The sequence below is a fragment of the Ixodes scapularis genome, unplaced genomic scaffold (genome assembly GCF_016920785.2).
Source record: "Ixodes scapularis isolate PalLabHiFi unplaced genomic scaffold, ASM1692078v2 PGA_scaffold10__122_contigs__length_95168666, whole genome shotgun sequence".
NCBI lineage: Eukaryota > Metazoa > Arthropoda > Arachnida > Ixodida > Ixodidae > Ixodes > Ixodes scapularis.
This window is the reverse complement of record NW_024609836.1, coordinates 6,988,838-7,133,016: the sequence shown is the minus strand read 5'-3', so window position 1 is coordinate 7,133,016 and position 144,179 is coordinate 6,988,838. Positions and strand designations below refer to the sequence as shown.

Genomic DNA, 144,179 nt, shown 5'->3' with positions numbered 1-144,179 from the left:
TATAATTTTTATATTGGCTTGGAAACAAGCTTTTATTTTATCTGTTTTATACCTTAAATAATTGTACGTCAAAGCAAGCTCGATTCAAACTTGTAGAATAAAAACAACGCATAAAAGAACATCTAGATTTCTTTTTCTTTTAGTTGAGACTTTTTTATGTTTTTGCCACAGCTTCGGGTAATTTTTAACATGAGGAATAATAAAAAGGTCGACCGTCTTTGGGGGTTGATATTCATCTTATCTGAAATTACACACATTATATAAGTCACGCAAAAGTAATGCCAATGAGCAGAAAGTAGCCTCATTTTAATATTGAAATGCCTATTAAAATATGCATTTCAATTGAGTCTACTTAATAATATCGTTGACAATTTGCTGGATCGCATTTCACTGCTCCTCGAATGCGGCCACCGGAAGTTCCGAATCGGCCATTTTGGGTCTGTGTAAATCTGCCGGTTGAAGTGTTGCAGAGACTGGGCGGCTGCGTGCTGTAAAAAACGTTTTCTTCTCGTTCGCTGTCATTCGACAAAAAACATTTCCTTAAACCTGTTGTAAACGGTTGTTCCTGCCTTTGAAAACCCGTGGCGCAGCACCCGCAAAAAAAAAAAAAGGCAAAATACGTCTAAAGGCCCATATGCACATCTCCGTTTGAGCGGAATGCGTTCCGGAGCAACAAGCGGACGAGTTGCGTTGCGAAGAGCGCTTGCGTCAAGCTTGTACACCCAGTTCCGCTGTTACGCAGTCAACTGCAGTCAACAGCCAATAAGAACGCGCTATCGTCGCTAGCGGCCCACCAATGAGAAGAGAAATCCACGGCAACATGGCGGCGCCCAGCGGCAGCGTCGAAGTGTTCGGTCTTGTGATAATACCGCTGGCTTTCCCGACATTCTGTTAAAGACCGACCAACGAACCCATTTTCCGCAAGGTAGGAAAATGGCCCTCGCGCCCTTCTCTTTTCACCCTCTCCCTAAAATCACGTGACGGCAGGGGCTCGTTTTGTGTCGGCTTTTTCTGTAGGGATAATCCTCAAAAACCGCGAAATGAGCGGCTAGCTGCGAGCGCAACAACGACCTTGAGACGTCCGGGTGTCTTCCCGCGTTGACGCAGGCACGCTCAATCCGCGAGACTGAGGAAGCCAGCGCGACCGAACGCTTTTTCCCATGAGCTGCAGGTCCGAGGCCGCTCGGTCGGTGGAGATCGAGGGGTCGTGGTATGCTGTGTTCGTTCCATCAGCCGCTTTCTGGCATCGCGCGGCTGCTGGAACCATTCCCGTGTCTGCACAAGGATTGGCTTGCGCAATAAAGGGTTCAGGTCGTTGATAATACATTTATTTTTGAAACTTATAAATCAAGTGGCTTTCCCTAATCTCTTCATTACTGTTTGAAACACATCGCCTCTCATAGGTTGTTCATCCCATTTTGGACTCTTTTGAGTATTTATTCGTCCTTACCTCTGCTTGATGACTGTGTGATAACTTGATAAAGACCTTTAAATATTAGCGCGGGCTTGCGCGATCAACGCTGTCCCGGATTTACCCGAAATTGGAAAGATTGGCGTCAGGAGGAGTTGAAGAAGCAAACCGTAATTCTTGCTTCTAATAAAGATGGCACAATCGTAAGATAGGTCTTTGCTTCACTTTCCTCCACAACACCCCATCGTTTGCGCTTTCGTAACTTCTCAGTAACATAGCTGTATACCACATTTTACTCATGGTTACTATAGATGTGGCCCCATAGGCTTTCCCGTTATGAGCGAGTCGACTTTTTAACGGCCGGCGACTCTCCTGAGTGAGAATAAATATTATCACCTTCCCACAACATCCACCCCTTTCTCCCCCCTCCCTTTCCCGAGTTGGGGAGATATCAGGTCACTCCAGGAAGCAGCCTGCAGACTGCGCTTTTCGGCTGCTCATTCTCAACACATTCGAACGTGGAAGTAAACACATCGCATAAACTACGCCCAGTTGATTTGCAACCTCAGTAATGTGGCTGTATACTGTTGGGACCCAATCAATTTCATCATCAATCATTATTTGTTATGATTTCATGGTGAAAGTGTGTTCGTCGTGATGCCACAAAAGTGATCGATTCAAACTTTTGTTGAAATACTCGCTCCTGTGACGCTCTAGTGCGTAAGGTCAAAGCACCCGAGGCAGTGCGTAATACTTTTCAACTGTCGTTGACGATAAAACATTTGTGGGAAGTGCGCAAAAATTGTTTACGCACTTCCCACAAAATTGTTAAAATCAGCTTGCGAAAACCGTTGCTTCCCCCCCCCCTCTCTCTCTCTCTTTCTTTTTTTTTTTTTTTTTTTTCGCGCCACTGCAAAAAATAGCGGCCGAGCAACGAAATTCTATCAAAACCTCGCTCCTTAAAGAAAGGACACCAGGCTATAGGGTACTGAATCTGCCGGGGAGTTTGTAGAAATAAAGGGCGACCATTGAATCTAGCCTTCTGCACATCATGCCCGGGATATTTCCATTTTCCTTCCACGCGATTAGAAGGCAAGACGCTGGGGGAATTTGTGTGCACTAACATGCTACTTCTAAAAGAAAGTACCAGATTTCTTGTGCATGTCAATCTACATGTAAATAGTTGAATCAGTGTGCACAAACATTCCCGGCCTGGAGAATGACATGGAAGCATGGCGGAAAGCAGCTTGCTGGAAATATGAGTCTCTATTGCATTGCACTGGTTTGAAAAATTATTACGTATTTTTGTTTTATTTCTGTGCGAAAATAAAAACAGCGTTTAGAAACCGAACACTGTGTGTTTCGAGGTGCGCCGAAAGGACATAGAAAACCGGGACAACCTGAACAATACGAGGCGCCTTGCGTCACTCAGCTTTTCCTGGTTTCTTGTTTTTCCGGAGCCTTTCAAAAGGGGATGAAAAATTATGAACCGATTGACCCGACTTGCCACATTAGAGCAGTTCATTTTCATTACGACATGCTCTCTTAGAGCGTCCTGCATAGTTCAGCTTGTACTGGTCCGTTTTTATTTTCGGTTCTTTTCAAAATGTGAGCTCTAAGCTACTGGACCAACCTACAACATTCAAAATTTACGGAAGTGGAGAAGTGGTTGGGAGGGCCAAGCGGGCAAGGGTTGCACGCCCCTCGAACCACCGTCCGTTACCTTTGCTTAGCGGCTGGGCTTTGCGAGCAGAATGCGAGCTTGCTCAAGTAACTTGGATCCGTTCAGAAGATAATCCCCACTAAACAACCATCTCCGCCGCTTGGGAAGAACGTAAGTGGGCGAACGAGACGCCTCTGGGTTTTGCGTCACGCCTGCATTTCAAGGGTCAGACTTACTGGTTCCCGACACCAGCACGATTGACGGCACCGCCCGCGTCTTTGAGTGTATATTGATACGGAGAAGGAGAAGAGCGCGACGGCCCGCGGCCGTAGTGCGTTAATTCTGGCTCGCACTCTGGCGGGCAATCAGATTAAAAGGCTACCGCTGAGAACCACCCCGTGTACATACTCGAAAACATGATAAGCATCGAATGGGAGTGAACGTAAACGTATAATGATCCGATACAAAGTTTCGCTTGATTCCTAAACGAATAATGCCATAGCCAAGTACACCTTCACATCAAATTGTTAGACAGAATTGAAGAGAAGATTGTGTGTTTCTTGAAAGAGATTTCGGCCCCCTTCTATCCAGTCCGCTTTTCTATAGGCCCCAAATAACGTGGGCGAATCTTTCCTTTTGTTGCATTTCCACTTCTCCGCTTCCGCAGTTAATGAATGTGGTAGTTTGGTCCAGTGGCTTAGAGCCCACGTTTTGAAAGGAACCGAAAATAAAAACGGACCAGTACAAGCTGGACTATGCAAGACGCTTGAAGACAGCCTGTCGCAATGGAAATGAACTGCTCTAATGTGGTAAGTCGGGTCAGTCCATAATTTTCATCCCCTTTCGAAATGCTCCGAACAAACAAGGAACCAGGACAAGCTCTGGTTGTCCCGGTTTTTTTGTCCTTTCGGCGCTCCTCAAAAAGGACAGGGTTCGGTTTCTAAACGCTGTTTTTATTTTGGCACGGAAATAAGACAAACATACGTAATACTTCTTCACACCAGTGCAATGCAACAGAGACTTCTATTTTCAGCCAGCTGCTTTCCGCCATGCTTCCATGTCATCCTCCAGGCCGCGAATGTTTGTGCACAGTGATTAAACTATTTACATCTAAATTGACATGCACTATAAATCTGGTAATTTCTTTTAGAAGCAGTATGTTAGTGCACATGAATTCTCCCAGCGTCTTGCCTTCGAATCGCGTGGAAGGAAAATGGAGATATCCCGGGCATGATTTGTGCAGAAGGCTAGGTTCAATGGTCGCCTATTATTTCTACAAACTCCCTGGGAGATTCACTACCATATAGCCTACTGTCCTTTCTCCAAGAAGCGAGGTTTTGATGGAATTTTGTTGCTCGGCCGCTATCTTTTGTAGTGGCGCGAAAAAAAGAGAGAGAGAGAGAGAGAGAGGAAAGCAACGGTTTTAGCGAGCTGATTTTTTTTATTTTTTTTTTTCAGCCATTGCGATATTTTGTTGTCTTTCGGTATGCTTTTGTGGTGTAAACAATTTTACGCACTTCCCACAAATATTTCATCGTCAACGACAGTTTTAAAGTATTACGCACTGCCTCGGGTGCGTTGACCTTGCGCACTAGAGCGTCACAGGAGCGCATACTTCCGCAAAATAAATACGAGGACCTATTTCTACCTTTGAATCGACCACTTTTGTGGCATCACGACGAACGCACTTTCACCATGAAGTCGTAACAAAAAATGATTGGTGATGAAATTGATTGGGCCCCAACAGTAGAGCCACATTATTTAGGTTGCAAATAAACTGGGCGTCGTTCATGCAATGTGTTTACTTCCACGTTCGAATATGTTGAGAATGAGTAGCCGAAAAGCGCAGTCTGCACGCTGCTTCCTGGAGTGGCCTGATATCTCCCCAACTCGGGAATGGGAGGGGGGAGAAAGGGGTGGATGTTGTGGGAAGGTGATAATATTTATTCTCACTCAGGAGAGTCGCCGGTCGTTAAAAAGTCGACACGCTCATAACGGGAAAGCTTATGGGGCCACATCTATAGTAACCATGAGTAAAATGTGGTATACAGCTATGTCACTGAAAAGTTGCGATAGTGCAAACGATGGGGCGCTGTGGAGGCAGGTGAAGCATAGACCGATCTTACGATTATGCCATCTGCATTAGAAGCAAGAATTACGGTTTGCTTCTTCAACCCCTCCTGACGCCAATCTTTCCAATTTTGAATAAATCCGGGACAGCGTTGATCGCGCAAGCACGCGCCAATATTTAAAGGTCTTTATCAAGTTATAAAACAGTCATCAAGTAGAGGTAAGGACGAATAAATACGTAAACGAGTCCAAAATGGGAGGAACAACATACGAAAGGAAATGTGTTTCAAACAGTAATGAAGAGATTAGGGAAAGCCACTTGATTTATAAGTTTCAAAAATAAATGTATTATCAACGACCTGAACCCTTTATTGCGCAAGCCAATCCTTGTGCAGACACGGGAATGGTTCCAGCCGCCGCGCGATGCCAGAAAGCGGCTGCTGGAACGAACCCAGCATACCACGACCCCTCGATCTCCACCGACCGAGCGGCCTCGGACCTGCAGCTCATGGGAAAAAGCGTTCGGTCGCGCTGGCTTCCTCAGTCTCGCGAATTGAGCGTGCCTGCGTCAACGAGGGAAGACGCCCGGACGTCTCAAGGTCGTTGTTGCGCTCGCAGCTAGCCGCTCATTTCGCGGTTTTTGAGGATTATCCCTACAGAAAAAGCCGGCACAAAACGAGCCCCTGCCGTCACGTGACTTTTGGGAGAGGGTGAAAAGAGGAGGGCGCGAGGGCCATTTTCCTACCTTGCGGAAAATGGGTTCGTTGGTCGGTCTTTATTAAGCTTGAAACATCGCAGCCTTGGAAAAAGCAGTCCCCACCGCTCCGCAAAACGTAAAAGCAAGTTCTACGAGCGGAGAACCGGATACGCCTCGCCTAGTGGCTATCGGCTTCTGATTGGTCGAACGCAACGCAATGCATCGGAAATTTGAGCGACGGTCTACTCGCTTGCTTCGCGCTACCGAGCATTGCGGGAAGGCGCGCATCGCACCGCAAGCGACCGCTCCTGGCCGCAAGGACGCCGCAAGGACATCGCAACGCACTCAAACCCGTTCTAACGCGAATGTGCGTATGGACCTTAACACACGTCTCACGGTCAGACGGCGACATCAAAGGACACGCCCTACACGCCGAAGTGCTGCGTCTCTGTGCCTTCGCACGCTTGGGTACCGATGAAGAATTGACGGCGAGTGGATCTGTTAAACTTCCGGGAAAGGTTTGAAGCTGTGTCACACGTACATGATTTTGTTGCATACATATCAGTCGTGGAGTTCTCGATCGTCCAGCTCAGTGGTTCTCAAGCGGGAGTCCGTGGACCCTTTGGGGTCCCTGAAGGCCTTCTAATACCCTAGTTACACGGGCGCTTTCAACTGCCATTGAGTCAACTGTCGTTGACTCAATCGCGATCGGCCGGAGTTACACGGCGGCGCCAACTGTCATTGAGCCGCTAATGACAGTTGAGTTCAACTGAGCTCCCCTACCTCAGTTCAACTGAACGGACTTCCCCAACTGAGGTAAAATGGCGCCTGTCCGTGGGACCGCTGCCGCCGACCATTGTTTCCGAGGCACTTACTGTTTCGGAATGCAGGGGGAGGCGTCTAAAAAGAACCGTAGCAGCAAAATATCCGGGAAGGAATAGATTTAGGCGTCCGAGCTGCCGCTAAAACGATGCCGGCCAGCCGGCAAGCCACCAAACGAGCGAAGATGGCGGCGGGGCCAGCTGTGTGAATGGACAGATAGTAATGGGTGCACCGATCGTAGCCGGTTGTAGCTAGCTCCACCTAGCCTAGAATATCCGCAACTTAGCCTTGCATTTGCTTTGGTACTGATGTAAACGCCGCTAAAAAGCAACAAGGTATTGAACATGATGTACGATATACTTATAGTAAATAAAATATGTTTCTCCGAGTAGATTACTTTAACAATTAGACTGATCACGAGGCACAACAACCAGTTTCGTTTTAGCTTCAACTGGGTTCTAGAGAGCCGTGTAGCACCATCTCAGTTCAGTTCAGTTCAGTCACAGTTGGGGCCGATAACTGTGATTGAACTCAATGGCAGTTGAGAGCGCCCGTCTAACTAGGGTATTAGAGTCCCCAAAGCGCTCACTAACCATCAAGCCGAGCAATAAAATATTTTAAAACAATTTTCTGGCTGTTTTACGAATGTGCAGAGCAAGTAGAGATGATTATTTTATGTTTCAAAGCTTCGAAGTAGGTTTACATGCATTTAGGTTGGCTCATTTATTCGTTTCTCGTCGCAATTGTTTATTTCTCCCACATCTTCCCCGCTGGTTGGGGTCCCCCATTGCTTTGCCGATCCAGTGCGGATCCCCGAAACATCGGTGGTTGAGAACCACTAATACAGCTGTTCTGGCGAGCTGCTCTCACTGATCAGTGGTTGCTATCAGGGAAGAGAATGAAATTGGTGTCTGCTATGATGCACTAACCATAGGTAAGTTCAAAGCCTACTCGAATGGATCTGAATTACGTCACGTGGCAACGCAGATAGAATAGCGCAGTTGAGCAGCGCCCGGGAGGTGGGTTGTCGAACACTGCCTAATCAAATTTATTTCTGGCCCGCGAATGCCACAAGTTACGATTGCCATTCGGCGGACTGAACTAAAACGCTTCTCCCGAAACACACACACCTTCGGGCATCTAACACTCGCGAATTCTTTTTCCCCGAAGGGTTATGAAGGCGTCGATCCTTGGTCGGTATCCAAGTGTGCGAAGGCACAGAGACGTAGCCCTCTGTATAATGCCAAGGCGTGTCCTTTAATTACGCCGCCTGAGCGCGAGACCTGCGTTCGACGAGTTGTGCCTTTGTCCTGTGGTGCTGCGCTTTCGTAAAAACGCCCACGGGTTCTCAAGGCCAGCTACGACCGTTCACACAGGGTTTTCAAACAGTTCTTCAAGGAATGACGACGAACGAGCAGAAAACCGGCATTTCGGCAATGCAACATCAACATCAACGAATGCAACACCCGCTTTTAACACAAAATTACTTTGAACTAAAGCGATCAAGTAGTTCAGTCCACTACATTTTGAGCGCGACAAATGACGCCTGAAATTTCCCTATTTCTGCCGAAATTTACTTTGCTCGCCAAAGTAATTATATAAATTTAAATATTAATTTTTTGCTGCATCACGTACATTTCACGATGAAATATATACCATGTAACCTTTACGCCTCTCCTACGTTTCACAAAAATTAGTTTTTCGGTCCAAAATTATGGTTAAACCAAATATGGCGATGGGAATTGTTACCGTGAGATTCAAACTGAAGAATGAAACCTTACCTTCGCCTTAGATGTTATGCGCGCCATCATAACATGGCATTGTTTTAATAACTTCTTTAGCACCATTTATAATAGTCAGTCTAAAACAAAAGGTGTAGCACAATCTAGACTTCGCAAACTCGAGCAGTTAGAACGTAACTCATAGTAAGCACCACCTCCTGCGCGGCACTTAAAAAAATAATATTAGCCACGGTAAATCTGTATCTTGGACATGGCGTCTGTATCTCCAGACATGGCAATATCTCTTGTACTCAAGCATTTTTCTTTTTTTTTTTTTGAGAAGGCAGAGCGGCGCTCTCAGAAGCGTCGAGTTGGCCGGTCACTTCCTTCATAGTTTTCACGGCAACGATGCAAACTGATTTTGCGAAAAAAACTGTTCCGAGTCCTTCTCGGTGTTGCCAGATGGTCGCACAACAGACTGCCAAACAGATGGAGGGAATAACCCAAATGTAGCCGAAGCCTTCAGTGGCTTTGGTTATCCGACGTTATCTCGAAGAAACAAATCTTAATTGACTTTTGAAGTTCCAGATATGTATACGGTACCCGAAATTTCCCTCAAACTAGCAAGATTTCCCTTATTCCTACATAGACCTGAATACAACCTTAATCTGGGAAATTTCCCTCGTTTTGGCAGCCCTGCCCCGCACTTCCTTCACCGCCGGCCTTTTATCGGCGGCGGAGCGTCGCTCGCGTGGCCGATTACGGGTCGCTACCTGGTGGTTCAAAATCACGAGACACGATGCAACATGCGGGCAACCTGTTCGAACGCTGTAGATCGCCAGGCTGCCCCATAAGCACTACCATGTTTTTAATACCGCTATTGGTTGGACTACTTATTGTCGGTAAGTGCAGACACTGGCACAAGTAGCATGTGTTCCTACGCCCCTTGGAGCTTGGGTTTGTTTAGGATATGTCTATTCCTCTCAATTACTTTTTGCGTTTAGGATATGTCTATTCCTCTCAATTACTTTTTGCTGGCGTGGAATACTCTTTGGCGATAAAGCTACTTTTTACGGGTTAGGGCTGAAGTCAGCACGTGTAGCGCGTTTACCCGCCCCCCCCCCCCCCCTTCGTTGCTCGGGTATATTTGTTTAGGAAATTGCCTATTGTAATCAATTAAATTTTTGTCAAAATCGATTACTTTTGTCGGTAAGGGCAGACACCAGCTCGTGTAGCGTGTGCAACTACAGTTTTTATTTATTGGGTATATTTATGAAAAGGTCCATTATAATAACCATATGGTGATTTAAAAAAACGCAAATGACTAAGAAGAGGAGAAGGGGACAAGAGAGAGCGCTTCTCTCTTCTTAGTTTCCTCTTCTTCTCTTCTTAGTCATTTCAGCTTTTCCAATCACCATCTAGTGTTCAACGAACTAGCCCCCCAATTAATCTTGAACCATTATAATAAATGTATTTTTGTCTGTAAGGACTAGTCTTTTTAAGTAAGCGCAGGCACCAGCACGTGTATCTTGGATCTAGGGTAACTTAGCAAAAGGTCTATTGCACTCGAATACTTTTTGTCGGTAAGGGATACTTTTGAGGATAAGGACTACTTTTGTCGATTAGGACTACCATTTGTTGCAAAGGTCTACATTTTTTTGGGTAAGGGCAGATCCCAGAACCCGTAGCGCGTGTAAGTGTGCACTTCTTCGAGTTTGGGTAACTAGGAAAGAGGTATATAGTAATTGATTGTTTTTCCTCCCTGGGGAGTGCTCTTATCCGCGAGGACTTCTTTCGTTCCTAAGGATAACATTTTCTTAGTAAGGGCAGTCGCCAGAACGTTTTGTGCATGTAACAAAAATTCTTGAAACTTGGGTAACTTAGCAAAAAGTCTACTGTGATCGATAACTTTCTGTGGCTAACGGATATTTTTTGTCGGTTAGAGAAGACGCCAGCACGTGTAACTCGTCTAACTAGACTTCTTGGTAACTAGATAATTCCGTTAAAAGTTATATTGGCATCTATTACTCTTTGTCGGTAGGTACTTCGAGTCCGCGTGCATCTACGCAGCAGTGTCCAACGGCGTCTGGGCGGGCACCCCGCCCCTGCTCAGGCTGTCGGTGCGACGTGAGCTGCTGGGCGCGGAGGGGGACCTGGACTTTATTCGCCTGGCTTCTGCGCTGTTTGACCTTCCAGGCTTTCAGTGTGGGCGCAAACGCGGAGACGTGCTCCGCATGGCCGATCTTCGCTCGAACCGGAGTGGCGCCGTGCATGACGACACGGCAGTGCACGACGGTGAAGCCGTCGCGGTGCTAAAAACGGCATGCCCAAGCCCAGAGTTACCGAAAGCTGCCCAGTCGAGACCACAGTGTCGTGTGGCGCGTGCACACGGTGTGATTAAATCAGACTTGGACGTAGTTGAACTACTCAACTCAAACTACTGTAGTTTAACCACTTTTCCGAGTAACTTGGTAACTTTCAATTACAACTTTATTTGGGTAATTAGTAGTTTGATTTAACTACATTTTTTTGGTAACTTCTACTCAAACTACTAACTACTCTCAAAATCTAATATATTTTTTTTTTCATCACAAAAGTTTGAGCGTAGAAATAAATAAGACGCTGGCAGATTAAGTGGTACTCACGAACAAGGGGCCCCCTCACAATCCGTTCCCACGCACTTAAACTCGGCAGCCCTAGAAACAGAGGTGGCAAAATTACTTTCAAAAAGGTAATTAAATTATATTACTAATTACTTTCCAGAAACCTACAAAAATCTAATTAAATTACATTACAAATTACCGCAGACTAAAAGTAATGACATTACATTACAATTTCTTTCCAAAAGTAATGAAATTACTTCGACATTACTTTTCAATACTTTGAGGCAGCAATTTGAGCTAATTATATTTACAGTATATGTACCAAAACTCAGATCTTCCTGTTTACACCACTTCATCCTTATGCGCCTCAAAGTGAATTAACAGTTATTCTGCTGGCCCACACGACATGTTTGGAACCATAAGTAACAGCTTCCTTTTTAGATATGACTCGAAGACAGTTGACTCACCGGTTTCACTGTTCACTGAACGCTGAAGGTCCTTAGTTTAAAAAAAAATGTTTCCGTTTTCTTTTTCTTTTTTAAGAAGTTATATGGAGAAAGGAAAACGTTTTACTTTTCCTTCCAGCCTTGGACGCAATCTAATCCTCTTCTACCAAGCGCACTTGTTGACGTATTCCCGGTCATTCCACTAAAGCCGTATTATTTCCAAACACCCGAAGTGCCCAAGTTGTTGTGCATTATTGCACAAGGCAGAAGCGTCCCCAGTTGAGGAGAGGGATGGCGCGAGCTTCCTAAAATGTGTACTTTCCCAACAAACAGGGTGGCGATATCCACTCGTAGGCTTATTCCCGAATAAACTTCCCAAAGAAAGGTAACAAGGCATACCGCGAGTGGCATCTGGTTTGCTCAATTCTCATCGTTTCCGACTACAAAAAGCACGTTTACTGCCAAGGATACGCGCGAAACGTTTTGGGTCTTTGACAAGGCATTTGGGACTAACTATTTATTCCGGTCGTTGGTTGTTCATGATGGTCGAAGCTTACGGTTTGACCTTGTTTGACGATAGAGCAAGAAGGTTGGGGATCTGTGTGCCCTGTCCTCTCAGGTTTTAAAATGTGTTGACCTCACTGGTGATGGTCTCTTCGCATTGTAGCCTATAAGCCTTTCATCCCTACGCTGAAAGTGCGGCGGAAGCTACGTGCTCGTTGGAACAGTCACACGTCTATTGTTCGCCGCGTAACCACGTCCTCGTTCATACCCATGCGCAGAGAAAGGGACGGGTCAGGTGATGAAAGGAAGATTGGCTCTGGTGAGAGTCGCTCTGGTGATCTCGTAGCTCCCATCGCACTGTCAGCTTAGGGGTTAACGAAGTATAGTATCGTCGTGATGACGTGACGGCGTGAATCTGTCGTGCCTGGAGTTAGTGAGCTCTGGCCCTCCAGCGATATCTTCACACGCAAGCTTCTCTCTTTCGCCTTTCCAGTCTACTTTTGTGCTTCTGTTGACTTCGTCCGAGGATTTGCGCTCAAATGACCGTCGTTTATTTTATCTGATGTCTCTTTTACGACATTTCACCGTGCGGAATATTTTTCTCTTTTTCTTAAAGCTGGCAAACAAACTTTCTCATTTGGTACAAAAGTAATTTCAGAAGTAATGAGTAATTTTATTGAAATTACTGCCTGAAAGTAATTCAGTACATTACTAAATTACCAGCCTAGAGACGTAATGCATTACATTACTCATTACCACGAGAAGTAGTTTATTACTGTAATTTCATTACAGTAACGTCATTACTGCCATCTCTGCTTAGAAACTGTATCACATGCGTCCTGGGGCCAAAATGGTCCAAAACATAACACCGGCGCGCACGAACTTAGGCAGAGATGCTTAACAAGCCTTGGTCGGGTATTGACCTAATCCGGTAATGCACGCAGGCGCCGCGCCTCCAGCAGCAACCGTGAAAGACGGGGACACTCCGAGGATTGTGTACCTTTAGTGAGTCCTGACTCAAGTAGTTTGTTCCACGGTAGGCGCCACTGGAATGACCTCGCACCTGGGCGCCTGTTCCCATGGTCACCTCGTCGTCAGCGCATACTCCCTTGCAAAGCCCGACTCCCCCGCGCACAAACGCAGACACGGATAATCCGTTCATGGGAGCACGTTCCCGCTTCCAGCTGCAACTGTACGAGCGCCGAGGCTTGTTCACGTAATCCTTCGCGTCCTTCCTACCTTCCACGCCAGGGAGACCTCCTCTTTGTTGAAAACGTTTTACTTGTCAGTCGTGTCAGGCGCGTCAGGATACCGTAGTCGCCAGCGAGGATTTGAAGTCACCCTTGGGAGATCCTTTTGTTGGACCCAACGTCAATGGCGAAAAGCACTTTCTTTTTTTTTTTTCAGTGGCGTAGCTATAACACTGCAACATGACGCGCAGTCGTCCGGACGATCTCATCGTCGTGGCGCGAGACTTGATCCTTGAGGGTCAGGTGCACTCGCTAGGCGAAATCTCCGAACGTCATGAGAATAAAGAGGGGCCAGTCATAACAATCTCAACTTGCTGAAGACAAAAGAAAAAAGAGGAGAGTTTGTTATAAAAGACCCTCTATATGCCGAAGCAAGCCTCACATGTTTCGTCATGGACACCAAAGATGCCGACACTCGCTTACCCTACCTTGCACAGCCTGCTTCTGAAATTGAACGCTGCCTTTCCATCCAGCACAACGGTGAAACGTCTTTTTAGCTTGACTGAGGACATTATTAGGAGGAAAAGGAAAAGCTCTCCGATAACAAATTTGAAAGACAATTGCTTCTGCGAGCGAATAAAGAATTTCGGAAGCCATAAAATAACTGCATTTATTTCAGGCTGGCAGGGTTTTTCACTGATCAAAACTGCTGTTCATTTTGCTGCCACAAAAATATAAAAAGTAACTTCAAAGTAACTCGCTGCTTTTTTACAGTAGTTAGTAGTTTACTCAATTACTATTACAAATGCGTAGTTTCTACTCTGCTCCAACTGCTTTCGGCGTCGATACTCAGTAACTTAACTTAACTACCTTTTTTGAGTAATTTGTACATGTCTGGATTAAATGACTGTGTGCTAACTTTTTTTTCTGTTTTTACAGCGAGGTTGTGTATGGCTATAGGGTTCCTTGGATTTTTTATGTGTGTCAACAAAAACTCAGGTCCCAAATTTGATGCAAAATCGCTTCATTCTTTGCAAAAGCTTATGCGTCTCAACACTTGGATATGCATTTTCAGTAGATTAGTTATCAAAAAAACACAATTTTTTAAGATCAGTAGACTCTCGGGTAGATAACAAAGGTTTCTCAAAGATTTTCCGCCGTGCGATCCGCGTCGGCCAGGTCTACGCTCACACCGCCCTATATTTGTCGTCGTTCCAAGGGCTTGCCTGCCTATTTCCCTTACTTCCGCTCTCCCGGGGTGACAGTCCCGGCGCGCGTATCTACTTTCCGTTGGGTGGCGGTCCCGTCGCGCGTGTTTAGTTTCCTCCCTGTTTTGTTGAAAAATCTGTGTCACGTCTGTGCCGTGTTCCAAAGAACTTCGCTGGTCATCCACCTTTACAAATTGAAGTGGCTCATGATTTTTTTTAAGCGTAAGTCTTCGATGGTTGCGTCTTGTTTGCGCGTCTTGAGAAAGCATAAACCGCTTTTTACTGTTTTAGCCACTGACAGGATAAAAAGCCAAAGAGTGTCTTCCAGATGTCCTGCCTCCAGCGCGAGCTCCACACCTTTGGTAACACTTTAAGTGTCCCTTGAGCATCGAGCATGCACGCGCAGCCAGAGCACGGCGGAAGGCAAACAGTACGTGCTGGGAGAGCAGGACATCCGAGAAAGACGCCCTGCCGTTCCCAATCTGTCGGTGACTAACGTCGCCTAAGTCGTAGGCGTCAGAAAAAGCACTCGAAAAGCATTCGGAAACACCTTTGTAAGAATTTCGAAAACGGTAGCTGTCGCAGGCATCTACCGCAAAGTTGGCCAGCTGCATTGCTGATTCCGCCTCACGGTCCAGGTGCGTAGTGGGGTTCCTGTCAAGGCCACGCTTGTACGCGGTGAGGTCTTGCCAAGGCCACGCTTCCGCGTCGAGTCACCAGTAGCCTCGGGGCACAGTTGCCGTGCTCTGAGGCACGTAAGAGGACGCTTAAAGGGTAACTGCAAAGAAAAAAAAGTTTTTTTTTTTAAATAGCCTAATTGGGACGAGCATGTCAAAAAACAATTTTTCCGCGAGAAAAAACATTTTTTAGAGCAATATTTATTGCGTGAGACTCATTTTAGTTTGCGGCTATTTCGTCTGTTTTAAATCGCGCGCCACGAAGTTGTGATTATGTGACGTCAATCCCAAGAGGTTCTCATTGGCTAAGAGTTTGATTGACAGCTTAGATCTTGGTTGTTAAACCTTTGTTATATGTTGCAATTTCCTTTTGAGCGGCATATTTTTACGTTTAAAGAATAACCCATGTGATGAGAGTTATTATTCTTTACAAAAGGTTTACAAGACGGGCACTTCCGTTTGGATTCATACAAACAAAAGCTTCGCCATTCTTTCATGGCCGCCGAAGTCTCTGCTCCCGCCTGTCTCGCCTACCTCGACTAATCGTTTCGCTGAAGTGATCAGTGTTTCGTCGTTTCGTGCTGACCCAGGTGCTTGAGTGAGACTTCTTAAAGTGAAGTAGTGTGTGTTTAGCAGCTGTCGCAGGTGTTAGTGATAAGAAGCGAAGCGGGGTTTTGGCTTTCATAGCGCGGTTCTTTCGTTTTCCTCTTTCCTTGCTCAGCGTGTTTTTTTTTTTTTTTTTTGTTTGCGCGTGCAAATGCTGACTTTTCGGAGATGTCAGATGCGTGATCCCGACAGTGAGCCTTCCAGCAGCCATGTCGCCCCGAAAGGAATGCTATTTGGCTGGAGGCAATCGGGCGTTCGCGTAGCGACCAAAGTGCCTAGTTATGTTCTCGTCATATCGCTCTGGAGGCCGTCGAGATTCGCCCCGTGTGCACCTAACGTCCGCGACTAAACAGAAAATAAAAAAAAGCACTATGTCCACTACGTAAAAAGTGGTCTCAGTTCATGCATCTGTAGGCAGATACGAAATCGTGCCCAAATTTATTCACACCGCACGATGCAACACGTCGCTGTGCAAACGCAGTCTAACACGAAGCATAAAAACGGCAGATTTAGGACAACAATTCGGAGTCCATTGTTCAATTAAAAAGACGTAATTTATTTGAAAACGCCCGCATCTTTTTACTTACGGTATGCGTCGGGAAACTTCCACATTTGGAAACGGAACGAGGCAGATTTACTTTTAAAAACGCTCCCAGCGTCCTCCCGGACCAGTTTGACTGGATCAGCTGACGACGACGGGACTTAACTGGTTGAACGTCAACCCCACAACAACCAATTTGCGCTCCGTGTTAGCACCGCATTACACACACCACGAACGTTTCAGCTCTGTCGCATCGCCGTGTTGCCCCAAACAGAACGAGATCGCCGAAACCAACGCAGCGCTGTCGTGAACCTTGGCTTGTGGTTGCGCACTCGTGGATTCTGTGACTCCCTTCGCTTTCAAAGCGCGCACGACGATTACGAACGATACTTTCCGTCTTCCGGGAACATCACAGCGGCACTTCTCCGGTCACGTCTTCGCTACATGTGCTCGCAAACCACGTCAAACCAAAACAATACCGCGGCCTGGCGTAGTTGCCAGATCTTGCCGGAAGTCGAGACGCTGCGTCGTTCAACTCGGCAACGCAAGGAGAGTGAGGGGCGGGGCGTACGCCTCTTCCGCGGGGGTCGAAAGAGCGGGAGTTTCAAATGTGGAGAGATTCTGACTCTACTAAATTACGTCCTGTGGCGTAAATATTGATAAAAAAAAATAATTTTTTTCGCGGAATATTTGTTTTGTGACATGCTTGTCCCAATTAGGCTGCTTAAAAAAAAACTTTTTTTTCTTTGCAGTTACCCTTTAAGAAAGCAAGGTATGAAAACAAGTAATGCATTCAAGATAAATCTGTGTAAAACAAAGAAACTGCGGTTGCTTTTTTTTATTATTATTGTTTTTTGTAGCATCCACTGTCGCTGCCCGAAGTGAAAATGCTTTGAACTGCTCGTGTCTAAATACGTCGTGTCATAAATATTGCCACAGTCTCAGGGAATCAGTAGACCGTGAAGAGAAGCACTACAATCTGGAACGTCCTGCATCCCTTTTGCCACCTCTATGTTGGTGCTTCTGGCTTTCGAACTTGTTTACTCGCGGAACAACTGTCACCCCTGCAATTGTTCTTTTTCCTCCTCAATGTCGACATAAAGTTGTGAAGATATTGCTTATAGCCGATTCACACGACGGACTGATCCGCAGACGGATTGATCACGTGATGACATATCCGCGGCTCATCCGTCTCCCAGGCGCATCCACACGAGGGAGACGACGAGCAGACGCCGGCGAGGACCGACCGATCCAGCTCGCCACCCCACAGTGCCGCGAAACTCCAACATCGCACCGTGGCACCGTTGTCCAAGAGAGAAATCGACGCCTGCTACCGCGATTGAGAATCGTACGCTGCTGTTACGCACAGATCGAGACAAAACACCGGGGCAGGCTTCGCAACAAGCGCCACTAACTTTACTAACCCAAAGCATGACAGTGACAGGCATGGTCCTGCTCGAGAAAGCCTCGGCGTAGACGCGACGAAGTTCTGGGCTCGCGGAGGGGCGTTTGGAGATGCCTTCACGCACTCCGCGCTCGTACACAGCACTCAAGCACACCACATTCACAACTTACAAGAAAGGTCTTGCTCGGTGAAATCCTGATCGGACGTGCAAGAATTACCGCGGCGTGCTAGACAAATTTTGACGGGAGCTTCTTGACACGGACCCGGAGGAGTACCGAAACCTGCGTCGCGTCAGCCAGACAAGTTTCTGGAGTTTCTTTCACTCTTGGAACCAAGAATCGCGCGTCAAAATGAACCAACAACGCACAAAACACAACGATGCGCCATTTTGTTTTGAACGCCCAGAAGCAAAAATACCAAGAAAACCATGTACCGTTGCCAGACTAAACGCTTTCCAAGTCAATCTGCCGCCAAACGTCCGCGAATGAAAAAGGCACTCGACTTTATCAGTCCGCGCCTCCGCGGAGGAGGCGCGGATCGCAGGAATCGGTGACGTGCCGGTCACGTGGCACACGGTCCGCGGACGAAAATTGCGATTCGGTCCGTCCTGTGAATCGGCTATCAGCAGATTGTCCACTTTCGCGCTGGCTTAAATAGGACACCTCCCCCGTAGCCACGCTGGGGAAAGACGCAGCTTGTCTGTAGAAGTTGCATCATTTACGATGAGCAAAATAGACATCTAAATGTATTTGAATTGACAGCTGATCGATCGACAATGGAATAACCTTCTTACGCAACCGCATCGACTTCCGGCCGCGACATATGGGCGAGAAATCATCCGAAAACGCGTGAACATAAACATTTCAGAAAGACTTTTTTTTATTTATAAAACGATTTCTTTTAATGGTGATACTGTCTGTGCAGTGCTTCCAGCATAATAGTAGCTTCAACATAATAGTGCCAACACAACTAAAAAAGTTCCAGATTTTTCTTGAAGAAATGTACTACACGAAGGTATGTGCGGTAGAAAAACCGCGAATATTTTTGAACAAGATTACATTTGGGTATGCGTGCGATAAGCACGCTTAGTTATTAAAAAAAAATAGCGAGAGAGAGATTTTTGCAGGTTCCCAGTTTCGTCCAATTTTTTATTGGGTTATCGCTTATTTGTTTCATCCTTTATGAATCGACAAATTCATGCTGTAAATCAGCGAAAAATGAACTTTTTTAACCACACGTGCGATGTAGGATCATTTACTTCACACAAACAAAGCATTTAAGTCAATTATTTTACGTATCCGTCTTTCTCCACACCTAACACGGCAAACATAAAGAAAAAAAGCTTGTGTTGCAATATGAATGTCACTCTTTGATCATCGGTGACCTTCAGGTTACCGACGCCACTCGAGGAGGGTGTGTCCACCTACGCAATCGCGTGACTGGAAATGTCCGTATTGTGTAAGGTCTCTTTCTCCGCTGCAAACTCGCATTGACCTTCTGCGGCCTTCGCTCGGCTGCACGTTCCGCATACATAATCGGGATGACAGAACGTTGATACCCACCTTGGTACATGATCATTTACGCGAGCGTACGATTTAACTATTCGCAACTCTACCGCGCCTATTGTGGAGAGTGCTTCGAAATGCTCCATGGGGGTCACGTGACTTACGGGCCGCGCGCTTGCAATACGAGCCGCGGGGCGGTGACGAAAGCGTCTCCGCTCGCTTTCCTCCTCGCCACGCAAAAACACCGCGCATGAGCACTTGCAACCAATTCGCGCTGGATGCGTCCGCCATTAAATTGTAAACGCACTCAAAAGCTTGAGTTGCTCATTTCTTTTTTTTTTTTCAGTCTAGACTACTTTGTTTGGAACGCGTCTCCGACCGGTGTGTTTACGCATAGCCTCCCCTATATACTGACAAAGCCTGGTATATCGCCACGAGAAGCCGCCGCCGAAATGGAAAAGGTGGAGCGGCAGACAGCGGATGAGAGGAGAGCCACGTGACTGGCGCCCCGCTGCGGCGAGACGCCGAACACACATTTCTCCCGCGCGAACGAGTGTGTTTCGCGTCCTCGCCGCTGCAAAAGATGTGTGCTGACGTCGAGGTTCCCTGAGAAATGGGCCTTTCATGCTCTGTGCTACCGAATCCTCACGCTCCAAACCTACTACCGGGCAGTCAATGGCTCCGTCGTCGAACTGCCAGGCTTTGTGAGTATAGAGGAGGGTACAATTTCCGACGTCCATTGAAGTGATTCCTGGATTTCCGCCTCATGACGTCATAGAAGTCGGCGGCTCTAGTCATGGCGGTGTCCCAGCGGCGGTAGTGGATGTGGCGAGCGCCTGGTGCGAATTGCTCTCCAGCTTGACAATCCACGGAAGCTCCTCCAGCCAGGGGCTGCGACGCCGCGACGACGGCGACGCTCTTGTTCTCTCGTGCTTTTCGCCGGAACTTTTACTACGAACCGCCAGAATCGCGGCATCCAACAGCATGGCACTCCGATTTTTGTGACGTCATTTGTTTTCACTTTGGGACGCTAAGCGCACAAGTTGGAGACGCGTAAACGTCGTGTGTTTTGTAGAGAGTCTAAACCCTCTATGGCGACACCACAGCGAAACTATGCCACCCAGCAGAAAAGACGCGACGGGGATGTGTTGGGAGCTGCTGCCTATCAAAGGGTGCAGCTAAACCTGGCTTGGCCTGGCGGCCGAAAGGTGAAACAAACGGATGATGATAAATTGTGGGTCGTCGGAGTGGAAAACATGATGGCATTTTACTTTTATGACCAACGCCCTCAAAATTCGTATTATCTTCAGATCAGTAAACACGTTTACGTTCGCTATTCCGGAGCATCAAAAGCAAACATTTTGTAGTTAGACATAAAACAATGTTGCAAAAAGTAATGCAAAAAGGCGGCGCATATTTTTTAATGCTGAACATTGTTTATTTTTTATCATGAGCGCTGGGGGTCCCAAAGAAGGAAAGTTGGTTTTATGCAGCTCGCTCGAATGCTCGTTCACACACTTGCGTTTGCTTAGGACCGAGCTCTTGTGATATCTAGCGAAAAGAAATGATGATGATGATGATGATGATGATTTGCGTTTTTTTTTAACGGGAGAGCTTGAGGAAAATCTTGGACCCCTAGCTAAGAATGAAAAATAATTTAGGAATATCACTTACTGTCTTGAATTACGCGTCAGCAGCACTGCTTCAGTCGGGCCAGTGTTAAGAACACTTGCACACTGGTGCCATCTATGATGCGGCCCTGTAACTGCATTTTACTAGTACGAAGGGTTTGCGGTAGTTATGAGGTCAGTTATGTAAGTAATATCTTTGAAAAAAAGTAGTTTATATCATTGTCAAAAGATTTTAAGCCAAAAAAGAATGAATGATGGGCAAAAAAAATATATGGGAAAACTGGAATAGTTCCACGGTACCCGATAGATGGCGTCAGTACGTTTTATCGTCATAAAACTTTCTAAGACGTTTTAAGGCACCCGTTCCTAATCAGTCGGAAGTGTGTGAACCAGCCTTCACAAGCCCTCGGTACGCTCACACAAGGCAAGCAACACGAGATTTTTTAAGCAAGTAAAAGAACAATAAGCATGAATCAAGCAAACAACGTGCACTTTTATGCAATGTTAAGCATGGCCTTTTTGTTTAGGCAAGGGGCACTCATTTAGGGATATGCAACCTAATTTATTAGTTCAGGAAGTGTAAATCTAAGTGCACGACCAAAGATAGTGGATGAATGAGAAACAATCCATTGATGTATCTGACGCGCCTATTGAACTGAAATGTGCAAATGAAGGTCAGAAAGGTTAAAAGAAGTTTCGAATTTAATTTTTATAGAGGATTGGTATGCTAATATTATACGGTGGGAACATATGTTTGACACATCTGTTATTGAATGCTTATGAAATAGAGGTAATAATGGGGAGGTGGAAGGAAACATTAGCTAGTATTCGAAGTGTTTTTTTTTTGTAACTCTCGACGTAAATTTACGTTAGTTAAATCAGTTCACACAGGGACGCCGGAAGTATAACGTGAGTGGGGGGGCTAAAGCCATGTTCCTTTTTGTCGTTTTTTGTATGATGTACTATTTTTTTTTTTTTTTCACTAAAAAGAATTAAAATATTACGATCTGAGTTTCGTTTGAGAGAAAACACTATCCTAGCGGGTTCGTTTTTGTTCCTTTCACTAGGTCCTGTGCGGTTTCTATTTTCTGCATGAGAAAACAATTTTCTTACGCAGTGCTCCTAATTGCTAAATACTGTATATCATCAAGAAGGTACTGTACATAATAAGTTTTCAGAGATCACTTCTTTATTGATGGTCTACAAATTCATATTATGGCAAGATGGTATTTTCTCTGTCTATATATACAGGGGCGCAAAAAAGGATTGCATGTAGGTAACGATAGGAAAGCGAGGAAACAAGCAGTGTGATTGAATTGACGCATTTACACAAACGGAACTCATGATGAGCTAAGAAGAACTGCGGAATATCTTACCTTGAGAATCTCCGCTTCCTAGGCATGTACGCTTTGGGGCTGGTAGGAAGAAGCTGGTGATCTTCTTTGGATGGCCAGACATTGCATGTAATGCTGGAGTCGACGAGACACTGACTGACGCTGACTGCATACGCCTCTGACGGGTTGCCGTTGGACCCTCCCGATGTCGTTGGGAGGGTAGGATCAGCCCCGATGATCTTGGAGCTTGGTGGCGGGCACGTTGTTGAATGATGCTCTGACTCGCTGCTTCTCGTAAACTTCAACGTTTATCTAAACGCATTCAACTTGGACGACCACCTCTCTGGTTCCGAGTCTAAGACGAACTCCGCTAATTTCATTTCTCGCTTTTCGCATCACAACTCTAACTTTCCCTCGCTCCTGAAGGAAGAGCCAATAATTTCAAACCTGAAGATCATCACGTGCTCTCGACCGGTCCAGTCGCCGGCAAGGACATCTTGAGACCTTCCTAAGCGAAAACAACCGTCAAAGCTCGTCAAATATGACAGAAAGCGTCCGGTCCGAGGCGACAATCTGGCGCCACACATGTCTCGTCGCAGTATCCCCCACGCTACGACAACAGCAACACCAACAAAACTATAATCCCCGGGCTCTAGAGGCCCCCATACTAAGCCCCAGTTGGCCCCCGCGCGCCACTTCCCGGCCTTGCCACGGGCAGATCGGGTCCAGCTTGCTCTAAACCCTCGTAGCCGCCGTGCTGATGGACGACAAACATTGGACTAAAAAAAAAAAAAGAAAAGCGCGCTCCCGAAACTAATTGTTCTTGTCTAAAATCTCTACGTGCGACAAGACTGTGCCTTGCTGCTCCGTGGCTTGCACCTAACATGGACGCACGTGATGCCTTCGTGGCGAGCGCCTGGCTGGCGTTATATCCCCGAACTATTCTTATGAGGGCAAGGGGGCTGAGCCCCCCCATAAGAATACTTGGGGGGGCTCTGGCCCCCCCTGCCCCCCCTCTTCCGGCGTCCCTGAGTTCACACCCAAGCATGTAAAATAAACTGGGGTAAAGAAGTAATATATGGAGAGATTTATTACTTTAAACTTCGCATTTCGCATTACGTAAAACTACGTTATTACGCGCAGTAAAATAATGTGATAGTGAAACTACGGCATCACTTAAATGTTGCCTTGAAAGCGCTATGCTAAAAAATAAACTAAGGGGCTCGGAAGACAAGCGTGGAGAGTGTTCGCTGTCTTAGCAGTGAAAGCCTTAAACTAATATCGTCCTACCATTTTGAGGTCATTCGCTGGCGACAAAAAAATAGACAACATAAAGACGCAATAACATGAAAGAAAGCTTTATCTCAGCGGATTAGGACTCTCATAAATCATAATCAAATGAAGAAAGATATCTGAATGTCTGGCAAATAAAGACGTAAAAATGTTTTTGCATAGAATCAAAGAATAATTGTTTATTCAGCTCTTAATGTAGTTCAACCAACATTTAGAGCTATGGGAATATTATGGCGACAGCCAGTATTGGCGAGGTATAGCAGCGGATTCCGTGTGCGTTTCTTTAAAAAACGCACCCAAAATAGCTTCTTATTTGTTTCGTTTTCTGTGGCTGGTTTATGTTTCCTGAAATATGCGGCTAAAGTATTAAACTGCCAGACGGAGTATAGAGCGACTAAAATCTCTGACGACACGCAACAGCGGTGGCACTGCTGCCGGCAGTGCGCATGCGCAGAAGCTGCACTTGGCGCATATCTGGTTTCTGCACACAAGCAGTGTGCAAACAATGTGTTGGAGTATAGCTTGTGCAATGTTAAAAAGACCGAATGTCGCAACTTTCTCCGGCCTTCTGAAGGGCATCAAAGACGCAGCGCTATTCGATTCAAATTACCACTGCTGACCAATTGCCGTAAAGCTATTTTCAGTTCTGTACAAGATTATGGGTTTATATAACCGAGGTGTCTTACGCCATGTTTTTTCACGCGTAAGGTCACAGGCAAAATGTGGGAGACAGAGAAAACACAAACGCCCCTACTAAAAGTGTCAGATCACGCCAAATGCACTGCGTTTTATACGGCATACAAGTTTGTCCACTCTTTGCGCACTTCTTCGTTTGTTTAGCCTCAAAATGCAGCCGCGTGATTCCCCTCCCCTCCCCCTCCCCATCTCCCCGACTAGGACCAATAACAGAAAACGCATGGCTGCCTTGTCATCGCCCGTGTCATCTACGTTTCCTGTATTGCCCTTTAATTGGCGTTCCCCTCCTTGATTTTGGGACACTTGATCGCCGTATTAGTTTAGCCAATAATATCACTCGCAGAAAAACATGACGAACGTCGTGACATTGCCCTTTTGGTGCGAATGGCCCACTCAACTGGCGCCCCCGTAAGCACTTCGCACGGTCATGCATTTCTTTGGCCTGCGAAATACGTGGTCACACAACGAAAGACAAATATAGCGAGAAACGAAAGCGCTGTTTCATATCCTGCTTGATCATCGTCGACTCAAGCCGATGCTTCGACCCATCGTCCCTCCCACTTTCCATCTATCTTCTTACCCGCCCCGGCGTATCAGCTCGACTCGGTCTACGTGGTGTTCCTTCCGCAGTGCCAAAAAGAGTGCAAAGCCCAACGACTTCACACCTCTGTTCACATCGCCTCGTCAGACCGACCGCGGCATGCTTCCTGTGCAGCCATTCTACGTGCCGGTGGACACCGACGTTCGTTGCTGGCAAGTTGGTTACGGCGGCAGGAACTACAAGTGCCGACTCCTGCCGAAGCATCTCGACGCTGACCGCGAAAGAAGACGAGTCCTCCTTGTCTTCAACAATTTCCCGGAGCCCGAGTGCAAGCACGACGAAATGACGGTAACACTCATGATAAACGATGCCAAGTACTTCGGCGTGCCTCTGAAGATGCTCGACATAACGAGGTACGTCTCCGCCGCAGTGAATGACATCCGCATCGAGAACTTCAGCGTACCCGACGGGTTATACGTCACGGTTCACGTCGTCGACAAGACACCGGAGCACGAATTGGTTCGGTGGGGTGGGGACGTTCGTCTGAAGGGAATGGACAACGCGGCCGCTACACAGGAGTTGGTGACGGAGGCGGTTGGGGATGAGAACACCGAAGACACTGTCGTTGACTTTATTACGGTGTCCCTCACCTGTCCTTTGTCGAAGACTAGGATTAAGGTGCCGTGCCGCGGCGCTAGATGTTTCCACGCCCAGACTTTTGACGCGATGGCCTACCTTGACGTGAACGAAAGTACCCTCCGGCCGTTGTGGCGCTGTCCAGTGTGCAATCGGAGCACCAAGGTAGAAGAGCTGAGGATCGACCTGTTTGTACTCGAGCTTCTGGGTCGCCTTGGCTCTTTCTGTGGCGCCGTAGAACTTTTCCCGGATGGCAGGTGGGCCCCTGTTGTGAACCGTGTCGACGTTATCCTGATCGACGATAGCCCCGTGAAACTACCCGACGTCGACCGAAGCCGCAACGTTTCGGTGATTGACTTGACATCGGACACTTCTTTGAATGAAGATGACTGAGTGGCGTGGTGTGGTGTGATAGATCCAGTGTTGTACGGAATGGCGTTCCAAGGAACAGCGTTCCTGAAACGCGTTCATTTTAGGAGGAACGCCGCCGTTTCATTTTGCATCAGTGGAACTAGAACGAGAACTCGATACGTTTTTACAGGAACGAAAAAGGAACGGCGATTCTTTTTTGTGTCCTTTTTTGTGTCCAGCGAGGTAATTTTTATTTTTATTTTAAGGGCGAAACTCTAAAAAGTACGAAAACAATCGCTTTATAAAGAGTAGTACCTCGTCAACTTTTTTGTTACATATTTTATGGTCTATTTCTTGGGGTCCTCGTATGGTAACAGCTGGGGACAGGCGAGCTGGTGGACATTGATATATATTTTTTTTTCAGTGCCCGAGACAGCGGCACGAAAAAGCAACAACTTTTAGTTAAAAGAAAAGATAGAGGGAGAGACTTCTCAAACACATTTACTTACTCTGCTTCTACGAATCCTCATACACCCAGAAATCTGAGGCCGACTACAATCATCCGTTCGCTAACATACCTACAGATACAACAAAAGCTGAATACCAGAAATCCAACGCACCCTTGCAGCTCAAACATTCATCAATTAAAAGATACACTAAAATCAACATTTTTTCCCTCTCCCTCTCTCCCCGCCTTCCAAGCGAACGACGAATCCGACGCTCACAAAAAAGGGCGGTAGTTTTCAATATTGACCTTCGAAAAGCCTCTGCTCGTCTTGCGGACAGCAACATCAAGAAGCAACTGTTGCTAAGTTCAAACATGGGACTTGTAGTTAAACGTGTGAGCTTGGTGTAACATCCTGGTCGAATGTAGGGTAAGCTTTTATTAAAAAATAATAAAATTAACCCCGCTCCCCCTTCCCCACTCACAGTACATTTGGCTCGTGTGAATCGCCCACCACAAACTTGAATATGGTAGAACGTGGATATTTTTAAAAGTGAATATATCAACAAATGGAACCTTGCTTCCGGTTGTTTTCTTCTCCTGGTTTCCTTCCATCACGGCATTCAAAGTCTTATATTGCCATTCAATGGGTTATACATAAAATAATTTGTTTAAACTATCTAAACATGATATTTATTTCTTATACTAAATATTTCTTCACGCTCTAAGCTTTTTGCTCAGGCTTGCGTCATAAAAAGAACAATTGAGGATGACGAAGACTATTTTAAACTTCAAATAAACTTAAATTATGCGTCAAATTGATGCAACAATTAGCGAATAGTACGGAATTCTGAAAAGAATGAAAAAAGTAAGGTTTGCGAGAAACATTCAGTAAGAGGAAGTATGGACCATGCCATTGACTATCTAAAATAGATACAATTTGTTATCTCGGTGTTATTTTTTCAAGCAACGTATTATGGAATAGTCATAATAATTTTATAACGGATAAGGCGAACAGCATGTTTGGATATTTATGTCGTAAATTCCGTCATTGTCCAAAAGAACCGGGGGAAACTTTATATTTTTATTTTGTTCGTTCAGTTCTGGAATATGCATGTATAGTTCGGGACCCCCACACTAAAATCTATCGAATAAATTAGAACCAGTACAAAGTCGCTGCGCCAGATTTGTTTCGAATAATTATACATTCAAAGAGAGTGTCATCGTTGTGAAAGAACAGTTACACTGGCAACTGCTTTCATATGGACAAAAAAAATGTAAGATTAAAGCTTTTTCATTGTCTTTATAATAAAACTTGCATCAATAAAAAAAATCCATTCCATGTCCTTTCTTCGTGTCAGAAAGAGTTGACCATCAATACAAAGTTGCAACTAGTATTTCTTGTTCTAGATCATTTTTTTTATTCGAATAGCATTAGAATGAAACATGCTTAATGAAAATGTGTTGCCCTCACCTGTAATGTTCTTGATAACCTCTCCCTGCAGTAATGCCTCTAAGGCGATGCGGGTAATCTCAGTAAATCAATAAATAAATGATGAACACAATGCAAAAGTAACATATATGTAACAATATGTTCCACTTTTAAAGACTAACGGGAAAGAGTTCCTTTTTCGCAGAAGAAACTTGTAACGAAAGCCCGTTCCAAAAATCAGAAAAAAGAAAAAGAAGTTTCGTTCCCCTTTTTTTTAGGAAGGTTTACAACACTGGGTAGATCCATTGTTCGTTTTATGTTCATAACTGAGCCTCCGAAACTTAACAAATTTAAAGAATGATTTCCTGGCCTTTTATATGTCAGGAGGCTCTGAATCACATCAGTCAGTAATACCATCGTTTATGTATTCCTCGAGCGTTTTTAGAACTTGTATTTTTACGTTAAAATATTTTAGTTTTGCTTTGTAAGAGTGACAGAGAACAACTTTAATTTTAGTATGTTATACTCAACGCTTCTCCGGCTACTGTGTTTACCGCATCCAAAAGAGTGGTCCCTCGATTTCCGCCTGATGAGGTCATGGAAGTCCCACGCTGTCGCCTGCCGTGATCCTGACTGCGTCAAGGCAACAGCGGCGGTGGACGTAACATACGCCTGTTCAGCCACATGTCGCTCTACCAGCTCGGCAGTCGAAAGATGGGATGCCGCGACGACCGCGACGCTCACATTCGCTCGTGCTTTTCGCGAGTATTTCTACGACCCACCGCCACGTTCCTGACAGTATGACACTCCGGCATTTGCGACTTCATTTCTTGCCAGTTTTGAACCACTTTCGACGCATGGGCAGAATGCGGAGAGCGAGTCGTCTGCTTCTTGCTTAAGAGTTGCGGTGACGTCTGAAAAACGCCACCAATCAGAGCTCGGCGTTATTACGTCACTACAACTCCTGCAAAAAAAGCGGACAAACTTGAGCTCCGCATCGGGCGCTAAACACAGCAGTCGGAGCCCCGTGCCCGGCACCGTAGTTTTAGTCGCTGACAAGATAAGAACGGCAGAAAGGTTTTTGGAGAAGACCCCCCCCCCCCCCCCCCCCCCGCCCTCTCCAGCTCGAGCTCCCCGCATTCGAAAACACTTTGGCGACTCGTGAGACGAGAGTAAACAGACATCCAAAGCACGGCCGAAGGCAACCGGCTCATGATGGGAGGACGGGTATCCGGCCAAGACCCTCCCACCGGTCTTGTTCCTCGAGTGAATACAGTGACGCTCGCTGACGATGTTGTATAACGTGGGAACTGTTTTCGAAGCCCGAGTCAGCGAGTGACTGAGATCCCCGGATGATTTCCTCCGTTAGGACGTAGCTTTTTGAATAAAATGAGGCGCTGCCTTAAACCGTCCCAGATTATGACGGGATCCGCAGACAAAATCCTCGTCCACACATTGGGTGTAGTACGCCTTCTGTGTGCTCGGAATCTAAACGCTTCGTACAAACAAGTCCGTCTCTGCCCACACTCTGCCCACACGCGCAGAGCCCACTTAAAGTGGGCTCTGCGCGTGCCCAGAAACCAGATCCCCGTCAAGTGATAGGCATGCGCTGTGTCAAACGTGGCGGAACTGCGCCTGCGTGACCTCAGAATCGCATGTTCTTGTATAAGACACCGATAAACATCAATTTTGCACGATTAAAGTAAATCATTTATCACGCCAAATCGCGTACAGAATAAGCATCGGAAATAGGAAACCCCCACACTCCGTTTGACTTCAATCCGACGGCAGCTGGCATTATGACCTGATGCGTTGTGAGGATGCTCGTTGTCGTGGTGGGTTTGCTATGGCCGGCCAGATCAATCTCGCCGGCCAGATCAATCAGAACAAAAAGCGCAGGATTGCGGCGCGTTCACTGTGCGTGCTTCATTTACTCGGTCATATTGAACGCACCAAGGTGATGAATGGCATGACGATGCACATTTAAGGCTGCTTTATTGGCTCTGTCGAATCGCGATATAGGCTCGGCTCCGGTCGGACTTAAAGTAACACCGAGTATAGTGACAGCCGAGAAACGTCTTCGTCACGTAGCACTCAAGGGGATGCTGTCCATTCGTGACACGGCGATTTGTCAGGGGGCGACTGGCAACAAGCCCGTTTGTCACAGCGGAAAATATTGTTATTAGAATGATTCGTCACGGGAACAGCAAGACGCGCAATGGGTCTTCTCCTCGAAAATGTTTCGTTGAATTCGAGTTCAACCTGGCGAGGACCCTACAAAGTCAGCGTGGTTATTTGAGGGTGAAGAAATCAAAACAAAGGTTGGTGGCCCCGCGTTCGGTTCTGAACGGGGAATGTTGCGGCAACTTGAGAACGACTACTTTCGAAATCAGATTTCATACCTCAGGAGGGTGTTAGCTCATCCTTGTGGCGAAAATAGAAGCTTCCGGGGCCGGTACCCTTTAATCCATCATCCAGAAAAAGCTCCCTCTCCTATGAGACTGTTAGTGGAACCACCGAATACAAATCCGAATCAATATCAACGAAAAGATGCCCCTTAGTGTAGAACATCAACTGCATTCTAACACTGCGGCAAAGCACGGCATAAGGCGTAGTCCATTGTTTCCCTTGCCTCTTCGATGGAATTTGAACGGACTGCACATACGACTTGCTGGACTGCGGCAATCACTCGCCAATAACAAAACTGATGTCCTGGTCCTTCAGGAAACGAATGTCTTGCCCGGAGGGATACACTTATCACCTTACGTGCTATATCATAGCGCGGCTATAAAGCCAAAAAACGATCACGAGTTTCTGTTCTTGTGTAAGCTAAAGTACATCGCTCTCAGCTGGATCTTTCGGACCTCTGTTCAACTACTGAAGGGTATGTGGAGTGACGATCATGTATGGAAAGAAGCAAACGACGATTCTGTCCACATGCGTCACGTCACAAGGCCTCTGGGACACAAAACAACTTGAAGAAATATGTAAAAGAAGCCGAGGTAACTTAATCATTTGCGAAGAGTTTAATCCTCAAAATAAAATGTCGTGTGGCACTCGCACCAATGCAAGAGGACGAGAGATAGAGATGCGGAGCTGAGATGGGAACCCCCGCGGTACATTGACGGACTTCTGAAATCTCGGCTCGGCATTGCCATTACTATGGATGCCATCTCCCTGCTCGTTGTGGACTTATTTTCAAACCAGCCCAATTCTAAAACACCCGCTGGCTTTTGGACTGCAATGCGTTCGATATTAAAAATTGTGTAAAAGCATTTCCTCCTTTTTTCTGCTTTTATCCCTCCCCGAAACGCGAGTAGCGACTTGTCCCGGACTGGAGGCCCATATCTCTCCTGGCTTCCAAATTTCTGTTTACTCCAAAGCATATAAAAAGAACGCGATCGTTTGGAAGGGTTGGGGAGAGCTTTCAGCCCCAAAAATCGAGGAGGTTATAGTGATATTAACGGGCTTGAGTGAACTCAGGGTGGTAAATCGGTGCCAGAAGTGACCCCGGACGCCGCCATTTCGCCCGTTTGCTACCTTAGTAATCATTTGATGGCAGGATGGCTGCGCGCAGAGATGGGCAGACGGGCCAAGCGCGTCGGTGCGAGTTGCGTGTAACCGTGACGATCGTCCTGTAGGGGCTAATTAATGGTAAATCGCAGCATCTGCCACTTATACCTAGGCAGATGATGAAGAAATAGGACTCAGTGCGCATGTACCGCACAAATTCCGATCGGATATTGCCACCGATACGACAGAATCGGTTGTATGACGTGCACTGTTGCAATTCTTAAACATCGCTTCGATATATATATATATATATATATATATATAATGGGATTGAGTGAAGATTGACAAGTGAAGCCGTAGTAATATTGAGAACGAAGAGGGGAGAAGGTGATGATTGAATTTATTGCATTAAAGTTAGGGAAAGAAAAAGGGAAAGAGGCGAAGGTTGCGGGTTCAATCCCCGCTCCTGGCCCAATTTTTCGCCAGCTCTCTTTCCCTTTTTCTTTCCCTAACTTTAATGCAATAAATTCAATCATCACCTTCTCCCCTCTTCGTTCTCTCTATATATATATATATATATAATTCTCGCATGCAAAGGTTTTGGGTCTTCGTTGGCCTCGATCATCGGAATGTTCTTACCGAAAGGTACGCGAGGCATATCGAATATGTGCGAGTTGAAACCGAGAAGGACTACGTGAGAGGTTTCAGTGTTTTCGCTTTGACTGTGACACAAGAGACGTCTGTAGGACTTTCCAAGCGCGTCAAGACGGCAGGTTTACGCGAAAACCATCAAAACCTGGCTGGTGCATCGACCCTACAGGATAGTTTGACCGACAAGGAGAGATGCTTAAGTGTTGTAACTCTAAAAATGTCAGTAAGTTCAGCGTTTCAAAGTGCTCCCTTACAAAGTTAGGCACGGTAACGAAAACTGGGCTTTCCATGGCGCATTCCTCAGTTTGGTGAAGTCAGTGTCATCAAACGAACATCTGCTTTTGCAAGAGATAACAAATGCGATTAGTAGATTAGTGTAACTATTCCACATCGCTTATTTACGATACATAACGTCGCATGCAGACCGGTCAGGAAAATGAGTGAAGAGCAAGGAGAATATCGGAAATGTTTATTTCGTATGTCCATGGTGTGTCAGACTTCATTAGAAGAACCTTGTATCCCTTGGGTGTCCAAACAGTTTTATAAGCCGTACTACACTTTGGTGAATGGTTTCACAAAGCCAAAAATCTAGTTCTCTGCGCCGTTAAAGTCAGGTAGCATATAAAGTACAGTGTGGTGATTGTTACGCTATGCACATGAGAAAACAAGGGAAAAAGCATGCATGACGACAAGGGGACATGGCAAAGGCCACTTGTACTACGTGCACAAACACTGAACCCGTCGAACACTATGGAATGATGGGAAAAAACATTAAATAAAATATTGTATAGACTTTGGCACGAGAACAGCGCTGGAGCCCGAGAGTCCCTGAAGTCGTTCAATTGTCGTGACTCATCGGTGTGTAACACCAACTGCGGCCTCCTATCGGACGTTTACGATGACATATGAAAAACATAATGACTGGCTGGCCTCTCATCCCATTTGTCAGCGTATTCTGAGCATTTCACCTGTATAGGTGACAAAATGTATCTCGTGTTGTCGTGTGGCGGTTGCAGAAAGAAGGACGCCAACTTCCAGTGTCAGACTAACCTAATTTTTGTTGTCATGCGTCCATTGACTTTTTCACCACGCAGCTGTCGCCACTTGGCCCTTCCTTTGGAGGTGGAGTAGTCTCAGCGCACATTCTTGAAGATCTTACTAGGTTTCGAAGTGCAGACTGTGCAGGCTTGCATGGAGGAAAGTAAGGGCGGCTGGCGGCGAGTAGCCCAGGTTTGTGACCCATGGCCACAAAGCCATGCGGATGTGGCAGTCACACCGAAAAACCCAAAAAACCTAGTTCAGTGGCACAATCGCTGTTGAGAACGGAAACAAGTCTGTCTCGGACATGAATATTGACTCCGAGCACCAGGGAAACGTTCTCCGCTGCCCGGGGCACGGCAACGGCTCTGTCTTTTGGATGAATGCATGTGGGAGGCGCGTCTTTCTCACCCATGGCCACCGCATCAACACGCTCTGCCACCCCATCTCCCACCGTTTCTACAACCGGCAGACCCCATCAATGAGCTGCTTGAGGGAACTTAGAGCGGCTTGCCGCTTAAAGTTCCCTTAAGCTCGTTGGGTGTTATCGCCTATTCAAACAGGCAGGGGCAGGAACTGAGGCAAAAGAACTGCTATCTCTGCACGTGTGGATTACTGCAGGTGTGCTAAGCCGATACCATCTCTACATGCTGTTCTCTTTGTGTCATTGTTTTATCGCTTTCTCTTTGGCTACTTTTGAAACGTGAACCATGCGATGGAAGTTAATTTTGGTATTATTGCTCGCTGCATAAACGCTGTGCTAAACGTTCCCCTTCTTTAATATTAACGTCTATACGTGACCCATGAGAGCATCTATAAAAGAACGGGGTGGGGGGGGGGGGGGGGGGGGGTGCGGGCCGGGAAGGGGTTCTGTCGCTTTATGAGTCTGACTTTTTTGTGCACCTTAGGCCCGCTTTTTTTGGCACTTTTATTATATATGCTCTCAGTTTGAAATATTCTGACCCTGTCTCTCCTTCTTATCCTTCCTCGCAGGTATAGGAGAGTCGCCCTAGTCTGCGATTGGCGGATGCTGGCCACGTGAGCCTACCTTGGGCGACCAATGGCCACAGAGAACCCGTTGGTCCACGACGGAGCAGCGATGACCATGGGCGGCAGGCCGCCGCAGCAGATGCATCAGCATGGGCATCAGCAGCAACAGCAGCAGCACAGGGCGGCCTCGCTGGGTCTCACGGCACTCATGTCTTCGTGCCAGCTCAACAACGAGCTCGAAGTCAAGGCTCTTCTCCAAAGAAAGGTAAAACCAAAATCTACAACGGCTCAAAAAAAAAAAAAAAAAATTAAATTAGTGCAACCGGTTAGAATTAGTTCTCGAAGTTTTGGGACGAACCGTTACCTTGTTCAAACGTAATAAATAGATTTCTGAAAACTTACATGGGAAAATTGGCCCCATTTTTTCATGGTAACTGGCGCCGTTCCACTCTAGGTGTCTGAGGGCTCCGTCGGCCATTATTATTTTTCTTTTCATTTAGAAATTTAACACCCTTTTTTGTAATCTTTAAATAAGATAACGGTTAATTCTGAAACTGGTGTCTGCAAGTACGGACCGCTAGCTCTATATTTTGGTGCTAAATAAACAATCGCCAGCAAATAAAAAAAAACAAAAAAAGCTTTGATTTTTTTATATTTTTTACGATATTATTGGTTCTCAAGCTGTGGCCCACCGACCCCCAGGGGTCCTCGAAAGGGTTCAGTGGCGTCCGCCCTGATCTGAAGACGCGCCACTGACGAGATTTGAATGTCGAAAAGGAGGGCGGGACGTTTAGCGACGCCAACAATACTGCTACTGCGTCTCACCTTAACTTGGCAAACGGCGAAAGTTACAGACCCAGTGAGCCAATCAGCACATCGGAGGGACAAATATGACTATATCTCACTTGTTTAGCGCAGTGCTGTTGAAGCCCTGGGAGCGAGAGAGACATTAAGGTTTTATTCATTTCAATTTTTACAGAATAGGGCTTACAGGGCTGAGTGGATCATAAATGAAAATAAATATATGCTGCATGCCGTCTGGGACGATCACGACCTTAACTCACGACTTTGCCAATAGTAAAAATTCCGCCACACGATTTTTCTACGGTTACAGAAGACATTGCAGTTTTAGCAGCGTAGAAATAGGATTTCGTCATCATACAAACTTTGCAAGCGTTCAGAAATGCTACGAATGATCACTTTTGTTTTGAATTGATGAAAACGTGTAAACACTTTCATATTTCGGACATATCTTAAAGAAACGGTACGGATCAGGAGTATCGAACTTGTGCACACGCATTGAGTACGCGAAATGAGAAATACGAACGATGTTTGAGAACATAAATGTTAAGAAAAGGCCACAGGAGTCGAGGTAAACAAACACAACGGAGCGAGCGTTTCTGCCGCATTGAGGGTACCGCCACGACATCGCCGCACGAATAGATGAATATTATCTTCTAGGACGAGCTGGTTTATCATGGCGACACACGACAAGAATTCAAAGCCAAACATAGTATGCGGAACGATGAGCTTCCACGACGTCAACAATCACCACCGACGCCATATTTTTCAGCAGATAACAGAAAGTTAGGAACAACGATCGGCAAACAACGGGCTTGACCGAGCTCTCCTCGACCCATGATTGGGCTGTCGGTATGGTCTCTGCGTTCGTTCCCAGAAGTAGCGAGCAAGTTCAGCGCGGCTCAACTCCCTGTGTTTCTATCAAAGACGAGCGACACGGCAACTCGCCGTTCGAACCGGTTGAATTCGGTCGTAGTTGTATAGCGGTCGCTCTGAACGCTAATGTAGGAACGGATTTTTGCCCTTTCGTCCCTGTACCTTTGGTATGGCCGGTACCGTGCTTCGCCTCCGTCGTTCCGACTGACATAGAGAGCAGTGGATACATATAGCACGGCTGCACTGCGCAATATTCCACGTCGCCTAAAAGAGACGAATTCGGGGCACAGGTTGGACGAGTGCTGCTTCAGAGCTCGGCTTCGACTCTTGTCAAATCCGTGCCTCACGTTCGGATATCTTAGATGACGCCGAAAATACAGCACTATGGCATTGCGGTTTTGGGGGAGTTTAGAGTTCGTCTTCAGCACACATTCGAAGGCTCTCCGCAGACCCGAATGTCGCTTGAGCCGGACTTACGATTTCGATTTTTTCTACCGAATTTGGCGTAATCACCACGGTGTCCAGCGTTCAACAGCGTTCTTTAGCATAATGAAATACGGAGCGAAAAGACAACGAAGAACAGGAACTGATGGCACCAAGCGCTGAATGTCAACATAAATGCGACCGTAGCGTATCAAACCGGGCTTCGTCCAGTTACCCAGTTGCGCGGCCCCAGACCGCTTGTCCATATTTGTACCCTAAAAAGTTTTTTTAAACGCCCCCTACAGGGATTCTTTGCGAGACAGCTATAAGGGGCTATATTGAGCTCATTTTTAATACCACCGAGTTTTTTTATTGCCAAGTTGCGTTCCTAGTACGCCAGGAGGCGGTAGGGCTTGAGGCAAAGCCGTTCATCACAAGTTGAAGGAGTTCTTGGGGCGTCAACAAACCTTTCGAAACGGATATTTTTGAGAGTGTAGTGACCAAGCGGAGAAGGAAGAGGAGGTTACGAAAGACTGTTCGTATAGCTACAGTGTACTAGAATACGGGGTAGTGTTGGGACCGGAGCGGCTCGCGTGAAGCGTGTGGTGTAGATCGCGATAGGTGTCGACACCGGCGCATAGGCAGTAGGGCCAGTATGGGGGTGGTTGTGCGCGTCACCGCGTGCACACCCACGTCTGGTGGCACCTGCGTACTGCAGTGACGTTTCGCTGCCCTGTCGACTGCAGCGCCACGACTGCTGTCTACACGCGCAGCCTCACAAGCTCCCATTGCCGAGCCGCGGCGGTCCAAACACTACCCCGTATTCTAGCACACTGTACTGTAGCGCCGCATCGACGTCACATGCTCCCGAAAGAAGCGATTATATTTAGGGTGTTCACAATGAATCTCTTTGGTCTAAAACGAGGGAAAATAAATGGGCGCCTATTCATAGAAAGTCTAAAATTTCACCGAATGGCTATTGTTGTGGTGGAGATAGGGTCATGAAATACTAAGCCATGGCTCACTTTTGTATGAAAGATAAGAGCAGCTAACTTTTTCAAGGCCAACGGCGAACGTGTCCTCACACGACTGAGTTAGTGGTGCGTAACGCGTGGTACCATCTTCCTATAGACCATTCCACTTAGCGCTCTCTGGGCGGCACCATTTTGTTCGACAGCAGCGCCCTCTCCATACATCCGGGAAATTCAGCAAGTTCGGCGGGGTAAAACGAGAGAAAGGGCACGCGCCCTACTCCGCTAGCAAACGACAAAACGGGAGGTTGCCATTCTCCATCTTTGGGCTGTATCGGCGGGCTGTACGGAACATCGAACCATCGCTCGTGGCTGCCGTTGTGAAGTGGTTCGCGTTCTTAGACTAGTTATGGCTACTCCAAAATCAGCCTAGAGCTCTCTGTTGTTCTACTTGGGTAAATGATCAACTGACATATCTTTTTTCCGTTACTTAAATAGCAGTTGAGTCAGCCGGCACTACAACCCTCAACTACTGCGTGTATTGCGGCAGGAGAGCACGTTTTCATTTCTTATTTCAGACATCCATTCATGGTCGCTAAAGGCCTACACCAGTACGAACTCTGTATAGTAAAAAAGGAACAGCCACCGGATTCACCATTCGCCGGAGATACCGGCCAGTCTGACACAGTTTTCCCTATTTTTTTTTCTTATTTGAACGCAGATAACAGCGCAATTGGACTCTGTTAGTCTTTTTCTCTAGCATAGCAATACACAATAACTGGCATACCAAAATCTGCGCATCTGCGCTTGACATTTCCAAAATGACGCGATTTTCAACAGAGTTTGTACGCCAGCCGGATGCTAGGTACTGCCCACTCGGCGGAGCAGACGATATGTGGGTGAGAGAGGGAGGGCATTTTTTTCTCTTTTTACCCTCTCTGCTATGACCCTAATGGAACGGTCTATACACGAACTCATCTCTGTGACGTCACGGCGCGGTGGTGGCGCGTCGGTCGCACTTCCGGTCTGGGGCTGTGGGCAGAAGTCCCCATGCCAGACGTGCATTCCTGCGTTGTTTTGAAAGGAACCAGACAAAAACCTGCCTTCTCGTCAAAACGCCGCGACTGGGGCCGTACCAAAAGTGTCGAGAAAGGTTTGAAGGTCAGTTTTCACGTGCTCGGTTCGTCCGAGAATCTGGATATGTGCCATGAAAAGCGAAAAGCAGACGCCGTAGGACAACGATTGCTTGGGCGGGAAGCATTTTGGGTTGAATTCACGGATACTTGTGGTCATCAGATTTATTTGTTTTGTTCCAACATGAACGCCAGAAAACTGTCAAGTTGTGCGGGCCACCTGTGGACTACGTTCAGTTCGTCTTCAAGTTCAAACGACCGCCTGATTGTTCGAATTGTCGTCTGCTCTTTCAAATGTTTCTGCTTGTCGTCTGCTCTCTTAGACGACGCCGGTCCGTAGACCAAATGTCGGCCCGGTACTTGCGATAAGAAGTGAGTGCAGGCCTCTACAGACTTAAATTTGAAGGTTGGTAAGCAGGCTCGATGTAAACAGTAAATAAATTTGAAGGTTGGTAAGCAGGCTCGATGTAAACAGTAAATACAAGGAGATGTTGGTCATTGTTACCAGTGACCAACACCGACTTGTTATGCCTAATTCAGTTGGTCCGATTCTGCTTGCGATTTTCTGTATCGTCGTCGATCATCTTAGCTACGGCTCACGCTTTTGCAGCCCGAGCGGTGTCGCGACTGAAAATTTCGAGCGAAATCTCATCTTGCGAATCAGGCTTTAAAGCATACATACTGCGGCGTCCACGCGGAATGAATCGCCACATGTCACATAATTCGCGCGAAGTTTTGCGGTGTAACGAGCCTCGGTAATTTCGCTGACGCCGCTCAAGTAGTCAGACATCGCCAGGAAGACGTGGAATCAACAATTTGAACGCGAAATAGGGCAGGGGGACTCACACCGACGCCGACAACATCGCATTTCAATGGTTTGTTTATGGGCGACGGCGAGCTTTTTGCCCACACCCCCATCGCGCATGCGCGGCGCCGGTGGCGTCCGCTAGGGGCGCTCCGGTTTGTTTGTAAACATGAGTTGGTGTATAGACCGTTTTACTGAAAGAGGGCGAGAGAGAAAAGGGGAAAGGGCTACTGGCGCTTTCCCCCTTTCTGATTGTGTAGAAAGAGTGAAAGTCCCGGATAAGAGGCTTGGCCGGTGTTGGGTGTCTGCTGTGCCCCAACTTCTTTCGCGCTTTCTTTTCAGTTTTGAACTCGCAAACTTAATTGGAGTAACGGGCTTCGATGGCAACAGTTCCCCGGTCATCGGGACACCATTGCTCGGTCATAGGGTGCATGAATAACGACAGAAAGCGTCGAATACTGTCCGAGGACCTATGTAGCTTGCAATGAATCCGGCAAGGCGGGAGCGGCTGCAATGTCTTTAAGCTCCATCGCTTTCCACATGACCCCGGTCTTGGCGGCAGTGGATTGCGTTCGTAAACCGAAAAGCCATTTCCTCAACACCATCTTCTTGACTGTGCTCGGAACAGCTTGTGAATGGAGCACGCACCGAACGCTGTACCGCCGATGAACATGGGGTACGCTCGCAAGGTGCGTGCCAGTTTTCTCGTGATAATTGCTGTTTCAGCTTGTAAAATTTTGTAACTGAATTTATCTTAATATTGATAATTTGCAGTGGTGACTGACTCGATTTCATCATTTACAACACTTAGTTGAAGGCTTACTTCCGCCGCCGGATGAGGCTAGAAATTGTTGAAAAGGTACTTCTATCGGGTTTTCCTGAATAGCGATCCCCTGTGCGATACCAGAGAGCCGACAAAAGCGCTCCTTGGAGTGCCGCGGGTGGGTTGTTTTCGTTGATTGGGCGCTTTGAAGCGCTGGATAGTCGCTCCAGGCTACGGCTCGTGTGTTGCGATCTGCGTCTTCGAGCCCAGTGTGTACGTTTCTTTGTTCGAGTCATGGCATCCGCCAGTGCGGCAACGGGGGGAACAGCGGCAGCGAACGTGTCAGTGATAGAAATTGGATGTATAGTACTCAAAATATTGCGTCAAATAGTAAATAATTCGTAGCTGCTTTAACGCTTTCTGCAGTTCGATATAAGCACATCTAGAACGTCTTCGTCGTTCATCTACAATGAAATATGAGAACACGGATACGCAAGATAAAAGCATCGCAGCAAAACGATATGTAGCAGCTCCGGGTGTTTACAAAAGTTAATTGAGGTTCCCGTTTCGTGTATCGCTATTTCATTACTAAAAACGGCTGCGTTGAAATGGGCCTATTGAAAGCAAAAATGTATGAATGGTTCATCATTTCCAGTCACACGAGTGCGGTGGAGCTTCAAAACATTGCAGCCGCACGTGCCTTGCCGAATTCCATGCAAGCTACGAGGTCCTTGGGCAGTATTCGACGCTTTCTTTTCGTTATTCGTGCACCCTATGACCGAGCAATGGTGTCCCGATGACCGGGGGACTGTTGCCATCGAAGCCCGTGGCTCTAATTAAGTTTGCGAGTTCAAAACAGAAAAGAAAGCGTGAAAGAAGTTGGGGCACAGCAGACACCCAACACCGGCCAAGCCTCTCCATCCGGGACTTTTACTCTTTCTACACAATCAGAAAGGGGGAAAGCGCCGGTAGCCCTTTCCTTTTTTCTCTCTCGCTCTCAAAATGGCGCTACCCACGATAAAACGGTCTATACACCAACTCATGTTTACAAACAAACCGGAGCGCCCCTAGCGGACGCCACCGGCGCCGCGCATGCGCGGTGGATGGTGGGCAAGAAGCCCGCCGTCGCCCATAAACAAACCATTGAATTACGTTGTTGTAGGCGTCGGTGGGAGTCCCCGTGCTCTTTTTCGCGTTGGAATTGTTGATGCTACGTCCTCCTAACAATGTCGGACTACTTGAGCGGCTTCAGCAGAACTAACGAGGCAAAACTTTGCGTGAATAATGTGACGTGCGGCGATTCATTTCACGTGGACGCCGCAGAATGGGCGCTAAAGCCTGACTCCCGCGATGAAATTCTGCTCGCTGTTTTCAGACGCGACATTGCTCGGACTGCAAAAGCGTGGCCCGTATCAGAGATGGTGGACGTCGATACTGAAAACCGCAAGTAGAATCGGGCATAACAAGTCGGTGACGGCCACCGGTAACAATAATGATAAACATCTTCTTGTACCTGTACACACTCTTGCAACCGAGTACGACCGAGAGAGACGAGACCGGTTTTTAAGCCTTTTGCGACTTCTTAGGACCAGATGCGATGCAGCGGAGCTGGTCCTAAGAGGTCGCAAGATGTTTAAAAACCGGTCTGGTCTCTCCGGGTCTTACTCAGTCGCAAGAGTGTGAACGGGCCTTAAACCTACTTACCCCAACCAACCTTCTAAGGTGTTTTGAGGCCTGCACTTAGTTCTTATCGCAATTACCGGGTCAACGTTTGGTTTACGGGCCGCTGTCGTTTGAACGAGCTGACGACAAAAAGCAGCCAAGTTTGAAAGAGCAGACGACAGTTCGAGCGCATGCGTAATGGGGTACGGACAAGAAGCACCGCGTCCCGCGTCAACAAACCACTCGAATGTCACGTTGTCGGCGTCTGTGTGAGTCTGCATACTCTTTTTCGCGTTGGAATTGTCGATTCTACGTCCTCATCGCTATGTCTTACCACTTTGATCGCCTAAGCGAAATTATCAAGGCTCGTTACGCCGCTAAACTTTCCGTAAATAATTTGACGTGCGGCGATTCATTCGCATGAGCGCCGCAGAATGGACGCTAAAACCATGATGAGATTCTTCCAGCTATTTTCGGAAGCGACATCGCTCGTGTTGCAAAAGTGTAGAAGGTAGCGGCGATGATCGACGTTGATATTGAAAATCGGAAGCGGGAACAGACCAAGCGTAACAAGTCGGTGATGGCCACCGGTACCAATGATCAACATCTTGTATCTACTGCTTACACCGAGCCTACTTAAGTATTTTGAGGCCTGCACTTACTTCTTATTTCAATCACCGGGTCAAAGTTTGGTCTACGGGCCGCTTTTGTTTGAACGAGCAGACGACAAAAAGCAGACGTTTGAAAGAGCAGACGAAAGTTCGAACGATCAGGCGGCCGTGTGAATTTGAAGACGCACTGAACCCGTGGGTGGTTCGGACAACTTGGCGGTTTTCTCTCGTTTATGTTGGAACAAAGCAAATACATCTGGCGACCACAAAGTGTTGCCCGCGCACGCAATCGTAGTTCATCAGCGTCTGGTTTGCCCTTTTCACGGCTACTATCCACGTTCTCGGACGAACGGAGGGGGCAAAAACACATGAAAACTGATCTTCAAACCTTTCCAGACTCTCTTGGTACAACCCCCGTCGCAGCATTTTGACGAGAAGGCAGGTTTTCTGTCTCGTTTCTTCCAAGGGACCACAGGAATGCATGTCTGGCACGGCGACTTCTGCCCACCGCCCCAGACCGGAAGTGCGTCCGGCGCGCCACCACCGCGGCGTGACGTAGGAGAGTTGAGTTGGTGTATACACGAACACAACTCTCCTACGCCACGCCGCGGTGGTGGCGCGTCGGGCGCACTTCCAGTCTGGGGCTGTGGGCAGAAGTCGCCGTGCGAGACAAGCATCTCTGTGTTCTTTTGGAAGAAACCAGACAAAAAACTTGCCTTCTCGTCAAATTGCTGCGACCGGGGCTGTACCAAGAGAGTCTGGAAAGGTTTGAAAATCAGTTTACGTGTGTTTCTGCCCCTCCGTTCGTCCGAGAATGTGGATAGTAGCCGTGAAACGGGCAAACCAGACGCTGTCGAACTACGATTGCTTGTGCGGGCGACACTTTTGTGGTTGCCGGATGTATTCGTTTTGTTCCAACATGAACAAGAGAAAACCGCCAAGATGTCCGGGCCACCCACGGGTACAGTGCGTCTTCAAATTTACACAGCCGCCTGATCGTTCGAACTTTCATCTGCTTTTCCAAACTTGTTTGCTTTTTGTCGTCTGCTCGTTCAAACAAAAGCGGCCCGTAGACTACACTTTGACCCGGTGATTGCAATAAGAAGTAATTGCAAGCCTCAAAAGACTTAACTAGGCTCGGTTTAAACAGTAGATTCAAGATGTTCATCCTTGGTACCAATGGCCATCACCGACTAGTTACGTTTGGTTTGTTCCCGCTTCCGATTTTCAGTATCGACGTCGATCATCGCCACTACCTTCTACACTTTTTGCACCACGAGCGACGTCGCGACCGAAAATAGCTAGAAGAATGTCATCATGGTTTTGGCGTCCATCCTGCGGCGTTCATGCGAAGGAATCGTCGCACGTCAAATTATTTACGCAAAGTTTAGCGGCATAACGAACCTCAATAATTTCGCTCAGATGATTAAAGTAGTAATATATTGCTATGAGGACTTAGAATCGACAATTCCAACGCAAAAAAAGAGTATGCAGACTCACACAGACGCCGACAACGTGACATTCCAATGGTTTGTTGACGCGGGACGCGGTGCTTCTTGCCTGCACTCCGTTGCGCATGCGTTTGAACTATCGTCTCCTCTTTCAAACTTGTCTGCTTTTTGTCGTCAGCTCGTTCAAACGACAGTGGCCCGTAAACCGAACTTTGACCCGGTGCAGGCCTCAAAACACTTCTGAAGGTTGGTTGGAGTAAGTAGGCTAAGTGTAAACAGCAGATACAAGATGTTGATCATTGCTACCAGTGGCCGTCACCGACTTGTCATGCCCGATTCGCTTGGTCCGATTCTGCTTGCGATTTTCAGTATCGACGTCGACCATCTCAGCTACGTTTCACGCCTTTGCAGCCCGAGCGACGTCGAGACTGGAAATTCCGAGCGAAATCTCATCATGCGAATCAAGGCCCGTTCACACTCTTGCGACCGAGTTAGACCGAGATAGACCAGACCGGTTTTAAAGCCTCTTGCGACTTCTTAGGACCAGCTCCGCTGCAGCGGATCCGGTCCTAAGAAGTCTCTCTCGGTCGAAGTCGGTTGCAAGAGTGTGAACGGGCCTTCAGGCTTTAGCGTACATACTGCGGCGTCCACGCGGAATTATTCGCCGCATATCATATTATTCACGCGAAGTTTTGCCTCGTTAGTTTTGCTGAAGCCGCTCAAGTAGTCAGACATTGTTAGGAGGACGTAGAATCAACAATTCCAACGCGAAAAAGAGCACGGGGACTGCCAACGACGCCGACGACAACGCAATTGAATGGTTTGTTTATCGACGACGGCGGACTTCTTGCCCCCCGTCCACCACGTATGTGCGGCGCCGGTGGCGTCCGCTAGGGGCGCTCCGCTTTGTTTGTAAACATGAGGTGGTGTATACACTCCGTGCGGGAACTATAGGGGGCGCTTTGAAAAACGCGCGCAGCGCCGCTAGCGGAGGAGCTGGCGTTCGACTGTGAGGCGCGTTCAGCAGCCTGCGGCGCCTTTTCGCATGCCAAGCTGTGGCGGCGGAAGCGCGCACGGACGAAAGTTTTGCTTTTTGAGCCGATAAGTTGAGGGTGACGTTGCATGAGTGCTGGGGCAGAAGGACGTTTAGCTGTTCTCCACTTCTTATATACTGAGTTTAAGTCGTTATTAGGGGTAATTTCTCTAGTTGCGGCCGAAAACGAAGTTGGAGCAATTTTCCGAAAAACAAGACGGCCGCTACCTTAATTGCTCTCAGTGGGAAATTTATTTCGCTCGTCGCTGTAAACCTAGGACTGCTGGAACGATGATATTTGGAGGCGAGTGAGATGTTCACTAAGTTTGTGCACGAGGAGTGCCAAGTTTCTTTAAGACAGCAGGTGTGAAAGTTAGGTTTCTAACGAATAAAGAAATAAAGCTGTACGGGATATCCAATATTGGACCCAGAATGTTGTGTTATAACCGTGCTGTGCGAAGCGCAGATTTGGGCACACAGGTGGACTTGACAGTAACATGACACAGCAATTTTTATACCAAAAATAGGGAAACCAAGTGGAAATTTGGTTTGGGCGGCGTAACTCAATGGGATACTAGTGGACTGTACTTCCAATTGAAACAACTTTACGAAAGGTGGTTCCAAAGCCGAGAAAATAAAGTTGTCGGCCAAAACACGGTTTGGCCGCCAAGGGCTTTTGCGGTCAGCTGTTGTGTAATAACCTGTTGTGCGAGGTGCTAGGTGCTGATTTTCGGCGCACAGGTACTTTGACATGACCGCCACTTGGCACAACACTTATTATAACAAAAAGAGTTGGCATAGCGAAACCAGGTGGAAATTTAGTATGGGCGGCGTAACTAAATGAGAACTGGTTTTGACCTTCAAAGGCTGTCAGATAATACCACTCATCGTGGGAGTTGCACACCTTACAGGTAGGAAGGGACCAGTGGACGGTACTTCCAGTTCGAACCACTTTGCGATAGGTGGCTCTAAAGGCGAGAAAAAAATTGTCGTCTACAGAACTCGGGGTGTCAGCGTTTCCACATCCAAAACGAGGCTGGTCAAGAAAGAAAGCCACACCACATTAACTTCCACACTCAAACGTTGATTCTCCAGTGATTCCGAGTTTCATTGCTGTTTCCTTTAGATCTATATTTGTCACTTTTTTTACCGTTCGAATCTTTCTTCATGAAGAACAGATTGCGTGCCATACTTGTCCGGAAATATCATCGACACGTACGATGGGGACGAAACTTCTTTGGAGGGCATTCCTCCAACGAAATTGGCACTGCATACCAACGAGTGTGGGATGGCATTTCAGTTCGTCCCATTGGCGCTGACACATGTAGGTGTTGCTGGTACGAAAACAAACGCAGAGCGCAAAGCGGCAGTGTAGAATATTTCAGCTGTGCCGACGCAGTGGCAGACATGATCGGGAAACCAAATTTCTCGCGTCGTACGGCACGGCTCCATCGTTGTCGCTGTCCCACAAAACATCGGCGAGGTGAAAAACTGTGAAACTTTGTCCCCACGAGATACGACGCATAACTATTGAAGCACTTAATGACGCAGCACAGGCAGCACTTCATGCTGTGAACCCAGCGCAATTGCACCACTCCGACTTCAATGCGTACCAACGTACGCGGCGTGGTTTCGGTTTCGTGTTCTCTGGGGTTCTCAGTGCCTACCTTCTCTACCGGCCGCGCGGCGGCGCGCCAGTCGCGTCGCACGGAGTGTATAGACGCAGCCAACAGACTAGAGTGTGTGTCATTTGCTTGCGGCAGCTATCGGGAGATGGCGTGAGCCGTTGCAAGCGTTGCTAACTTGATCGTCGGCGAACTCGCCATCCGTTGACCCTGGCAAGATTGTTGGTTTAATGCTTCACAGGATGAGAGGTTTTAAAATTGTCTCACCTAAATCTCCCTACCTCATTGCACAATCGGTGAAAGTTTCAGCTTTCTATGTGGAACGCCAAATTTGCCGGCTCGTTTTAGAGCGCAGAGATTCATTTTGGACACCCTAAAGATTTGTAAATAGTGCAACCAAACCGATATGCAAAGTAAAAAGCCTCTACAATACCAAGGTCTGTGAATACCTGATGTACAGCAAATAAGTATTTTCGCTATTTTGACGCTTTGCGCCAAAAACCTTTGGATTGCAATCGTAGATGGCGATGAGAAAGATGGCCGCTTCCCATGTCAGGAAGACTTTGCGGATCATTCAGGCAACTCCGATAACGATACCCGATACTCTGCGAACTCCTTTGAGCCTGCATGGTTTCGTCATCGGGTATTGCTATCGCAGGTGCTGGAACGATCTACAAAAACTTCCTATTGAGTTCATATAATAATCTAGAGGCCTACATTCGTTGCGCTTTATAGCACCTACGGGCTAGATTGAAGGAACAAGGCATCTTTTCAGCAGCAATCGTTTAGTAGCCGCCTCATGCTGCTTCATTAGTCATACACCAATAAGATAGGATTGAAACGAAACTAGGTGTAAACCATCGAAGAGAGTGATGCCGTCGCCAAGGGAAACGTTGCGACAGTGAGCAGCGGTCTTACAAAAGTACAAAAAAAAAGCACCGTTCCTCACCATCAATGTAACATTTGTTATGCAAGCAAGAGAAAGCATTATCCATCACGCCGTTGTTGTGAGATCCGATATTCAAAATTTAAGTAACAGCGCCTGCTAAATATACGTCAGCTGTTTCACGGGAGAGTAAGGCATCGCCGCCGGGCTCTCCCGCTCTCGGTGTCAATAACTTTAACGCTAAAAGAAATGGAACTCTAGCTTCCAGTATAGGCTTTTGGATAGGCGACGCCGTTTAAAAGGCTAAGAAATTAATAGGCTAAGAAAAAAAATGACAGAGTTCTTTAATTCAGACGTTATAATACTTACCAATGTTCTCATGTTTTAAATATTGCTTAGACTACCGCCAGCTATGCTTTCTTTGAAAAAAAGAAATCAAAACCAGGTGCATTCTATTTGATGATAAGTTACCTGTTGAGAACTAAGTGTACGCTCTCTGGCCTCGGTCGCACAAGTGCCATAACTTAATTTTTTTAACAATAAGAACGACAACATGAGCAACCAGTTTATCAAACATTTTCACTCACTTCGTGTTTTCTTTTCGCTGATGAAAGCTTTGGTTTCATGTTTTTATTTAAACTCGTGGATGATCTTAAAACGTGAAGATAAATAGTCTTGAGTAAAATGTAAAATATAAAAGAGCGTAAAACTATCTCTCCACAACAAAAAATTTCTTTATTTTTCGCTTTCGATCAATCTCTCTTTCTCTCCCTCCATCCCTCTCTCTCTATCTCTCTTTCTCATTCTCGCCATCCGTGTTCTTTTTCTCTGTAAAACTGATTTATTGTGTTACATATTATTTACAAGAAAACGAAAATTGTGACTGACAGTAACAACACAACAGCAACAAAAATGTGACTGAAAGTTAGGCTGTAATAGATTTGAATCTTAGCCAGGTGCTTAGTACTTTCCAACTCGGAAGTCGAAACCGTTGCTCATTTGTTTTAACCTCCTCAGTCCCGAGATGACAATTTTTTAGCAATATTTTTGAAACTTTTTTATTGCGTGTCAAATGACTTAACGCTTGTGAAAGTCCAGGAAACAGCTTCTGTTATGTAGGCAAATGAAAATGTGGCACTTTGTGCACTTCAATTTTCTCTTACAATAACGATTTCGGCACTTCATCTGGAACTTAAGCCTAACGGCTTAATGTCGCATTTTACTTCATTCGGACGTAGTGGAATTACCTTGATTCTCTTGTTTGCAGTCGGTTCTTCGCCGCTTTGCGCGTCTTCTCGAGACCCCCTTGAAATGGATGACTCTGCTTGTACGAGCACATAAGCTATAACTGCTTTAAAGTGCAATAGATCTAGCCTGTCCTTCTTCAAAACCATGGCGTTGTCGCAGTCCCTCTGGTACTCTATCCAACTGTTGCAGCATGCCATGTCCAGGAATTGTGTAAAAACAAGGACCGTCCATTTTTTACTGCGCACAGTGATTCGATAGTATGCAACATAGCGGTCAATCAGGTCAACTCCACCCATGTGCTGATTGTACCTGGCTACAATGTGAGGCTGTGTGACCTCGGCTCTCTTCTTTTCGTCTTTTGAACACCTCCGGCATGTACCCTCTGGCGCAGTGCCGAAGGCAGTAGACAATAGAAGGACTGACTTGTTGTCTTTCCATTTAACTTGACAGAGCTTGTCATCGCTCCGTACTCTGCAATGTGATTCACCTCGCTTCATTGATCTGTCATTCGGAATTCTCGCTGCCTCACCGTTGGTACGGTTCGCCATGATGGTCCCCGTGAGGAAATTCTTGTTGTCAATCAGAAATCCAGTCAGTTTCACTCCTGGAAAATATTTGTCAGTGAGCAAAAATGTTGGCTCATCTCTGTTGGTAGTCTTAACAAGTCCTTTTACCACGCCTCCACCAAGGTCGAGCTCTTCCACGTCTGCTTCAGAAACTGTTCGTTTCCCGATGTAAATCGGGAAGTCTAAAACTAGACTATCAGACGCTGCCAACACAAAATTCTTTAGGCCAACTGGGTTGGGTTTGCTTTGAACGCAATGGCTCATGGGGCACCTGCCAGTGTAAAGAATGATCTGCTCGTCTACACACAGCTCTCGTGGACGGAAAAACTCAAGGCAATGCTTTCCTGAAAGAAAAAAAAATACTGGCTCGACGAGGAAGAGGCTGTTCCTCTGTCACAGGCAGCCTGTCCGCAAAATGGAGGTAACTTCGTTGTTCGAAAAACCTGTACCGTGACATTGCGTCCGTAATTACGTAAACACTCAGCAGGTGCGACAAGTACATGCGGATGCCTGCAAATGTCCTAAGATCCTTTGCATTCGTCTCCGCAGATCTACCCGCCCTTTCTCGAACAAAATACAGGTTCGTTTGATGTGCACATTCGTGCAAAAAGTTCCCTGGGAAATATCTTGACAAACAGGTATACGGTGACTTTGATTCCTCCATGCTCTTCTCTGCATCATCTTCATCTTGGGTTCTCACGCTGGTGAACCTGGACGAAATATAAAGGCATAATTATTGATAACAAACCCCGCAACGCCGTCTTTAGATAGATGCAATATTTGATATTCAATTCAATGTGTCTAAACTAATGGAATAAAAATAATGAGACAAAACAATTCGTGCGTTTTTGTTTTACACAAGCACCGCTGGGCTGATCGCTGGCCGACTAGGCGAACATTGTCATCGGAACTGTCGATTTTCTTCTCTGATGTATCCGAGCCTTGAGCATCGTTAACCGGCCACTCCGAGTCTTCCCAATCCGACAAATCAGCATCACTCTGCTCCAAAAACGTCTGGATTTCGTCATCAGTCAGATACTTTCCTGTAATTCCGAAAAGCACAATCGAGCCTCAAAGTACCCAAACGGGTATCTACAACATATACCACCATCAGCACCACAGCTTTTTGCGAAATTTATTTAAAACATGCCCCAGCAAAAGCCCTAGTGTTCCCAGATTATTTTTTTGTGCTACAAGGTTGTACAGGAACGCTACAGGACGAAGTAAGAAAAAGTTTCTCACCGCGTGGACGAAAACGTGCGTGCGAGCTGGAAGACGCCATCACGAACTCTCGCTCTGCTGCGCCCCTCGGGCTGGTGGCGCCATCTAACGCAGAGGGCAGAAAACCGAGTGTACCCGAATGGGTGATGCGGGTCACAACGCTAGCATTTCATTTCGTAGCAAGCTCTGAGCCCTAAAACAGCAGGCCCCGAATAAGGGCAATAACGTTTTTTGTAGCGGCGTTCGGGATGGTGGCTGTGAATAGATGAGTTCGAGGTAAGAGGAGGTGCATTAACTCGCGTAAAAAAAACGAACACAAGCAGCCCACCATTGCATTCGCCGCAAACCACACCTTCCACACCTACCACCGCTTGGTGGGAAAAAATGTATTTTTGCATGTATTTGTATCTGTATTCAGGGATACTTTTTGGTCGTGTTTACATAAGTATCTCAGGGATATTCTTGAATAAAACGACAAATGTATCTCGGTTTCTGTTTATTAGCCTTAAGATACGCGTACCTCGGCATTTGTATTTACGACAACTTTTTGGGGTGTCTCTGGCCAGGCCCTGAAATGTAGAGTAATCCGTTCTGTGCAAGTGAGTTATATGGTCAGGGAAAAATAATATAGGGGGCTAATGGTAAAGTTTAATCTAATGACCAACTAAAATTTGTTAACTAACGTTTTAGGTGTTAAAAGTAAACATAAAGTTTAAGTTAACATCCTTCTGAGCGTCATCAAAAACCATTATATCAGAAAATTATAGAAACAATTAAAGTACGCGGGAGGCGCGGGAGCGCGCTAATGTTGCCATTCGTGCCACAGGCGCAAAGCTGCAGCGCCGCGAAAACGCGGATGATAAACTCATTATTACTCGTTTCTTCGCACCGCATGCCTTGAGCCTGTTGCACCAATGATAACTTGGGTCGTACTTCTCACGAGGCTCCAATTTTTACAGCGGAGCTGTTAAGGGCTTGTTTCCCCAGGATCGTGTCCCCCGCAAAGAAATGAAGACACCAAACTCTGGACGCCTACCGCCATCTATGAGCGACGGCGGCAAGCCTCGTATCTGGTTGCCGCCGTCGCTCATAGATGACGGCAGCCTTTCCAACTTGGCTTGCCGACTTGTGGCCGGCCATTACTTACCATTGTACAGCTCCGTTGGTCTTCCATGTTTACCGGAGTGGAAGGGTGGAAAGTTTTTTTTTTTTTCTAATCTTGTCTGATTTAGTGGTTTCTGTGACGCTCAGCAAATTTCTAATTAGAACGGCACGTTTATTTTTACTAAATAACGGTTAAGAGTTCAGCTTGTTGGTACATACGTGTATATATATCAGCTTGAACTTTAGAAATAACTAGAACACAAAGAAAGAAAGGACAGGAGATGACACACAGCTGTGTGTCATATCCTGTCCTTTCTTTGTGTTCTAGTTATTTCTAAAGTTCAAGCTGATATATTTACAAACATTTTACTAGCTAAAAAGTAAATAAATAATGAAAAACGTTTACAATTCTCTGTAATGCCGAATTAGAGCGCAGCTCTTGATGAGGCGGAGGAGAGGGTATGCCCGTGTGACGTCACGTGTGACGTCACGCGATTACGTCGACGGCAATGTTACTAAAACACTCAGTTGGGAAACTCGCCGTCGAAACCTGGGCCGCTGGCGCCCACCGAGGCCGAGCTAAATACGACCACAGCGCCACTCTTTATCATTTGTCTGTACTGTGGTCACCTTGAGCTTTTAGAAAGCATGTTCTTGCGTAAAAACGAACGGAAAAGACTCTTTTTGTATGAAATTTATTGGAGTTCAGTACAAAATAAAGGGCGCGTGATGTTTTTATCATTTTTAGTGTGCTAGGTTTAGCGGAACAATTAATATTGTTTTTATACAACCATGCCTCAGCGGGGCTCTCAGGTAGCGCGTCCCGACCTAGGTGCATTTTAACTTCGGTAGTAATTCGCGGCGCGTCCGCTGAGGAGACGGGAGTGGCACCCTTGTAACCGCTTCCGCTGTATCTGTTTCGGCGCCAGAATGGCCGATTAAAGCCAAATTAGAAGTAACGTGTAGTTCCTCGAGTGACTGCTGCGGAAGAAATGGCGGCGTAGTGTTCGCCATTAGCTCGGTTCTGGAGGACAGATCGGGGCCACTTTTTCAGAGCAGTCTCTATGGCAGTTTCTCAACTGAGTGGTTCTAGTAACGTTGGTCGACGGCTACGGCGACGCCGCTCAACCCTGAAATGGTCGCATAAGTGGTGCGCTCTAAAAAAAATATTAGTTCCTTATTCGACTTATTGGGACGATCAGCACCCGTATTATTTCCCCCTGGCAGTATTACTAACTTCTGCAGACATAATATTTTTTCCTTATTTGTTCGGCGATTTTTTTTCCGCCCAGGGGCAGAGATAAAGGCGTAAAACCTGACAGGGTCTCTGCCCCCCAACAGTTCAACAGTCAACAGTGCAATGAATACATTCAGCAAAACATGGCATACTCAGTAAACACAAAAATAAAAAGGAAGGCACAGTGAAACAGCTACTTGAACATTCAACAGTGTGAAATGTAAAATGAAATAAAAGTACTTAACGTACCTTTCCCCCTTCTTTTAAATATACCTGTTTAAAATGATATCACACATCCCGTATCGTATACGACAAGGAGGTGGCGAAAACGTTGATCGTCTGGGAGCGTCTCGGCCTTTCCGCCTGCATTCCTCCTCGCCACGCGAAAACGCAGCGCGTGCGTACTTGCGACCAATCTGCGCAGTAGATGTCAACCATTAAACTGCAAGTGCTCCCCACGTTTCGAGATGGGTACCCTCTCAGCAACTTAGGCCCTCTGAGGAACTCCAGAGGAGACGACGCCATCCAGCAGAAAAGAGGGGAAGGGGAGAGTTACCGCCGATCCAAGTCGATCGTCAAACACTCACGCGCACTGGTGGCCAAAATGGGAAACGGAGGAAAGTAAAGTGCAGGCATGCCTTTAGAGTTGCATCTAGTTCATGAGCGCAGACCACGTGAATTTCAAAGGTAGTTCCTTGAATACACAAGAGGGCGGAGTATCGCGACGATGCAAAGAGGGATATTGGTGCCGGGGAAGTTGACCACGCCCGGAGCTGTTGACGCACCCTCCCCATAAGAACGAGCTCCGGTTCATTTTTTTTTTTAAATAAATGTGTTTAACGCGCCATCACAACACAGCCCTGCGTCAGGCCGAAACAGGAAACTTATTAGAATTCTAGACACCGCTGACAAATGCCCTCGCAAGATTAAAGTGCCGCCTCCGTGTTTTCGCTGTCCGCGACGCTACGAGTAATTCGATATTCATAACGGGTTATTTATTACAAATTCTAATCTCAAATGCGGCGTCACTCTCACTTTTATATTTTTCATTGGGTTAACTGAAACGGCCACATCGAGTAAAAGATCGATTCCTGTTTCCTTCTTCTGTAACGTAGATGAGACTGAGCGACTCGTTTGTTTCTGTGCATGCCGGCCTGAGCAGTGAGTAGATTGCCCGGCCATCTGAATTGTTTTGAGTGGGGACGAAAACTCAATCTACTTCCTCTTTCTTTCAACATTTCGGCAGAAGGGGAGTAGCTTCAGCCATTACCTCACGAGCAGACTTCCACCTAACGCGTTAATTGTGCTTACGCTTGTTTTCAACTCAAGAACCGCAGTAAAAAAAAGTCCGGCTGTTCGCGGAGTATTACTAAATTTTTCTTTTACGTAGGTAATTGAGACAAAGTAGGTGCATTTTAGATTCGATATATGTTATCTTATCATGTCGTGCACTCTTCCTCTGACAACCAAATCCCCTAAAAACTACACTTCGCGAGGCGTATGAACAACGCGAAAAACTTCCATTTTTCTTAAGGTGAAAACGACTATAGTTTCTTTTGCGGCAACAAAGTAACGGCTTAACTAAGCCGTTACTTTTTATGTGACTTTTTCGGAAAAGAAACGGGCATGTATTATCGTTAATTTTTTTAAAGCAATAGGTGGTGATATACAGCCACTTCTGGAGGGGAACGTGTACACATCGCGACACTGTTAGCGCGAACACGACAACGGCGCCTTTTCGCCATATATCAGGAAAGAGTATTAGTGGGCACAGAAATGTACCCCTTATAATAGAGCCCTAAATGAGCTCTTTCTACAATCATAATATTTTTTTATGAGAACCTTTTGGTTCTAAGAGAAAGACACAAAATGCTGGCGATCGCTTGTTCACGGTAATTGTGTGGCGTTCTGTACACCACGAGCACCCAACATAGTTCTCACTCCGCCTCGCGCCTGGAATTTGCGCGACGAGGAAACCCTAGACAGACCATACAAAAGCTCTGCACAAGGTATGTGAGTATTCACTCCGTGCGACGAGACCTGCGCGTCGCCGCGCGGCCGTTACCGGAAGATAGGCAGTGAGAACGCCAGCGAAACGAAACCACTCCGCGTACATTGCTGTGCATAGTGCGTTCAAGTCGAAGCGATGCGGTTGCTCTGGGTTGACAGCACGCGCTGCTGCGTCGTTAAGTGCTCCAATAGCTATGCGTCGTGTTTCGTGGGGACAAAGTTTCATAGTTTTTCAGCTCGCCGTTGTTTTTTGGGGCGGCGGCAACGACGACGGATCCGTGCCGTACGACGCAAGAAATGTGGTCTCCCGATCGTGTCTACCACGTATCGGCACGGCTGATATTTCCCACACTGCCGCTTGGCGGACAGTGTTTTGTGCCGGTAACGCCTACATATGTTAGCGCCACCTATGTTACGAGACTGAAAAACCATCCCGCACTCGCGGGTGTGCAGTGCTCATTTCGTTGGAGAGATGCTTTCCAAAGACGTTTCGTCTCCATCGTGCATGTCAATCATCTTTCAGGTTCACTATGGCACAGTCGCACAAAGCGTAAAAGAAAAAAAACGTTTTTTAATTACGTAAATGCGTGGTCTTTGAGCTCGAGCACAGTTCGAGAGTAGTTTAATGACCGTGGCCTAATCTTTTGGTTTTAAAGTGCGCAAGGTGGTGGATTAATTTCATGAAAAAAGTGGCAGGCTCGAGTAAGGCGAAAGGTATATACTTATACTGTCCAGGGTAAGGTCAACCTTACATGTAGAATTGGAGCTCTCCGTACCTGTCCCTCACAGTCACTCCCTTTGTTAGTTTGTGTGCGTGTGCCGGCACGCATACACGTTTTTTTTTTTTTTTTTTGTTACCTTGGCATTCTGACATGCTTGCATAAGATGCCACGTAGTTAACGAAATAAGTGGAAGAAGAAACAAAGCACACTTCTTAATTAGCGCTGAAGAGCGCCGCATTTTGCACATGTTCAGACTGTTTTTTAAGCCTGCCGTTGCTGTTTTTTAATTAAAAAAGTGAAAGCCGTTTACAACTCCCTGTAACGCCGAATTAGAGCGCAGCTCTTGAGGAGGAGGAGGGAAGGGTTACTGAGGGTCACGTGTTCTCGGGGGGGGGGGGGGTTACGTGACGTCAGGGGTGGGGTCACGGGAAATGGGGGAAGGGTCACGTGACCTGGGGGTGTCACGTGACCTCGGGGGGTCACGTGACCTCGGGGAGGGGGGTCACGTGAACCCCAGGCACGTGACCCCCCAGAAAAATGTTTCGGCTAGATTTAGCGAGGAAATTTTTCCGCTAGATTTAGCGGGGAAATTTGTTCCGCTAGATTTGGTGGGAAAATTTTTCATCTAAATCTAGCGGGGAAATTTTTCCGGTTGATCTAGCGGGGAAAATGTTTCACTAGATTTAGCGGGAAATTTTTCCGCCAGATTTAGCGGGGAAATTTTTCCGCTAGATATAGCGGGGAAATTTTTCCGCTAGATCGAGCGAGGAAAATGTTCCGCTAGATGTAGCGGGGAAATTTTCCCGCTAGATTTAGCGGGAAAATTTTTCCGCTAGATTTACCGGAGAAATCTGTCCGCTAGATTTAGCGGAGAAATTTTTTAGCGAAAAAATTTCCCCCTATATCTAGTAAAAAAATTTCCCCGCTAAATCTAGCGGAAAAATTTCCCGCTAACTTTAGCGGGGAAATTTTTCTGCTAAATTTAGCGGGGAAATTTACCCATAATGAACCGCGCGGTTACGCCGACGGCGACGGCGACGCCGCTCAAGCCGGAAACGGGCGCCTAAGAGCTGCGCTCAAAAACAAAATAAATTTGCATGAAAGGCATCTAATTACAAGCAAGCATTAATAGAAACGTACTTATGGTATTAGTTGTGCGGCAAATTATTTTTGTGTAAGTGGTGGTATTGTGGAAAGTCATCAAAGTAAAATTGGCGTTGCTTAAATCACGAACTAAATCATCTTGATTTTTCTCTCCACCCTGATCTTAATCATTTCGTGGCAGATTATTTTCAGGATACCAATACCTTGTTGATTTTGTGATAAAGTGCGGTGATGGCACCGTCTAGAAGCCGGGAACGTTCCTGGTTCGAAGCCAATTTGCAGTGCGATTGATACAAGGTGTTAAATGTATTTCCTGGGATATTCTAAAAGCGGAGAGCAGCTGGACGACTTTCTTGGGTCTTCCCCAGCCCTCATGCAACGTCACCCTCAACGTATCGGCTCAAAGAAATCAAAGTCCTGCCCGTGCGCGTTCCGCCACCAGAGCTCCGCGCGCGAAAAGACGCCACAGACTGCTGAACGCGTCCTACTGTCGAATGCCAGCTCCTCCGCTCGTGGCACGACGCGCGTTTTTTCAAAGTACCCCCCATTGTTCTCGCACGGAGTGTATCCCCGAATGATGGGGTGTAAAAAAAATGGATTATTAACGATGACAAATAATAGAAGTATTCCAAATATTAGAAGTATTACAACATTATAATATTACAATATTACAATATTATAATACTTCTAATATTATAATCCAATATTATAATATTAGAAGTATTACAAATATTCTGTGTCCGCAAACAACTTTTCAGTCTCCGCTGTGGTGCACAAAATACTAAAATACAAATACCGCAAGAACTAAAATACTCAATACAAATTTCATAAAAAAAAATCTCATTCTAGGCGAAATACATCCATTCACGAACAAGCAAGGTAAATTCCCGAAGACTCATGAAAATATCCAGGTGATGTTCCTTATTCAAGGCCAATTGAATCCGTGACAAAGGGGATACGGGGGACAAGCAAGATGGATAAAACGTTAATACATTGATTAACTCTATTTCTTGCAGCATATATTGCTTTTTCCCCTTCCACTGTGGCGTCTTTCACCCTCCCCTCCTTCACCAATTTATGCAAACTTCGACGTCATTGCTGTCTGTCCCTTCTTTCTATTATCTTCCTTATGTTTAAGTATGCTTCGAACATGTCTGTAGACTGTGGTGTTTATTTATTTATTACATATAACACAGCTGCGCCAGGAGCCATTATTGCAGGGGGGAGGGAGAAGGGAGAGGAGGCTGTGAGGGTACATTTGTACGAGAAATGTGCTCGTTCAAAACCGCACGGAAGAAAGCAAGTTCACACACCAAAATTATGCTATAAGATCATATCACCTCGACTAATGGGATCCGCATAAGTATCCAAAAAAAGCCAGCAAAAAAAAAAAAAAGAAGTGTGAATCGCGGTACAGGCGAAAGTATCAAGACATGAATTCACTTCGTTGCGCAATTGTAAAAATAAAAAAAACAGTACCCGTATATTTTGCCCATCTGGTATCTTGAAAAACGGAGCGCACCTAAAGACAGTGTTGCGAAGTGCGCATACTGAAAACGCGCATTCACACACACAAAACAAGAATTTACTTTTGTTTCGCTAAATTATCACGTGATAGTTTATGAAAAAGAAGGTCAGTAGATAAAATGAGAATAGTGTCATGAGGCAGTTTGTTCTATTGTTGAATAGTACTTGGAAACAAATTAGAATTTAAATAAATTGGTCCTAGCTGTCAACTCTCATTTTCTTGGACTTATCTAGTCTGCGTGATACAAAATTCGGCGGTTCGATGAATTTAGATTCATTCAGCCCAGTTTAATCGTGGTATGTCATATGTAAAACTTCTAAGCGAAGACGGCGTCTTCGCTTAGAACCTAGCTGTTTTCTCTTGCATTTCCTCAATTTTTTGTTCTAAGTTGCGTTCTTTAGGGTCCCAGAGCCCGCAAGTGTATACTAAAATGGGCCTCGCATAAAAATAAAAAAATGCAGGGTGCTTTTTACAGTAGAAGAACAGTCTAAGAAAGTTTTTCCTCAAACACACTAACCCGTGGTTAATTTTAAATGGACAGAGACACCCTCAAAAATTTATTTTTTATTTTTTCCCAGGCGATTTATTTTTTCTGTCAGAAGACTACAAAATCAATATTTTGCTTCAGCGTCACGTATATTTGTGATACAGTCAAAAAACGCAACTGCTCGAATTCGAAACCGAAACTGGATTGCGGAGGAACAAAAAATATAGAGGAGAGAGATACCAAAAGTCACATGGCTGTGCTACTTTTTTTTTCTAGTCGACGTGTTTGCAGTTTTCTAGAAGCCACAAAAAAAAAAAAAAAGAAATGGGTATCATATTTTTGTCTATTGCTAGTATTAAGTATGTGACTTCGATGATTTAGGACTTTGACCCTCTTTGGTGGCTGTGTCTAAACCATAGGAAAAAGCACGTGACCACAGAGAACAGAGTAAGCGCGACTAAAACCGGCCAGTTATCGATCGTCGGTTTTCGGTTGGAAAGAAAACAAATTTCGAGACACAAATTGTGTTCTGGGTAGTTGGGCTCTCATTTGCCATGTACTAATAAAAACCTTGGAGAGCATAAATACTCTTTCGATGATCCTTTAGCTGTCATAAAATATACCTGCACGCTCCAAGATAAATTTGGTGAAAAAACAATCTGTAAAATATTTTACCTTGTCTACCTTTTGTAGTGGAACGTCGTCAATCATACAAGTAAAGGAAACTGGCTGTCGCTTGTGAACGTTATCTGATTACATTTTGGAATATTTAATTTATTTTCCATGTCTCGCACCATCTCGCTAAACAATCAATGTTTCCCTGAAACACCAGACAGTCTGAATCTGACTTTTTGCTGCTGTATAAAATACAGTCGTCCGCATAAAGGCGAAAATTTGACCTAATTTGGCTATAAATTTCATTTATGTGTATTAAAAATAAAGGATGACCTTGTGCCGATCCCTGCGGCAAACATGATGTTGCTTCTAAGGAGACATATACGCAACGCGTTCCTGGTAACGGGTTATATCTATCTAGTTACTTTTCTCAATAACGGGTAACGTATTTAGTTACTTTTTTTTAATTAACGAGTAACGTACTTAGTTACACTTAAAACGAAGTAACGAGTAATAGTATTTAATAACTTTCGAGGAGTAACAGCGTTTAACAGCCTCGTTTAAATTCTAACCTGAGTATGCGTCTAGTGTGACAAAAGCAGATGAGCAACTCGAAAAGAAACTAAACAGTATGACTGAATAGTAAGTTTTTTTTGTTTTTTTTTTTTGTGAACACGTCAGTCAAACTGTACAGCTGGAAATGTCCTCCAGCCAGTGAACATAATGAGGTTCGTCGGGTGAACCTTTTTAAAATTGGATGTGAACCCGGAAGTTTCCAAAAAAGTTTCCAAACTCCACACTTTAGATGCAGAGAGAACACGATAGAGAGAGGGAATCCCAGATTCATTAGCACTTCCTGAAGCACAACACTGCCGTTCCTTCGAGTGCGTCGGTAGAGCAACTCTTCAGCGTCTGCCGGAGATGTACTCTCAAGGAAGTGGCAAAATATAACTGATCAAATCTTTGAGAGGCAGCTACCGCTTAAGTGCAACGACTACTGAAAATAAAGCAATAAAGCATGAAGCCAAAGCAGCTGTGGATTTGGTCCTGAAAGCAACGAGAAAAGTAGCTTGCCACTTTTGAGGTAAAGTAACGCGTTCCTTCTGAGACTCAGTAACGAGTAACGTATATACACTCCGTGCGGGAACTATAGGGGGCGCTTTGAAAAACGCGCGTAGCGCCGCTAGCGGAGGAGCTGGCGTTCGACAGCGAGGCGCGCTCAGCAGCCTGCGGCGCCTTTTCGCGTGCGAAGCTGTGGCGGCGGAAGCGCGCACGGGTGGAACATTTGCTTTTGAAGCCGATAAGTTGAGGATGACGTTGCATGAGTGCTGGGGCAGATTTAAGAAGGGCATTTAGCTGTTTGCCGCTTCTTATATATTAAGTTTGAATCGTCAATAGGGATAATTTCTCTAGTTGCGTACGAAAAAGTGGTTTGGGCAATTTTCCGAAAAGCAAGATGGCCGCCACCATAATTGCTCTCAGTGGGAAATTTGTTTCGCTCGTCGCTGTAAAGTTGGTGGGTCGATGATATTTGGAGGCGAGTGAGATGTTCACTAAACTCGTGCACTAAGTGGGCCAAGTTTTATTAAGACAGCAAGTGTGAAAGTTATGGTTCGAACGAATGAAGTAATAAAGCTGTCAGGAATATCCCATAATGGACCGAAAATGTTGTGTTATAACCGGGCTGTGCGAAGTGCAGATTTAGACACGCAGGTTCTTGGACATGACCGTAACTTGACACAACAGTTATAATAGCAAAAATAGGTGGCATAGGGAAACCAGGTGGAAATTTAGTTTGGGCGGCGTAACTGAATGGGAAACGGTTTTGACTGTGAAAAGGCTGTCAAGAGAATACCACTTGTCGTGGGAGATGGAGACTTTACAGGTAGGAAGGGACTAGTGCACTGTACTTCCACTTGAAACAACTTTACGGAAGGTGGCTTCCAAACCGAGAAAACCAAGTTGCCGGCCAACACACGGTTTGGCCGTCAAAGGCTTTTACGGTGAGCTGTTATGTAGTAATCTGGTTGTGCGAGGTGCTGATTTTCGGCACACAGGTACTTGGACAACCGTAACTTGACAAAACACTTATTATACCTAAAAGAGATGGCATACTTTAACCAGGTGGAAATATTTTTGGCCGGCGTAACTAAATGGAAACCGTTTTTGACCGTCAAATGCTGCCAAGAGAATACCACTCATCGTGGCTGGAAGGTACACACTTTACAGGTAGGAAGGGACCAGTGAACGGTACTTCCAGTTCGAACAACTTTGCGATAGGTGGCTCTAAAGCCGAGAAAAAAAATTGTTGTCTTCAAGACTGGGGGTGTCAGCGTTTCCACATCCAAAAGGAGGCTGATCAAAAAAGAAAGCACACCATATAAACTTTCATTGTCCAACATCGATTGTCCAGAGATTCCAAGTTTCATTGTAGTTTTCCTAAGATTCATATTTGTCACTTTTTGTACCGTTCGAATCTTTCTTCATGAAGTACAGACTGCGTGCCATACTGGTCCGGAAATATCATCGACACGTACGATGGGGACGAAACTTCTTTCGAGGGCATTCCTTCAACGAAATTCGCACCTCATACCCACGAGTGTGGAATGGCATTTCAGTTCGAGCTGAGATATGTTGGCGTTACTGGTACGAAGACAAACGCAGAGCGCAAAGCGGCAGTGTAGAATATGTCAGGAGTGCCGACATAGTGGCAGACATGATCGGGAGACCAAATTTCTCGCGTCGTACGGCATGGGTCCATCGCGGTCGCTGTCCCACAAAACGTCGTCGATGTGAAAAACTGTGAAACTTCGTCCCCACGAGATACGACGCATTACTATTGGAGCACTTAACGACAGCAGTTCATGCTGTCAACCCAGCGCAACTGCAACGCTCCGACTTCAATGCGTACCAACGTACGCGGCGCGGTTTCGTTTCGGTGGGGCTCTCACTGCCTACCTTCGGTAACGGCCGCGCGGCGGCGCGCCGGTCGCGTCGCACGGAGTGTATACTTCCTTTTTAAGCGAGTAACGAGTAGCAATGTTTTGTTACATTTTTGAGGGAACGCGTATATGTCTGCAACCTAACACGAGGCACTGCCTCAAGAGTTGGGTTCCGGCCAACGCCCCCTATATAGCTAGGCGCAGGATTTTACGTGTTACGTACAAGAGACACGCGCGATGTGTCGGCGTTCGGCTGGGATTCGTGTCCTGACCGAGAGGACACCCGAACTTTGACAAGGCACACCGTTTGCTCGCATCCTCTGACTGACATGGAAAAGTGAGCGTTACGGCCTTCGGTCTACGTTGCCTGTACTCGACCGGTGCGGAGATCAGACTCTTTCGAGAACCGAAAGACGCTCTTTAAAGCTCGCGTTGTGATGTCATCCAGCGAGAAGAATTTCATCGCAAAGCTATGGATTGGAGACTTTGACGAGCGTGTTGGGACAGATGTAACAGTAAGAAAGCACAAAACAAACAGAGGGACAAAAACAGACATGTACAAGCTTTCAGTTTACAACAACAAATATATTTGACGCCAGCGAAGTCTGCACCAACAACCGTCGGTGGGGAAAGGGGGAACGAGCAAGAGGGAGAAAAGAAGGGAGAGAAGGTTGAGAGGGAAGAAAAGGGGGGAGGGAAGGGAAGATAGCGTTTCCGCATACGAAGCTGATTGACGGCCGAAGGCCGAGGGGGGGTCTAGTTGTTCAAGGTTGTGCAATTGGAGTCCGAGAAAACGCCGGCCTCAGAAACACCAGTTCTGGTTTTGTCAACGAGAGGGATGGGGAAGCAATGTTATTCTTGGTGGTAGTCATCCTATAAGCTTCAATTATCTCCCTCCCATAGCGCTCCCGGTGTCCCCCAACTACTTTGGTCTCGTTGGTCACTTCGTTGATCACCTCTGCACGCAGCAGGTCGTGCAGTCACCACTTAACCTCGAGTGTGAAAACACAATTTAACCGCCTTCTCAAGGCAGGGTACCCGATGGACCTTCTCAGTTCTGTCACGCAGAGGCTCATCGTAAATCGAACTCCCCGCACCTCACGGGCTGCTCCGGGCGGGAGGATCGCCTGCATTCCCTACATGCATAACGTGGCGCACCGCGTCAAGTCTCTCGCGTCCCGCTTTGGCACCAAGGTCATTTTCAAATGCAGGTTCAAACTGGGTTCCATGTGCAAACTGGTTAACAACGCCAGTTCCCCCCCAGCATGTGCAAAAAAACACGGCTCTCAATTCGTTCGATGCGCAAAAGAAAAAGTCTACTCGATTCCTTTGACCTGCGGTGCGGAATATATCGGCCAAACAGGCCGATGCATAAATGATCGCCTCCGAGAACACCACATTGAATGCGCGTCACAGCCAGAGGGGTCATTGCATCCTATTATAGTTCACGGTAAGGAGTGCCAGGCATGCACGCCTTTGTTCAACGAGACCAAAGTAGTTGGGGGACACCGGGAGCGCTATGGGAGGGAGATAATTGAAGCTTATAGGATGACTACCACCAAGAAAAACATTGCTTCCCCATCCCTCTCGTTGACAAAACCAGAACTGGTGTTTCTGAGGCCGGCGTTTTCTCGGACAACCTTGAACAACTAGACCCCCCCTCGGCCTTCGGCCGTCAATCAGCTTCGTATGCGGAAACGCTATCTTCCCTTCCCTCCCCCCCTTTTCTTCCCTCTCAACCTTCTCTCCCTTCTTTTCTCCCTCTTGCTCGTTCCCCCTTTCCCCACCGACGGTTGTTGGTGCAGACTTCGCTGGCGTCAAATATGTTTGTTGTTGTAAACTGAAAGCTTGTACATGTCTGTTTTTGTCCCTCTGTTTGTTTTGCGCTTTCTTACTGTTACTATGGATTGGCTTCTCTAAAATCCAGGAAACGCGGGGTGTCGCGAACGCATCGAATTATCGCAGCTATTCTGATTGTTGCATGAGCCAATAAGAATTTCAAAACGAACAATTACGAAACGACAAGCGTTAACAAAAGAAGCTAGGCGTTTATTAAGCTGTAAGGTAATATAAAGACTTATCGCCTTCTGCAGAAAACGAAACTAAGGAAGAAGAAAAGAGTAAGCCGTCAATCAACACCTCCTATATAACAACTGACCGCAGTGCTGGATTTACTACGTCAGCTACTGGAGGCCAGCGCTGGGCACGAACGCGAGTATACTGGGTTAGCCTTCGGTTGAGATTCGCGTCTCCACTGATTGGGCACGAATCTCAGCCGAGAGCTGACGTCACACTCGTGACCAATCCGTGCCCGGCGCTGGCCCCCTGTAGCTGACGTGGTACACACATCACTGAAACCTCTTGATCGCACACACGAAACCAGCACCATGTGACATGGCGCCTGCTGAATTCAGCAGAAGCAGAATACGCAATTGTTTTTTTTTTCTACTTTTTAATAATAGATCACATCAGCGCCCTATTAGACGTGTGCGACAAACAGTAGCGCCGACACAGTGCTGCTTCTAGCGGAAGCATTTCGCATTTAGCACGACCGGACCGGCATAACCATCCAGTGTAGCAGCCAGCCTTGGTTTGTAATTAATGTCAGCTTACCTGAACAGAGCGCTATACAAAACTTACGGGGCCATACGCGGTGCTAACTTTTCCTCTTTTTTTTTTGTTTTTAACGAGATTTGGAAAGTGAGGAAACATATCCCCTTCATGTACCGGCGAAAACCGCCGCGATCATCTCACCCCCATAACGTCTCTTCGACTCCCCGGCGAGCGAAGAGCAATCTCGTAATAAAATAAGAGAAAAATGCTTCTGATGTAGATTGTATCAGGGTGGTTTCATTTGAAATCGAACACGCTTGTCGGGGTGGGTCTTTCAATTTTTTTTTAAATATATGTAATTGCTCCATTTCTGGAAAGAATAAAACCGCTTTTCAAAATTAAAAATATATATATATATATATTTCGCTTTACAAGAAATTATTGAGTGGAGCAGGGTGAAAATCTGTTTTTTACTCCGTGATTTTTCTACCCAGTTCTGGACGCTGGTATGAATACGGGAAGCATACAAAACTCACAGTAATTTTTTGTGCTCTTGTATGTTATTTGGACTATTTTTTAGTTTAAAAGAAAATACTTTTGTAGTTTTGATTATTGAGGTAAAAAATGCCAAACATCGTTTCTTCGACGATCTGGTGACATCTTCAGAGACTTGTAACTCATGAGTTATTATATTTGTCACTTATTAAATACTATGCGGGTGTAGCCCTATACATGGGATATCGACGGGCATAATTTTTGTTTATTTTATTTTCACTGAGGTTTTTATATAAACTTTGAAATATCGTCGAAAATGAAATTTACCCATATTTTGAACTCACTTTATCAAAAAATGTCATTTTTTATGTCGTTAAAGTTTTTTAGTATTGCTGCCGATCATATGAACTTTCAATTGGCTTGGTGTGATTTCCCCCTTTTCTTGTTGTATCTTCTCTAGAAGTGATCGAAATCGCTCCCACGTGACAATGCGGTGACAACTTCAGAGCCTTGTAACTCATGAGTTATTATAATTGTCGCTTACCAAATACTATGCGGGTGTAGCCCTATACATGGAATATCGACGGGCATAAGTTTAGTCTATTTAAAATTCACTGAATTTTTTATATAAGATTTGAAATATCGTCGAAAATGAAATTAATTGATATTTTGAACCCACTTTATCCAAAAAGACCATTTATTATTTCGTTCAATTTTTTTATTATTGCTGCCGATCATGTGAACTTTCGATTGTCTTGATGCGATTTTCCCCTTTTCTTGTTGTATCTTCTCAAGAAGTGATCGAAATCGCGCCCACGTTCTCTGAACGACCGAACGCAGTTTCCGCAGGTCGGCTTCGCTGCAAAGACTATACTGCTTATTTGTGTGTTCAAATGCAGCGGGTAAATTCATTTCGATTGAGAACACTTGTGCTTGGCTACATTGTATTTTATTAATTTTTAATGATGGCAACTGACATTCCTTAGTCTCATATTTAGCGGTGCAGCGGATGTTCCATTATCCGATGTTTAAAGCCAGGGCACAAAGGGTGGAGAAAACGGAACGAGCTCTTCATGTAGCCAGACCGGGGTCATATACCTATACAATCTTTGCATTCAGCTCGGTGCCACAAAGTGGAGAAACTAAAAGTCTACAGAGACACTAAGTGACTGCTTTCGCTGCCTTCTGTGCACGTGGGAATCCTTGCTCCTTGGCATCAGAGATATCGATCAGTCTTGAACAAAACCCAACCCTTTTACTTATAACTGCACACACTCGTTCAAACAGAAGGGCCACCGTCTCAGGTTCTCGCTTTGGCTCCAGTTTTCGTTCTGTCCGTCTGGACTTACCACGCGTTGAACTTCTCGGGTGCATCCCGACCGCTACGGTACAAAGTTCAGCTGGCCCCCACGCTCGATCGTCTCCACAGGCAAGCCGATGCCGTTGTTAAAAAGTTCCAATATTGCGTTTCTCGTGAACTGAACTATTTAAAGAACGACAACATATTGTGTTACAGGTGCATCCTAAATATATTAGCGTTAATTAATCAAAGTGACTATTTATCGCCAATTGGTGTTTGTGTTCTGTAAAAAATTGTCTTCGCTTCATGTAAACTCAGTCCGTTTTCCTCACTTTTTTTCTGCAAACTGCTTTTTCTTCTTAAAGAGGGGCATGTGATATTACATATTTTTCATAAACACGCTGTCAATAAAGAACAGGCGATTACATGGTTATTTCATCGCACGCGACAAGACACATCATGGATTGGCGCCCGTGTCGGATGCTTCCTGGGTGTAACGAAGATCGGCCTATAGCGCGAAGGGCCGGGCGTGCTGTACGTGCCTTACAACCTGTGTATAGCACAAAGATATATGACCCCGGTCTGGCTACATGAAGAGCTCGTTCCGTTTTCTCCGCCCTTTGTGCCCTGGTTTTAAACATCGGATAATGGAACATCCGCTGCACCGCTAAATATCAGAGTAAGGAATGTCAGTTGCCATCATTAAAAATTAATAAAATAGAATGTAGCCAAGAACGAGTGTTCTCAATCGAAATGAATTTACCCGCTGCATTTGAACACACAAATAAGCAGTATAGTCTTTGCAGCGAAGCCGACCTGCGGAAACTGCGTTTGGCTGTTCTGAGAACGTGGGAGCGATTTCGATCACTTCTACAGAGGATACAACAAAAAAAGGGGGAAATCGCATAAAGAAAATTGAAATTTCATATGATCGGCAGCAATAATAAAAAAAAAAAAAAGTTGAGCGAAATAATAAATGGCCTTTTTCGATAAAGTGGGTTCAAAATATCGGTTAATTTCATTTTCGACGATATTTCAAATTTTATATAAACAAATTAGGTCAAATAAAATAAACTAAACTTATGCCCGTCGATATTCCATGTGTAGGGCTACACTCGCATGGTATTTGGTAAGCGACAAATATAATAACTCATGAGTTACAAGGCTCTGAAGTTGTCACCGCATTGTCTCGTCGGAGTGATTTCGATAACTTCTAGAGAAGATACAACAAAAAAAGGGGAAAATCACATCAAGCCAATTGAAAGTTAATATGATCGGCAGCAGTAATAAAAAAATTGAACGAAATAAAAAATGGCCTTTATTGATAAAGTGAGTTCAAAATATCGGTTAATTTCATTTTTGACGATATTTCACATTTTATATAAAAAGTTCAGTGAAAATAAAATAAAAAAAACTTATGCCCGTCGATAGCCCATGTATAGGGCTACACCCGTCTAGTATTTAATAAGTTACAAATATAATAACTCATGAGTTACAAGGCTCTGAAGATGTCACCGGATTGTCAAAGAGACGATGTTCGGCATTTTTTACCTCTATAATCAAAACTACAAAAGTATTTTCCTTTGGACTAAAACATAGTCCAAATAACATACAAGAGCACGAAAAATTACTGTGAGGGTTGTATGCTTGCCGTATTCATACCAGCGTACAGAACTGTGTAGAAAAATCACAGAGTAAAAACCAGATTATCACCCTGCTCCACTCAATAATTTTTTGTGAAGCGAAATATTTTTTTTTTTTTAAATTTTGGAAAGCGGTTTTGTTCTTTCTATAAATGGGGCGATTACATATATTTTAAAAAAATCAAAAGACCCACCCCGACAAGCGTGTTCGATTTCAAATGAAACCACCCATCAATTACTGGCAGTGGTGAATGTCGTGATTTCCGAACCAACGAGCACATTAACGCGTTGTAGGGCCATATTTCAGCTCCGATAAACGAAAAAAATATGACAATGTGTTGCCGTCGTTGCCGCTTATGATGGCGGGGGCCACGATTCTATTCGAGCTTCGAGCAACTCCTGCCGGTTCAGTGACATGAAAACGCATACAGAGCAAACACTGGACGCGAGCATGTTCTGAATATGAAGGTGCCAGACCTTTACTGCGCAGCCAGGTCGAGTTATACGGCCGTGGGAACGCGCAGACCCGACCCAAATGCTGCGGACGTCTGGCAGCGACAGCGCTTCACTATGCGTCGTACCGTGGACGCTGTCACTGATGGTGCCGTCAGCCATCTGCCAATTAGCTACCAAGGCAAAGCGGTGGCTTTCTATGGGTGTCCCACGCTCCCAGTATTTAGGGTTTCGTATTTTCGGTAAATACCAACTTCACTTTTGTAAATACCGATAAACCACGAATAATAACCTCCGAGCCCGTTTCATCGAAATCGGGAAAAACCGAAAAAAAACAAATTCAAACTGTCCTCGAATTAAAAAAAGAAAAAAAAAAAGAACTAAAAAAGAAGCTTTACTCTTATTGGCTGATCGAAAAAAAGAATAGTTGGTAGACTTCAATGCTAGATGCCTTCGGGTCTACCCACTATTCTTTTTTTTCCATCAGCCAATAAAGGATCGGTGTTCTGACATCATCGCAAAATCTGAGCAAGAAGCAGACGACTTGCTCCTCGCATATACGCCAACTCGGTCCTCTGACGTCACGCCACCGCGGTGGCGCTGCTGTCGGGGTGGCGCATGCCTATAGGCGCTTTACCTCACGCAAATTCGGTTTCCGCGCATGCGTTGTACCCGCACCTAATGGGGGCAAAATCGCGCTTGTTTGTAGACGCCGTTGATGCTAACAGTGCGCGTGTTTTTCTACAGAACCATGCGCGAGTAAAATTGAGTTTGATGTATCCAGCTTTATATTGTGTTAACGCTGAGGGTGCCCTGTCACAATGACCTATAATCAGTAAGATTTCCATTCGTAATTGCATAATTTACATCTTGACGTTACATTTCTCGTATATCGAAAACATAAATCACCCTGAAACGTCGACGTGGTTATAATTACGCTCCAATTAGAATGGACAAATACTACCTACGGCATGAGTGGCACCTCAGCCTCGGTGTTAATATTACGGTATATAATTTTAGATCGCACGAATTATTCACTCGCGATATTGAATGAGTCCCCTTTCTTTTTCCTGGGTTCCCCTCCAACTATTTAAATAAATGCGTCGTAGCTATTAAAACAATAAACGGTAATCGATATGCTAGAGTCATTAGTTAGTCATTATTATCGTCAACGAAGCGGTTTAAAGCTTTGCACTATATTAATTACCCTTCCTGTTTTGTGTTTTTATTGACCATAAACAATTATGGAAATAGATGGCACGCATAATTTATGTCAGCCTCACACAAAAAAAAAAATTTCCAACAGCTGTGTGGTCCCAAAACTTTCTGCTCCTGCCGCAACGGCGCTTATATCCCCTTGCCACTTTTTTGCTCGGATAGATGACTCAGACGGTACGATTGGAGTCATTTCGAACGGAATACCTTCCTTTCTAACCCGCAATTTGAAAATCAATCGTTGCACGACGTGCAAAACGAATGCAGTAAAGGAGGCCCACTCGTGGTAAACGTTTATGCAACAAAAAAAAAAAAAAAAAAAAAAACGTTATTCTCCTGAAATAGAAGAAATAAAATCAATTCAGAACGTTTGAAATAAAAATAAATCTCACGTGCACTTTGGGGGTACACTGCATGTCATATGCAAATGCCACTTGGGCGTTCACCCGATAATGACTTCTTGCGGGAGCGTCCTGCATGCCGTATTAGTTACTCCGCGGACGCCATAAATTAAAACATTGCGCCCATTTGCATCGAGGTCCGCAAAACTTTCGCCGTCGGTCCCTAATTATGTCGCGAGAGAATTAACGCACCTGTCACTCGCCAGGAGTCGTTAGCCCAAGTTACGCATCTGACGCTCGTCCAGCTCGTTTCCAAGCCCTGCGCCACAGCCTTCATTTGCAACCCCCAATGGCACGCACCTAACCCCGTTTCCTATGTTTCACGTTTCGGCCACCAGGACGCGACAGTTTCCGCTGCAGGCTTGGATAGGTGGTGGCGGCCCCCTTCTCTCCTTCGCGTCTTTTCCGCAGGGGCGCGTCGCCGCCTTTGGAGTTGTGCAGAGAGCCTAGATTTGAGAGAGGCTGCAACTTGAACCGCAGGGAGCACTTGCAATTGAATAGCGGGCATCCCCTGCGCAGATTGGTTGCACGTGCGCATGCGTGGGGTTTCGCATGGCGAGGAGGATCTAGCGGGTAAAGAGGGAGAGGGAGAGGGTGGCCATTGGAGGCACTTTACGTTTTCGCTACGTCCTGGCACGTTGTATCCCAAACGCGGCCTATAAACCAAGTGACCGAGCAGTTGGAACCACTCTCAAATCTAGCCACACTAAATTGGCCAAAACAACGCCCGGTGTTCCTTCCGTTAAGCACCCCGGCGAACGTCGCGGCTTCCGTGCAGTCGGTCGTGAAAAGATGCGCTTCTAATTATAACTTGCTAGTGCCGGCAATGTTTTATTAATGTGCATAAACTCGAAGAGGAAAGTCGTTAACCTCGCACTGCAAGAATTTTTTTTTCTCCGAAAGTGACATTGCAAGACGTCTGGAATAACTCAGCGGCGTTCTCAACAAGAGTGCTCAAAGGGATTAGTGAACGTGTGAAGTGTCTCATGGAAGTGCCAATTTCCTGAACGTTCTTCGCCATTTTGTGAAGTGATCAGTGGTTGTTTAAAATCATTCGACGACTGCCCCGGATAAAGTATTCCTGGTTCGGTGGAGCGGCGCAGTGGGAAGTGTCGAATAAGTTTAATAACATAGGCGGCTTTAAATAGCATTGATCATAATGAAGCGGTTTTAATTTGAGATCCGGATAGCAAAGCAAAAATACTGTGGGACAGTTTCCTTCGAATTAATCGCTTCCACCAGGTTTACAAAGTAAAAGCTAGTGTTCACGAGAGCTAGCACTGATTACATTAATAGTTCTTAGTAATTCCTGTGAAAGCTTTTAATCGTGTTGCTGGGAGGAAGACAACTACGAGATACGCTGTACGACATAGGGGACTTAAGTAAACATAAACATGTTTTTTTTTTGTTTTGTTTTTTTTTTTTAGCCCAAATTCTTAACTGCCAACACACTCATTATAAAGTGCATGATCCTCAAGTACAAGTTGAGTCCATAAATTAAACTGAAGAGCCACTGCGCTGCAGCTTAGAAATTATCGAATGCGCAGAAATTGTAGGCACAAAATTAGCTCGAATCGGAAGTCGATAAATGAAGTTGAGGGATACCTTTTCGAGCGGCAAACATCTCAATTTGTGTTATTTTACCATCTAAAAAAAATAAGATCCAGATGTGTTTTATCTTTGTGGTCGCTGAAATTTTGAAGATTACAGATGTGTTAGGTATAACCTGCACGTGACTGGACGTGTTCGCGTGGATACACTTAGAAGCCGGGCACGGCGCGAAACGACGTCTGCGATATGTCGCCGGGTTGTGCGAGGACGGCGTGGAACTCTCTCTACTTCTCCCTGCCCAAAACCTTGTCGCTCATGGATTGGCAAGGATCCCTGCGAACACGCCCTGTAAGTAAGATCCTATAGACCCTTTTCCTTGCAGACGCTACAAAGCGGTGCTCCTGTCTTTGAGGTCCCGGCGAACTTCCTTTTAATAAGAAGAATGAACAAACCCCACCCTTACACCGCTGCTCGAAATGTCTATGAAACATTTAACCACCCATTCTCCGGGCGAACGGCAAAAGAACGAAGAAGCGCGAGATCTGTTCAAATTCTTCGAATATTCCTGTAAACCGACTTGTCTCCTCCAAGAAGTTAAATCGTAAAGCCGAAGGCCCTCCTTAAGTCTCGAACTTTGTTGTTCGTGTGACAGTTATGCTTTCTGGCACTGGACACATAAGCAAGCTCGACAGGCCTGCCAAGAAGGAGCGATCGCAAGTCGCTTGGGACGCCAACTGCGGTCTATGTTTGTACACAGAAAAAAAGGTATATTGCTTGTGTCTGTTTTTTTTGTTTTTTTTTAATTTTTATTTTAAACTGTTAACGAAAGAAGACGGAAGAAAGACAGAACCACGATCAGGGTAAATTAAAACTAGTTCATATTAAAATGCTGCCTCATTCAAAGCTATTGGGATATGGTGATAAGCCGGAAGCTAACCACTTACGTAAGCAGTACCTATTACCTCAAATAAGATTTGAAAATTGATTCGCGCTCGAACAGAAAATAAACTTATTTTGCCGATTTTATTTCAATGTTTGTAGAGGCTGAGAGACTTCGAGTTTAGATATGATGCTGAGCAAAGAATACGGACCCAGATATTGTATCTAGGCTTTATTATTTTGTCGCTTGCTTAACTCCGGTGCAGCGACGTGTAGAACGCAGTTGTTTTCAAGGTAGCAGTGAAATTATATAACAAAAATATAACTTGCGTATCAAATTATGACTTCGCGTTAAAAAAAAACACAAAAAACACGCCAGTAAATTGTTGTTCATATAAATTTGTCCGAAAAGTGATTTCGGTTCTTAATGACAAAAAAAGCATGACGTAATCAACGCCGTTATGCTTAATACCATAATATGGAGGAAAGTTGGGCCAAGTTGGACAAACAATAAAACAGCGCAAAAAAAAAAAAAACGGAGGACAAGAAGACGAAGTGTGCGAACAGAGCATTGACTCTCAACTGATTGATTGGAAGAAAACACAAATCGACAAGGCATCACGGATCATCGAAAAACATCGAGTCACCGCCCCTCCCCCCCTCCCCTCAGGTGTCAGATCTGCTCAAGAATTCCAACTTTTTCTCAAATAATGCGATAAAAGGCAAAGTGACGGACCTATCTTTTTTGCTTCGAATTATTATTACTCGTCATCTGTTGAGTGTGTCGAAGCACCTCATGTCCCTGAATAAAAAAAGGTAACGACATCGTCCCTACTCCTCTGACGCGCACGCCTTTTATCTTTATGTTTTGCTTTTTTTACACCCGCGCGTGGACTGTAGTGCAGCCTTGTTTGGCCCAAGATAGCAGGCGACATTCTTCGAAGGATGTCGCTACTTTTCCGTATAAAGGGGTTTTAGGAGCAGCGGGTAAGCGGTCCTCAGGAGAGATCTCCCCGGTTTACTGCAGAATCCCAAACGAGAGACAAAAATAAGGTTAATCTCGTCAACATCCGTTAAAACGGGGCACTGTATTTCTTGGTAACCACAATCTGTACATGTGATCTATGTAGCCCCTCAGACTTCAGACCACATCCTTTGTGCTTCTTAGAAGGAATTTTTTTTTTTTAGTGGAAGCTAAGGGATCCTGTAGGGGGCAGCAGCAAAGGTTTCTACATTCTTCCATCCACCCCGCCAGTTCACAAAACAAACTTTCTGCAGCATCTGCGATTTTGATGAGATTCGATGAGTAGACCTGAACCACAGAAAGACGGGAGAAAACCTAAAACTCTCAGTTGACCATGACCAGGATTTCAGCGATTTTGAAGAATCCGGTACCTGGGGAGGCAAACCTTATTTTAGCAATGGAAGGGTGCCCTAGGAACTGCAGCGCATCTGTAATCACAATTGGTCGTCTAGCTAGACAAACCCTGTCTAAATACAATTGAGGATAGTTAACCTTTCGCACTCCGCATTCCCGAGTGCATTTGTGTCTTGTTTTTTTTTTATATTATTATTCTGAAATTTTGAAAATTAGCATTTCACTAAAACTAAACTTCGGTCATATGATAATTTAGAATTTATAAAAAAAAAAAGAAGGTCAGACACCAAATGCTTTAACAAGACGAATTTCGAAAACGATCCTCCGAATTTTACAAGGAAAAAATTATAAAGCGGGAAACACGTACGGAACACTACACTATGTGTGCTGAGTAGATTTCTGTAACAGATCAGTGTAAAAGTCTTCATGAGAGGTATAACATACTTCGCCTGTACAAAAATGAAGAGCCTGGGAGTTCAGGTCCCGCATGGGGTACATCTGGATTGTACGCACTTTGCGAAATAGCTGTACACGATATACTTCTGGGTGAGGAGGCTTGACAGATTTGGAGTAGCCTGATATTGTTTGATTGCTTGTACATTTAAGGGGCTTCAGTGCTTAGCTCTGAGGCCCAACTGTGCACACGTCAGCTCCTCTTTGAAAATGAGAGCCGTTTACAACTCCCTGTAACCCCGATTTAGAGCGCAGCTCTTGAGGAGGGAGAGGGGAAGGTACAGAGAGGAGGCTATGTTCCTCCTCCACTCCCGCTCGCCTCCCATTTAGGGTAACTTTTCCGCTAAATTTATCGGGGAATTTTTTCCTCTAAATTTAGCGAAGAAATTTCCCCGCTAAACTTATGGAACATTTCCCCGCTAAATTTAGCGGGAATTTTCTCGCTAAATTTAGCGGGACATACTTCCCCGCTAGATTTAGCGAAAATAATTCCCCGCTAAATTTAGCGAAAAAATTTTCCCGCTAAATTTAACGGGAAAAATTAACCGATCATGCACCGCGCAATTAAACCGACGGCGACGGCGAGGGCGACGCCTTTCAAGCCGGAAACGGGCGCCTAAGAGCTGCACTCTAAAATCACAACACTCAATTCGGCAGCTCTCAGCTATACCAAATACTTATTCCTGCATGAGCGGAATCAAAACAATTTTATTTATGGTTGATTCTTTGGGGCTCTAGATGTAAAATATATAGGCTTCGTAATCACGTCCCAAGGTTGTGTATTGTTAAAATCGTTAAGCGGGGTCACATTACTTTAAATCATACAAAAGACAGTCTGCGAACAGAATCGAACGCAAATCACCACATGATACGTTCTTCGAATGCCGCATGGTTCAAGGACAAACTTGGCACACGGCATTCGAATCACGGATGTTGCCCTGACTCGTGTTTGCACTGACTGTCTTTTGTATAATGTGTGAGCAGTGGGACTGCGGCTTTAAGAAGAGTCTATATTTTGTCTTTTAGGTCGTTAATAATTTTAGAACTTACTTATGGGAACAGTTTACAATAAATATTGATTCAATGAGATATAAAATATTGTAAACGTGGGTAACGTTATACCTGGTTTTCAATGAAGAACAGTTGGGTTTAGCAAACTAAATTCCCGCATCCACTTGTTTCCAAAAAAAGCGCTATTGCCCGAGTACATCCCTGATTGTAGTTATTCGGTATCCCTATTAAATTATGCCGAAAATATTAACATTTGAGCAAACGAGCAATCAAATTGTGATTCTTAATTTAAGCGTCGCCTGTAGCGAACAAGTATTTTGACACAATCGATTTTAATTGTACTTATAATAATAAGTAAAATAGTGAAATGCTACTGGCTCTATATGAATAAAAAACAGCGTTTCAATATGCAAATAAATAAACTGCACACATCGAATAGTTATATAAGGAAGCAGAAAAATAAATGTTGGAATGCTGGGTTTCAAGCCCTGGGCATCCTGATTACTGGTGACCAAAAATCTCACTCTCGATTTCAACAAGTAACCAAAGAGTTGTTCCAGTTTAAACATCCTTCATGTATAGTATTAGTGTTAGCGTCCCACTGCGCTAACTTTGATGACACCAGAAGTCCGACGCTGAAGAACGCTCCGACCACTCAATGTCGAGCGGATTGTACGAATAAGCGTTCGTAAAGCGTTTACCGCCTATACCCAGCACCCAAGAAAAATGCCGGGGACCGCCTATATAAACTCAGCTGTCGCAAACACCGGAAGCGGTATTGGAGGTGACTGAGGATGGGCAGGCAAGCGCGTCAAGGCAGGCGAGTAGCTGCGCTACCCTGTCTCTGTTCCTTTCTCTTCAATGTCACGTGCTAGATGTTGCGGGGGCAAGGAGAAACGTACATGTACGTTCCCATATTTCGTTGCGCCTTTGGGGATTTTCGCGAAATATCTATCGCATCAACTAAAAGCCTGTCCGCACATTCCACTGAGATCTAACGCAGCGCCATAGACACTGCGCTGACTTTGCGCTATATCAACAATGTCGCAGAACTCGGCTGCGACCGACCCGGCCTTTTCCTGTTTGCACACGCAATGCAACTCAAATCCAGCGCCGACTTTGAACAACCTCGGCTATGCGCTGCGTGTGTGAACCAACTCCTGCTCACACACGCACCAAAGCACGCTAACAATGCTGCGGACTGTTGACTTCGCGCTCTCGGAGCTTCATCACCGCCGTCAGTGCTTTTCACCGCTTTATCGCCGTCACCCGGCTTTTTCAACAAACAGTGCTGCGCTAACTCAGCGCTGACTTAGTGCTGACGGCCAGTCTTCACGTTGTCTCAGCGCTTTGCCGCATACGTGAACCGGACTTAAATCACTCTCTTCTCCCCAAAGCAGTGAGCGAACCAAGGCAGTGACGTCCGTCTCGCATGTCTGTCCAGCCGTCCCTAACTGCCGCGCGGGACAAGTCCGGCAAGACAGCGTTGCACTACTGCGCCGAGAACCTGACGGTGGGCTGCGCCGAGCTGCTGCTCATGGTCGAGCCCGGCCTGGCGTCCGTCCAGGACGAAGAGGGCTACACGACGCTCCACTTCGCGGTCATCTCGGGCAACCGCACGATGGTGCGCTTCCTGGTCGACCGGGGAGCAGACGTGTCTGTCCTGGACAACGAGAAGCACTCCTGCGTCCACTGGGCCACCGGTAAGCGTTATCCTCGTAGCAATCCACCATTCCAGAAGTGACTGGTACCACCCGGCGGAAAACGGGATTCGGGAAATCCCAGGATAAAACAATGGGAGCATCGAGGCTCTTTCACACACTTGCGAGTGCTTACCATCGAGTTCCGAAATCTTCTTACGTCGATGGAACACCCTAACGCCATCTATCGTGTGGCCGTGAAACACTTGGCAGTTTCGTTTCTTTTCTTCTCCGAGAAGACAGGTATCTGAGAGACCTTTTGATTACACCCTTTCCCTAAAAGGGCCATGCCAAACCACAACCGCCCGAACTAATGTGGTTTTAATAAACGTGTTTCCATCGACCCATTTCCGATATCTTTCGCGCATCATCTTGGTTTGAAAAACGTTAGACGACATTCTAAGCGATAATTTCCTATGAATAGTACTTACAGTGGCAATCGCACTTGTCCATAACGCGGCATCGCGCGGCTTTTTCTGGCGGGCGCTCGACTGGTGGCATTCGCGGCAACTGATCTAGTCACGCGGGGCAACATGGAACATCTGCACGCGGGGTGTCCTGCCCGCCCCTTCGGGGACCGCCGACACACACCACGCCGACTTGATAAGAGTTGTGGGGAATACTTTTAAAGGCACAGCTTTGCAGACTATTTCTTCTTGCTGGTGACATTGTTGATAAACCCTTTGACTTTTTTTTTCTTTTATTAATGAGACTTTATGACATTTGCAAAGAGCGTGATAGCAGCCTCCCGCGTTCGGCGACCACGCAGGCCCCGGTATGGGCGGGCAGAACACCCCTGAAGCGGGTTGTTTCATGTTCTCTTACGTGAGTAGATTAGTTGCCGCACGTTATATACAAGTGTGATTGCCACTGTACCTTTAGTCTTTAGTCTTGCAAATACTGCAAAACCTTAGCTCTGGTACATTGTGGTTGCATGATCACCTCATAGATGGCGCTAGCGTGCTCGGTCAAAAGCAAAGGCCAGTGAGTGAACGGGCCTTTAGGAAGGAGAGTGAGGAAGCGTAAACGAACTGGGGGCAAACAGATAAGCCACACTAGGCACAACAAATAATTTGGAAGAGCCCAATCTAGGTTACTGTAGCTGATAGAGCCAGCAGGATCTAGCTTGCTTAGTCGAGGGAATGCCCGCGCACGCTTGAGCACGTGTTCACGCATTTCCATACGATTGTCGGTGCCAGGTTAAGGGTAAAATGGAAGCTGCTCCCACCTCTTTTTACTTTGGCAGAGCGAACGCTCGAGACGTTGTCGCCTCCTCTCTAGCGCTTGCTCTGCTAAAGTGAAAAGAAATGGGACAAGCTTCCATTTCACACTTGAAGGGTCACTGAAGTCATTTTTGAAAAGGTCGTTTTTGACCTTGTATTGTTTTAAATGTGTTAGTTCCCACATATACCAAGCCCTATATTACAAAACCGCCTGTTCATCTCAGGGCAATACGAAAACATGCGAACTCTTTTCTTACGCGGACTACATTGTGTGGGCCAATGAAAGCCCTAAAATACGCGCAGATTCCGAATAATATTATTATGACTTGTTTCGAAGAGAGTCTGATAGGTACACATTCGGGTAAGACTCCACTTTTTCTCCGCGGGCAAAGTCATAGCTTGAAACTCGCCAACAAGAGCCCTTCGTCGACCACTTAACTCGGAAGAACATTCTTCCCAAAAAGGGCGTGTCGCGATTTTTGAACACACTTTTAAAGGGCAACTGCGCTTCATTCTTGATATTTAGAAAACTATGTAGGCCTCTTCAGTATCATATAGGAAGAGCCCATGTCAAATATTATGATCTAATTCCGTGTATATATTCAATAAATTGTCCAGCAAACTTTCAAATCAGCCAAGTCGCCGAAATCTGCCCACTCTAGCTTGCGACGTGAGGCGCAATCGTCATCGGAGTCAATGCGACGGAGTTGGAGCGGCCAACGTTGAGCCACTACGTCAGAGGCATGACTACGTCATTCTCACGTTTTGTTTGTTTTTACTTCTCAGAGCTAAACTGAACGATGACGTCATGAGTTTCTCCTCCCGGTGTTGGCTGAACGGCGTCCACATGATCACCGTAACACGGATGCGCTAGTTTGCGCTGCCCTGCGCGCTTATCGGTCTGTTTCTCCGCTCCCTCTCTCCTCTTTCGTCTTCTCCCCTTCCCCCTCTCCCCTGGGCCATCGACCTGCCCGTGTCGCGTGTCCTGTCTCTCGTCCCCACGAACGTCACAAGACCACGTGGTTCGACGTGACGTTGCCATGACTCTAACGACACGAGACCAATGGTGCCTGACGCAACTGAAGTTTCGGTTTCAGTATCAGCTGATGTTTAAATTAAGATTACACAAATAATATTCCACATTTCGTGAATCCGAGGACGTAGAGCTGTTTATAGTACTTTGCGAAATGGAATCACATGTAAGCCTGAGTTTTTCGAAATTGAGCGGAGTTGCCGTTTAACGAGTAAATGAGCTACGTATGATTGTGATTTTGGGTTTCTTGGGATGCTTAGAGCGTCTAGATTAAGTTGTCACCACAAAAGGACGATCTCAAAATCGACTTCAGTGCCCCTTTAACCTGTCACCGAATATAGAACCTCCTGAATTGGCGATTTCCGGAAGCGATTGATTGGATCAGGTCACCCTAACCAATATCACCTGATAGATAACGCCTGCAGTCTTCCTCAGCTAACGTCGCTGGGGAATCAATTCAGCAACGCCTAAACAAGGTCGTGTCGTCATCACCGCAAAGAAGACTAGTATACACCAACTCATGTTTCCAAACAAACTGGAGAGCTCCTAGCGGCATGCCACCGGCGCACGATGGGGAGTGGGCAAGAAGCGCGCCTTAGCGTCGCGTCAACACACCATTCGGATGTGACACTGTCGGTGTTGGTGTGACACCCCGTGCTCTTTTATTCCGTTAGAATTGTTGATTCTACGTCTTCCTGGCAATTCCTTACTAGTTTAGTGACCTGAGCGAAATTAACGAGGCACGTTACACCGCAAAACTTTCCGTAAATAATCTGACCTGCGGTGATTTTATTTCGCGTGAACGCCGCAGAATGGACGCGAAAGCCTGATTCACACAATGAGATTCTGCTCGCAATTTTCAGCCTCGAAGTCGCTCGGGCTGCAAAAGCGTGCACGGTAGCAGCTGCGATACTCGACGTCAATACAGAAAATCGTAAGCAGAATCAGACCAAGTGAATTGGGCATAACAAGTCGGTAATGGCCACTGGTAACAATAATCAACATCTCCTTGTATTTACTGTTTACATCGAGTCTACTTACCCCGAATAACCTCCAAACTTAAGTCGTTTGAGGCCTGCTCTTATTTCTTATCGCAGTTATTGGGTATGCATTTGGTCTACGGACCGCTATCGTTCGGACGAGCAGGCGACAGTATAAACGAGTTCGAGAGAGAAAATGACAGTTTGACCGATCAGACGGCAGTTCGGACGTGAAGCACTGAACGGAGACCGCGGATGGTCCGGACACCCTGACGGCTTTCCCGCGTTCATTTTGGAACAAAAAAAAAAATAATCTGACGACCTTAGACTTTAAGTATCTGTGAGTTTAACAGAACTGCTTTCCGCACAAGCAACTGTGATCCGACGGTGGCTGGTTTTCCCTTTTTTACGGCACCTATTCACGTTCCCGGATGGACTGTGCAGCAAGAAAACAGATAAAACTGATATTCACAGATTTCCCGATGCTTTTGGTACGGTCCCAGCAACACCTCCTAGATAAAAAAAAAAGCCTAAGATGCGAACTTTCTTACGTCATTAAGGAATGTCACCTTTGGCTAGAGATTGGTCACGACTAGAGCGTCGGTGTTTTGCTAGGAGTCGTGTTCTCACTGATTGGACACGACTTCAAGCCGAACGCTGACTCTATAGTCGTGTCCAATCTGTGTCTTACAGCGGCCTTCTTTAATGACGTGGGAACGCACTTACGCTTTCTTATCTAGGAGGTGCTGGCCCCAGTCCCGGCGCTTTCATGAGAAAACAGGCCTCCATGTTGGTTCCTTCCAAAACAGAACAGGAATACCCGTCCCGCATTGCGACTTCCGCCCAGACACCCAGGCTGGAAGTGCGCCCGAAGCGCCACCCTCGCGGCGTGACGTAACAGATTTGAGTTGGTGTATGGACCTTTTTATGTTTACTCTCGTCCCCAGCCATCTGGTACACATACTGTCCTCCGATATGGGCGACGAAAGAATAATGAAACATTTCAACCTGCAGAGAGTAAAAATACAGAGGTGAATCAAAACGACAATGGGTGACGGTTAAGCTTACCTCCTGTATAGGGCGTTTCATAGACCGTGTTTGCCCCACCGCTAAGCCAAGCGTCCTCAACGAAGAAGCCGCTACTGCGCCTGCCTGCCGCTACAGCGCCTTGGCCGTAAAGTTTCGGGTATCGTATAGCGGGTTGAGGAGAGCGTTGCGCGACCACCAAAACGATCTACGAAAACTCCCTAATGTCTTCCTCATAGCGTGGCGGTCCGAAAGACAATTTTCTCGCCCAACCTGGAAGTGGCGATATTCAAGATGGCGACGACCTTGCGGAAAAGTTGTATTGACGACGTGAGCGATCGAACGCGTCGCTGCGGTCGGCCTTCCACGATTGGCCGAATGCTGACTATGACCTCAGCAAAGGGTTTCTCATCGGCGGAAATAAGAGTAATGGAAGAACTTTATTTTGACGGCGTCGGCAATGTTGCTTTGAGAGCGCAATGATTTCAAGCTTCCACCATGCTCATTACAAACACCATCGAACTGGTTCGCAAGGTAATGACGTCACGAGAGGGAACCGTAGAGGGCGTCACCAAAACATCTCGCCACAAATGCGGGGATCAAGTCGTCTGCTTCTTGCGCAGGAGTTGCAGTGACGTCCGAACAACGCCAAGCTCTTATTGAAGGATTGAAAAAAAATATATGAAAGACGTTTACAATGCCCTGTAACGCCGAATTCGAGGGCAGCTCTTGAGGGCGAGGGGAAAGTGCGGAGAGGAGAGTATGCCCCCTCCTTATCCGTACCCTTACCTGGGGAATGTTTTCCGCTAAATTTTAGCCGGGAAACTTTTCCGCTAAAGTTAGCGTGGAACGTTTTCCACTAAAATTAGCGGGAAACTTTTTCAGTTATATTTAGCGGGGAAATTTACTCATATTACAACGCGCGGTGACGTCACAAGTGACGTCACACGTGATGTTACAAGTGACGTCATGATGGCAAACGTCCCATAATGCAACGCGCGGTTACGCCGACGCCGACACCGCTCAAGCCGGAAACGGGCGCCTAAGAGCTGCGCTCTAAAAAATAGTGGGTTGACCTCAAAATATCTAGCATTAAAATCTACGCTTTTTTTTTTCAGTCGGTCAAAAAGGGTTTCGCGTCGTTCTGATGTTAACGCAACTCCTGCGCAAGAAGCAGACCACTTGCGCTCCGCATGGTGACTGACAGGATAAAAATGACAGTGACGTCTTTCATTGGTCCCGCCATCAACGCGAGCGTTTCTACCTTCCTTTCGGCTTCTCGTTAAAGCCGTTTATGCTTTAAAAGTAGCGCAAGGTGCGTCAGTGTACGAGGGACGTGCACCGTGCAGCCCTTGGGAAGATCATCGCGGCGCAGCTACAGTGTACTAGACCCAAGTATTCTAGTACACTTTAGGCACGGCGCAGCACTAAGCTAGATTTCAGACGCCATGTTCTTCTTAGAAGCGGCGCGCGGCACGTATCTCGAGCATTTCCACAACAATAAATATGGTATGTTGAACAACCATCATAAACATCACCATTTACTGCCCGGTAGCTGAGACCTCCCCGGCAATAGATGGCTCTCGCCAAGCCCAGAAAACATGTACGCGCCGAGGCTATTGTATTTGAGAGGAGTGGAATGTATTTGGCATAGAACTAGAGCGGCCTGGAGTCCTCCCTGTCGTTCTCACCTTGTCAGCCATTGAGTGTCTCACAGCAAGTGTAACGCTGCGTGGAGCTCGTTGACGCCAACATTCCGGCTTGTGGAGCTTTGCTGCAAACTGTCGGCTAGCTTCAGCGTGTTTCCCGCTTGTGGCAGGTGCGTGATCCACTAACGATAACGTAATGGGTAGGCCTTGTCTTCTTGGTTGACTCGCATAATGGTTCACCAAAGAGTTGTTTGACTTGGACTTAATCTATGTTCTTCACGAAATCTAGAAACCACGAATCGCACGGGCAGGCGAGTTCCGGTTTCATAAAAAATAGCCCGACGATAGATTCATCATCTACTTCAAAGGGGGAACTGGAGGGGGCTCAGAATGATATAATCCATACCATACTTGCCTCTAACCCTTTATTTCTTGCGTATGGTTGGCGCGTCATTGGAAGCAACAATGACCAGTGGCTCTTCAGGTCTCAGCATGAGAAAGGAGTCAGTTTTGGAGGGAGCTTATGATAGACGGAGGGCCGTCGGGTGCTGTTGAAATGTTTCGCTTTCCGCCTCTTGAGAGATAATAAGCGGTCAGGTATGAACGCAGAAGATGGAGACCCTACGAGTATTTTATTGCGTTTCGGTTAATTAAGCGGTGCCGGCATGTTAACTATTTCTGTCTTTTTTTTTATAAAAAAAAGTTAGGTAATCATGAAAAAATACTAATAGCGTTACAGACAAAGATTAGTAGAAGTGTACAGTGCATACCCAAGGCACTCTTTCTTTATCCCTTATTTCACAACTACAAAATATGTCCCTCTTGCCCTTTCCTTATAGTGCATTAAATTGCCGGTTGCTAGTTAGCGCCCATCCTGTTCACTTCTGCTCGTGCTTGTCCGCGGCGCTATATAAGTTCTTGCTCAAATATTTGGTGTGAATCGTTTCAGAAGTCCTTTAAAGCACCATAATAATTAAGTTTCCACTTGTAGACTCCTTTTAAAGAAAGGCAAAAAATACATTTTTTTATCCTTTTGTCTGGGAGCGTAACATGAACTGATGTAGTGCCGTAAGTAAAAAAATGAGATCGGTAAAACTAAACTTCCTCTACCAGAATTACTGACAGCCGAGGAAACAGAGGGTGCGGCTTGTTGTCTTCATGTTTCTTTGATTTGTACTTCGGTGTTCGTATCGACCTGCCTTTCTTAATCCCCCTTCTTCGCAGTGGCATAGAACGACCCTGTCTATAGGTTTGCTTCTCTCGGCCAGAGGGAGCAAGCGCGTTCATATGACAAGGCGTAATACGCGAATATGCAATGCATGTGTCGAGCCATAGCCTCCTCTATACTCACAACCTGGCAGTTCGACGACGGAGGCATAGAGTGCCCGGTCGCAGATTTAGAGTGCGAGGATCTGGTCGCACAAAGCATTAAAAATCCATTTCTCGGAGAACCTAAGGCCTTAGGGGAACCTGGCCGCCAGCGCACAGCTTTTGCGGTGTCGAAAATTCGAAACACACTTGTTCGCTCGGGAGAAGTGTGTTTCGGCGTCTCGCCGCAGCGGGGCGCCAGTCACGTGGCTCTCCTCTCATCCGTTGTCTACCGCTCCACCTTTTTCATTTCCGCGGACGCTTCCCGTGGCGATCTACCAGGCTTTGTCAGCATATCGGAGGCTATAATCGAGCATAAAACGGCGCTGCTGCGTTCAATCATGCGCGAGCTACTGTCGCTTAATAGCGTGTATCAGCATATGTCTACGAAGGGTAACAGAACATCTAAAAAAAATAGCGTAAATACAAAAAAACGTAGCTCGCGCTTTTGTGTTGTATTAGAACGATATTAATGGTTTTCTTACAGTTTTCTCGTTTCGTTATTTTCTTTTACAAATTTATATACACCGAGAAAATTCTGCCAACTTAGCGTCCGCGAGCAACGTGCAAAAAATGAAATGAGACACCACCATAGAGCGACCGACAAAAATATTCGAGTTTGCTTGCCAGAGACGCTCCCCAAACCTGAGCGCCTCAGGCCTATTATATCCTAGCTGGGCCGGGTGTTCCGTCGACCATTTCCGCCGATGCGCCCAACCGCCGTCCGTTTCCCAGTGTGCGGTGAGCTGGAGTGCATGGACATCCTGGTGGCTGCCGGGGCGGACCCGTCGACCCCGGACATCCACGGCGCGTACCCGATCCACTACGCGGCCCAGATGTGCGGCCCCAACAGCGAGATGGGCAACGACGTCCGGGTCGGGCTGGCCGCACTGCGCAGGCTCATCCAGCTGGGCGTCGATGTGAGCGTCCGGGACCAGGACGGCAGGCCTCCCTTACTCTGGGCGGCCAGCGTCGGTGAGACTCGGTCGGGATCGGGTGACCGTTCGACTTGCACAAAGTTTGAAGCGCGCAGGGGGCTCTAAAGCGATAGCTCTATAGGGTGAACCCTTCACGGACCTTTCTCGCTCGTGTTGGTTTCACCGCGTGGCTTCACAATGTAGCGTAACGTCACTTTCTTCATGTGCCGTCGCAGTGGCTTGTAGCGCCATGGTGTTGTGTGACGTCATAATATTGCGCGACGTCACAATGTCAGGTGTAGCTAGAGTGTCAATAACTTTACTTCATAATTTTCTTGCTAAACGTAGCGGGGACATACTTCCACTAAATTCACATAAAAAACCAAAACAATTTTTAGTCCGTCCAATTTTTTAAGGGAACTTGCGGTTGGCTTTACTTAGCCCAAGGGCCAATTTGGTGGCCATGGCGGCCACTAAAAAAAAAGTCTAAATAAAATCGAACGTCAAAGAATTGACGTTTGACTTCAATATTGTATTGCCGTGATGTTAAATGTTCATTAAAAATCCGCAGTGACATCTACGGGGCGAACAATGTCAGCCTACAACAGAGCTTTGCACCCCAAAGAGCGCACGTGCCGTTGATTCATCCGCCCTTCGCCGGAATGCAAACGGAACCAGCTGCAACAGCACCGCTCTTTGTGCGCCTGGTTTCGCTTTGGAACCGTGTACGAGGGTTGCATTTCTCGCCCCGTAGCAATCACAACAAACTTTTTTTTTTAACAAAATGTTACGACAGGTCTAGGCTCTAGTGTGGTAGAGTGGCAATTCTTGAAGTTTCTTGTGTCCCTGAGAATTAGAATCTAAAAAGTATTTTAAATATATTTTGTTACTTAACTAACCAACCGATCTCGCTTTTTTTTTTTAATCATGACCGCCATGGTCATCCTTTTGTCCACAGGACTAAAAGAACGAAAGTCTTAAATTCTGGATTAAGTAAAATTCAGAACGTCCCGTAGGCACCGTTTCCAAACAAGTCCCCGTTCGTCAAGTGCGATCACAGATGTGCGCTGAAGCCACGTTCGAGTGAAGTTTTCCAGCACTCTGTGACGACAGCAGCGCTACCGCAGCAGCGTGACGTCACAGCCACAAGGTGGCCTTTTCTAAGTGCAACTGCAACAACATGGGACAGCTTTAGAAATAAATGCCTGTATAACTATTCATCTCGACTGCATTTCTCTTGGTTTAAAAACTCGCTCCAAAATTAATATCGTTCTTTCTCTCTCTCTCTTCCTCACTACCATTTTTCCTGGCTTTTTTTTATTTTTGTGGTCCCTCACTTTTTCTCCCTTTCTCTCTTTCTTAAAAGGTATATTTCATGTATTTGTTGGGTGATTCTCACGAGGAGCCTTAGAATGAACGGACATTCGGTGGCACACTATCCGTAGACAATATTCAAACCGAAGACAAGCTACAATCCACACCAAACCGAAACTACAGAGGTCAATTGAGAAAATGTAACGGGGCCTTTCGGCCCGCAATATAAACAACGCCTCGCAGAAAGCTGAAATTCCGGGAGAACCTCACGCCAACGCGAAAGTTTGAGAACAGGGCTTCACTTGAATCAAAAAATGTGAGGGAAAAAATATCAAATACTCGACACCGCAAAACTTCAGTTTGATGTACAACGCACTGCCGCCCAACTGACCGCTCCAACTTTTACGAGAGGCTCTATGATGGTGCGATGTAACGTATTAAACAGCTCCAGTACGTATCAAAGACTACAAAAAAGAAAAACTGAGGTTTTGAAGGAGGGCCAAGAAAACCCCGGTTACTTTGTTTGCAGACAGTCAAATTTACTATCTCGGTTGGACATCTTGGACATCTCGGTTATGAAGCGGCTCGTGAAAGTTGGTAGCGTCTGTTCAACGTCAGTGCGTTGGACGTCCAACTGAAGTTTTGCGGTGTCGTATATGTGACAAGGGGTGTAAGGGCTACACCCCTTTTTTTAGTGTGTACAATACATATCACCGTCTTAGGAATGTGGAGAAACCTGCGAAGAATTTCGGGGCTCTGTGACATTGAGTGACTTCAATTACACGAATGTGTGTCTGAGTAAAAACAAGCAATATGAGGACCAATCACGACGTTTAATGTACGTTTCTGGTTCCCCTTATGGGGATAATACAACTCGACCCAACGCATAGGCTATTGTTTGTTTGTTCTTTCAAAGAACAGTGATCTTTCTTTAGTTTCCTGGTAAGGTTATCTCCTTACAAATTACTCCATTACTTTTACAAGGCCTGACTAAACCTCCTTAAATAATTTTAAAAAACAATGATATATAAAGAGTTGTTTCCTTTATAAGCGGGAAACTAATTTAAAAAAGGGACACTGGTAAAAAGGAATGTTTCCTTGAGGATAACGCTACGATCCTCGGGGGATTTCAAGCAGAGAGCGTAACGTGACAATTAGCAAAATCATTGACTAAAACTAATCATTACCTTTATGAAAATTAGCTACATTTCGCACAATTAAATTAGAAATGTGTTGCTCTTCCTCAACATATTCTACGGAAGTTGTCGTTAGAATTTAAACGACTAAATTTAGTTATCCAAATTCTAACAAACTGCCATCCCATTTTGGACGAACGGTAACACATCTCTAAATTAAATGTGCCAAATATTTTTTTAAGCCAATTGGTGGATTTTAGGTAACAAATTTGATAACTGTCACTTTACACCGTTAACCTGATGTCCGCCACAGTCGATACCATTATTCTGAAGATTTTTTCTCGTATTTTCGGTGTTTACTTTGTTTCGTTTTGATTTGAGAAAAAACACACCCTGTATATCATCCCGCAGAAACTCGTCCCAGCAAGACGTACTGCTCTTCGGGTAGTAGCGACGCCATCTTAGCACTCGTCAACGCCGGAGCGGATGTTTCGGCCACGGACAAGGACGGCCTCACCGGTGAGAAAAAATCTTCCTTCCTTCAAGGAGAGTCACGCGCTCCGTTGAAACATTTCGGACTTTATCCTTTACCGCTAACGAAATCCACGATAAAAACTCATCAACTTACGTTTTCATCAGCTCGGCTGCATAACACCCATTAACACTGACGTCACGACACGGGCGTAGCAACGTTACTTAATTACCTCAGTTGTGGAACTCCCGCGGGGGGGGGGGGGGGGGGGGGGGGGGGTGCCCTTTTCCGCGGGGGCTGCGGTACCACGGCGGCCATCTTGAACAAAACATTAGTTGAACCACCAGGGCGGCGTTGGCTGTCCGTATGAGCAAATGCTGCAAAACCTGCGCGCCAATTTCGAAACCCTTTTTCCCGTCGCTTGCGACCTTGAGTTTCCTTCTCCACTCTTACGCCCCTCCTTTCACGTGTTCACCCTCTGGCGCGTCGCGCCCACGTTCATTGTTGGGAGGACAATGTACCGGATAATCCCCAACTTGAGGCCCCCTGCCAAAATTGTCCCGCTGCCAAGTGATTTGAGCGAGATGGGGTTTTGAAGCGGTATGGAAAAGTGGGACCGTCAATTTTGAACTATGCCTTTTCGATACTGCATAAGTTGTGTACGGGGCTGGCCAAGGCACGGGCGCGAGGACGTAACTGTATACAATGCTTGGGTTGCAGGAGCACTCGCGCGTAGAAATGGTAGGACACGCTTTCTGAAATCACACGCCTACATTCCGCAGCGTTGCAATCCTACGAGTAAAACAGATTACATCTTCGGACAGTGCGTAAGTTGATGCCGGCCGTACGAAAGACACACCTCGCGCTTCCTGTCACTACTACCTCTGCTTGCACGCGCTGCCGATTGGCGGTCCTTTCTTTATTTTGTTTCGTCGCTCTTTTGAAAATACTGAAACTAATATTTTCTCAGACCCTGCTCATCGTACCTCTGCACTACAGTTGTGTAAACACGTTGTGATGTAATTTGAGATATGGGACGGAGTGTCTACATTCTTATTTCGTGTGTAATGCCGGCATAATATTCCTTTGCTGCCAGAGGGTCAAAATAATGGTAGGGTCGGCAGCAAAAACTATTTCAATGACCGAATTATGATCAAACACCAGTAAGAACATAAAAAAGAAATCACATGGGGACAATAAAAATATTGCTACAAGAGGATGGTGCGTGGGGCACAAACAATATTCGGAGTGACGTTGAGGGAACGCGACAAGCCAGATCTTTCCTGATGGCAACCGTAAAAGTTGATCTGGTGCCTCGTTTTGATCGGCTTTGCACGGAAACTCGTAAACTACCGACTATCTTGTCAGTGGTGAACATAGTGAGCATGAACTGGATGATTTTTTTGTTGATGTTTTTGTTTCTGTAGTTAAATGAGAGTATGGAAATATGAGACGTCCGCTGACGCTTGCGTCGGCTAACGGAACCTCAATCGCCGATCGCGGCCGATGTCATGGGCGTATACAAATACATCAAGTCGTCTGGGCGGGAGCAGTTGAAGCGCCGCACTTTTTTGGCCGGTCAGTAGAGACTCCGCGAATTCTGACTCGAGGCTACTCTGTGCGGAGGGAGTACTGAGCGCGACCAATCGGAAACCAAGGATGGCTGAAATTTCCTAATTGCCATGAGATTGGCAAATTCGTTCTCCCCGCCGTAGTAAATTCGTCCGAATCGCTATTCGATTTACTAATCGATTATTTGGATGAAAAGATATATTTCAAAATTCGTACGTGGCTCACCAAATGGCAATAAAATGGGTATAGGATTTCAAACCTATATAGTGTCGCCCTAATTTACAAACTTGTTTCACTTGAAATTAGAGTTCACGCGCAAGCGAGCTGGTGGAAGCCTATACTAAAAAGGCCAGATACAAGAGAAACAAAAAATAAATAAATAAGAGCGGGATAAGCGCAACACGGTCTCAAATCACAGCTGAAAATGGTTACTTGGTAAGTGTAAATGTCCAGACATTGTATTAGTAAAAAAAAAATATATATATATATATATATATATATATATATATATATAAAGTCAAAAATGCGTACTGTCGGAGTTATTAATTCGAAGTTTATTCCGACGTTTCGAGCGGGGACCGTTCTTCATTAGGTGATGAAGAGTGGTGCCCGCTCGAAACGTCGTAGTAAACTTCGAATTAGTAACTCTGACAGTACGCATTTTTGCCTTTGTATATATATATATATATATATATATATATATATATATATAGAGAGAGAGAGAGAGAGAGAGAGAGAGAGATAGGTAGATAGATATTTTTCACTATTTGCTGACGGCCGAAACTAACTATGCAACACAACAAGTAAAACCACAGAGCTGCCCCTCCTCATATCACCCTCAGTTGGAGCTCGACTGACACATTGCGCCGATCAAGCATCACCAACAGCTCAACACCTAAACGCCACGGCGTTCACTATCTTTGTTTGGGTGATTCCACCCACTAATATAACAACTCATACAATGCGCCGTGATAAAGTGTTTTTTGTCTTTGTGTATGTGTTTTCGTGACATCTAACCTCTGTTTGCGCTCTGACTAAGAATGAAACCATGTATACTAAAACATCGATAGTGGTCTCTATTTTTAGCGACGCTCGCACACGTCTTGCCTTTGACGCAGTGGCATTCTCATCTCCCATACACGGACATTTGGACAAAATAGGTTGGTCGGCCTTCACTCATTAGCTGCGGAACGTTTTGACCGTGACGTATGTATAATTCAAAGAAGCACGGCGGGTGCCCCTTTGAAAACAAATCATGTTCGCGTAGAGATATTTAGCGGCTATAGTATAGTCCGTGGGTATTTATTTGCGTCAGTCGGTACAGGCGCTGGAGGCGTGATGAAAATGCTGGCAGATGTCGGCTTGACGAGCCCCACACTCTCCCCTTACAGCAGATGGCAAATAAACCAACAACAATATTTGTCGACGGGCAATTGATTGAAGAGGCCAATCGGTAGTAGGATGACTCGACAAAGGGTAATTCATCGAAAATTCCAACTCGTTGACAATTGTTTGTGAGGCCATTCAGTTTCCACATTGCACTCATCTTCTGTATTAGAACACATACACATGTTAGACATTTTAATATAAGCAAGTTTCGGGCACCGGATATTTTTTTGAAAAGCTGTTTCACCGAATTTCGCATCTCCCGGTTCGTCGAATTTTGATATGAAATCATAATATAATTATTATACTTGTCACTTCTTCAATTAGAAATGGTTACAGATAATTATAAAATAAAAGTAGGCTTTCGCAAAAATTATGTCGATTATAGGCTACGCCAACGTAGCCGAACAGTAAAAAAAAATGTTATGAGGGTGTTTTTGTTAGGGTTCAAAAAAGACAAAGGCGATTCTTCAAATGAGCACTGTTCACACAGGCCGACTGGTAACATAATTAAAATAAAAGCACCGACTTCACAGAACAGGAAAAAACAATTTCACTAGACGTTTCGCCTCCATGAATAAACGCCTCCATGAATAAACGCCTCCATGAATCGTGAATAACCAACTCGCCCAAGCTGAAGTTCTGACCAGTTTCGCCTCCCTTGCGGGAGGCATCTTCAGTAGTCACACAACAATGCCTGTGTAAGCTTCGTGGAGAGGGCCGCGTTTTTTGTTACACACGGATGTGTGTGTCCCTGCGAACAAACCACGATTCTAGGATTTTCGGGACCCCCATCTGTCCTATCTCGCCAAGGTCGTCGCGGCCGGGAAGTCAAAATAATGCCCTATTGTCCACACATAGTACACCAGTTCAGACTTCAGTCGGGTCGCGTGGGATGCGCACGTGACGTCACACTTGTGTTTACAAAGCAAGTGAAAAGTTCAACCTCAAGTCAACGCTATTTATCAAATATGTCCGTACTTCGTGGAGAGGGCCGCGGTTTTTCTTACACACGGATGTGTCTCTGAGAACAAACACGATTTTAGGAGATTTTCGGGACCCCCATCTTTGTCATAGGGTGACTCGTTTATCGGGCCGTTCGTCGAAAGGCAATTCGTAACAGGGCAATTCGTAGCAGGGTAATTAGTCGCGTAGGGCAATTCGTCATAGGGCTATTCGTCGCTAGGGCATCTAGTCGAAAACTGGGTTTTCTTTTTCTAGTTTATATTCTTTTAGGAAAGTTTAGAGGAATTTGGGAAGAAAAAAAAAAGGGGGGGGGGACGTGCATGTATAAAATATAAAGTTCAGAAGCCTTCCAAGAAAAGTTCGAACACCGCCTTGTTGTCCGCGTTCTTTCGGAGTTTCGGAAAGCTCGGAAGCTTTTCTTCTAAACATGCGTGCTGTGTTGTATCCTGTTAGGATAGTTCACGATTCTTTGTACGGTTCCTATACTCAATTCGCCCTTAACAGTGCACGGGAGGCTGCGTGTTCGCCGGGCCTCTCTTCTACCCCAGACCTCTATGCAAATAAAACTTTTTTCGTGAACTGACACCCGTGTGGTTGTCCTATCAAAATTACTGAAACATATTTCTAACTCGGCTGTGGCGCATACCCACAGAAGTAGACAGCGTCTACTGCGAAAGTAGAGCATTTAAGCCAAAACTTAAACATTATGCTAAAAATCCAAATACCGAATGAGGGAGAGCCTTCGTTCGTAATTAATAATTTTGAAGTAATATACTTGATAAACTGTGAAAATTAAACCCACAAGAAGCTTTTATTAGAGTGACGAATCGTCATCTGGACGAATTGCCCTATTACGAATTGCCCTATGCGACGACTTGCCCTGCTACGAGTTGCCCTGCTACGAATTGTCTTTCGACGAATTGTCCTACAGCCTAATAATTCATACCCTATATCGTGCAGAAGAGAAGAATATAAAAAAAAAGAAAACGAAGCGAAAATTTCGATTTCCTTTCTTGTGGACAGGGCATTGTAGGTGAACGTGGCTTCCTTGTTTGATTCGCCAAAATAGCAACAAAGCGACATTTTACGATCGAGCGAGCACCGTCGGAAACACTGCCCAAAATAATTTTATAGGGAGTTTCACGGCTTTCCACTGCGACATAAGCACGTGGATAGAAAAACAAATATTGACAACAATAATTGTCGAATATTTTTGGCACGCTCACACCTGGTTTTTCTTCATAATTTGATGACTCATATGTTGATTTTGTTTGCGGAACCGTATACTTCTGACCGGCAATTTTATTGCGTACGCGAAGCTTTTGCGTGCGATCCACTACAGTTAATTATTTTGGGGTGTCCAAGTTGAAGCGGTGCGTGTTATTTTTCGATCTCTGTCCGAATGATACAAAGTTTCACGTTTTCACCCTGTGAGTGAAGTGAGTTGGTCAGTGCTAGCATCGAAGGCTAACTTCGAACTCTAATTTGGAAATAATGTCTCTGTTGCCGCATCGCGGACAAAGATATATATGCTCTTATCACTGTAGCAAAATAACGTGGCAGGATTTGTGCTCTTGTTATGATCGTGTACCATTGTAGTCGACGTCATCCCAGCACGGCGTATCGTTTTTGTATTCGGTTCAGCCCTGCAAACCACACTTAGGAAAAAAATGAAAGTTTGCACCTTGTTTGTTCAATTTTTTGTTATACTGCAGAAACATATTGCGCCCCGTGTTTTTGAAGGCACGGTAGACGGTGGTGACGGTGAGGTGACCGACCCCCATGTCAGCCGGCGTCTCGCTCGACCTCCTCGGAGGACAGGTCGTTTTTACTGGTGACTGGTGCATACGTGGAGCAACTCCGCGCGCATTGCGTTCTTCATCTCAGAGAACGCAATACATGACTCAGCTCTATCTCGTCATCGCTCCAAAATGACAAGTGGAATTCGCAACTGTATTCGGTGACAGGTCAAGAACGAAGTGGGAGCTCCTCCCACCCTGTTCCACTTCAGCGGAGCGAACGGGGGAGAGGAGGTCGCCCCCTCTCCAGCGTTCGCAAATGGCAAATATTAGTTTATTAGGCCACTAACTGTCAATTTACGCTCGTTCCTTTACGTCCGCCGCAGCCGATAATGTTATCCCCGGGAATACCAAAAGTATAATTTCTTTCAGCAAAAAAAACAAAACAAAACAAAACAGAATAATAAAACGCCCGGTATATCACAGCTTTGACAACGCTTCACGTGTGTGAGGTTCGATGACCGACAGAGAACCACCGCTGGCCGTGCTCCCGAAGCGGGGAAGTGCAATTTATGGAGACCGATCATATTATCAGAAAGGTGCAGACTAGAAAGCCTTCATGTGCGCGAAGCGCACATGGAGGCACTCTAATGCAGACAATCCAGGAAAAGTATTCTTGCAACTATGAGGTTCCAGTTGTACTTACACATGCATTATCGTCAAATTTGACGGAGTTCCTTCCAGCACTAAAGAGTTGTCAAGAGTGAAGATTATAAAGGAGAATATCAGCAGGAATCTATTGTCTGTTTACTGAAAACAAAACAAGCATCAGAAAAACGCATTTGGGCGGCCGGGGAGGCCAGAAGCACGGACTGCGCGCACCCAGCGTGGAACCAGCGAATGAGAGGGCACTCCTAGCAATCTGTTTTCAGAGCCACGGTATGCCGGCTGCCGGCCAAATGTCCACTTTAATTCTATTATGGCTTTCGAAACGTAAATACACGCTCGACAATTTTCAACAATATCACGCGAGCGCCGACCGGCCTGTAGATCGGCGCATCGTCACGGCGCGAAGTAGCGATATCAATGACAGTACGCGCGTGCGCAGAAGAAACGCGCCGAAGTCGGCGTCGGCTGCTAAGCTGTTTCCCCAATCACGACCCACCCCTGGCGCGACGCCCACCGCTTGCTCCACCCCATAAGCAGGGGACCTAGTAATCAAAGCGACACACACGGTACGCAAACACGAACAGCAGCCAGTAGGAAGGACACCGACACGAGCGTAGTCAGCGAACGAAAAGACAGACACAAACTTCACTCTAGGCAAACAGAGCAGGGGTAGTTACAAGGATGAGATGCGTGCGCAGACTGAGGTAAGCAGTGCACAATAAATACGCGAAAACTCGCAGCAACCGAAGAACTACGCAGCAAACACGTACGTGCACACGCACCAGAAGCACGTGCGTCACGCTGCGTATCTACGCAGAACTGGCGATTTTGGCATTTCGGTAATTTGAAACTTCGATATCGATTCCGTGAACAATTTATTCAGCAAACTGAACCGGTGGAGCTTCGCATAAAAAAAAATCGTTTAACAATATGAAAGCGACTGAAATTCTTCCTAAAAGCTATATTAGCAGAAAGTACCGTGTTATAAAGGACCTCACGAGTTTCGACCAAGTTTTCCAGCACGTTATTTTGCAAGAAACGGAAGAAGCCAGGTGTACAACCAGTTTCCGAAGCTGGCAACCACAGCTGGAATCAGCGCCATCCTCGGCAGTTTCCTGAACCTCGCGTAGTCACATTTCAGCCACCGCCACATAGAGGGCGCAACCAGACATCCAATTTGTGTTTTCTGTGTGTTTTATGATTCTTTTTAATAAATAGGCTCGATTAGTAAAAATGTGGGCTAATAATCAGGACCTGGAACAGTAATCTCCATTTAATACTAAAAATATCGGCCTAAATGTCTGCCAAAAGGGGTCAAAATACTCGTTTTTGACTATCAACAAATACGTGATTTCACCTATATTCAAACTTTTTTTATGGAAAATCAAAAGTGAAATTTAGAAAAAGGGCCTCGCTTTGCGAAGCAGAATATGTTTTTCTTTGCGGGCCTACAATTTTATTCATGTGTGCCAATCCCTAAGCGCTGTACCACTGTACTACCAAATGAAGTTTGCCAAAATTAACGGTTTTTGTCACTTTTCACGTGCGCATTCCGAAAAAAGTTTAAGCCATATTACAATGAAATTTAGCGTAACTCTTTCGACCATAATTACAAACTGATGTAAAAAGTTTCAAATAAAATGACCGAGTAGGCGCCCAAAACTTCGCGACTGAAATGCTTCCGCAAAGTCAATTGTTCTAAAGTAAATATCTGTCAAAATAAAATAAAAAACGAAAAAAGGGCCTCCGTTGACAATGAACGCACTCTTCTTCTATAGCATTCTAAAATTAGAAAGAAATTGCTCCAATAGTGCACCCTGTACCACTGTACTACGAAACCATGTTTTGCCGAAAAGGTCAATGTTCGCGGGTGCCCTCTGAATTAGCTTTTTGCACTAGGAAAACAAATCCTACATCAGATAAAAGATAATGTTGTACACTACAAGATGATATATAACACATAATTTTAGCAAGCTTGAACACGCCACGATCGCATTTCGAAAACGTGCTGAAAGCGTCATATGTGATGGCCGCCGTGGGACCGCAGCCTTAAGTGAGTGAGGGGGGTACCCCCCCCCCTCACTCACTTCAGTTCGTCTCTCGTCGTTCGAAGCGCCGTCTAGATTTTCTTTGACGAACTGTGTGTTCCATAGAGTAAGGCCCCTGCCATAGAGTACGGTGGAGCGCCATCTAGACGCTGCGCTTCGAAACGTAGGTATTCCAAAGAATACACTCGAGTTACCATTCGCGGCTCCAGCGACCTATATACGGGCGTCACCATCAAACAAACATGGCGGCTGGGCACAGGTCGCGTCGGCTCGGCCGGGCCGCGTGAACGGGTGGCGCATTCAGTTTAGCAGATTTTCTTTTGTTTAATGCCCAATTTTATATGTATTCGGACTGCGACGGTTAAGTGTAGCCGGTGCACAGTCAAAATTTCGTTTCAGCGATTTCGTTCAAAACCAAAACCATGGGCTCCGGAGAGACGGTAATAGACTCTCATCAGTTTTGATTAGCTAAGGAAAGCGGCGATTGCTATACAATTGTTCCACCGAGAGTAATTTTCAGCTAACTCGCATGCCTTGACCATGCGACTTATCTGTCAGCGAAATCGAGCTCCAGTCGTCTGCTCGGTCAACAACACAGGCTGCAGGAAACTTACGAAAATTAAGCAAGCGCTTCTTGAGCCAAGGACTATGCTAACCCGCTGGTGCCCCACTAAGCAGCTGATACTCGTATTTCAATTCAGGTTTTAGTAGCAATCGAGAAGTCATTTTGACGAATATGCGGGTTATGTATTATATTACGTATTATGTCCCACTAAATCTATATTAGTGTATTCTTCGAGTTGAAATCTGAGCTTAGTTGATTAGCTTTTAAGTAAACTGCTGAATAAACGTATATTTAACAGGCAGAGAGATACTACTTAAACTCAGCCAAATGGTTCTAGCCGGTAGCACGGCGACAAATACGGACAAACTGAAGGGAGTCTTCATCGAAGATTCACGCAGAATCTCTCTGCATTGAACTTGACTTCGAATCCTGAACGGAGCAAATTAGTATTTTTTTTGTGGCTGGTCAACCTGAGCAATGTAGACGTATATTGCTGCTGGATTTGACGGGGGTATAATATAAATACTGGAGGGACGATAGATCACAATGCCGTGACAGCTTCTAACCTTGCGAAACGCATCCCCCACCTTTTGAAAGCAATCAATTTCCCTCATGAATCATATGCAGCGAGCCGGTTTTCCGGAACCAAGTCGTTGCGAAATCAGCCCAACTCCTTCGATGTGGTCCAGAGACTTTTTCGGCGAAAAGCAGCGAAGATGAGTAGCCAACGCAGCGACCGGCGTGGGAGGCTCAAACTTGAAGCTAATCGAACACAACCAAACTCAAGAAAAGCAGCTATCGCACCTTCCCATTAACTTGACTGCAACATTGGTGCTCCCGCCGGTGAAACATCTCGTCTGTCGTCCTCAGTTCACTGTTTTACATCCGTATAAAGAAACCACTTATCAGTTACCAAGCAGTCGTCACCTTGAATGTGATTAGAGACAGACGAGAAATCAAAACGTTTTCCGTGATTCCTCCTCATCCAAAAAATTGAAAGCACGCGACCGTGTGTTATGGAGTAAACGGGCTTTCAAACACGTCATGGAAAGAAACAATCTACTGAGGCTTCACCACACTAATGAACACTTAAGCAAACTTACGAAATTGTCGGACCTTCGTCAAATTACGTTTTTCGCCACCGCGCCGACAGCACGTACCCGCGAAAGCCACCAGAGACGCGGAGGGGCGCAAAGCGACCTGTTCCGGCTTGTTGACGGTTTTCCCGCACAATGATGATGATGATGATTTTTCCGCACTGCACAATGATAACCTCTGCGCGGAAACCGATATAAGAACAATCAGCATTTTGATTTACGATTCACGGAGGGCAGTCGTGGCATTCGGCTTGAAGGATGGGGGATCGGTGGCCGAGTGGGCTAGCGCTCACCAGCTCGGAGCACGGTACAAGTAATTCGTTGACTCGTAGCGCATTAGGTCCAGGTGGTTGTTGACCAGGGGCTCACGACTAAACCTCGCAGCACTGCACTGCGCCGCCAGTCGGGGTCACGTGGACTGCCTGGAGACGCTGATCTCGCTGTGCGGTGCCGAGGTGGACGCCGTCGACAGCAACGGCTGCTCGGCGCTCTTCTACGCCGTCACTCTGGGCCACGCCGACTGCACTCAGCTCCTGCTCAAGTACGGCGCCATGGCGAACAGACAAGACCACAAGGGCAGGACGTAAGCTGATCGCTGCTTTCGTGCTAATTGCCGCCGCGTAGTAAAAAAAAAACAAGCAAATGTACATGTAAAGATGGAAGCGAGCGGCCGGTGCACAAGCAACGCTCGACGGGTTCGCATGAATGAATACACGTAGATGTATGCGCACGACTAAGCCCTCTCAATCGCACAGTTCTTTGGCGTCACCGATTGGCAGCCCAAGCGGGGGCACCCCAAGAGTACGCGCTGCCAGAACGTTGTCATGTCACTTTAAGTATCAATTGAAGCATTGAGTAAAATGATTTACGCGAATCATTAAACTCTAAATTAAGCCTCAGTAAGCTTTCTCCATCGTCGTTTCGCAATATTACCGGGTCAATCGAATACTAATACCTCGTCGAGTGTGCGAGGGTTGCCCCATAAATTCTCTATTTCCTAGCGGGACGGGCGTTCCCTTCTGCTGCGTCGCGCGTAGTAAGTCCATAACGTGGCATTAATACGAAGAAAAATAGAGGAAGACGGGGAGGAGGCAGGGCATGCACTCTCAAGAAAAAAGGGTGTAAAAGGGTGTATCGTTACACCCTTTGTCCCGTAATGCACCCCAAAACTTCAATTCGACGTACAGAGCCCTATCGTCGAACAGACGACCCCAAATTTTACGAGGGGCTTGATAACGGTGCAACATAATTTATAAAATAGCTAAAGTACGTATCAAAGACCTCAGAAAGAAAACACCGAGCTTTTACAGTAGGGCCAAGAAAACCCCGATTACTTTTTTTTTTTTTTTTGTTTTAGTCAGTAAATCGTACATTAGCGATTTTAATAAGTTTTACCCCCATGGCTATCAAGCCCCTCGTAAAATTTGGGGCCGTCGGTTCGACTGTAGGGCGCTGTACGTTGAAGTTTTGGGGTGTATTATATGGGACAAAGGGTGTAACGATACACACACCTTTTTTTCTTTAGAGTGTTTCAACATTCTTAGATTCATCAGCTAAGAAGCTTTATGCGAAAGAGCATCGTTCGAAAATTGTTCTTCTCTGTTTCCGGCACGCGAGCAGGTATATGGGCGGATAGCGACCCTAGCTCCACCAGCGGCACCGCTTCGACGGTGCCGCTGGTGTTTTAAAGATTGAAATTGGGAGAAAAACTTTAATGAAATAACTGCTATCATTTCAAAATGTTACCATATTGCACTAAGCCCTAGGGCCTAGGGAACAGTCCCACTCACGGTCCAGTTGCATGCACTCATTTGGAAGGCCCTGCTTCGGGTCCTTCGTTGGTGTGGCCGTATTTTGCCAACGACTGGAGTTTCCTAAGCGGGGCTTTATCCTGCAAGACTCGGCTGTAAAAGTCTGCCCACATATATAGAAAAAAAGAATCATGTCCCGTAAACGGGACATGATTCTTTATTGGGATAAAAAGACGGGACGGCAGAAGCGGACCTCATAAACGGGACTGTCCCGGCCAAAACGGGACGTCTGGTCACCTTATCCCGGCAATGCCTTTCTTTGTAGGCAATCTCTTAGCAAGCATCAAGATGACGGAAAGCTTGCATTTTCCGTCAGGCGCGTTGACCGAAGCTGATGAGAGCGCTCAACATTGATTCTGCGGAACAGTAGAGCTAATGTATCGTCATTTTGAATCGTAGCTTATTCGGAGGTTCTAGAGTGCACCGCAAATACACATTTAGCGCGTATCACATACGCTTTCGGCGCTTTTCGCGCTTAACTCGCATAGAGCTTTAAATTAACGCCAAATCTTACCACTAAAGGCCGACGAGAAGCCAGAAAGAAGCGAGCGAACTGCTACCCGTTTGTGAAAGAGAAAGAGACCCCCCCCCCCCCCCCCCCCCCCTGCTTTCTGCGTGGAGTAGCTCAGAGACCCGCGCCTGCGGGGGGAGGATGAGAGAAGAGTGCGAGGGGCATTGGGGTGAAGGAAACTCGGTACCGGTTTTCTTCCCGGCGGAAGACGATGCTGTAAGTCGGCCTTTAAACTGGTTGCCCCAATAACATATTTCGACCGCATTACATGTTTTACGACTTACAACTGCAGGTCAAATCACGGTGTACTTAAAGATCACGTGGTAAATTGCTCCTTTGTGCGCATGAGTGCTTCCGACTCGCCACACTGACCCAAACGTCGGGGCAAATATACGACGTGGTTCTTAAGTGCCACGTGATTGAACCTGGCAACCCCCAGCTCTTGTTATAGTCCGTCATAGGGCAAAACGAAGTAGATGTGTTTTGATTACAGAATTCTAAGATAACTAGGAATGTGCGAACATTCGAATTTTGGAGACGAAGTTTTGAATAACAGGCTATTCGATGTTCGTTTCGAGATAAACTGCGATATTCGTTGTTGTTGTTGTTGTTTCCGACGTGATCGTGGACAGCTTTTTCCCACTTAGCGCGCTTCTTGCTGAGCACCGGTGCTCTGCGCAGGAGCCACACCGGCGAAACCGAGCTTCCAGGGTGTCGCTTCACTGCACTGTACCGGTGCTTGGTAGAAAGTGCCATCAGTTGGGCAAACCCGCCGCGATCAACGCCTCCAGAAGTACAAATATCGCCATCGCATGCTTAGGATAAGAGAACGCTTTCAAAGCACTCTTTCAAAGCCTAGCGCAATCACAAAAGAACGGGAACGTTTCGAATGTTCATATCTAGAACGCAGTCAAATGTTCTATACCAGGTGTCGGCAACCCACGGCCCGCGGGGAAGTTTTATCCGGCCCCCGGCACGACCCCAGAAAAGGACTCCCCCCCCCCCCCCCCCCCCTCTTTGCAGCTTACTCACCGACCCAAGCAGCACTCGGAAAAGCAAGAACCACAAAAGGTGTTAGACAGGAAAATGAAGCGCTACCACGCAGCATTGTTCGGCGTCCCCATACTGGGGCAGAGAACGCCTTCACTTCTTTTTTGCCTTTTTTTTGTCTCTCGCACCCCCCCCCCCCCCCCCCCCGTCTTTCCGACTTGCCGTCCGGCCCCCCCCCCCCCCCCCCCCCCCCGTGTCAACTTCGTGACGACTCGGCCCGCCGCTGCAAAAGGTTGCCGACCACTGTTCTATACTAAAATGTGGCTATTCCGCAAGCGCATATGTTAGGCAGAGATGTCCGAAAAGCTGCAAGTATTATTCGTGATTTTTTTTTTTTTTAATTCGGGATTTGAGAGATGATGGTTGCGTATAGTAAGATTTACAAATCCTCTCGATTGCGTATAGCGCTTGGAATCTCTACAGGCTCTATTTTAGGTCACATCCGTCATTACTTGACATCGCAATGTGAGCAGTGGATTTTTCGAGGCTACAGTATATACCTTTTCATCTGAGTATTTACCGGACCGGCGGATAGAGGGAGCTGGTCAACACGCCACCATTGTGTGACTTTAATTTGGTCAGTTGCAGTTTCAGCATTTCAGTTTCGGGCTGTATAAATGTTTTATTTGATTTTCGCTTCATTTTGTTTCAAACGTTTGTCTGTCGTAGCAAACAGCCAATAAAGGAGTCGTACTGAACCGCTTAGAGAACTACGAAGTGGTCTTCACTCATAATTAGGGAATTTTTTTAACACTTATATCACACGTCTGGTCGTGTTCGTCATTAATTTATATTAGATTCGGCGGAGAAACAACGGAACAGATGCACAGGAAGGATTACCATCGTCTGCAGCCGTGCCCGTTGAAACATTAACCCTCCTTTCCACTTTCTAAAAAAAAATTCATACAAATATTGCTTTATAGATGCGCAGAGAAAACGCAGGTTGACTGCTTGATTAACAAGTGCTGAATCGCGAAGAACACACAAAGTCGGAAATTCACTGATCATTATTGGATTTTCGCGGACACGGACATTTTTGTGAATTACAGAGACTAAAAAGGTCTCCTATATAGCGCACATACTCTAAAAGAGTGATATTATCCGGGGTCATTTCTTAAACGAATTAAGCACTCGAGAAATATTTCCATAGTCCATCCTAGGACGGGAGGGAAATCGTTTTTAATACCGATTCTGCTAAAGTGCCTATTAAACAGCATTTCGCAATGCCGGCGTTAAAATAAAATAATTTATTTCATAAACATTTGCTCACGGCGTACTCAACATATGAGTAAGCTAAGTGACAGCAGGCCCAGATTGAAGTCTGAGATTTGTCTTGCTTAAAATTTTCCAAATGAAATCGGAAGGGTGCTAGGGAAGTGACCTCCCTAGAGTTTGAATGAATTAGAATGCTTGGCACCAATAGCCTTTATAGACAAATCTTTATTGAAGCAGATGCACTTTGCACAAGTTGACGCCACCAGGCACACAAGGCAAATCGCTGTCCGGCATCGCCAACGCTGCCCTCGGGTATTTTCCATGCAGGTGGCTCTTTTTCGGTATTACAAATTGCGGGCTTAGTCACTCCCGAGCTGCCTGTGGCCATTTTGTTTACCGGGGTAGTGCAGACGTTTGTCTTGAAATAATTAAATAAATTAATTGAATTTTACGCTTTAAAAATGCGTGAAAAACTTGAATGACTGCAGACGTGTTAGCGAAACATGAGTACACTCTAAAAAAAAGCCAGTGCTCCTACTTTCTCCGTGTAATACCATAAAGAAACGAATCGCCTGATGTAACTTTACCATTATTCTTAGGATCCGATAAAATGCAGGTTAAACTTTCGTTACCTCACTCCACGACTCGAGTTCCCCATATAATGAAAAATCAGATTTTTTTTTGGATATGAAGACAAAGCACGATGATTTCAGTAAACATGCATGGTTGCCCTTTTCGCTGACTATTTTTGTAACCTTTTTAAGAAGGGTTATGTAATGATATCGGGTTAGAATGTTCTTGGCTTTGCAGAGGCGTATTGGTCCTAGTCGGGCACAAGTACACCTCGCACAGACCGCCAATAAATAATTCAGAAGCTTTTATGTCCCGGTGAAATTGCGAGGAGAAAAGTGGACTAATTCTTTCAGTCTTCCCTTCGCAAACTTGATGACGTAATTGTGCTATCGAAGCCACCCACCTGACGACAGTCGAGCGCGCCTCATGGATTGGACACAACAAATGCGTGAGCACTCGACTTCGGCTCGTAACAATCAATGCCTCGTGGACGCTCCCGTGAGAATAGCCGATCTCTAGCAATGCCTGGAGCTCAGCACACGTTTACTAGATTGCCAACCCCAGCGCGTGGCTATGATTAAAAAAACCATGAAATTATTTTTTAACTTCTTCCTCCTCAGCTTTCCTCCTCAACTGAAAAGCGAAATGAGAAATCACGCGATAGTGAAGTGCTTGGGCACCGGTACGATGACTCCAAGCTTCCACCGTGCTTTTTAAGCACACCTTGGGACTTGTCATTCTCAAGAGATGATAAGTGCCGTCATGGCACTTATTAGCCATGGACGCGAATTCAAATATTCATCGACGGATCGATTGTTGACGAGCGCGTACGTCCATGTGACGCAGTGCTCGTGTCCAACGCGGCTCCCTCGCTCTTCACGGAGAACTTCCGTTTCGGGTAGAAAGGCATACTTTACGTCACGGCCGCGTGATCTTAAATGTTGGTGGCCGAGTCCGGTCGGGTTGAGGACGAAAGCAGACGTCAGTTTCTGTCTTCTTTCGTGAAAAACTGGAGTCAATAAAACGATAGCGGATACCTTCTCCTGGTTATCAGGACATCAAAAACTAATTAGGGTCTTCATTTGAAAAACAGCTGTAAAATCATTTAATGGTCCCTTTAAAGGGGCCCTGCAAGGACTTTATTACTGGCTTTTAATTTGCGCCGAACCTGAGTGCACTGAACGTAAAAGTTATACGCAAATTAAAAGTACAAAAACAAGCAAAAAGTAACCTCCCTCATGACGTCCTTGGTTGCTTGAGTGGCCGTGAACTAGAGGAGGGGTAGTGAGCTCAGCGAGCGCTCACGGCTGCCGCACTCCGTGTCGACGGCTCGAGAGGGCGCCACTAAAGCATGCTCTGGATAGGCTGTATGCAGCGGGCAGCCAGCTAGAGCGGCTCTCGTTTCATTGGCTGCGCGATTAAACACTAATTCGGCATGACACTTAACTGGCCACAAATTACAGCAAACACGGGGTACAAATCAGTTCAGAATGGGAGCCACTTCGCGCTGCCATACCGCGAAACGGCCAAACCGCAAGACAAAGCTGCTCGCCGAAGGCCTTCAAAACGCCCGGAGTCGGTCGGATCCTCCAGTCGATACGACCGCAGCGCCGCCGCGTACGTCCGGGACCTTTCTGCGTCGGCGCCTGATCAGTATGCGCCGCCTTTTCCACCGCTTGGTGGGGTGTATGTCGACGGGTCATTTCTTGTTTTCGTACTTTATAGACTGCATTTGTTTCTTTTCTGAACTAAGATACTGAACGAAAACTACTTTTATAAATAATTGAAACGGGTCGCGCCAATTATATTAGAGCGCAGCTCTTAGGGGCCCGTTTCCAGCCTGAGCGGCGTCGCCGTCGGCGTCGGCGTAACCGCGCCCCTCCCTCTCCTCCTCCTCCCCCTCCTTCTCCTCCTCCTCCCCTCATTGTGTAGTATGGTCCGGGCGGGTCACGTGACCTCGGGGGGAGGGGGTCACTTGACCCGTTTCCAGCCTGTGCGGCGTCGGCGTTGGCGTCGGCGTCGCCCCTCCCCCTCTCCTCCTCCCCCTCCGCTCCTCCTCCTCCCCCGCCAAGGTCACGTGACCCCGGGGGGTGACTACCCTCCCCCCGCCGGTCACGTGACGGCCCGCCCAAGGTCATGTGATCCCGTCCCCTCGAGGTCACGTGAACCCCCGGACCTCTGCCCTCCTCCTCCTCCCCTCATTGTCTAGTATGGTCCGGGGGGGTCACGTGACCTCGGGGGGAGGGGTCACATGACTTCAGTGGGGCGAGGGGGGGAGGAGAGACGAGGAGGCGGAGGCGAGGGGAGGGGAGGAGCTTGAAGGACGAGGAGGTGGTAAAGGAGAGGGAGGGGGAGCAGGAGGGGAGGACTAGCAGGCATGATCACGAGGGAGGAGGAGGAATATACCCTCCACTCCTCCTCCTCAAGAGCTGCGTTCCAATTCGGCGTTACAGGAAGTTGTAAACGGCTTTCACTTTTTTTTGTATTTCGACTAAAAAGAAGCTTTTAGCGGCTCTGACCAGTAGTACGCTCAGGGCCAAAGACGTCACATATCGCGCGTTTTCGGTACCGCGGGTCGCCCCCGTCGGTGAAGGAGGTTTCCGCGTCGTCCGGTTAAAATATGACGCACTGATATTTAGTTGCTCGTTCCGTGCGCGCCGGGTTGCCCGAACCCCAAGAGACGTGGAAAGCGTAAAAAATGTAGACGTTTATATATGATTGCAGGGCCCCTAAAGGTGCCCTTATAGGTTTCTGAGATCGCCTCCATCCGGCGATAAAGTATTCTGCGGGTTCTAAGCATTCTAGAAATCCATAGACCATAAAAATGCGCGGCAAATTTTCCTACTTCAAGAAAAAGATAGTTCAAAAATCGCAACACACCGAGGTTATTTCTGGCCGATGGGAGGAGCAACGTTCCTAAACCAGGACCACTGACAGCCAATAGCAAGCGAAGGAACCTCGCGCCTCCCACCGGTGGCTGCTCCAGCACGATCGGCCGGACGCAGCAGGTCGCGGCTGATCTAACTAGCGTGCACATAAAGGCACCTTAGCTTTAAGAACTTAGACCGCTTGTGGATACATCTGTTCATCTGTATCCCATTATTTCTTTTTCTCTCGGTCCGCGAGCAAGCAACAAATACAGTCACGCTGCGCCGGTACTGACCGCGTCATATTTATAGCAGTCGGATTCGCTTTTGGGCCCGGCAAATTTATAAATACACACGAAACCTTCCTACATTTGGTGCATATTAACAAAGTGAAGCGGTAAAGAAGAAAATGTGCAACTTACCTTCTGTTTTGAAGCTCCACGTGCGACTGAGCAACATTTTCGGTGTGTCGGCTTGGGAGCGCGGGACGCGGCGGGACGGGAACTAGGTCATGACGACGACGCGCCACTATGTATCAGTGTTGCCGGTCTGCTTCAGCCGGTAGTTTCGGTTTCGCCGTGCAGCCGGATCGAAACTTGGATTAGCGAATATCTACAAAACTAGACACACTACCGAAAAACAAATTATATCTCGTGATTCAGGGTCGCCGACTTTGACTAAACAGATAATATCCCAAAAATTGTAAAAGCTATTCGCTAAGCGATTAAAAAATATTTGGCCAAACGCACTACACACTTTCGATTCGCTTCGCACTCAAATTCTACTATTCTCACTTGCCTAAAAATAACAATAGAAAAAAAAGGGCAATAACTAATTCGCGCTAACTGCGCCACGCACTGTGCTCCACTGCAATCAAGATTTGAGCCTTAAACATTATCTAACTCCTTGCACTCATGTGATGACCTACACTTCGTTTCAGCTTCCGTCCGTGCGCAGCCAAAGCTACGTGTGGCCGGAGCCAACTACACGCCGGCAATTGGTCACGCGATCTCACCAGCACTTTTGTATCAGTCCGCTGCGCCGCTGGTCGTCCGCGCCGCCCGCGCTCGCCGAGTATTTCGTGGATCAACGGTATTGTCTGCTGGAGGTCTAAAAAGCGCCCTTTCACATTCTGAAATTTAGTCGCAGGGGACGTCAGTACGTAGGCTGGCCGCTGGCGTCTGTGTTCGAGCTTTCCACCGGTTCGGCATTTCGGCGTAGTTTCGAGATGTAAGTAAACGTTGCAAGGTGCCCGATGACCCGGCCGTTGATGTTTCCTTGTACTGTCTGGATATACCAGGGCTCGAGGCGCAGTCCTTTCCACCAGCTTCTCGGCGTTCAATGTGATCGGCAGGTAAAGGGGTGCCCTGATTTCGCCGCGTATCAGTGAATTGTTGTGGGCCGGACGCTTTTCTTGTTTACAACGTATTCGCGGTACGACGCGGCCGGTGTCTCCCGCCGAATTTGAAAGTAGACATTCATCACGACCTCTTACGCCTGACGCCCAAACGTGCCTTTGCGAAAGGACGTTCGGAAGCGACTCGGTGAGGAAAGCAGCGAAGCACGTGATTCGGCAATTACCGGAACGCAATCCTCAGAAAAACCGAGCGCTGCAGCCGTGTTGCCAGCGGATGTACGTGTTTTCACCAAACCACATGAATTTACATATATTAATAAAAATATAACTTCAGATATTTAATTCCTTTAGTTGCAAATTATTCTCAGCAGTACAATTCTGGAATGTTATGCAATGTTTACGCACAAAACAGCTATTTTAATATAATTACTTTTGCGGACTACTTTGGGGTGCGTAAGAACTCTATTCCCGAAGTCGCAAACCGCCCCTCAGCCTTCGGCTGCGCTCGGACGGAAGCTGAAACGAAGTATAATTCGTGTTGAAAGCTTTTGAAAACTTCGAGAGGCACCGACTAAAAATGACTTTTCCACTCAAAAATGTACCATAGCTGTCTCTGTCAAGTGTGGTAATGGGGGGCACTGTGGCAAGCTCCGGAACCTTTAACCGTTTAAGTTCCCCCGTCACCTCAAGAGAGTTCAGCTTAGCAGCGCTTTTACTTGAGGAACTGAAAAAAATACGATATATCATAAAGAGAAACGGGCAGGTTCTCAGCACGGAAGGCAGCCAGGCACCCGGCAGCAAAACCTGCCTGTCTTGGACGTAGTTTCTGCGATTCTCATGACGTCGAAAACGTCGACACAGTTCCGCGTGGCTCCTCGTAAGTCCCGCAACCCGGAGACGGCCATCTTACCCAGTGTATGTAGCGCTGCTGATACTGCTCCGGAACTTCGCTATTTCTAGCGGCTGCGTTTGCCCTTTTGATGAAATTAGTGGTAAAAACCTCAATGCAACCGAAATGTTCTCCACGTTTGGACTGTGAGACGGAATTACTGGCGGCCTTCGCGGCCGCTGAACCGCAATCAACTCAAAAACATTTATTAAACAACGTGCGCGACGTGCTCGAAAAACGAAACCAAAGAAGATGAGTCGGGAGGGCGAAAGCTTTCTGCCGTCTGCCTGGAGATGGAGAAGGAGAAAAACGTCTCGTTCCTCCCTTCTTCTCGTGTCCGCTTGGGGGCGCGTCAGTAGAAGGGAAGAAAATGCGCCGTTGCTACCTTTTTCCTCCAATTTTTCTTAGGGCGCAACACCTCCTAGATTGAACACCCTAGTGCTGGACACTCAACGCTACCCACCGCGGAGGATCGTGCTAGACACAGATTGGGCACAAGTTCACCAGGGACATGTCCAATTTCTGCTTTACATTGGCCTCCAGCAAATAGCGTAAAAAAATCAAGCCCTATAGCCCACTCACTTTTACTGACTTTGGTCGTCTGCTAGAGCCGGTTCTATACAGTCGGTTCCTGCCAATCCTTGAGGCGGAGAAGATGTGGGGCCTCGTCCAGATTGCAAAAAGTTAATCTGTATGTGGTGAAGATATCAATTTAGTGGAAGGTGAACAGCGAAGCGTGTTGCTACAGCATTGCGGTTTGACAGGCCTGCCCATTGTGGAGCAGCGAAGGGCCAGTCCGAGACGTTGAAGATCCTGGCACAGCACGGAGCAAACCTGTACATGAGGAACCTGCGGGGCGACCTTCCGCTCCACGAGGCCGTTCAGTCTGGACGAAAAGGTGAGGGTTGTCGAGAAGACACTCGCATTTATGTCTTCCGAAGGTTCTGAAATGAAATAACTGATAAGGCAAAAATCAGACCGGATATGGGAGAGTTCCAGCACCCGTTCGTAGATCAGACAGTCGCAAACATGTAGAGAAGATCGTCGAACGTACAAAGAGAGCTAGCCAATCATAAAAACAAACTCCAACGAACGTTTCTTTTTACCAAGTATTTGTACACGGGTGTCATAATCATTTTTCGCCGTAGTCACTGACACTTTGAGGGCTTAGTAACTCTCAATGACCGTTATCATTGCCCCGCGATTACAAACTCTGAAGAACTCAGAATAACGAGTCACAATGCAAGGAGAGTGAACATCAGCCCTTTGTTGCGTACTTAAGATGTCAGAGGCCATGACTATGGCCATGGACAGCTAAAGAAGTGGAGGGTATGGCGAATTCCGAGTATCTCACTGTTGCTTTATAGCCAAAACAATGCCGCGTTATCCAATAAGGAAGTAGAAGAACAAATCTCAAAGCAAAACGCGGAAACATATTCGGCCACGCCCCAAGTTTCTTAAGCTTTCAGCCACTTCAGTTTTATCTGCATCGCGAAGTAGATTGCATCGCGAAGAAGATACGCATCGCGAAGTATATTGCAATATGTGTCTATCCAAGGAATAAGATATTCTTTTGGCATTTGAAACGTGTACGTCTTGATAAGATAGCATTGATCTAATATAATAGCGCACCCCGATACATCTTATTATCTACATAAAGGAAGAATGGCTGATGCTGAGCGAGGAGCCGGGCTTTATTTTTTCTAATAGTTTTTGAGGGGAAAATTAGTATAAGTAACGTGGCATTCTAATTCTGGAGCGTGGCATGCTTAGCACTTTCTCTACTCGCCTGACGACACTCTCTAAAAAATCTGGAGAGTCCTTTTCCCGGCAAATCACATATGGGAGCCGATCAGTGCAATCTATGAAGGGGGCTCGGCGAATGGCGAGATTGCAAACGCGTTTAAACGTCATATTCGTTTCACAGCGCACAGAGAGAGAGAGAGAGAGAATGTGTGTGTGTGTGTGTGTGTGCGCGTGTGTGTGTGTGTGTGTGCGCGTGTGTGTGTGTGCGTGTGTGTGTGTGCGTGTGTGTGTGTGTGTGTGTGTGTGTGTGTGTGTGTGTGTGTGTGTGTGTGTGTGTGTGTGTGTGTGTGTGTGTCACTCGTTACAAGTGACACATTGTTTCTTTTATGTAGCTCTTTTAGCACACAAGCTTTTGCCAGTGGTTTGGCAACTCGCTCAAAGCTCTCCTGAATGTACACAAAGAGCAACCAACTCGTATTGAATGCGCACAACTGACACTCAAAATCATTCTAGACGATTTACTGGGGCTAATTGCTACGTCGCTGGTCCGTGGTTGAAAGGGCATAATTTAAGAAAACTTCCGAAGTTTTCATTTAATTACATTTTGGTTGCCGAAGTTCATTATCTTCAGTTTTATATTTGATAGAGTTTGCCCTCACGCAGCAGACCGTCATCCCTTTCCTGACAGACTTGGTGCAGTGGCTGCTGGAGCTGCAGCCATCGGCCGTCAACTCGCCGAACAACAATGGCCGCTCGGCCCTGCACGTTGCCGCCATCGCCAACAGCGTGGAGATGTGCAAGGTGCTCATGGACAAAGGGGCCGAGGTCAACCCCGTCATGCGCAACAACAAGGTAGGCGGGCTGGATGTCGGCACACCGCCCTCAACAGCTGCAACACCACACAGAAGACAACGCAGGCAGCGGACCAGTGTTGGCCCAATGCTGGCACAATATTAGAATGATTGGATTCCTACATTGGGGCGCAACCCACTCCAACGTTGGACTAACCAAATTTCCGATATTGGGCCACTGACGATCCCGGGTTACACCATTATTATTACAATATTGGCATTCCAATTAATCCAATTAAATACCAATATTTCTAATAAATATTAGGCCATAATTTCCAATATTAGATTCCAATAATGATCCAGGATTTTCAATATCGGTGTCCAATGATAGGCCGCGATTTCCGATATTGGTATTAAATATTATGCAGCAATTTTCAATATTGTTTTCCAATTTTACGCCAGAATTTCCGATATATTTATCCAGTGATACACAATTTTAGTGCCATATACTGTTAACGAATTATATTCCTGCTTTTCCAATAATGTAATCCATTCACAAACCAATTTCTCCAATGCACTAGACCAGTTAATACAAGTTTTTCACAATATTGGCAAATAAGGATGGATGATTTTTCTAATCTTGTTGTTCATTATTAGCCCAGATTTTCTAAACTCGTAATTTAATGTTAGACCAGCTTTTATATGTATATTGAGCAGGATAAACTCGAACTGCGCCAATAATGGCCACCTTTTCAAGCAGGGTTTTGATAATTGCTTGGCAAAACCATTCTTTATAATAGCTAATATGGATACTGACGAACGAACATTTATCGTATCATATATATGCTCTTTGTACAGTTGATGTCAGATAATATAAATGTAAAGTCATCTTTGTTTGCCTTACCCTAGGATACCACACACACGTCAAAGTTCTTTAGTGCTCCTCGTTTATTTCTTTAGGGGCATCCCCTCGTTGTCATTTTTGTCAATTACAAATCAGCCAAGGTAATAGAGACGACAAATTAATGACCCTTTGAAGAATCAACATTAAACTTAGCTACAAATGAACACTTCCTCCCCAAAATGTAAGGTGTTTCAGCAGGATTCCCGCTCGGTGATGACTCCCAAGTCGCAAAATGAGGAGTTACAAAACACAATTAAAAATCTTAACTTGCGTAATAATTCATCAAAATGTGTTATATGTTCCGGAAAAAAGATCAACAACATAAGAGAAGGTGATCATCTGCTAAAACCTCAAAGGCGTTTTTCCTTTCTAACAATTCAGATGGGGCAGGTGGCTGACGCTGAGCGAACGTAATGTCCTGTGAACAAAGAAAACAACAGACATTGAAAATACAGAGTCACGGCCTTGAATTGGACGAAAAAACATCTCCTACTTCGCAGAGATCAAATGCTTAGGCATGCTAACTGTTTTCGTTTATTAAACTTCTTTAAAAAACCAAATAAGAAAAATGAATAAGACAAAATCCTTTCCAGGGGAAGAAATAGGACAATCCGTATGAATTCAATAGCGAGATAAAGGTATATATATCTCCTCAATCGTACGCATTGGTTTGTACGTTAAACCATTGCCGTCTATACTCACAAAACCTGGTAGTTCGACGACAGAGCCATGGAGTGCCCGGTCGCAGATTTGGAGAGCGAGGGTCTGGTAGCAGAGAGCATTTCTGGTATTCAGCGCACAGCTTCTGCAGCGGCGAGGACCCGAAACATGGTTTTCAGACCCGACGAGAAAAGGAGCGGTAACGCGAAGAACGTGAGGAGCACGAGCGGACATTCCATCGGCTCGGGAGAAGTGTGTTTCGGCGTCTCGCCGCAGCGGGGCGCCCGTTACATACCTCTCCTCTCATCCGTTGTGTGCCGCACTACCTTTTCACTTTCGGCGGCCGCGTCTCGTGGCGATCTACCAGGCTTTGTCAGTATAGAGAAGATTATGGTTTGACACGTCATCACAGAGTGGATTAGTTTACTTGGACCAATAGAAAAACGCTGCTTTTTTCTTCGAGTTAGTACACCGTTGGCATGTTTTAGCGAAGATGCCGTGCAATCAATGTCCAGTTGTGTTTGAAAATTTTTTGGATTTTATCGAAAAAAAGGCCCAATTAACCTGACCTCCATCGTTCAGTGTCTCCTTTTTTTTTTTTTGGGGGGGGGGGGGGGGTTATGTCAATGCACACTGCCCACCTTGACAGTCCTTAATTCTTTCCTTTCTTTTCGATCGGTCTGAACAAAAACATAGACGTGATCAATCGTTAGTTATAGAGATTGGAATATGGCACAAATGACCTCGAAAATTGCAAGCGAGAAAATTTGTACACAAGGGCGTGGTAACGTGATGTTTGATCGCGAGAAAAAAGGTAAACAAATATACTTATTAGTACATAGAGGATACTAATTTATCCGGTGGGGTGCAAATGACTGCCCAAACTTGGAGAACATTGGAAGCTCATTGTCACTTAACTTGACGTAGTATCGAATTTATCCAATGGGGTGCCAATGACTAACCAATCATGGACGACATCGTATGCCCATTGTCACTTTGTTTTAAATGGTGTCCAATTTAACCAATGGGGTGCCAATGACAACACAATATTTAAAAACACTGGAAGCTATAGAGGAACTTCACTCGAAGTGGTATTCAATTTATCCAATGGCGTCCAATTAAAGCAATGGTGTGCCAGTGACTGCAAGATATTATAAAACATTGGAGCCCACTGGCGCTTCATTGGGAGTTGTCTCCAACTTATCCAATGGGATATCAATGACTGCTCAATATAAAACAATGGAATTTCATTGGAACTTTAATTGAAGTGGTATCCAATTTATCGGGTAAGGTGCCAAGGACCGCCCTTTATTGGGCGACATTGGAAGCTCATTGGCATCAGATCGGAAATGGTTTCTAATTTGTCCGATGGGATTCCAATGGATTCCTCGATATTTGGTCATTTAGAGGATAAAGGGGGACAGTCATGGCACTATTTTTCCAAGACATTTCCAATCTTTGTTACTGAGAGGACACAATGGGCCGACGATGGCCCTCTTTTTCCAAGATATTTCCCATATTGGCCGAATGGCCTGTGCTGCCTGGGAAGGTTTTCAATTGCGGTATTAGCGCGCATTGTTACATCTCGCTATAGGCTTGCATATAGAAGACAAGGTTAATAATCAGGCAAGCTGGTTAACATTATTCATGATTCTAAGTGAAGACGACGGCCGGCAAAGGGGACAAGAGTCAAACCCATAGGTATTGCGATATCGCTTCGGGCATTTAGGGAGCTACTTTTGCCTTTCGTATTTATTACATTTTAAACTGGCGTTTGATTTCATGAATGTGAGTTTTTGTTTTCAAAATGTTAATAACTATATCTGCATTTTGCAATAAAAAAGACGGTAAAACATCGTAGTTTTTTTTGGTTTTTTTTTCAAGTTAAGGGACGCAATTACAGGGAATAACACATAAACACATTCGGTTTAGTCAGGTGTCAGCTAGTGTCAACCGTTACATCAAACACAGACAATCAAGAGCCAAATATAAACGAACGCTGAAAGCTGAAAGTGGTCCTCAAAAAAGAAAACGAAGAAGTCGGTCGAGCGAGCAGTTTGACGCAATTGGTTCCTTCAGAGTTAGCCTGGCACGGCTCGGACCTGGCGCGGACCTCGCCGGACTAGGAAAAAAACGAGAATAGAAGGGGTTTAAAATCTTTATAACCGTGGTACGACAGGTGCGCGAACTTATTCATGACGTGATACGCAACATTCCTTGGGTCCGCGGACTTCTCCTTGGACACATTCCTGTGGTCCGCGGATAAGTTCTTGAGTTTTGCATGCTTTTTTCGCTGGGAACATGGCGGATTTTGAACCCCAATAAAGGTGATGTCACCGATTTTCAAGGAGCTTGTCCGCGAACAAGACCGCCGGGTGAATACACCTCAGGCAAGAATAACAGTTAAAAAGAGAGTAGGATGAACAGATCCTTTAAGAGGGAAATTAATAAAGCAATGATCACTTAGACCGGGCAAGTAGGTTATTGAGTTAACCAAGTCAGGAGATGTTGTCAAAATGAGATCAAGAATATTGGCACTCGATGATGAAGTTGGTGTAGGTTCTGTTACCATCTGGGAAAATTAAAATCAGAGCAAAGGTTTACAAATGCCGTGGGTTCACTATCTGACTCGGAAACAACCGGGCATGAATCATTCCAAAGTATTTTCGGAAAGTTGAAGTACTTTACACAAAAAAATAGGCGAAGGAGGGTACCTTACGACAATATTATTTAACACGTCATGAAAGTCATTACAAAACGTGGAGGATGGTTTGGTGGCCGATGACAGGAGCAGAAAATCACGTCACGGTGGTTAATTCGTATACCTGCGCAGACCACCCCTAAACACAAAACAACGGGGACATAAAAATATTGTATATGATCAACAATACCGATTAGGACATTTCCTCCTGATCTAGTACCGCGATCACAGCGATAGATACTAAACGAATTTTCACCCTCAAACACTTTATTGTTAGAAATCTTGGCACATAACCACGTTTCTGTTAGTATGACGACATCAGCACTACAAGTATGAATAAGGGACGACAAGTCATCACGCTTGTTTACAACGCTTCGAAAGTTTGAAAAGAAAAAAGCAGATGTCACGGAAAGGATTATGTGCACGAAGTGATTGTTATGTCGAATACGATTCACGCTCGTTTGGCACAGCTTCAACATGACTGGCGGGTTCAGGTCCATCATTGTGGAAAAGCATTTCACAAACACTGTCAGATGACGAAAGATACCCGTAACACCTCTTGTTAATCAATAACTTATAGTACCGAGTTGCAAACTGCTGACCGCTAGCCTTGCCGTATTCAGTTCGTGTCCTGCGTGAAGTGCGAGTAGCAATGCAAAAGTCTTCGCTGACACTGATATCGGCAACTTTCAGTTTTGATCTCGCCGCAAATATGGCAACTTTAACCTTAAAACTGGAAAATTTAGCGATCACTGGACGACACTTGTTTGGTAGGTACTTGCCCAATCTATGTGCTCGTGCAATCGACTCTTCAGAAAGCTGCATGTTCAGCGTGGACGAAAGGACTTCACGGACACGTTTTTTTTTTTATTCAGACCGGGTACGTCGGGAAAACCGTGAAAAAGCAAGTTTTCTCGCCACGATTTGTCCTCGATTTCGTCTAAACGACGTGCAAGATTAGCTGTCTCATAGCGTACAGCAACAGATACAGTGCTGGCAATGTTTTGCTCAGAGCAGCCCTCTGAGGCAGCCATCTTTTGCTCAACGGTTGTTACCTGCACATTGATGTCGGTCATTTATTGTTCCAGATTTATTTGAAATTGTTTAACTTCACTAAGTTGCGAGAGGACTTCAGAGTGATTTGCATCCATTTTCGCCGACAGTTCTTTCAAAAAGAATGTTACATCGTTGGATTTCGCGCCAGAGTCCGCCTTATTAGACCCGGGATTTAGTTTAATGTCCCCACCCAAAAGTAGCAGCTTCGTAACATACAGGCATTCACAGGAAGTGTTAAGAAGAACGGTTGGGCATGGAAAGAGCAGCAGATTCACATTGTTTGTTCGTTTACAATGCAAAGAAGAGCTTGGACTAACCTGCACAAGAAAGCAGAACATGATTTGGCGCGTCTGCATGGCTGCCGCTCTTTCATGCCCACTGGTGAAACGGGTCGACAGCACTTGCTTTAAAGGCCGCTGGAAACTTGATGTCTGTGCCGATGGAATCGATGAAGCCGAAGATGGTGACGTAACGTAGGCGGAGCCAACTAATGAAGACGCTGGACAGCGTTGACTTGTCTGCGATGAGTGATCCATGAGATTTGACGAACTCGCTGACGCACCACGCCCAAAAAGGAGGGTTACAATACCTATATTCTCTTCCTTTATTTTTTCTTTCAGTTCATGATTTATATCCTGAATGAGGATCGAATATCGCTTTCGTTTTCGTAGTCTAGAGAGAGCCTTCGGCGCAACTGAATACTTTCTCTGGTCTTCCCCGGGTTCCTTTCATTCAGGACTATGTCTTCTTGGCACGAATTTATTATTATGCTTTATAACAAACTTTTGGAAAAGTTCCATAAGAAATTGTCGTCTGGTTGCGGTACAAGATATGTATTGGACAATTCAGAAAACGTAAAAGATGGGAGTCAACAATCCCAATATCATCTGCCCTAGAAAAGTCATAGTACTCTTTCTTTTGTCGTTCTTTTTAACCGTTTTTGTAGGAGATAAAGTAAAATATACCAATTTATGGTTCAAAATGCCTTCTAAAATCTCACCCTCCTTCACTCTTTCGACCAAATTTTGACAAGGAAAAACCAATTCAAGAATCGAATCCCTTTCAACTGACACTCTCGTTGGTGCGTTAACTATCTGAACGAGATTATGAAATCAAGTTAGCTCAATCAGCGCCCGCGAGATACTGCAGAAGACTGTGTGCTTTCCCATTCAATATAAGGGAGATTAAAATGTCCCACTAAAATTAACTCGGAACTTGCAGTGTACGTTTGTTAAGATATACTGATTACTGCCTTCTGGTTGGCCTTGTCAGGAACCAAAAACAAAAAAAATTAGGGGTGTCTCTAATGACCTTGTCAGTCTTCGTACGAGCCTCCTTGAAGAAAGAGCCTAGCAGCCCTGAAAGGCAAGTAACTTGAAAGTCGTTTTTTTTTTCTGCGTATAAACTTTGGTACTTTTGTTCTATTTTGTGTTTATTGCACTTTGTTCAAGCACCTCGTTCAATGGGTTTTTGTTTGCAGGGTCAACTGATGACTCCCTTAGACGCTTCCCTTCAGCGTGGCAACCGGGGCTGCGCGAAGTACCTCAGACTTCACGGCGCGCTTCCCTTCTGTAAAATGACGGACAGGCATGACATCGACAGATGGCTTGAGCACAGGTAATACAAAACACAATTTCTAGGGACAACACATTTCGGCACTGTTCCTGGGCCACGCTCACAAAGCCATAATTATAACCTCTGGCTTCTCCCTATTTTCTTTTCGTGATTTCCTGCAAAAAAAAAAAAAAAGAGCTGTGGTGCAAACTGCCGGCGTTCTTTTTATTACTTTTAGTTCCCAACTGTCTGAACAGCGCTTTTGGGATCTACATGTTTGTGCTATACTTGTTTTCACCGCATATAAAGCAAGTGTTGAGAGTAGTTCATGCATATGTCGCGTGAAGTAGTTTGTGCAAGATCTGCTTGTCTCTGAACAAAAATGTGCCTTCACGCGTAAGACGTGACATGTTTTATGCAATAACAAATAGGTGATAATAAATGCGCATACAAGTATTTTAATTTACTTTTTAAAGAGGTAAGTTAGAAACGCTCTGTGCAAATTTCATCCTTTGTACTGCGTTTTTAGATAAAGCAATATATAGTTTGCCTTTTTTTGTAAATTATAACGCATTTCTTGTCCTTCATGCCTGCTTGTTTTTATTGTATTTGTCTTTTCTTCTAGTTACCAAATGCAACAATAAACTATGGTCTATTCGCATATAAATGAATAATAAGAAATAATATTAAAGTCAATCGATCACTCAAATAATAATTCGAACTGTCTCTATTAGTCGAGCACTGAAAGGGCGGTTCTTGTTTCTTCCTATCCTAGTTTCAATATCAACAAGCTGCACCAGACGGAACAACTCTGCGACGGTGAAGCGCCACCTCCACATCATGTTCTGCAACTAGAGGAGCACATGGTCGAGACTAGTCGCCACGTGAAGACACTCGAGACGTCCGTGCAAACAGACTCGGGCTACTTCGAGTCCAGGGACTTTCTAACCGGCAACGCGGGCCTCCTCACCGAAGCCAACGTTGCAGCCATCACGAAGCAGGGGACGATAGTCGAAGGAGGTCGCACCCTGAAACAGGCCATCATCACCAATGTCTACGTGCGAACATCAGGAGCAACGAGAACTCATCAGTCCAAACGGAGGGGGAAGCAGGCTGATGAAAAAGGACCACGCCATGACAACGAAGACAGCGGCTCCTGCAACAGTTCTTCGGCAGATGAACAGAAGGACCATAAGAAGATCACAAGGAGGCATAAGGGCAGAGAAGTTGAAGCTGAAGATGGATTGATTACGAAAACTTCAAGAAAGCAAGTTCTCTCAGACGCTAAGGGGCATAATATTTCTGAGGAAGTGATAATAAAGAGGAAAGAAGGAAAAGAGGGTCAAGTTGTCAAGAGGATTATTCGGAAGCCGTCTGGAAGCGACGAAGAGGTTTGGGTCAGCGGAGAGCTCGAGGACAACATGGAAACAACTCCAGAAGGGTTTACTTCAGTCAGCTTCAGTGAGCGGAAGAGCAACGAAGCCCTGCACGCGTCTTCCGGGGAAGAGCTAAAAAAAACTACTTCAAGATCAACGGAACGTTTGCGTGCAGAAAAGCAAGATTCAGGAAGGCAACCTGCAGTGTCACCAGTGGTGGCGAGGGCTGCTGAACTGTTTATGCGACCTATTTCCGAGAAACGGAGAGGCGGTGGCAATCATGCAAAACCTCTAAAAGAAGAATTGAAGGAACGCGAGGAGCTAATGAAAGTCAAGCGAGATATAAATCAAATTGAAGCGCGCAGGACGTCAAAATCAGACAAGCGATATAAAACCGAGCTAGAAACAACAGATAAAAACTCAGTCACATCGGACGAAAAGACAAAGCGATCATTAACGAATAGGCGAGTTTCCGTGGGAGTCACTTCTTCTGGAGAAAGCAGCACTGAGAGCGATGTTCAGGGTTCAAGAAACTTGACAAAAGGGGGCAAAACTAAGAAGCTGGCGAAGGGCCCTTCTAGGGAAGTTTTAGATGGCTCGGCAGATAAGGTTACAGGCATTACTAATGTCAAGAAAGAATCGAAGCTGAAAAGCAAGACGCCTAATGCTACTACAGATGTAGCTAGTAAGACTAAATTTGCCAAACTAGCTAGTAACAAATCCCACGACTCATCTAGTGAAAGTTTGGATGGAAGAGATCAGAAAATCACCGACCTTAGAAAGTCAAAAAGGGGCAAAAGTTCAGATGACAAAGTTACGGAATCATCTAGCGAAAGAACTTCAGAGGCTCGTGATATAAAAAGAATTGCAAAAGAATCACTGGGATCACCTACAGGGGAAACCGAAACAGCCAAAAAGAAGGTTGAAGGAAGAAGTAAAATTTCAAAACCAAGACAAGTCACACCGACAAAGAAAAAACTCGATGAAGTCTTAAAAGAGAAATGTCTCGAAGTTGAGGAAACCCTATCAAAATCTGGCAGGTCGAAGGTGCACAGAGAGTACGAAGAAATTGAAGAACAAACTTCAACTAACTTTGCCGAGTTTGTCAGCGAGACCAGTATGTCAGACGGTGTGCTCGAGCAGAAAAGTGACCAACTCTTCAAAGGTGAAGAACACACTACTGAAAAACACAGGTTGAAAAATCAAGAAGGTTCGAGAAGCAAGAAAATACAGCGGGGAAAGCAGGAAGTGGCAGAAGATGATACCACTACTGTGCAATCGAACAGTTCATCTCCCAAGAAATTAATCAGCTCGGAGCAATACGAGGAACAAGAAGTCATAAAGGAGCACGCTACAGAATCCAAGATAGTTGAAGTATTTGAAACAGAAGTTCAGGAACATCTCACTCATCCTCAGAAAAGACGTGGTTCAACTATCAAAGGGGGTCCTGTAAAAGAAAAAACTAAACCTTCAACAAGTCGGAGTCATTCAAAGATGGGGGAGTCAGCTACCCAGGACGAGTTCAATCTTACTCTCGAGCAGAATTCAATGAGCCGCACTAGCCGTGAGGAGCGTGGAAGCACCGAATCGCTCCAAAGTGTGCATGCCTCCGAAGTGATAGAGAAGAGCAGCAGCGAGTCGAGGAAAGTAGTAAGCACGAAGCATGGTGAGTCAAGTATCAGTCTAGTGGAAGACCACTGCACGCGTCATTCCACCAGAACAGAATCGTCTAATGGCAAGGAAGTTTTTCATCGGGAAGAAACCAAGCAGAGTACATCAGAAAAACGGGTGTTGCAAAAACCCCGAGGTAATGAAATGGAAACTGACGTCGCTGGCAAAGATGATACGTTTGAGGAAACGAAACTTAAGGCAAGTCACGCTCAAGATGAGCTCTCGAGGCACTCTAAAGATGAACGTTCACTACGATATGCAAAATCCCGGAGTGAGGCTTCTGAGCGCCATAGCACTCCTCATCCAGTAACTGATGGTGAAGAGAGCACTGAGCAGGAAGGAGATATCACTGCCCAGCCAACCAGCAGGATCGAGGATAACGAAATACTTGCAAGACAAATTCCAGCTAACGTAGTAGAAGCAGTCTCTGATCTCTTCAACCGAGTACAGCAGTCCTCAACTCAACAACAATTGGATCACGATGAAGCTCAGCAAGATATTGACAGAAGTTCCGACGCGGCCAGCGACTTCCCTGGTCACAAGGAAAAGTTAGATGATAAATTTGAAACTTTTGACTCGACTGAAACTGCTCCTACTGGCGCAGGTCTTGCTGAGGTTGCTATTCCGGCCACTGTTGCTGAAGCTGTCACCGACCTTTTTAATCGCGTGCACCAGTCTTCTAGTAAAGCAGGCTTTAATGAAAAGGACGAACAAACCGAGAGCGGCTTGGTGCAAGAAAAACCAATTGAAAGCTCACAAGAGTATGACGGTTCTTTGGCGCACGACATTCCAGCAACCGTTGCTGAAGCGGTAACTGATCTCCTCAGTCATATTCAGCAATCATCTCGAAAAAGCGAGTCTATTGACCTCAAAGAAACGAGTGAAAACACTCTGTTACAAACGAAAGCAACGGAAGAGCAAGCTGAGAAAAACGTTCTGCCGACAAAGAAGCAGGTTTCCGGTGACAGTACGACTAACAACAAAATCGGGGATATTCCTACTGGGGAAGCCCAGCTAGTCACAACTGAAAACCTCAAAAACGTCGTGGAACCTAAACCTTCACAATCGCGAGATATGGCAAACAGTCCTGTTTTGATATCAAAAACACTCGTTGACAAGGCCTGCGGACCCAGCGGATCGTTTCTTGTGGACGCTGGTTGCAACCCTAGACAAGTTTCAATCGATAAGACCGAAAGAAGCACAAGCCCGAATGAAAACGACTATACTGTCGAAGTATCTTGCGAAACAGTAAAAGAAGCAACCGAAAGCATTGCCTGCAGTCCTGCGCTTCAAACGACAGACGCTTCATGCAGTCCAGAAAACGCTACGCTGAAACATTTTGATGACGCAACTTGCAGCCCCGACCAGGCAGCACAGACGGCAGATGCTTCCTGTAGTCCGGGTACACCTGTGCTAAAAGAAGTTGAAACAAAAGATGCGGGCTGTAGTCCCCCAGCTGAGGTGGCGTCTCCAGAGCGAGCAGATGTAGCCTCGAGCCCAATCGGAGCGACAGATAAAGTAGATGATGGTTGTAGCCCGATAAAAACCGCAGTCGACCAAACTGATCAAGCATCGAGTCCACCTGCCGATTTCTACAAACGAGATGCTGGAAATAGTCCTCATCATGTCGAAGTGGGAGATAAGGATGCGGCTACGAGCCCACCCACTGACTTGACCTGCGATGCATCTAGCACTCCTCTGTCACCGCACTGGCAAAAAGTTCGAGACTCCATTGGTGTCTTGGACGTCGCCTCAAGTCCCATAAAACAAACTGAGATGCAAGACACAGCTTCTTCTCCAACTTCCAAGCAATGGACGCAAGATTCTAAATGCAGCCCAATACCCTTGGACTTCGCCAAAGAGACTAGGAGCGTTGCCTGTAGTCCGCCTGATTTAAATTTTCGTGTTCAACCTTCTGACGGCGAATATTCAAGTGTAGCAGTCAGTCCAATTAAGCCTTCTGTATTTGACAAAGCATCGAGTCCTCCGGAAACGGTCACAACAAACGATGCCCTTAGCAGTCCTGTTCTCTGGTCCCCCAAGGTAGAGAAAGGAAGCAGCCCCCACAAAGCGTACATGAAGGACAGTTCCTGTAGTCCTATACCCGAAGCGAACGAAGGATTATCTCAAGGCGATGGAATCACTGCCGATGTGCGTTCACCCCCCCTCGACACGGCGACAGCCGAGGCAGTTAATGTTGCACGGATGAGATTCAAAGCACTCGTCAAGGACGCCAGCTCAGGGACTACACCAGTAAAAGAAGTTCTGCGGGCGAAGGTAGTGGAGGCATCTTGTAGTCCTATCGGATTTGAATATCAACAACTCTCAAGAAGCAGCACCGATTCCATAGACGTAGAAATTCCTGCGAGGTCGTCCTCCATTGAAGAAGCAGAAAAATCGCCCCAAACGGACATCGGCGCCATTCCGGCCTTTGCAGAAGTAGCCACGAGCCCCATCGAAAACGGCACATATCCTACTGCCGACTCAGTGGGAGTTCTGGCGAAGCCTCTCATCACGGACATTGGAACGAGTCCCCTCGGTCCAGCGTCTAAGACAGTAGGTACCTCCACGGAAAGTAAACCTGAGCCTGCTCTTAGTGACATCAGCACCAGTCCCGTCGAATACACGAGAGATTCTACCGAAAAACCAGTGACAAAGGATGCATCCAACAGTCCAATCAGCGTTCCCGCGTCCTCACCTCTTGCTCTTGACGGAAGGAAGATGAAGCATGTACAACCCAATAAAAAACATTTGCGGAAGTCCCGATCTTGGGACGTTATAGGTTTTGGTGGCCCTATCGAAAGCTTGGCCAGGGAAATTCAACTTCCAGAGATTAATGGTGTGGCAAGGGGTGTCCCGAAGAAAAGCTCGGCCACCACAAACGTTTCACCCGTTCAGAATGGCAGCAGAGACAGCTTAGAAAAGACAACGCTGGAGGAAACGTCACATCTACAGAAGCTTCCAGCCATTGTTAAAACGGCGAGTACACCTCCTGACACCACAGCCACATCAGATGCCCGGAGTAACGTTGATAGTCCTGGTGCCCTGGCAGCAAGGAAGAAAGCGTCTTTGCATCCAATAGGTTCAAAACGTCACAGCTTGTCCCAGTCCGACCTTGACCGTTCTCCAGAATCGAGCATCCGGAGTTCGGACCATACTGTCACACTGAAGGATTCGGGTTTTAGCGACGTTGAGAGACCGCACTCTGGGTCGTCAGGTGAAGAGGACAGAACTGACCATGCTGTGTCTGACTCTGCAGCTCAGCAGCTGGAGTTGCAAAGACGGAAACTCTTGCTGAGGAGGAAAAACAGCAAAGTCGATGCCAGTGACGACACGGACGGCAGTGGTGCCGAAGACGCTACTCGCTTGGATCTTTCTGGAATTAGGCATAAAGGGGATACTGGCAGAAGCGAAGCTACAGGGGTCAAAAGAGAACGGAACGGGAGAGCCGAAAGCGTTCGTGAACAAAGGAAACGACGCGTCCCTAATCTTCGGCCGGTCTCCGAAAACTACAAGAGTCCCGAAGACATGACTCTGGCCGTCCAAGAAAGCATTCGGAAGTGAGTATATTCTTACTTTACTGGAAGTCATAATCAAAATATCCGAATATAATTGTAAAACCAAAATTTCATGAGCTTTAAATGTTGCGCAGTATTTTGTAGATAATCTAAATATTTATGCATATGGCTGCTATATGCGAACTATAATATAGAAGGTGTTTATAAAAGGTCCCGATATATATATATGGGTGTTTTCATCTCAAATCGTGCAGGCAAAAAGGGTCAAATTTTTAATTTTGCCGAAAACAAAATGTTATGCCGTCGTCCCTAAAAACGCAGTAGCCACAAACCGCAAGTTCGTCGGATTTTTGTTCTCGACTTACGACTTTTAAAAGAGGCCGCGGCGGAAAGCAGTGTTTTTCACATACGTCGTGGGTCGGATGTTTCGCTCGATCTCCAGAGAGACGGGGGTGGCACCCCTGTAACCTCTTCCGCTGTATCTGTTTCGGCCCCAAAATGGCCGATTAAAGCCAAAATAGACGTCACGTGCAGTTCCTCGAGTGGCCGCTGTGGGAGAAATGGCGGCGTTGTGTTCGCCATTAGCTAGGTGCTCGAGGACAGATCGGGGACACTTTATCTGAGCAGTCTCTATGGCAGTTTCCCAACTGAGTGTTTTAGTAACGTTGACTTGCCGTAAGCACAGTGCCGTATGCACTTTTTTTGCACCGGTGCAAGAGGCGCAGACTAATCGAACGCGCCCACTGTCTGAGACGTATTTCTTCCTTGTATGAAGACCATCACATTGGTCATACAATGGTGCCTGGAGCGCGTCTTTTCGTACAGTCTATTAAGAGAGCGACTGCGGCTTTTAACAGCCCCATGAATCGGGCTCTTCCCATCTCCGTGCATCTCGTCTCCTACTCTCATCCTCGTGGCACTCACTGCCCAGGTACCGGCTGGAACGACAGCTCTTCAACGAGCTGCAGGAGCTCAAGCGTCACCAGATCCGGAGCGGGCGGACGCACGAGAACGTGCTCGTCAAGAGGCTCGTCGACCGCTACCGGGAGCTCGTCCTCGGGCCGGGCATGAGGGACTTCGGGGGACCGTACACCTTTCGCAACTACGAGATGTACTTATACGGTGAGGCTCCAACAGCCGCAGAATCTGCACGCAGGAGGTCAAACCGTGACGCCCCTGCCGGTTAAGTTGAGGGTTTAACCAATGGGGACAAACCAGCCGCTAAATCTGCACGGAGGAGGTCCAACCGTCGCGCCCCTGGCGGTTAAGTTGAGGATTAAATCAACGGGGACAGCAAACGCATCATTACATATTTGTGACGCTGCGCTCGGCTGGCGTAGTCAAACTCTGCGTCAGCATTCGGCTGAATCTCGAGTCCAATCCGTCGCCGACTGAACAGCAGCCAGACGCTGGCACAGCACTCGGTCCAATCTGCTCCGCGCTCAATCGAAGACGATTTCGTACAGAAATCCACAGGCCTTACGTTGCGCGAGCACCGATCTGTGTAGAAACCAAGCTAGGAAGGCGTCTCCCGTAGTTTCATCTCCCTATATTTTTAGTGTAGCACGCTCAGAACTGGCTTCTATTTATCGTCTGCCAAGAGCACCGACCCCCATTGGGAGGAATGCACGTTGAACGTGCACAACCGTACATTCTTCCCAATCGGGATACTTGTTCTTGGCAGAAGGTGAATTAAAACTATCAGTGACACGGTGCGAGAAGAGAGAGAGGTGTCTGAACAGGGCCGGAAAAAGGACCACAATTTCTTTTGATCTTCGCGCACTTCCTGCCAATGTCACTGTCAGGCCTTCGCACGGGCGAGGCGCGCGGCGTGGCAGTGAAAGGGTGTGCGCGAATATGGACGGTTCCTCGAGCCTCTGTCCTATTGCTCATCTCGCGGTCATGCCAGAACTCCGAGCCAACCTTCGTACCACACTTGTATCTGGCAAGTCGGTGCCGTTCAGACCACTATGTTCTTCCATTGTGGTCAATGACAACTTAAAAAAACGCAGGAGGTGTCTTATTGTGTTCACGCTTCTTTCTTTCGTTCTTCGGCTTTCTTATCGGCCAGTAACACAATCTTTTTGGTTGCGGAGCGATAATAGGGTCTTAGAAACAAAATTGAATAGAATTGAATCATGTCCTGCGCTTTTTAGACATAACATAAGCTGCGAACGACAACAATGTGGCGTTCCGTAAATGGCCTCTATTTTCAATTTCGAGATCTTTTACAGTAGGGAGCCAGCTTACACGACTGTGTTACATCATTTCCGCCAGGTCAACTCAGAGACCTGTCCAATTCAAACGACGGAAAGGTACCGGCCAAGTACAAAAAGGTAAGTTTAATTTGAACAGACCGGCCTAACATATACGCTGGACTCCTCATTCGTAGTCATATTGAATTAAGATTCTAAAATTGCGTCATCAGTGCTTTGCTCTTACACATCTAGCACAGCTACAAAATACACCAAAGCTTAGCATTGCAGGCTGGTTTTTAGTGGGTAGACGCAAGGCAAGCTACCTCTTCCCTTCTGCACTCTTCGAACGCGTTCGAGTGCTGAGCACCGGCGTAAGGCGCTTGGCGTTCGCGTTCAAACGCGTTCAGCGAGTGCAGTGCAGACAACGGCAGCTTTGAGTCTACCCACTAATCGCTCGAATCAGAGCTCGGCGTTCTGACGTCTCCTCCTCTCCATCAGTTTCTTCCCGTATACTATGCAGATCAAATATAAAATCAACAATGCTTTCTGATTAGAACAAATAATTAAGCTGCAACTGCCCATCCTCGTTATGGCGCTCGGCACCGCTAAGGTCGGATTATCCTGCAGACAAGTTTGTCTCATCATCTTGTTCATAATCATAATCATTATCGTCATATTATACCGCCCGAAAACAACCACATCGAGCTTTCTTGAGTGGTACACGGATACAAAAAGCACAATAAGCCACACAAAAAAGACTCCGAAACCTTTAGACACATTTGTTAAAATCTGACTAACAATACATCTAACTGAAAACATGATTGAATTATGTTATGGGGTGTGTACAACATGATTCAATTGATAGGGAATTAATATGAATGCGAAAAAGCAGAGCTATTATTTAGTGACGGAATCCGGAAGAAACCGGCGAAGTAGGTATCACGAGAAATTAAGAATCAAAACAAGCATTTCATGAAGGGCTGTAATGTCAACATTTTACCATTTTCTTAACAGGTCATTGTTTACATTTGTAGGGTTTTTAGTATTACTACGACTTGTAACCCACTCTCCTTCGTAGTGCCCGCCAGTCCTCAGGTTACTTGAAATAACTAAAAAAAGAAAATGACTGGTTAGGCAGAACGGAATACGAAAGTTAACTTTTCTCGCGGGAGCAGAACAGATCTGCAACCACATGCATATATATTGCATCAGGGCTATTTAAAAGAGCAGAACCATTCAGCACTTCAAGTTTGCTGACCTCAATAGGTATACGAGTCTACTTGATTACAAAAAGAGACATGATTCGATGCCGAGATTTGTATTAAAATCTCAATAATTATTTTGGACAACACTTCTCGCAGAAACTCCAACTCTCGCTTCCTCTGGTTCACATTTCGCTGAAATTTATTAAAAATAAAGGCAATACACATAAAGACAGATCTTTTTTTAACTTTTCTTAAGCGACAATCACACTTTTAATGTCCGTCAAACAGAAACGAGTAATATGCTTGTTGTTATTGTTTTTTCCTAATCTGGTACTCATTCTTGTAGAAAGGTCGTCTGCGATAGAACCAGCACTCAAACGCCTTCTTTTTTTTTCGGAAATACTGTTCCGAGTGTTTTGACGTCACCGGGTCGAAGGTGCCTTGACCCAGGCCGACGTGCGTTGCTCCGTCGGGACCGGGGTGTAAGATAGACAGGGGGCGAAACGAGAGCCAAATGAGCGACCGGATTGTGTCCCCCTCGGCTTTCTCTTCTTTTTGTGGCGCCATCTATGTGGAGCACCGCGAACTCTCACTCCGGGTGGGCGACCTTTGGCGACCGGCTAAACTGACGGAGATGGTTTCTCGTGGATTTTCAATGGAGGACTGTCGTGCTCTCGTTTTATTTTCTGCACTCTCCCGTAAAGTTCCATGCAAATCCGATTCCGTTTTTTTCCTCTCGCCGCAGCGCCATCTGTCGCAAATCGGGGGTACCCGCAAGCAGACGAGTACACAATCCGGTCACGGCGCAACGGTAGACTTCTATGGGCCGTTTCCGCACCTGTCTATCTTACACCCTGTTCGGGGCGCATGCTTTGTCCGGAGTGGAGGCGGAAGGCGATGCTATGCGAAGGACACGTTAACTCACTTAATTTCATATTTGCAGTATCGTCACTAAAATAGTACAAAGGATGGAACCCAGAGTATCGAACGCAAGTCGCAAATGTCAAGAATTACTTCCTCTTCTAGGGGTTCTTATTTAAAAAAGCAAATGCAGGAGAACATTAAAACTGATTATGTGTACGAATGCGAAAGCATTCCTACACGCAGCGCATTCTTACAGCAGCGTGCCACGATTTTTTTTTTTTTTCACACGGGGCTCCGGAGGGTGCATCACGCACCCCACTGCGCAGGCGCGGCGAACCGCCGGCTCCACAGCTTCCGTGACGATGCATCTGCGTCGACCTCAAGCGGCCCCGCTGGCTTCCGTGACGAAGCATCTGATATGACGCGTCGCAGCCAATCGGAATTTAGCTGCCGTTTCGCTCAGCCAATATGAATTTATCTGCCGTTTTTCGAGGTTACAGAAAGCGCCGGTTTCGCTCCATCAGACAGTTAATATTTTTCGCATTAAAACGGCGGCACTCTGGGCCCGTCCGCTGATTGATCGGGGGAGCCACGGCTCACCCAAGAGCTCAGTCGGTTGTGATGTCACAGATGGGCCCGCTGCTTCAATGCGTTCGAACTTCGCTTTTCCTCACCTTGGTTTTCCCCAACCCTAAAGCATAGGCGATGCCATCGCACCCAGACCGGAAGCGAGCACTCTTGGGTTTCCAAGTTCCGGCAGAGGTTACACCACTCGATGTACGAACATTGGTCGCCTTCTCAAACCTGAAACACCGATAGACCGATTCTAGCAATACCTACAATTATTAGAACATTTTAAGAGCCTTAAGTTTCACGCCGAATTCACATGTTCCCCGAATGTGGCGCCAACTATCGACAAATATTGGAACCTGATTATGACTGGGTTTCTTAGGCGGAAAACAAGGGCGCCGTTAGGCTTTATATCTGCACATAGGTTTGTTTCCCAGTACGTTGGCTTTCTCTCTAATTTTCGTGGCTCCGCTACTTTTCGCGGACAACTGAGGATCGCGGAGGACATCTCGTTCCCGTTTTAGCACGACGGCTGCGTTGAGAGGTCACCGCTGATGGGCTGTAAAGGAAGAAGGTTACGGCTGCAACGTTAGATGTTACGCCTGAGATGTCTCTCTAATAGGCCTTGTCCGGATATGCCTCGTCCATTGATGAAAATTGGCATCGGCGTTGTTCTCGAGAGTCACCGGCCTGGAGCGGCAGGGGGCGGAATGGATCCCTTCCTCCTACTTTTGGTGGACGCGCGATCTTTCCATCACTTGTAGCTATCAAGCATGACTTTATTTCGTGTCAGCCAACGCAGCCGGCACAAAGTCTGAATAATGTTTGTACATCGATGGTTTTCCTGTCTAATAAAGCGGCAATATATCAGTCACGCATCTTTCTAGCGTGCTTTTCTTAGGTGCGATTCAATCGATTGAGCTGGGACCACTGTTGTACACATTACTGAAAAGTAACCGACTACATACTTTATTGAAAAATGTAAGTGATTACGGTAATCAATTGATGCATCACAAAAGTAATTCAAACGAAGTACCAAAAACTAATTTATTACTTTTCAATTTAGTTTTTTTTTTTTTTTTACTTTTTATTGCGAAATTAAAAGAGCATACATATGTTCAAAATGGTTACATTTTGTTTCTTTTTGTCGTTAAAACTTTGCTAAGCTCCAACAGTCAGAGAGTCGCTGAACACGTTGACATTCTAATCCTTCTGGTATCTTGGTATCTTTTTTTTAGTTGTTTATGGGTAAAAAAGAAAATCGTTCAACGCTGGTGCAACATACACGAGTGACGCAGGGCAGCCTGAGACATTTTTACGTAAAAAGACTCAACTCAATCATTTTAGCTCTTTCGGAAACACATAAAGGATTACTCGTAATATCTGACAGAAAAATAGTAATTGAATTACAGCGAACGTGACCGCAAACAAAAGTAATTAAAGCGTTAAAAAGTTACAATAAATTGTAATTTATTACGAGTAATTAGTTACTGATAGCTCGTTAAGTACAAGTCTGCCTGGGACGGAATGAGCTTAGCAAACCGTAAACAACTTTATTTTTGCGGGCTTGATTTTTTTTTTTTTTTTTTTACATTTTGGGAATCGTGGGTTTTGGCAATATTTCGCGGGCCACACAGCGGTTTGCTATGTACTTTTTACCATAGGGTAATCTATCTTCGAGATCTATTTTTCGCTTAAATATGTAAGCCGCGAATTTCGCGAAAATTAAGTTGTTTACTATAGTCGGGAATGCTTATTTCCCTCAGAATCCTTCGTAGGGCCTGGCGGGCAAACCCCCTTCACCGCACGAACCCACGCCGCTCTTCCATTAAAGAGCAACTCCACTTAAAAAATCTACCCTATCGAAATGACTGATATCACTTTAGGGGGGCAAAATACGGTCATATCCAAAATATCACGTCGAACCGACGCCGCATTACCGATTAAAACCAAATTTAAAAATGTTCTCCCGGCTCGGTTAGCGGCCCGAAAGTGGGTGAGCAACGCTGGCACCGGGTGAGCTAGTGAAGCAACACTGGGCAATGACGTAGTTCTAGTCCTCCGCTCTCGTACGGACGCTTGGACGCGTCGTTTCCCGTGGCGTTCTGCGATTCTGCTGACGGCAAGAGGTGCTTACAACGTTATCCTGTGTTCTCCTATTTTTATTAGCGTCCAGGCAGTTCATTTAACTCCAGCATTGCTTTCGCGACAGCGCGGAGGAGAGCGAAGCGGTGCTGCTCGTTCACGCGCGTGACGTGGAGCCGGAGAGACTCGGCGGACTCGCGTTGGGCAATGTCGAGTACGACTTGTAGTAGTGTTGTGCGTTGCACCAACAAGCCGGTGCGCAACCCTTAGCTGCGGTTCCATAAGTTCCCAAGAGACCGGAAGAGGCACAAGGTGTGGGTCGGTGCCGTTCGCCGGATAGACTTCGGGGGACCGTCGACTTCGAGCTCCAACGCGAAGCTCTGCTCCCTGCACTTTACGTCAGACACCTACACACGGTATATGCGGCTGCTGACTGTTGTGTGTTTCTCCATGAAACACGCGTCTTTGAAGAACGATGCGGTGCCGTCGCTGTTCGCGTACCGTCCGCCGGCTGCTCTAGCACGATCGGCCGGACGCAGCAGTTCGCGGCCGATCTAACTAGCGTGCACATAAAAGCACCTTAGCTTAGCAACTTAGACCGCTTGTGGATACATATGTCCCTATATCTCCCATTATTCCTTTTTCTCTCGGTCCGCGAGCAAGAAACAAATACAGTCACGCTGCGCCGGCACTGACCGCGTCATATTTATAGCAGTCGGATTCGCTTTTTAGCCGGCAAAGTTATAAATGCACACTAAATCTTACTACATTTGGTGCATATTAACAAAGTGAAGCGGTAAAAAAGAAAATTTGCCACTTACCTTCTGTTTTGAAACTCCACGTGCGACGGAGCCGACATTGTCGGTGCGTCGGCTCGGGAGCGCGGGACCAAAACTAGGTCATGCCCACGACGCGCCACTAGTATCAACATTGCCAGGCTGCTTCAGCCGGTAGTTTCGGTTTCGCCGTGCCGCCGTAACAATACTTGGATTCTCGATATCTACAAAACTATACACACTACCGAAAAACAAATTATATCTCGTGATTCAAGGTCGCCGACTTCGACTAAATAGATCATAACCCAAAAATTGTAAGAATGCAGTGGAGTTGCCCTTTAAGGTCAATTTTCTCCGAAGGAAACCGAAAAATACTCGTCCCCTTCCCCGGCCGCAGCCAACTGCGACATTCAAAGGCAACCAGTGGATAAGCATCGTTCGAGCACACCTGGAATCACACATCGCCGTTCGCGTCGAGCAAATGGCAGTCTTGTTTTCCCCCAGCCGAATCCGGTCTGGCAACACGGGCGTTGTGTACTCTGCTCAAACCCGGAACTCGGAAAAGGGTGCATCGATAAAACAGCAAGGTGTTTGCGGGGAAATCTACCCGCAAAAAGAACCAGGCATCGTGGTCGGCTTTCGGTTCGCGAAATGTCGCTTTAGCAGTTGTCATGACATGCCCCAGCTTCACTGAACTGCATCTGACATCTGATGGCACATTTCAAATTGACTTTTAGATAAGGAAATTGGTAGGCTGCGGAGCCCGCGAACGCATTGGGGTTGAAAAAATGGCTAGAAAATATCGAGGCCATTTTTTTTTTAAAGCTCACCGAAGATTGATCATAACCAAAAAATGGAGTTTTTATTTATTTATTTATTTTACCCTCAGGCAGACTTGGACGTAGTTCAGCTACTCTACTCAAACTACTGTAGTTTAACTACTTTTTCGAGTAACTTGGTAACTTTCAATTACAACTTGATTTGGGTAATTAGTAGTTTAATTTAACTACTTTTTTCAGGTAACTTCTACTCAAATTACTAACTACTTTCGAAATTATATAGTGCTAATTTTGCCTCTCACGAAAGTTTGAGCGCAGAAATGAACAAGACGCCGGCAGATAAAGTGGCATTCCCGAACAAGGGGCCCCCTTTTTCGGGAAGGCGTCCTTGGGCCAAGGTGGCGATGAGCAGCCAAAACATAACACCGGCACGCACGAACGCAGGAAGAGATGCTTAACGAGCCTTGGTCGGGTATTGACCTAATCCGGTAATGCACGCAGGCGCCGTGTTTCCAGCTGCAACCATGAAAGACGGGGACACTCCGAGAGTTGTTATTGTTTTCGTGTTGTCTGTCTTTTGTGAGTTCTGACTCAAGCGGCAGGTTCCACGGGAGGCGCCACTGGAATGACCTCGAGGCCGGGCTCCTGTTCCCATGGTCGCCTTGTCGTCAGCGCATACGCCTTTGCAAATCCGGACTCCCCCGCGCACAAACCCTGGCACGGATAATCCGTTCATGGGAGCACGTTCCCGCTTCCAGCTGCAACTGTATACGAGCGACGATGCTTGTTCACGTAATCCTTCGCGTCCTTCCGACCATCCATGCCTGGGAGACCTCCTCTTTTGTTAAAAACGATTTACTTGTCAGGCGTGTCAGCCGCATCAGAATATTGTAGTCGCCGGGGAGGATTGCGAGTTACCCTTGGGAGATCATTTTTGTTGGACCTGGCGTCAGCGGTGAAGTGTACTTTGGTTCATCATCTGTTAAGCCGAAACAATTTTTTTTCAGTAGCGTAGCACTAGCACTACAACGGGACGCGCAGTCATCCGGATGATCTCATCGTCGTGGCGCGAGACTTGAATCCTTGACGGTCTGGTGCACTCGCTCAGCGTACTCTCAGAACGACGTCGGAATAAAGAGGGGCCAGTCATAACAATCTCAACTTGACGAAGAAAAAAGAAAAAAGGAGGAAAGTTTGTTACAAAAGATCCTCCTAGCCGAGGCAAACCTCACATGTTTAGTCATGGACACCTAAGATGCCGACAATCGCTTACCCGACCCTGCACAGCCTGTTTCTCAAATTCAACGCTGCCGTTCCATCCAGCCCGTCGGTGGAACGTCTATTTAGCTTGGCTGGGGACGTCCTTAGAAGGAAAAGGGGAAAACTCTCCAATCAAGAACTTTGAAAGTCAATTGCTTCTGCGAGCGAATAAACTATTTTGGCGAAAACGCAAGCCATAGATAGACTGCATTTATTTTAGGCTCGCAGGGTTTTTCATTGATCAAAACTGCTGTTCATTTTGCTACCACAAAAATATAAAAAAGTAACTTCGAAAGTAACTTCAAAGTAACTCGCTACTTTTTACAGTAGTTAGTAGTTTACTCAATTACTATTACAAATACGTAATTTCTACTCTACTCCAATTACTTTTGGCGTCGATACTCAGTAACTTAACTTAACTACCTTTTTTGAGTAATTTGTACATGTCTGCCCTCAGGGCACAAGGCATTACAGAGGGGAGTTGGAAAAATAGTGATAATAATACAAATGGAACAAAATATACAATACTTAAATAACAGGGAACATGACATTGGCAATAGGTGTACAAAAAAGTGCATGGTCACTAACTGATGTGAGTGATGCGGGTAAGCGGTTCCAGTCTTTGAAAATTCTGAAAATAAATGAGTCAAGATAAACGTCAGAGGGGCAAAATGTGACACCGACTTTAGGACGTTGATCAGGGCGTGCTGAAACAAAGTAAGGAAGACTGATTAGCTGTGATTTAAGCTGAGGAATATGGTGGTCGATTTTATGAAAAAGACAAATACGAGTACAGCAGGATTAAGGATCTTCACAGATTGTTGTATTACCTACTAGAATTCTATTCGAAAGACGCCTGACAACTTCGATATGAGTTGCTTGACTCTACTATTATAAAAAAATGTTCTTTTTTGCTAGGATTCGTGTGAAATAATATTGATAATAAGAGTTTATTCGTTCATTTTTTTATGAGATCGGGTAGGGACCGAAACAAAAATCCGCGCTTGACGGCTCAACAAGCTCTTTTTTTCACTATATTCCGCTGCAGAATGAAGGAATTTGATATAAAACACATATTTAGTACTATCAGTCATTAATATTAGAATAAGAGTAGGTACTACAATAATTGCTCAATATTAATACGCGGATCCCTAAGACTAAACTTACTAATATCGCAAATCCATGTTGCATCAATGGCAGGAAATAATTAAAAAGACTCGAGATAGAAAACTATATATATATATATATATATATATATATATATATATATATATATATATATATATATATATATATATATATATATATAAACTGAGAAGAAAAATCCCTTGGTGAAAACAGCATCAACGGACATTTATTCTTCAACGTTTCGGCCGGAGTCCGGCCGAGACGCCGAAGAAGAAATCGTCCGTTGTTGCTGTTTTCACCGAGGGTTTTCTCTTCTCAGTTATATACCCACGCCTTCAGCCTCGCGCCACCATGCCCGTTATATATGTGTATATATATATATAATATTACTTGGGATAACGTTGTAAATCGCGTAAGACGACAGGGTGTGAACGTAAAGTGATGACTAGAGATCTCAAGTCCTCTAACAATCTTGTATTCTTCAAATGTCCCCTTTATCTGGCATATCCGAATTCGATAGTTACTGCCCGCTGTTCAAATACGCTATAGCGGTTGTTAGAAGTACGAAAATTAAATTCCTCTCCGCAGTGGAGAATTTGGCTTGTCTACAGGCTTTGGGGGGAAAAGGGGCCCGTTCCAATAATTCTGTTTTCTATGCGCTGCCATCTTTGTTCACAGGGCCGTGAAACGCGTTCTGAGCGCGTGTGGTAGCTCTTTTTTGCCGAATATAAGTTGTAGCGCATAAGTTCACAGACCGGTAATTCGGCATTTTTTCCTGGGTGACAAGTGCTGGAACGGAATGCTCTCAGATCGAAAAAATGGTCAAAGTGCAGGCGAACTGGTCCATATTTATTACGATGCTTAAACCCTTACACTGGGAAGGGAACTTGAAGATAAATTAGAAGGGACAGAAGAAAGCTGGCATACAAGAAGATAAAATAGAAGGGACAGAAGAAAAGTTACAGACAAGACGCTTGTCTGCACCTTTCTTAAGTCCCTTCTAATTTATCTTCACGATCATTGCGGATCGGTTCGCGATGACTCGCTATCTGTTCCCACTGCAAAGGGCGACGTCGCTTCCAAGTGGGACCTCCGTCAGTCTCTTGCGTTTTAGTTTCGCTAGCCCAGGCGCCTCACGGGGTACATTTCCCAGCAAATAGCGCGGAGCAGCCCGTGGTTGCCTTTAAATTTAACATCAGCTATATCACATTGTGACGTGGAGCAGCTAATCTCTGATTTAAATATGCAAGCTCAGGCAAATACTTCAAAAGTTAATATTTAAATTGAAAGTTATAATTATATTATTTGCTAGTTATCACTTTATACTGATAACCTGACGTCTGCCGTGGTCTGTGTTACAGCTGGGTGATAAACAGGAGGTCACTGGGAAGTAAATCTAATCGGATCTGGGCCCCGCGTTCGTCTGCTGGCGCACCCAGCGCCCGAGCGCTCGATGCATAAGCTCCTCAGATGGCCACAAACTGATAAGCGCCGTTGAGCCAGTCAGTAGATAACGGTCTATAAAATTTATAGCGAAATAATAAATGTGGTCTTTCAAGTGATTTTTATTAAATTAACTTCAGTCGTTGGTAAAACACCCTGCTCATACATATTAAAACTATCAGAGGACATTACCTTCACGAGTTTTGGGATTCAGCCGGTTTGCAACTTTTTTCCAGTGTTCAATCGACACGTTTTGGTACTTGCCACAAATTAATAAAATTTAGCGACTTATTCACACCGGTCTCTTATGAAGCCAAATCTTAATATTGTTCCATTTGGTTAGCAGAAAGAAGGAGACAGAGAGGAACGAAGAGGCTCTGACAATGCCCTGGAGTGCGCAAGCGAGAGCTACAAGCGCCGTCATGCTGTGGAAGCGCGCGCCTTGGCACCAGGTAAAGTGGGCCTGCCGCACTAAACCCCGTTTTAGCTACCACCAGGTTTCTCAAATTTCCACTTTAAATATAATGATAAACATCGGTCAAAGGGGCAGGACACATGGAATAAACACAGGACAAGCACGCACTGTTCATGTTTATGTTTAACGATCACCAACTAGCCCAACATACCGCCTTGTTACACTTGAAAAACACGACCCTTAAGCCTGGTTCACGCATTGGCTTTTTGAGTTAATCAACAGCGTTCCGACCGCTTATGGCTAAGACAAGAAAGCATACTGGCGCCATCTGACGAGCATACCTAGGACACTTAAGATATGCGTACATGTTTCGCTTGGTTTCACCGTGTGCTTGAAATAATTCTCGGAATCTTAAAAGAGGCTATTTCGCATAGACAGTGCGTAGATTTGATCTTGGAGATACGGTAAAACCTTTAATCTGGTCATACGTCAATCGGAAGTGTTGCTAGGCTACACGATAGATGGCGCCAATGTGTCTGTGTGTTGTGTCGTCGTAAGCTGCTAGAAGCGGCTGCTACGCAGTCAATCACGCTGAGACCAAATTTTCTAAACTAACCTTCACGGCGTCACTTGAGGTCGGGCCCTGAGTTCCCGCAACAGGTAAAGTACTAAAAATACCGACCGAATAGCGGAGGTTCTTCAAGAAGCTTACTCAGCTGAAATATTTTCTAAAAAAGAAAGCTCTTAACTGAACGTTCAGCTTGTCGAAGTTCCTCTGGAGGCTGCTTCAGCGAAGTTTCTACGAGTCTTCTACTAGGAAGCTTCTCTGAATGTTCTATTTTTGGCATAACACCGGCTGCCACTCTAATTCTCTCAGGATATTCTACTAATTTTTTTGACAAACCTTCGTACGTTGTTCAAGTTAAAGACCAAAGAGGTGAGGCTTGGGATTACACGTGTTTTTGCGTTTTCATAAAGAATAAACCTGAAAATTAGTATCACACTTATACACGCAAGCCATTTGTGAATTGGTAATCAATTTTTCTGTCCTCCTTGAATATTTTCTGTTTACGTATTATTAACGATTACTATCGCCTTAGAAACCTGCACTATTTTAAGTCAAGCCTGAATCACTCTGTTCACGTTAGTCTACATCTCATTCCAGACAACTGAAGTGTCCTCACCTTTCCGTGTCTCTCTAGGATCAGAACAGGACCCTGATAGTCATAGGCACAGGCAGCAAGCAGAGATGGGAGCATCAGCGCCACAAAGCTCAGAGACACAGATGCGCCCTGTCTACCAACATCCTGCTTCGAAAAAAAACCTGTTACCAGCCATCTTGCCCAGCCCACTGACTAGTGTATTCACGGTGGTAAGAGGTGCCCCAAACATTCCCACGACACGATCAACAAACTACAGTCACATCAAGTCACGGGTCTTTCCACAACGGCCGGCAGAAAGAGTCAAGCTTACCGAAGCTGAGGAAGAATCTTCAAGCAAGCCTTTAAAACAAAGATTTCGCAGTAAAGATGCTTCAACAAGCACTGCTGGGGTCTCCAGCAACCAGGCTTCGCGGCTGAGAGTAGAGCGGATTAAGAAACAGCTCGAGGAAGAGACACAACGGAAAAAGGTAGAGAAGTCCATGAAGACGGTCTCTGTGTCTGAACAGAGACAAGTGAAACACAGTTCAGTGATTGACCTTAAGAAAATTTCAGAAGAAGATTTCGAGTATAAAGTTTCCTTTGAACTTGGTGGTTCGGAAGAGCTCGAGAGCATGGAGAAAAAGGAACGCTCTAGATCAACGACGCGAGAAGAGACGAAGCAAAGCTACCAGGAAACTCCAACGAGGCGTTCCAAAGCCACACCAAAACGAGAAGCCAGAAAGGGTGCAACACCATCGAAGTCAACAGCGTCCAACCAGAAGCCGGAGCAGACCTCATACAGGAGCCCTGAAGCGTCATCTCAAACTGCGGAGGCCAAATCTACGTTTCCGTTCCTCAAGAAACACGAGGGACGGCTAAGCGTACCAAAGCCCCACGACGATAGTAAACCGAAGCTCTCAACGGCCACGAAGTCGCATAAGACTACCACCTCGGAATCTACAGGCGCCAAATCTCAAAGCGTTTTCACTCAAAGTGTTCAGATTTCTTCGACGGAGCCGAAGATTGAAGACGCGAAGGAAACGCCAAGACGTCGCTTCTCGAAAGCTAGAAATGCAGCTCCAAAAAAAAGTTCGGCGTTGCTGCCTTTCTGGGTTCCTCACGATCCCAGCCGGGTGGACACCTCCAAGGAAGACTCCTCATCCGCCCGGCAGAAGTCCAGCGTCCGGGAGTCGCTTGGAGAGCAGGCTGTACGTTTCAAAGACTGGATAAAATCCCGGAAAAGCAGCAAGACCGGACGCAGGTCAGCGGCGACCAGAACTGCCAGCAGGATATCCGCAGACGCCACGGAAGAACTCGCGCGAGAAGTTCAACTGAGAGATGGGGATTCCAGTGAAACTGACTCGGGTCACGAAGGTGATGGCATTCTTCCCGACGAGCGCGTGAAGGATGCCCTCCTCGAGAAGGTAAGCAGGAGTCTGAGAAAGAGCGTGCTTCCTCATGACGTTGTCACGATGCAACTGAAGCCGTCACCAGTGGTCACAACTGACGACGACGTCGAAGCAATCACTCGCACAGTGCGGATGAGCGAGTTCCTGGAGGCGGCGCAAAGGGACATTGTTGTCAACTGCGTCCAACTGAAACCAGACAATGTTTCGGAAACGGGCAGTTCTCCGGACGTCGTAAGCAACGCCAGCGACAGCCCCAGTAGCAGCGGGGACAGCAGCGACGACGGCATTATAGAATTCGAGATCCGACACGGGCGCGAAAAGAACGTCTTTTGGTTACCCACGAGCAAAATGCGGGACAACAAGAAATGGCAGGTGACATTCATAGTCGCAAAGGCTGGCAGTAGCAAGGAATGAAAGGATAATAGTAAACTGATGGAACGGAGTTTAAGGTTAGACTAGATTTTTAACAGATGCGATTTTAAAATTCTGCAATAGATCCCCCAGAATTACCGTATACTTTATCAGACCACGGTTTACTGACTGTCCTCTTTACTAGATATTGCTTTCTGTTCAATACCGGCGGAACACGTGCCGTAGATTATAAGCCATACGTGTCCGCTCTACAGTCTGTTCGATGGAATACTGCCATTAGTCCACAATGAGTTTACCTAGGTATGAGACGTGCACTTATATAATAAAACAACTCAATGTTTATTGTTACTGACATATACTCCCGGGATATATGACATTGATTGGTATGTATACCATGCTTTCAGGAAATACAGCCTTTTGCTGACCTTGTGCGTTGTTCGTTCACTGCAAACCTCTGCTGTGTTCGATCTACCTTCGATTTCCCCAACTCTTGCTGTCTCAATCTCTATTTTAATGGATATTTTATTATTATCGCAAAAAACACTGAATATTATGAACGAAGTGAATATAAAAAAAAACTAAATCTGTTTTACAGGCCTGCATGTTTTATTTTGTTGCTTTATAAAATACATTGCATGTTGGAATAGCACTTAACATGTTTTTCTATCGACACCCTGAAATTCTAAATTGTATTACGACAAACATTAAAGCTAATATTCGAAAACATATTGATAATTTTTTTTGTTAAAAGAAATTTTAGTTCTTGTTTAGAGTAAAATTGAATATGGCGACAAAATATTGCAGAAGTAAACGAAATTAAACAGTTCTTATTTTTGAAAAATCTACACATATTATGGAGTTTTAGAGAGTCATTTTGACGTGAACTGTTTGTCCCGGACAAACTCGCAAACACAACTGCGCATGCGCGCGCGAATCCTTTACGACTTCGAGAAAATTGAGGTTTAGGGGGTCGCTTCAAGGCAACCAATTTGTCCCTAAAGAAGCAAATAGTTGAACTGGATTAGGATTTGCGGCACCTGACTACAGTGAACGAACAAGACCCAAAGCCTTTGAACATGGCGGATTGAGCGCAGGACGAGCTTGGCGCAGCGGTGCAAGCCACATCTCAAGGTGATCCAGAAAGACGGCCGTGGTTTCACTTTAAAGAGAAAAGTTTCGGCTACAAGTGATTCACCGAAGTCCCCGCAGTTTGTTAACTACGAAAGGACAGAGGCTGGATATTGTCGCTAATGCGATAGCGGTTTAGTGATTACGCGTCCTGTTGAACTTGTCTGTTTCAATAAAACACCCATTTAGAATAGAACACGACGGCGTGCGTGAAGAATACCATCGAGCTCGCGAGTTCATATGTCATCATACTCTCTTACGGGTATTGTCATTTAGTTCACGAAGTGCATGTCTGACGGTATTTGATGTTTGTTCTCAGAGCTCTTGAAGGGAAACACCTCATTTTAGATTTAGTTGTACGATGCCTGTCGTCAGAGGTTTCTTCTCTAACTAAACCAAAGCAACAACAAACAAGGTAAGGACTTTCAAAGCGATACTGCAGTTCATTGCATTTATTGAAATACACCAGCTGGAATTCTTCCTGTCGCGACTTCTTGTTTCGTACAAGAAGTCTACGCAGTTTAAAAATAAAGATTTTGAGGAATTATGCAACATTGTACTTTTCACTTCCTCATATCAACTCCGCCCTAAAAAAATGGTTTGTTTCACCATCACATACATTATACTATAACCACACGCTAAATTACTAATAGACCGATCTCACCAGCCAATTTGACTACGCCACCGCTGCCGCAATGCATCGAGGGAACTAAAATATTTCTGCACGCAAAACAGCATTGCTGGAGCTTTGCGCGTGCGGAGCACAAGACGGCACGAGACCTTGCATGCACGGCAGTCTGCCTCCCGTGAACTAAAGTTATGGCGGCGTCACGCATGCGCCGAACGCTCAGTAAGATCGGTCTATTAACAACTACTTTATTAAACAAAATATTTTTAAAAGGTGTTGATATTCATGCAATGACGCTGGCGGAGGTACGATCATTGTTTTATGGTTGTTTTTTTAGGTACGGCTAAGGCATACGGGTCACTGTACCATTGCATACCACAAAGAATATATTAATTCCATTTTTTTCTCTTGTTTTTGTTTGATCTCTTGTCTGTACATGTAAAATAGTGTGCTTTCTCTTAATGTAACTATTTTGCTCGTTTTCTTTTTTTTTAATTGCTTAGGAATCGCCTGCTGTAAAGGGGGCCGGCGAGGACCTCCGCCAAGCTGCTGCGGCAGCTTTTTGTCTTGGTCCCCCGTTGCAGTGACGAAACAAAATAAAGATTTATTATTATTATAATCTCGACCCCGCGATGACGGCCACCGTGTCCCACCGGTCCGAGGTGGCCAAACGAGGATGACGAACCTTTTAACGTAAAAAAAAATGAAAGCCGCTTACAACTCCCTGTAACGCCGAATTAGAGCGCAGCTCTTGAGGAGGAGGAGGGAAGGGCACTGGGGGGGGGGGTTAAACTAACCAGGGGGGGTCACGTTACCTTGGGGGTCACGTGACCCCCAATGCCGATGATGTCATCACTGACGTCACTGATGACGTCATCAGTGACGATGACGATGCGGGTACCGATGACGTCATTAGTGACGTCACTGATGACTTCACCAGTGATGATGACGATGACGATGCGAATGTCGGTGACGTCATCAGTGACGTCGCTGATGACGTCATCAGTGATGATGACGATGACGATGCGGATGCCGGTGACGACATCAGTGACGTCACTGATGACGTCATCAGTGATGATGACGATGACAATGCGGATGTCGGTGACGTCATCAGTGATGATGACGATGACGATGTGGATGCCGGTGACGTCATCAGTGATGATGACGATGACGATGTGGATGCCGGTGACGTCATCAGTGATGATGACGATGACGATGCGGATGCCGGTGACGTCATCAGTGATGATGACGATGACGATGCGGATGCCGGTGACGTCATCAGTGATGATGACGATGACGATGTGGATGCCGGTGACGTCATCAGTGATGATGACGATGACGATGTGGATGCCGGTGACGTCATCAGTGATGATGACGATGACGATGCGGATGCCGGTGACGTCATCAGTGATGACGATGACGATGCCGGTGACGTCATCAGTGATGATGACGATGACGATGTGGATGCCGGTGACGTCATCAGTGATGATGACGATGACGATGTGGATGCCGGTGACGTCATCAGTGACGATGACGTCATCGGGGGGTCACGCGACATCGGCGGGGGTCACGTGACCTCGAGGAGGGGGCCACGTGACTTCGGGGGGTCACGTGACCCCCCACGAGGTCACGTGACCTTGGTGGGGGGCTCGCGCGGTGCATTATGGGACATTTCCCATGATGCACCGCGCGGTTACGCCGACGCCGACGGCGACGGCGACGCCGCTCAAGCCGGAAACGGGCCCCTAAGAGCTGCGCTCTAAAACGTCATTTGGCTGGGTGTTCGGCATCTCATGAAGCCTGGATAAAAGCGTGGCCACGAGGCTCGACAGTGATTGGTTTTTCGTAGCCGAACTTCGGTTCCGACTGTGACTGGTCCAGGACATTGTGAAGACAACGCTGGTATCCCGGGAAATCGGTTGCATCTCCGGTACAGAACGTGCTAAGTTGCAGCGTCATATGTGCCGGAAAAAGGGACAACAAAGTTGCATCCGCTATACGTTTTTGTACCAATCACGTAAAGCTGTGGTCCTGGGTCAGAAAAAAGAAAGAAAGAACAAATTTGCAGAACTTGCAGATGGTGGCTCGACGTTTGGAGACAGTGACGATCACGTATGACAGTTTCTCGCATAGAACACTAAAGTAGCTGGAAGGGGGCAATTTTACCGTTGTGTTTAACTAGATTACGTGCTGCAGTTATTTATGCATTAAAAGTTTTGGTACGCGATGATTTTACTACAACATTGGTAGAGGCTATAAAGTGTGGATGCTAGGAGCACAAGCCGCCAAATATTCTGAGTATTTTCGCCTCACGCAGCAAACAGTTAATCACAGAAAGATGGACTCCAGCAGCGCGAGATTGATAGCTTCAGTTTAGTGCAACACAAACCTCAGTTCCTAGAAAGTTTGTTGAACACGAAGGGCGCCTACGTTCAGAAACCTAATACCACTAATGACATCACCTCGGATCCTTGCTTACCAACCCTCTTCCTTGAATAAGCTAAGCGCGCGATAGGGGCGGAGCGATCGCTCACTTTTAGTTAGCAGATGCGTCGGTTTTAAAAATAAATTTAGAAAAAAACAACAGCTGGGCACTTGAATAAAAAGTGTAATTATCCTCTTTCCACACCCTTGTAGCTTTGTAAATAAGTTAACATTTTAAGCTTCTGTTTAAACTCTACGTAACATTAAAGATTAATACTTTTCACGAGCTTTCAACACACTTGCAAAGTCACATCATGTACTGCAGAAAAATGTTTTCGACAAATCAGTTAATTATTCAAATAGAAAGTAAGTGTAAGGTATCATAGCAAGGTCTTCAACTGCACGCTTTTCTTCCTAAATATTGGGCGAGAGGAAGTTCCGTAAAAATATTTTACACAATTTTACAT

General features: G+C 46.0%; 3 protein-coding genes and 1 pseudogene across 6 annotated transcripts; 3 read left to right on the top strand and 1 right to left on the bottom strand.

Moving 5' to 3' along the window:
• The first annotated feature begins 24,723 nt into the window (after positions 1-24,723).
• On the top strand, positions 24,724-25,771 carry LOC8041114 (annotated as a pseudogene).
• Positions 25,772-47,435: 21,664 nt separating this feature from the next.
• On the bottom strand, positions 47,436-49,807 carry LOC115314184 (piggyBac transposable element-derived protein 1-like). 4 transcript variants are annotated; one of them, XR_005798859.2, is made up of 3 exons: positions 49,717-49,793; positions 49,332-49,517; positions 47,436-49,184 (listed from the first exon to the last, which is right to left on the bottom strand). XR_005798859.2 is itself a non-coding variant. In XM_040219655.3 (2 exons), exon 2 carries the CDS (start codon positions 48,736-48,738, stop codon positions 47,842-47,844), a length of 897 nt encoding a protein of 298 aa, XP_040075589.1. In that variant the 5' UTR covers positions 48,739-49,517; positions 49,717-49,793; the 3' UTR covers positions 47,438-47,841. The 4 variants fall into 4 exon arrangements, 2 of the variants coding, with proteins under 2 accessions (XP_040075589.1, XP_040075590.1); XR_005798858.2 differs by lacking the exon at positions 49,332-49,517 and having other exon boundaries at positions 49,717-49,807; XM_040219655.3 differs by having other exon boundaries at positions 47,438-49,517.
• A 12,570-nt stretch (positions 49,808-62,377) lies between these two features.
• Positions 62,378-62,950, top strand: LOC121834878 (the record flags this gene model as incomplete). The annotated part of the gene is made up of 1 exon (XM_042288781.1): positions 62,378-62,950. A coding segment is annotated over one exon (573 nt), but the record flags the coding sequence as incomplete, so codon positions are not given.
• A 13,258-nt stretch (positions 62,951-76,208) lies between these two features.
• Positions 76,209-139,963, top strand: LOC8041115. The gene is made up of 12 exons (XM_042288780.1): positions 76,209-76,479; positions 84,491-84,726; positions 87,551-87,641; positions 98,021-98,219; positions 108,674-108,807; positions 110,344-110,507; positions 117,248-117,384; positions 118,097-123,928; positions 124,818-125,008; positions 126,164-126,222; positions 136,541-136,646; positions 137,812-139,963. Exons 1-12 carry the CDS (start codon positions 76,209-76,211, stop codon positions 139,572-139,574), a joined length of 9,183 nt encoding a protein of 3,060 aa, XP_042144714.1. The 3' UTR covers positions 139,575-139,963.
• Positions 139,964-144,179: the final 4,216 nt, after the last annotated feature.

Coding starts and splice junctions, on each gene's coding strand:
- LOC115314184 (XM_040219655.3), bottom strand. CDS start 48,738: ATGAGCCATTGCGTTCAAAGCAAACCCAACCCAGTTGGCCTAAAGAAT.
- LOC8041115 (XM_042288780.1), top strand. CDS start 76,209: ATGTCTGTCCAGCCGTCCCTAACTGCCGCGCGGGACAAGTCCGGCAAG. Junction 110,508..117,247: donor CCGTCATGCGCAACAACAAG/GTAGGCGGGCTG, acceptor TTTTGTTTGCAG/GGTCAACTGATGACTCCCTT. Junction 126,223..136,540: donor TACCGGCCAAGTACAAAAAG/GTAAGTTTAATT, acceptor TTTGGTTAGCAG/AAAGAAGGAGACAGAGAGGA.